Below are 114,178 nucleotides of genomic sequence, written 5' to 3' on the forward strand. Positions count from 1 at the left end.
CTGGCTGTCCCCCTGCCCACTGCCTCAGGCTCCTCTAGCCTGGTAGAGAGAGTTCTGTACTAGGTAGGCTAAAAAAGCCTTCTGGGCAGTTTTTTTTCTCCCTCTTCCCTTCTTTCAAAAAGGAGGGGCTTCTATCTCAACTTTCACGTTCCAGCCCGCCTTGGGCGTCTTCCCTAGTGACATGTTCAGGCAGCAGGTGGGGGGAGGACGCTTCCGTCAGGGCACGGAGCACTCCGTGTGAGCTTGTGGCACGTGCCTGGCCCAGCGGCCTCCACCGCAATGTCAGGCCCAGAAACACTCCCAACTCTAATAGCAAGAGTCCCTGGGTGGCAGCAGGTTCTGGCACAGAGTATGCACTATTTTGGATGGGTACAAATTATACAACCTCACGTTTATGAATACGAAATACACACTCCTGACGAGTCAAAGTCCAAGACAACAAAACATCTTTGTTGGGGTACAGTATCCTGGAATTATTCTGGATTCTTCTGTACAGAAATGGTAGCCATGTTGACTTTCAGTGGCTGTGTCTGATTTTAGTTGCAGAGTAACCTAAAATGAAAGAGAATGTTTTAATTTTATCTGAGGTGAAAAAAGTAAAATACTAACGACAATTACTAAGCTAGCCAGTTTTCCTTATGAAAAGTACAGTAAGGGCTGGGTATCACTGGCACCATTTAGGGGAGGAATGTTTTGTGTTTGTGTGTAGGGGGAGGGACTAGGGATTGAACCCAGGGGCGTTTCTACCCCCAGCCCTTTAACTTTTTGCTTTTCTACCCCCAGCCCTTTACTTCTGGCTTTAAAACAGGATCTTGCTAGGTTGCTAATAGTCCTGCCATGTTGCTGAGGCTACCTTCAAACCTACAATCCTCCTGTCTCAGCCTCCTGAGTACTGGGATCACAGGTGTACACCACCAGGCCGGGCTGAAAGAATACTTTTTGTATGTTACAAAGTTGATTCACCTAGGACCAGACCAGTATGTCTTCAGTTATATTTGGCTAAACAAAGCTGCCAGGGAGTTGATGCTGAACTACTTCACAGATGCAAGAACATTAGAGAAAGAGGACAGAGCTCAGTGTCCTTCCTTTGAAATAATAAGGACATAGGGAAACCAGGTGAGACTGCTGTGCTCATTATGGCCTCACATAAGAGAAGAGACTTCAAAGAGGTGAGGCCATTCTGTCCTTATTTAACATCACATGTCTGAACTTACTTAGGCCTTCCTTTCAGGTGTCTGTCTCCCAGGTTCCTTTGAATCTGGGTTTTGATGCTGTAGGTGGAAGCTGTCTAGCTTCTGCATATCTTCTCTAAGGCCATTTCTAAGATCCTGATTGCCTCTCAGAAATTCCTTCATTGCTTCCAGTCGGTTTGAGATCTGTGAGAGAAACCATGCAAAGCACAAGTTAGGATTTTCTTTTCTGTGCTAGAGAATGAACCCAGGAGCACTTTACCACTAAGCTCTATTCCCAGGCATTTTATTTATTTATTTATTTATTGCAGGTCTGGGGAAAGAACCCAGGGGCATTCGACCTCTGAGCTACACCCCCTGCCCTATTTTTTATTCTTTATTTTGAAACCGGGTCTCACTGAGTTGCAGAGGGCCTCACTAAGTAGCTGAGGCTGTCCGTGAACCGCGATCCTCTGGACTCAGCCTCTCAAATGCTGGGATTACAAGCGTGCGCCACCACGCCCGGCTCCTAGCCCTTTTATTTTAAGACAGTGTCTCAGTGAGTTGCTGAGGCTAGCCTGGAACCTGTTGGTCCTCCAGTCTCAGTCTTCTAAGTACTGAGATTACAGGCATGCCCAGCTAATTGCTACAGCAGAAGACTTGTAATTTTTTTTTCCGGGTCTGGGAATGGAACCCAGGGGCATTTGACTTCCGAGCTACAGCCCCTCCCTATTTTTAATTCTTTATTTTGAAACCGAGTCTCACTGAGTTACAGAGGGCCTCACTAAGTACCTTAGGCTGTCTGCGAACCGTGATCCTCTGGTCTCAGCCTCCCAAATGCTGGGATTATAAGCATGCGCCACCACACCCAGTTCAAGCAGACTTGTAATTCAAATGAAAAATTTACTAGCTACAAGACTGGCCCCTGGGGCTGTAGCTCAATAGTCGAGTGTAAACTTAGCATGTGCAACTGCTTAATCCTTAGCACTAAAAGACTGGCATCTATTCACAAACAGGTTAAGGCTTGAAAAAAAAAAAACCCTTTAAAACAAGGTGCCCTCCACTCAGACAACCCTTCTGAGACCACATGAGGGGATATTTGCTTGTCTCCTCAAAATTTTTTTGCTCTAAGTTTTCCTACATTTATAAGACAGGTTTATTACACACATACACACGAATGAAAGGAAGCTCTTTCATTTCAAATTTTGGACAGCAGTAGTAATACATATTACTATTATGTATCAACAAATATATAACTATATATATTTAACAGTAAGACATGGTCAAGTACAAAATTCAAAATGAACAAAGTACAAGGTCCTCTTCTAAAACCTGTCCCTAACCGGGTGCATGCTTGTAATCTCAGTACTTGGGAAGGTAAGACAGGAGGATTGCAGGTTTGAGGACAGCCTTAGCAAGTAGTGAGGCTCTCATCAAACTAGTGAAACTTTCAAAGTAAAAATAAAGAGCCAGGCCTGGTGGCGCACACTTACAATCCCAGTACTTGGGAGGCTGAGACAGGAGGATCGTACAGGTTCGAAGACAGCCTCAGCTACTTAGTGAAGCTCTCAGCAACTTAGTGAGACCCTGTTTTAAAATAAAATATGAAAAATAGGACGGGGGCATAGCCTGGAGGTAGAGGCTCCTGGGTTCCATGCCCAGGACCACAATAAATACATACATACATACATACATACATACATACATACATACATAAAATGGGCTGGGGGTGTAGCTTGGAGGTAGAATGCCCCTAGGTTCAATCCCCAGTACAAAAAAACAAAACAAAGAAAAACAAAAAACAAAAAACAAAAAACAAAAACCTGCCCCTAAGTACCTAGCTGATTTCCCTGGAGATAACCACAATGTACCATCTATTGTGTTTCTTTCTGAGGTATTCAATGATTTACATGCAATCAGGTCTGTGGACATTTCTGAAAAACAAATGATACTATACTAGACACTGTTTTTCTTTTTTTTTTTTTGTGGTACTGGGGGTGGAATCCAGGGGCTTTTCTATCTCCGGGCTATGCTCCCAGACCTATTTTTTCAATATTTTGTCTGAAAACAGGGTCTCACTAGGTTGCTGAGAGCCTCACTAAGTAGCTGAGGCTGGTTTTGAACCTGTGCAATCCTCCTGTCTCAGCCTCCCAAGCACTGGGATTACATGTGTGCGCCACCACGCCTGGCTTAGACACTATTTTTCAACTGATCTTTTCTATAGGAGATTGTAAGGGTAGGCTGATTATTATTATTATTATTTTTTTGCAGTACTGAGGATGGAACCCAGGGGCATTGTACCTCCAAGCTACACCCCCAGCTCTATATTTTGTCTATTTATTTATTTATTTATTTATTTATTTATTTATTTATTTTTGGTGGTACTGGGGATGGAACCCAGGGGTCTTCTACCTCCAGGCTACACTCCCAGACCTATTTTATATTTTATTTGAAAACAGGGTCTCTTAAGCCAACTGAGGCTGGCTTTGAACCTGCGCGATCCTCCTGTCTCAGCCTCCCAAGCGCGGGGATTACAAGCGTGCGCCACCACGCCTGGCTTGTCCTTTTATTTTTGAACCAGGGTCTCAATGAGTTGCGAAGTGCCTTGCTAAGTACCTGAGGTTGTCTGCGAACTGCGATCCTCCAGTCTCTGACTCCTGAATGCTGGGATTACAAGCATGCACCACCATGCCTGGTGGCTGATTATTTTTTAATGGGTGAATAGTATTTTAATTATGCCTACTTTACATCTTAACAGTGTTCAAACCTTCTGCTCAAATAATGCTGAAGAAATTAACCTGATACATGTGTCACTGTGCATAAGTGCTGTGTCTATAGGATTTGTTTTCAGAAGTGCAATGCAGTTCTGAGTTTTCTATTATAATTTTAATAGATTTTTGTTGAAACTGTTGTGTATAGATGTTGGGCCAATTTAAACTCTTCCTAGCAATATACTTGTCAACATTTAGTGCAAATAATCATAGGGTAGTCCCATGGAAGTGTTTTCACTGGGCTTAACCCAGAATATTCCTGCTAGTCACTCTGCTTACTACAAAGATGAGTTACTCATATTTTTGGATGTGGTGAATATTTTTAGATGGGAAGCCCCCAACTTCAAGCTACATAAAAATTAAGTAAAGTTTGTAAAGAAAAATCGTGCAGTGTCCAACCCTAGCAGACTGGTAGCTCTTACACGTTAGAGGTGAAGTACTTGATTCTGATGTAGTAGGTGTAGATTATCGCAGTGTAAGCAACCAAAACAGCCAGGGCAATGACCAGAACCACTAGGGAGCAGGGAGGCCAGTCTTCAGACTGCCTAGTAAGTAGACTGGGGGCATGTACTTCAGGTGGAGCTGTTTGGTACATGGCTGGAAGCCGGCCCAAAGCTCCTGCAAGATGCCTGTACTTTGAATAATAAACTTAGAAACCATTAAGAAGTGAAAGGACAAGCCAGGCGTGGTGGTGCACTCTTGTAATCCCAGCATTTGGGAGGCTGAGACAGGAGGATAGTGGTTCATGGCCAGCCTCAGCTACTTAGCGAGGCCCTTTGCAACTCAGTGAGACCCTGTTTAAATAAAAAAACAGGGGTAGGGGGTGTAGCTTGGAGGTAGAATGGCCCTGGGTTCTATCCCCAGTACTGCTTAAAAAAAAGTGAAAGGACAGCTATTCAGGTGGCTGAGGGAAGAGGATAGCAGCAAGTATGAGGCAAGCCTGGGCAACTTAGACCCTGTCTCAAAATTATAGGCTGGGGATGTAGCTCATTGGTGGCAGAGCAGCCTTGGCTTTAATCCCCAGTACCACAGGGAAAAAACCCCAAACAACACCCAAATAAACAAAAATACCTGAAATGAACACCAAACCAATGACATTATTCATCGTATGCTTGTAATCCCTGTACCTGAGAGGCTGGGACAGAAGGATTGTAGGTTCGAGGCCAGCCTCAGTAACTAAGTGAGATCTTCAGCAACTTGATGGGACCCTGTTTCAAAAACTAAAAAATAATAAAAAGGGTTAGGGGTGTAGCTCAGAGGTAGAATGCCCCTGGGTTCAATTCCCAACACCAAACAACCAAGCAAACCAACAAACACCTGTTGGCTTCCCATTGCTTTGGGGGAATAAAGCCCAACCTACTTGCTATGGCAGAGAAAACCTTTTAAGGCTTCAACCTACCCTCCCAGCCTCCAACCTGACCATCCCTCCCGCACGTCTGCTACGCCCAAGCCCAAACTAGTCTCTCGTGCCTTTCCTCGTGCCGGTCCTTCTGCCACGCGCATCCCTCTCTCATTGCCAACTTGCCCAACTCTTGTTAAATGTGCAAGCTTCAGTTCAATCCTGCCTTCCTGGCAATCCCCTCTGACCAAGAGGGAATCCCACCCGGCATCTTGTTCTGAGTTCTGTTGTAGCCCTTAAACATATGAGGCCCTCAAATGTTGATTAAGTGAAAATAATGGTTAAAACATAATTATCCAGCTGGGTGTGGTGGCACATGCTTGGAATCCCAGCATTTGGGAGGCTGAGACAGGAGGATCGGGGTTCACGACCAGCCTCAGCTACTTAGTGAGGTCCTTGGCAACTCAGTGAGACCCGGTTTCAAAATAAAGAAGAAAAAATAGGGCTGGGGGTGTAGCTTGGAGGTAGAATGCCCCTGGGTTCCATCCCCAGTACGGCAAACAAAACAAAACAAAACAAAGTAATGTAATTATTGATCTGCGCCCAAAGCATATTCACTTCTGGAAATTACTTGACTTGTCAATCAGGAACCTAACTGGCTATGTGTCAAAGGAGCTGCTCCTCCTCCCAGGCACCCTCTGCCCTTCCCTTTTACCTCTTCAGGCAGGAAGTCTTGTTCTTCCGCTTGACGATACAACTCCTGAAGTCTTTCCTTCAGCAATTCCATTTCAATTTCATTTACTTGGCTTGCACTTAAGTAGCCTCCTATTTCACACTCACATCCATCTCGCTGATCTTCCTCTGGGATGTGAACAGCCCAGTCAGATGTCAGCAACTGTGGGATGAGTACAGAAATACTTCATGAACTGATTTATTTTTTTGAGCAAGGCGTGGTGGTACACGCCTAAAATCCCAGTACTTGAGAGGCTGAGACAGGAGGATCACTGGTTCATGGGCAGCCTCAGCAAGTAGTGAGACTCAGCAACTTAGTGAGATATGGGGGGGGGGTAGCTCCCGGGTGATTGAATTTGGGCATTCTACCTCCCAGCTACACTCCCAACCCTTTTCTTGTTTTGAAACAGGGTTTTGCTAGGTTGCTGAAAGTCTTGCTACATTGCTGAGGCTGTGCTTAAACCTGCAATCCTCCTATCTTAGCCTCCCAAGTACTGGGATTAAAGGCATGAGCCACCAAACCTGGCTTTTATTTGTTTACTTATTATTTATTTGTGGTACAGGGGATGGAACTCAGAGGTGTTCTACCTCTGAGCTATACCCCCAGCCTTATTTATTGGTGGTACTAGGGATTGAACCCAGGGGCATTCTATGTCCGAGCTATACTCCCAGCCCTATTTTGTATTCTTTACTTTGAAACAGGATCTCACTAAGTTGCAGAGGGCCTCACCAAATAGCTGAGGCTGGCCGCGAACCTGCAATCCTCCTGTCTCAGCCTCCCAAGTACTAGGATTACAAGCGTGCACCACTATGACCGGCTTTATTTTTTATTTTGAAATAGGTTTCACTGCCGGGATTGCTTACATTCTAAAATTTAGTTTGGGGTTGGGGATGTGGCTCAGTGGTACAGTGCTTGCCTAGCATGTATGAGGCCCTCAGTTTCATCCACAGTCCGGAAAAAAATAAAATGAAATTTTGATTATGCTTAGCAAGCTCAGCCAATCGGAGAAAGTCAAGGGCTGTATGCTTCTCTCATGTGTGGAAGCTAGAGAGAAAATAGGAAGCAAAGGGGATTTTAGATGAAAAGAGAAGAGAGACCAGTAGAATAGTGGAAGGTAGCCGGGCGTGGTGGCGCACGCTCGTAATCCCAGCATTTGGGAGGCTGAGACAGGAGGATCGCGGTTCGCAGACAGCCTCAGCTACTTAGGCCCTTCACAACTCAGTGAGACCCTGTTTCAAAAAATAAAAAGATTAATAGGGCTGAGGGTGTAGCTCGGAGGTAGAATCCCCCTGGGTTCCTTTCCCAGTACCGCAAAAAAAAAAAAATATATATATATATATATATGATTTTTACCTGTTCTATTCTGGAGTATACTGCCACAATCTCTGGGATATTCTTGAATTCATTCAACAAACTTTGGATTTTTGTCTGAAAATCCTGAAGCCACGTAGACGATACTTTCATCTCTGAGGAGTGCATGATGTCATTGCGACACTTAATCACCTAGAGAAAGACAAAAAGATAAAACGCTTCAAAGTCAACAGCAGTGGGGTGGGGTGGTGAACTGTGATCTTACGGCTCCAAAGAAAAACTCATAGAAGGGCTTTGTTAATTACAACATCAACATGCATGGTCTTCAGACGAGACGGTCCAAGACCAGGTGCACAATCCAGCAAGTATTTACATAGACACAGAGGATACTGTGGCCCTTTAGCCTCCAAGTCAGATGTATATTTCATTTCCTCCTGTTTAGAGACCACATACCAAGAACTGAAGTAATACCAAGGAGAGGACTGGGACAAACCAGGGAGTGGCTATGTCATCTAAAGAGGGAGCCTCCACTCAATTAGTGGCTTGTTGCCATGGGAGCTCTATGAGCCTGGTGTCACCAGGCCTTCTGATTTGAAGAGAACCTAGAAATTCAGAGTTTTTGTGACTTAGCTAAATAAAAACAAGACAAAACATTAAACCACGCAGAATAAAGAAAACATGGCCTCAAGCCAGGTTTTGGCCACAGGACTACAGGAAGGACAAGATGGAAATGGCAACAGTGGCGCAGCCTTCCTCCCTTGGGGAGCAGATCCCCAAACAATCCTGAAGGTCTTGACCTCTAGGTGCCTGTCAGTGCTGTCCTAGCTTGAGGGGATGTTTACCCCCCCCACATGAAAATACATGACCAGGGTAAGAAATACAAATAAGCTGGGCGGTGCTGGTGCACACCTGTAACCCACATACTTGGGAGACTAGACGGAGACAAGGATCAGAGGTTTGAAGCTGCACACAGTAACTTACCCTGCTTCAAAACAAAAGGGCTGGGGGATGTAGCTTAGTGGTAGAAGGCTCCTAGACTCAATCCCCAGTGCCACAAACATACCAAGAAAAAAAGAGAAAGAGAAAGGGGGGGGGGGCTGGCTTTACAAATCTCCTTAACCTTTAAAATCCTATGCTTGGTCGGCTATTTCACAGTCCTCCAAATCTCTTAAACTAAAACAACCTGCCAAAGAGAAAGCGTATTGGCTCTAGGTATACCCACAGGCTGAAGGAAACAATTTAAATACCGCTGGAGTACCAGGAAGTTGGGTCAAGGAGTTTCTAATGTAAAGAAAATCAGCTTTTGCCTATATTTTAAGAAAAACAGTACTGTCTATCATAAATTAATATATAACTCACAGTAAGTTTCCCACAGTCTTGGCTAAGAGAAACTGAGGGGCCAACCACTGTCATAGGCTTGTGCCTCTGTGAGGTCATAAAGATTCTAAGCTGGGCTGGTAACCACAAATCCCAGTACTTGGGAGGCTGAGACAGGAGGATTGCAGGTTTGAGGACAAGTAGTAAGAATTTCATCAACCTAAGGAGACCCCGTTTCCAAAAAAAAAAAAAAAAAAAAAAAATCAAGCTGGTGGTGTAGCTCGAAGGTAGAATGCCTCTGGGATCAATCTCCCATATGAAAACCAAAGTTTTTTAAAAATCCTTTCCATTGCTGCCACACTGACAAAAATATACAGCAGTTTCTCTACATATTATAAGCAACCCAGAGACGCTACCTATTGTTTTCAATGACCCTCAGAGTAATAAACATGCAAGAATTCTCTGGTAAAGTAAAGAAAAATCCAAATCTCCTTGAAAAAATCTGACAAGCACAGTGATCTGACACTGTTTATCCATTAGAGTTACATTTTCTTGGGTTCTATAATTTGGTCTTGCAACAGTTTAGCCAATGAAATTTAGAAGGACAAGGTTCAAATGTTGGCTTATAACAAACAAAATGATACATCATGTTTTTTTGTGTTTTTTTTTTTCAGTGTTGAAGCCAAAATGGGCTTTCTTTGTGCTAGGTCAGCACTCTACCACTAAGCTATACCCCCAGCCTGGTGTTCTTTCTTCCCTCCCTCCCTTCCTTCCTTCCTTTCTTTTTTTTTTCTGTGATACCCAGGGGGCATTTTGCCTCTGAGCTACACACCTAGCTCTATTTTACTTTTTATTTTGAAACAGGGTCTAAGTTGTGGAGGACCTAAGTTGCCGAGGCTGGCTACCAAGGAGAGAGCCTCTTGTCTCAGCCTCCCAACTACTAGGATTACAGGCTTGCACCACCATGCTCAGCCTGTAATTTTGTGTGTGTGTGCTACTGGGGTGGAACCTAGGTGCTTTTCTACCTCTGGGCTATCCTCCCAGACTTATTTTATACTTTATTTGGAAACAGGATCTCACTAAATTGCTGATAGCCTCACTCAGTAGCTGAGGCTGGCTTTGAATCTGTATGATCCTCCTGTCTCAGCTTCCCAAACACTGGGATTACAAGAGTGCGCCACCATGCCTGGCTGTATTTTTTTTTTTAATAAACAAAAATAAGCTGGACATGGTGGCTCATGCTTGAAATCCTAGTACTTGGGAGGATGAGACAGGAGGATGGCAGGTTCTCAGCCAGCCTCAGCTACTTAGTGAGGCAATCGGCAATTTAGTGAGACCCTGTCTCAAAGAATAAACTGGGCGTGGCGGTGCACGCTTGTAATCCCAGCGCTGGGGAGGCTGAGACAGGAGGATCACGCAGGTTCGAAGCCAGCCTCAGCTGCTTAGGGAGGCTCTCAGCAACTTCATGAGACCCTGTTTCCAAATAAAGTATAAAATAGGTCTGACAGTGTACCCTGGAGGTAGAAAAGCTCTTGGGTTCTATCTACCCCTAGTACACAAAAAGAGGGCTGGGGTGTAGCTCAGAGTATAATGCCCCTGGGTTCCACCCTCAGTACAGAAAGAAAGAAAGAAAGAAAGAAAGAAAGAAAGAAAGAAAGAAAAGAAAGTTAGTTTACTTTGCTTCTGTTTATGGCAGAACAGGGAAAAGAAATGTGAGGTTCACCTATTATCATTTTGAGGGAGTACTGAGGATTGAACTCAGGGGCATTCTACTTCCAAGCTACACCTCCAGTTCTTTTTAAATTTTTTTTTTTTGAAATAAGGTCTCAGTAAATTGTTGAGTCTGGCTAAATTGCTGAAGCTGGCCTCAAATCTGAGACCCTCCCATCTCAGACTCCCGAGTAATCCCACACTTGGAATTACAGGTGTGTGCCACTGTACCCAGCTTGAGCTTTGGTTATTTATTTATTTATTTTTTGGTGGTCCTGGGGATGGAACCCAGGGGCTTTTTACCTCCGGGCTACACTCCCAGACTTATATTTTATTTGGAAACAGGGTCTAAGTTGCTGAGAGCCTAAGTAGCCGAGGCTGGCTTTGAACCTGTGCTATCCTCCTGTCTCAGCCTCCCATGCACAGGGACTACAAGCGTGAGCCACCACACCTGGCCTGAGCTTTGCTTATTTTAATGACAAATGGCCTAATAACAAGTTGCCAGGAAACTTTAATTAAGAGAATGGGCTTTTTTTGGTATTAGGGATTGAACCCAGGGGTATTCTACCTCTGAGTTACATCCCCAGTCCCCTTTTTATATTTTTTTATTTTTTGGTGCTGGGTATTGAACCCATGGCCTCACATATGCTTGCTCAGTGAGCACTCTACCACAGGGCTACATCCTCAGCTCCTTATTTTTTATTTTGAAAGAGGTTTCTTGCTAAGTTGTTAAGGCTAGCCCTGAACCTGCAATGCTGTCTTAGCTTCTCAAGTACTGGGATTGCAGACATGTGCCAGACACCTGGCCCTAAGTCAGCTTTCTTTGCACACCACTGTTCTGAGGAGCTACTATGTTCTGCCTACATGGCTGGCTTAGGGTGTGTCTCAGAGCTGGCGTTCAGGGTCCCCACCTGGAAGGTTTGAAATTTGATAGCTCTTACCTCTATGACTTTCTTTCGATCAATCACAAAGTGATCGCAGGAGTTGATGAGACTTAAAAGAGCAACTGCATCGCATTCCTCGGGTCCTCGTTTGTCTGTTAGTCCTCGGGGCATGAAGGCCTGTAGGAGGAGGAGCGGGAGGGGCTCCTGAGTCTCCTCCAACTCTAGGAGCTTGTGAGGAAATTACTTATTTCCCGAATGATGACTGAAATTCTCTAATGCACTGATGTTTCAAGTTAGGAACTCATGAGTTCAAACACATGTGGGAAAATGATGTTCCAGCTAAGCCTTGACCAAGGGCCATAGCTGAAGGACTGTGCTATCCCCCATTAGATCCGCCGAACATAACTGGTTTCTGTTCTGTATTAATGACACAAAAGCAGAAACGAGAGAAAAAGATCTTTTTTTCTTTTCCTTACTGAAATTTCAGTGGTTGAGTTGGAAGAAGAGTTGAAAAATTAGTTACTTGAAAGTTACAGGAAGTTATTTGAAAGTCAGTTACTCCAAAGTGGATACTTTCAAGTAACTAAGAAACACTCCTGGCTTTGTGCTATCTTCCTCCCATGCCTTTCCTCCCCTACCCTGGCTCCTCCTCTGTCTTTCTGGGGTCAGAGCTGAGCCTCCTCTGCCCTCCTCTTCTCTGGTGCTATCATCCAGGTCCGTGGAGTTTAATGCTGCCTTCGTGTTGACGGTTCCCAAATTTGTGGTGTCCCAAGCCGTTTCAGGACAAGTCGCCACAAGAGCTGCATGCCTCTTTAAGGTAAGAAAGAAAAGTCACAGACAGTGTGGAGTGGTAGGCAGAGCCAGGGTGAAGTGAGGTGAAGAGGACATAGGAGCTGAGGAAAAGAGAACAGGTATCAAATCCTTTTTCTGAGAAGCTCTGCTGAGTATGCTTATGGGAGGCAGACAAAGGAATGGGGAGACAGGTAGAGTGTGGATTAAGGGAGATTTCTTTTTTCTAAGTATTCAAATGTTTATTTTTTAAAATAGTTTTATTGAGATAGAATGCACTCATTTAAAGCATACAATTCAGTGGCTTTCAGTATATTCAGAGTTGTGTAATCACCAGCATAGTTGACTTTATCCCCCCAGGCCCTGGCAAACATTAATCTACTTCTGCCTCTATATATGTGCCTGATCTGGACATGAATAGGATCATACACTATGTGAACGACTCCCTTCACTTGGCATAATCTTTGCAAGATCCATCCATGTTGTAACACGGATCAGTACTTTGTTCCTTTTTATGGCAAACAATATTGCATTGTATGGATTCTATTCATTCATTCATTCATCATCTGGTGGATGCTGGGGTTGCTGTCACCTTTTGGTTATTGCAGACAGTGCTGTTATGAATATTTATGTATGTGTTTTTGTGTGGATTTATGTTCTTATTTCTCTTGAGCATATACCTGGGGGTAGAACTGCTGGGTAACATGGTTACTGATTTCTTCGGTTCTGACTCACAAAACTGGTCCTTTTTTTGTTCTGTTGTTTTGTGGTGCTAGGGGATTAAACCTCAGGGGCATTCTACCTCCAAGCTCCACCCCCACAGCCCTATTTCATTTTTTTTCTATTTTGGGGGGATTTTTCTATTTTCTATTTTGGGGGGATTACTGAGGATGGGTCCCAGGGTCATTCTACCTCTGATCTATACCTCTAGCTCTGTTTTTTATTCTTTATTATGAAACAGGGTCTCACTAAGTTGCAGAGAATCTCACTATGTAGTTGAGGCTGGCTGTGAACCTGTGATCCTCCTGTCTCAGCCTCCCAAGTACTGGGATTATAAGCATGCGCCACCATGCCTGGCTCCTATTTTATTTTTATTTTGAGACATTAATCCACTTCTGCCTCTATAGATGGGCCTGATCTGGACATGATGGGATCATATACTATGTGACTGACTCCTTTCACTTAGCTATTTGCAAGATCCATCCATGTTGTAACATGGATCAGTACTTTCTTCCTTTTTATGGCAAAATAATACTGCATTGTATGGATTCTATTCATTCATCATCTGGTGGATGCTGGGGTTGCTGCCACCTTTTGGTTATTACAAACAGTGCTGTTGTGAATATTTACATATATGTTTTTGTGTGGATTTGTTTTCATTTCTATTGAGCATATGTCTGGGGGTAGAACTGCTGGGTAACATGATAACTGATCCTTATTTTTGTTTTGTTTTGTTGTTTTATGGTGCTAGGAGATTAAACCCAGGGGTATTCTACCTCCAAGCTATACTCCCAGCCCTATTTTATTTTTATTTTGAAAAAGAGTCTCACTAGATTGATGAGTCTTACTACTTGCTGAGGCTGTCCTCAAACCTACAATCCCGTGTCTCAGCCTCTCAAGTACTGGGATTACAGACATCTACCACCACGTCCAGCATAACTGATCCTTAAAAAAAAAATAGAGCCAGACATGGTGGCACACACTTGTAATCCCAGCATTTGGGAGGCTGAGAAATGAGAATCGTGGCTCACTGCCAACCTCAGCTACTTACGCTCTTTGCAACTCAAGTGAGACTCTGCTTCAAAATAAAGAATAAAATATAGGGCTGGGAGCTGGTCGTGGTGGCGCACGCTTGTAATCCCCGTGCGTGGGAGGCTGAGACAGGAGGATAGCACAGGTTCAAAGCCAGCCTCAGCTACTTAGTGAGGCTCTCAGCAACTTAGTGAGACTGTGTTTCCAAATAAAATATAAAATAGGGCTGGGAGTATGGCTCAGAGGTAGGAAGCCTCTCGGTTCCACCCCTAGTACCACCAAAAAAAAAAAAAAAAAAAAAATATATATATATATATATATATATATATATATATATATATATATATATGGCTGGGGGTGTCGCTTAGAGGTAGAATACCACTGGGTTCCATCCTCAGTGCCGCAAAAAAAAAAAAAAAAAAAAAAAAAAAAAAAAAAAAAAGGAACTGGGCATATATATACATGGTCTGGAGGTATAGCAGGCCCCTGAGTTCAATACTCAGTACCACCACCACACACACACACAAAAAAACCTTAAATAAACCAAGGGAACATTAAAGCTATTTGTGTGGTGATGGGGTTAAGCTGGGAGGAAGAGAGGCCAACTGAAGGGTCAAAGTCCTTGGGCAGGTGGGAAAGGATAAGATCTAACATGTAAGTGGAAGGATAGGGCAGCAGGAGGAGGAAGATGGAGCACATGGAAGTAGGCTGGTAGGCTTGGGGAAGACGAAGAAATCTGTTTGGGGGCATCCATCAACTCCATGACAAGTAAACAGGGTGAGGAGCTGGGGATGAGGTTGGAGGAAGGGGAGAGGGAGCCTGACTAGAAAAGGTAGGAACAGCTATCACCAGAAAGAGGCATGGCCAGAGCACTAGGGCTGCTAATTGAGAACGAAAGGGAAAGCCATCGGCTCCCTTGTGAGATTCCTCAGGCTAGCAGAAGCAGATAATGGTGTCATTAGGGCTGGAGTTGGGCCAGGCAAATTCAGAGGAAGGAGGAAAAAAACCCTGAGATAACCGCAAGGGACTGATTATAATGATGGATAATGGAAAATGCTCCAGCTGAGGAGACAAAGGAGTGCAGGAGGGCTGAGGTTGCTGAGTACTATGAAAGCAAAGGAAGCCTCAGAGGGATGGGGGCTGGTGGCACAGTGGTGGCAGGGCTTGAATTAAGTATGCCAAAGGTAAGCAGGATGTTAAGACACTTGGACTTCCTGTGCTGATAGAGCCCGGGGTATGAAAATGGAAGAGGGGAGCTAAAGTGGAGTGGACAAAGGAGGCTAGAACAGGAAGCCCAGGTACTAAAAGGGTCAGTGATTAGCAATAAAGAGCAGTGGCGTGAGGAGGTGGCATAGGCTTCAAGGGGATTCTGAGGCTGTGAATAGCAATTAGGACCAAACAGGAAGAATTTTGTTTTTTGGTGTGTGTGTGTTTTTGGAGATTGAACCCAGGTACATTTTATCTCTAAGCTATACCTCCAGCTCAATTTTTTATTTTGAAGCAGGATCTCACTAAGTTGATGAGGGCCTTGCTGAGTTGCTATGGCTGGCCTCAAACCTGTGATCTTTCTGTCTCAACCTTCCAAGTACTAGAATTATAGGTGTGTGCCAGGCTTGGCTAGAATTTTGTTTTGTTTTTCTAGGTAAAGGAAGTTGGCAATTCTATGGTGGCAATGAAAAAAAATGGAGAAGAAGATGTAGTTGTGATAGGTTTACCAGTCCATGACAGCCAAGTCTGGGGACCACCAGCCTAGTCCAATTCCCCCATTCTTAAAGTCAGGGAACAGAGGCTGGCTTTAAGGACATGAGCAGTTGGGCTGGGCCTCAGCCTCTTCCCAGGCACTGCTCCTTCCCAGGTGCCCATCTATGCCTACTGTTAACTTGCACCTACACTGACTCCAAAATTTCATTGGTGTTAAGACACCACTTCTGACTGGTCCTCTCCATCCACTACTGGACTTCTGGGAAACAAGAAGTCCAAAAAATTTTCCAATAGGCCCAGCTAGGAAGTCACACTGCCAAGATCTGAAGACAGTCCTAATACTAGTCTCTTTCTATCCAATTGCTTGCCCCATCTCCATCTTCCTCCACAAACTTACTCCTTAGCTGTGCGTTTCTGATTCCTTCTATTTTAGTCCTAACTTACCTCAGCTTACTCTGTCATCTTCGTGGCAACCTCCAGCCAAATGAACCATTCAGAGAGCCTACTCTCAAACACACCCTACACCTTTCTCCTCCGTGCCCATGCTTACGGCGATCATTTTAACATCTTGCTCCAGCACCTCTTGTTGAAATCTTTCCCAAGCACTCAAATGTTGCAAAACGCAGTAGGTAGAAGACTGCCTCTTCCTCATTATGTTAGGTTTTAGTCCATTCTAATAGCTCTTAGCCGCTTAAGCATTTATTCTGGGTGACCAACCAATCTCTCTGCACCTTTGTTTATGGGGCCCGGGCTTTCACACCGAACCACCAGACGCCCTAGGGCACCAGGGCACCGGCCGCCGCCGCCTCCTCTTTCGGTCGGGGCCGCAGGTGCTTACCTTGGCTACCTCCCAAGCATCGACTGGCCAGCGGCCGGGCCGGCAGTTTCCCCAGTGCACGTCTCCATTTCTGTTGACGTGATGTCTCAAAATCTCCTGTTTCCACTCTGCGCACACTTGACACTGCGGCTGAAACTACAGGGGGTGGCGGTGAGGAGGGCCTCGGAGGGAGGGGCGGCGCCACGGAGTCAGAGCCCCAGGCGTTACGGCCCACCCTGGCCCGCGGAGGGAGCCAGAACCTCTGCGCTCCGGGACGCGGACTGGAGCACGGAATGGGTGGGGAGTGGGGGACGGCAGAGAAGACCCTGGGCCAGGTGCTCACCTGGCGAGCGCGGGGACTGCACCGTGAGCCTCCGCGGCAGGTGGCGCGGGGGCCCAGGCCGGGGGCTGCAGCGAGCAGGCCGCGGTGGAAGGAGAGCACCTCGCGGCCGACGAAGCCCTGAAGGCAGCTGCGCAGCAGCAGCAGACAGTGTCCCGCCTTCACCCAGTTTTTGTATTCGGCGCAGTTGAGGCGCGCGGCCAGTTCGGACAACACCATGTCTTAGTAGGGCCCCGGGGCGGGGCGAGCAGTAGTGCGCATGCGCACAAGCCTGGGAAGTGGCCCAGGCGCAGGCGCGGCCCCACCCAGGACCCGCCCCCTCGCGCAGGGCGGAAGTGTAGCGCATACGTCACCAGGACTCCTGGAGCGGAGCGATTTCGCTTCCGGGACACGTCAGCTCCACTCCCACTCTGGTGATTGTCGGTGTGTAAATATTTGCAGAGTGCTTGCAGAGTCCGTCTCGCCCTGAAACTACTGGGGTCCTTTTGCGGTTCCCTAGACTGGGACCTTGTCAGCCCCTATTCCACTCTCTCTCTTTACAGGTTGTTTTATTGTAGAAAAGTATAAAGGGCTTACGGTACGCTTTTTATATATTCCTTGCAGTTTGCATTTCTAGAATTTTTTTCTTTTGTGGTAATGGAGATTGAACCCAGGGGTATTTTACCTCTGAGCTACATACCCAGCCCTATCCTACTTTCATTTTGAAACAGAGTCTCTCTAGGTTGATAAAAGTCTTATTAGCTAAGGCGGTCCTCGAACATGCAATCCTCCTCCGGTTTCTGCCTCCCGAAATACATGCGTGCAGCACCACACCCGGCTTCATAAATTTAGTTAACCGGTTCCTAAGACCACAGACCAGCGTTAGCAAATCCAGACATAAGTGAAATGTGACTGTTGGTCCCCTGCACCTATAAGAAGCCTGCGGTGTGCTCTGCTTACACAAAGCTGAAAAACTGCCACTGGGCCACCTGGTAGAGAAAGGCAGGGTAGGCATTACCTGGATTCTGGAGGACTGAACAGCCCCAAGCCAGATAAAAGGGTCCTGAAACGTAGGGCAAAGGTTAGAAGATTACCGAAACTGCAAAAGGCAGTCTGATTTAAGTTCCAAATAAGTGCCACAGAGGTCATGTCAGCTTTAGTTGCTTTTAGTGAGTTTTCTTTCCTTCCTTCCTTCTTTTATTTTTGCAGTACTGGGGATGGAACCCGGGGGCATTCTACCTCCTAATTCCATTCTTTATTTCACAACAGGATCTCATTGAGTTGCAAGGGCCTTACTAAGTAGCCGAGGCTGTCAGCAAACCACGGTCCTCCTGTCTCAGCCTCCCAAATGCTGGGATTACAAACATGTGCCACCACGCTTGGCTTTAGTGAGTTTCTTGAGCTTGAAAAACATAACAAAACTTTGTGTAGTTTAAAAGTTGGGAAGGAAGAGTGTGAACACTGAGATGCTCCCTCAGACTGTATGACTTCCAGCAAAGGCAGGTTTAGGAGCATGAGACTACTGCTTCACAGTGGTTTGACCTTAAGCAATACAAATTTTATCCTAAGCAAATTATTTCTTTGGGACTTCTCTATAAAAGGATATTGATACTTACCTTTTATGGTTGTTGAGGGGATTAAATAAACACAGAAAAACTCAGTACTTGGAACATAGTAAACTCTCAGTAAATAGAAGCTGTTATTGCCACGCATGATGGTACACACCTGCAGTCCCAGTACTTGGGAGGCAAAGACAGGAGGATTGCAAGTTCAAGGACAGCCTCAGCAACTGTGTGAGACCCTGTTTCAAAAAAAAAAAAAAAGGGCTGGTACAATGTCCTAGATTAAATCCTCAGTACTATTTTATATTGATCTAAATATGCCCTTTATTCAAAGGATTCTTGGGCAAGGTATTTTAACAATCAACGGATACTTGAAAGAGAAAGCAATTAATAGCAAATTGTGAGCAAATCATAGTGTTCTTGGAAGTTGTGCAGCATAGTGCTGGCTAGCCTCTGCTAATTTTTTTATCACCTCAATATTAAATCTATCCTATGTAAATTCAAATCATACCCTTTGATACCCTGCCCATCACCATCAAACCAAATATAAATTCCACAAGAAACAGTGAATCTACATTATCATTTTCCTTTCTGTCTCTTGAATGTAAGTTCTCTTATACTTTTCTGTATATTGATACTAACTTTCTATCAAGAACACTTGGAGCTGGACACCAAAGTGCACACCTAATGGTCCCAGCTACTCAGGAGGCTGCAGCAGGAGACTTTCTAGAGCCCAGGAGTTTGAAGCCAGCTTGGGCAACATAGTGAGACCCTGTGTCATAAAGTATAATGGGAAATTTGGGGGGGGGGTCCCCTGAAAAAAAGGAACAGCTTTTAGGTATCAGAATTCAGAGTAGCAAAGTTATACTTCTTGAAGCTATCCAAAGAATGACTGTTAGCATCCTGCAGCTGAACAGGTTAATGTGTTGACTGCAACAAAGTTATTACTGGTATTTAAATGAAAAACCCTGTAAGTTTATCCTTATATTTAGCTCACTAAGTTAATTTTAAACATAAGGTTCAGCTCCTGCTACTGTTAGTAAGTTGGTATACTGTGTTGAAGTTTTCACTTTCCTTCTAATTCTAAAAGTACTCAAAGTAGTTCTATATATTTGGAAATGGCATTTCAGATGGGAAAAAAGGTGGTGGCAAATCAGAATCAATTTCTTTTTCAATGTTAAACTAATACTAAACCAGACTACAATCCAAAACATCTTCACCAGAATTAACTAGAGAGAGTTGGTAGTTCTCTGAAACTTGTGCAAACTTTTATTTATTAGAGACTAAAATCACATTGAAAACACCTTAACGTTAAGTCCCACAGCACCTACTAGGGGAAATCATTGGGTGTCCAGTCCCTTTGACTGAATCTGGGTAACAAAAGCAGCAAATGACATGGTTTGTGATGAAACTCACGATTCAAATGCTATATGTTTTCAAGCTTTAATTAAGTATATACCAATTCCAAGTACCAAGCATGATATCAAAACTCAAATTCATGGATTTATTTCTTAGTAAGCATCAAAAGCAACTCTTTTCACTGAATCCTATCTTACTTATTTACACAAAGCATTCAAAGATGATTTTTAATTAGGAAAAAGGTATCCTTTGAATGCATCATGTGTAAAAATGCAATTGACATTTAAGAACCACAATTAAAAGAGAAAATACCTGAAAAGTTAACTCTATTAATAAAATTATTTGAAACAATATTATCCTAGAGATAAAAATACATTTCTTGTAATATACATGTAGATTTCTACATGAAAGAAAGGATTCAGCTCCAAATGGAAAGGTAGACCTTTGATAAAGACATCTTAGATTGCCAGACCGATGTTGATTATCACTGTAAGGGGAACTGAAAACAGAAGGATAAAAACATAAGTTAAAGGAAGGATAAAAGTTTAGTCACCTGCTCCTGAGTAGTGCCAGAACTGTGTGAGAAGCAGAAGAAGAAGGCAGAAATAAGACAAAGAAGGACAAAAAAGGCCTCAACTCTGACGGGAAATGAATGGAGAATCAAGCAAAGTTGAGATCAAATATGATATAGTTGTAGGAGATGCTTGAAACTAGAATTTGGTGGTTATTGTAACAGAAGCTCAATTAAATCTTGAAGTAGAAATAGATAAAGCATCTAAAATTAAATAGAGAGCTAGTATTTCAGCGACCGGATAACATAGCATGGCATTATCATTTTAAAAAAACCTTTCCAAATAACATCAAGTCACCAGAAGACCTCTGCTTCAGATCATGATCTACGAAGCTGAAAAAGTCAGTACAGTGCTCCGAAAAGAAACCCTGCTGAGATGCATCAGTACCAGAAACTCCAACAGACCCTGGATAGGTCCTGAATCTTAGGTTCTTCAAAATGACTGGACCAGGTTTCTTCCAAGTAAAACATTCTATTGTTTTATTGACAATGAATTAAATTGAAATTGTTTAGAACAACCCGAATTTTGGTGGGTAAGGCAAGGAGAAGTGAGATAAATGTCACAGAAACTTCAGGCAAGGGTAAAGTATTAAAATTCTTTGCTTCCTAATTAATATTATATGCAGAAGTATCCTGTAAATGAAATTGGCCTAACAGAAAGTTTCTGTATCCTCAACAGATGAGAATAATTCCATTACTGAGATTCTTGATCAGTATAAGTAACTGTCTCTTCTCAAAGACTAGGTTCTTTTTCAATGTTTTATCCCAATCCTACACTGAAAGACAACCATGGTAGTAAAAGTTACCCAGTCAAGTTAGGTATGTTTGAAGAAAACAAATTAACCTTGAAACAAAGATGATGTTTTAGGTCAAATTTCAGAAATGTATTATTAGAAATTAGTTACTGACTCCACCAGGTTAAAGATGAAGGGAGGCCCTAAGAAGTCTAGAGATCTTATACACACACAAGTGAGTGTCACTTTTTTAACCTAGTTTTATTAAATATTGCTTCCTTGGGATATGTTTATAACAACTCCCAGAACATTTCCATGTAAGGATTCAAAGCGGTCATATTAAAATACAGCTCCAATATAAAGTTTATCACAGTTTTACAGTATTCAAAAATGACAGACCTGCCTTAAAAAACAAAACAAAAATCAAAAAAGGACTATTACACCCAAAACATAAGAAAACAATTAAATAAACAAGTTTGGCATTTTCATAACTTTATAGTATAAAACAGAATATTAAATCTATTACTGGCAAGTGGACACTGTTGTATTTCCTAGCTTGAAATGTGTCCCATTTAAACACACTATACAAGTTCACTATACAAAAGATTGAAAGTCTTTTTTGATGAAAGAAGTGCACCCTGAAAATTTTTGCCAGTTTAGAATATTTAGCTCTTAAAATAAAAAAAAGTCCTTTTTCTTTTTTAAACTGAAGGCTGAATTCAGACTTTTTTTGTTGTTTTGTCTCATTTGTCAGCCTTCTCGGTTTAAAAACAATAGTGTCTATGGACGCCCACCAGGGGGCAGTGTAAGATTAGCCATTAAATCACGAACAGCTGCAAATATTGTGCATTCACCTGCAACAGAGAAAAATGGTCATTAGCTATTCGCAATACAGGAAAGATGATGTTAACACACCGGTGGGGGAAAGGGAAATTAAAATTAGTAAGAACTCAGACTAAATTTAAGCTGAACAGATATAAAGGAGATTAAGCTGTGGTGTGATGTTTCAGATTATTTTGGTTTGGGTTTTGTTTTTTTCTCAGGAGGAAATTTTGGGCAAGTTCCAGTTAGGTGTGAATTTAAGAAGATAGGACTAGGGTTATATAGAAATAATGTTGCTTTGGGTAAGCCTGTAAAGTCAGGCTTTAAGTTACAACTTTGAGGCTCGTGCATTTTGGACCTAATGAAAAGATCTAGTTTATATTTATGAATTTATTAAACTCCAGCTATGTCCTTCTAATGTTACATTAAAGGCCAGATAAAAATGTATACCACAGCACTGTCCAATACAACTTTCTGTGATGATGGAAATGTTGTATAAGTACACTGAAGCTACTGAGTACTTGTAGTGTGACTGTGAAACTAAATTTTAATTTTAAATATTTCAATAGCTACATCCAACTAGTTGCAGTTATATTGGACAGTGCATGTCTATGATATCTACTGAAGATTTCTCCCAATTTTCAAGGAAATGGTCAACTTGTGAAGTTCAACATTAATTAAATTAAAATCAATTAAATACAAAACAAGGTAATTTTTCTTAAAACCACTTCATAGAAGAAGTGATGGGTGTGGGAAGAAGGCAGGGAGGCTGAAGTATGGCACACCAACCAGCAAAAAATAATGTTTACTGGGGGCTGATGCTTCATCCTCTCAATTCCCTTTGTCCCTCACTTCTTTTAAGTATTTTAAATATTTAGATATTATAAACCAAAACCTGGATCCCTTTCACTAGCACATGGTCTGACACTACAGTGGCCGAAAGTGGGAGAACTGAAGACCTCCTATGAATCATGGCCTCTGGCAAAGGGCAGGATGTGTAGTAACCCTGTGCAAGTTCCTGCCAACCTTCTCTCCAACCACTGGAAAAATCAAGGTACAGAAAGAAAAGAAGTCCAAAGTTTGTCCAGCCAAAGGGGGAAAACAAAAAGGAAAAAAAAGAAAAGCACTTCCAAAACATCTCACCGATTTCTTAAATAAGTGATATATATATATGTGTACACACACACACACACAAACACACACACACATACACATATATGTGTATATATATATCATCTTTTTTCAAAACACTTTCATTGAGAGGTAGAAAAACTGGCTTGATCCATTAGGATCAAAACATTTTCCTTTTAATTTTAAACTCCACAAGACATAATACATAAAAACACATAGAATAGTGACAGTCATCTGTTTGTGAAGAAATGGTTGTTTATTATCAAAGTTCTACTGGACTGTTATTTGAGAATTTTGATAGCTTTGAACTTTGATTCTTGTGAACCTATTTTTAGCTGAAAGAAGAGAGAAGTCAAAGGATGAAAGCAGAAAATTGTAAGAAGTGGAAGAAGTATTACAACAATAGAAGCATACTGTTCTCTACTGCCCAGTGTATTCCTTATAAAGTGAGAACTTGCCTATGTACAATATGGGGAAACAAACAGCTAAAATATTAATTTCTCTCATGACTCCTAAAGCTCTGCAGTGCCTAAAAACGTTTCAGAGAACAACTTTCCCTCATTTACCATAAGTCTGTTATCAAACTATTCTAAACAGAGATAGAGGACTGCCTTGATATTAGAAATAAAATTTAAACTTTCTTAATATTACAAATGAGCAAAGTGGAAGAAAAGTTCTCTTTGCTGAGCTTTGTGTTTTGTAACTCCAAATTTAGCACTGCCAGAAGTTACGTGTTAAACATAGGCTACTCCAGTATCGAAGGGACCTTGTTTATCTTTCTAGAAACACTCTGGTTTCCTCGGAAATGTTCACAGTTTGAGAGCTTCATTGTGCACTTGGTGAAAAGGTTCACTTGCACCCGCCTGACACTTATATAAGAAGCCCAAAAAGCAGTGATGCCATTTGTATCAGATTTTATTCTTCACAAAACATTTAGAAGATACAGAACTTTTAATGATAATATTCTATTCATGATTGAACCATGAAATATGAGAAACCAACATGCATTTCAACTTTGTGATATACAGAGGGGCAGGTAATTGATGGTAGGGTAGGAATTCACAGCCATGGTAAAATCTATCCTCCTAACCTAGGGCTTTGTGGCAATGTGTGCTATAAATACAAGCTTCTGGCATTAGCAACTGGGTCAGTCCCAATAGTAAATCACTAACATAAATAAAGTCCAGGCAGCAGAGAAATGGACAAAAATGAAGAACCAGCAAGAAAGGAAGAAAGCGACAGGCAGACATTAAGAGGGCCACGGCAACCAGAGCGCTATTACTAGAATTGGGGGGTAGAGGGAGGGAGAAGAGGAGAAAAGGGGGTGCCTCTCAAAAGAACTTTAATAACACATACGCAGTAAAATAGCGTCTACCGGTCATGTACCTTGTCGTGGAGGATTCATCTCTGCAAACCTCTTCAGAATGTTGCTGACCATCATGGGAGCAGCAACAGAAGAGTTCTGCTGTCTGGGAATGTCTGCCTGCTGGGTTGTACCTGAAGCCATGTCATAAATGATGGGAACTATAATACTAACAGGTTCTTGGGGAGGGACCGATGTTTTCTGTGTTAGTTGAAGCTGTAGACATACAAAGAGAATAAGAACATCAGAAAAAAAACATTTGTCTAAATTTGTCAAAGGTACTATTTACTACACTTTTAGATTAAGATACAGCAAGCACAAGAAAATTGAATATGACAAGAAAAGTGACAAACAACTGACTAGTATGTATCACACAACTGGCTGGCTTAATAAAGTAGAACCAGGATACTGCAAAGTCTAAACTGACAATTCAGGAATCTGGGCCTACAGTTATCCAAGAGTTGCTCTATTGCCCTCACAATGCTTTTTCCTCAGGAGCTCTGTACAGACACATACAGATACTGGGTGGTACTTACAAAAAAGAGCATTTTGGATTTCAGCACTACAGCAGGCGTCCCAGGAGGTGCAATTGGTGGTGCGCTGGGAGGGATCGTCAAGCAAAACTGAACGTTCCATTTTAGCTGTGTTGCTTGGTCAGGGAACTGTTTTGGGGGAAAAAAAGCATGTATTGATAAAAGTCATATGAACACTTAAATTATATTCTAGTATAGGAATCTGAGAGGTTAGAATTTCACTTTATTTCCAGTTATTAACAGAACATAAAGTTGATATCTTGCACTTTTTCAAAAGTAATGCATACATGAAGTAACTAACTGAAAAGTCAACTGTGATTTTATATGTTCCCCTTCTTCCCTCCCACTTCATTAATTCCCAAGGACTATGGATTCTGTTTCTGCAGTGTCTCTGTCATCTATTCTCTCATCTTTATTTTCATGGAGGTGACCAAGCTTGGGTTTGTTACTTTTCCCACAGTCTCCTAACTGTCCCTTCCACCAGTGGCTGTTCTCCCACTCCACACTTACACTACCATCAGTTACATATCCTAGAGCATGGTTCTAAGCAAGCTCACAAATGTTCAGTGACATTCAGTAATACATGCTGCCTGACCCCGAACTAAGGACTAACACCTGGCATTCAAAGTTTGTCTAACTTGTGTCAAATCAAGACTTCCCAATTGTTTCCAAATCCTTTCTTTAAAAATCTAGTTGAACTGTATTCATAATTTTAAATTATACTCACCAGTGCTTTAAAAAAAAGACATATATTCCTTTAAAAAGGAATTTACAGCTGGGCATGGTGGTACACACCTGTAATCCCCATATTGGGAGGCTGAGACAAGAGGACTGCAGGTTCAAGGCCAGCCTCAGCAACTGAGTGTGACCCAGTTTCAGAATAAAAACTAAAAAGGGCTGGGGGTGTAGCTTGGGAGTAAAATGCTCCTGGGTTTAATGCCCAGTACCACAAAAATAAGAACAAAACAAAACAAAACCTCATGATTTCTTACTGATACAAATGTCTTCTACAGTCTATCAGATCAGAAGCCAAATGTTGCGATAATTAGCAAAAGAACATTGATCTCCAAATACATTTAATAGTAAAGCACCATCTAAAGGAAAAAGTAAGGTATTAGTTACTCAAATCGACACTAGAAACATTAAAATCAAAGAATTACTCTAAGATTGAAAAATCTAATCTGTTAGCTGCCAACTGGATTTCATCCATATAATTGTAAGAAACAGCTAAACCTGCCAAAAGTACAAATGTAAAACCATTAAAAAAGTCTTTACAAACTGGGGCAGGGATATAGCTCAGTTGTAGAATGCTTGCCCATCATTCATGAGGCCCTGGGTTCGGTCCCTAGTACCTAAAAAAAACCCTAAAGACAAAAGCAAATATCTCAGTAGATTAATAACTTCTGTAATATACACAGAGCTCTTACAAATCAGTAAAAGAAAGTCCCAAACTTTAAAGATCAATAAAACTATTGATAAGGATGTGAGAAAGCAGGTACTCTCATAAATTGCTAGTGGGAACCAGGTGTGGTGATGCATACTTGTAATCTCAGTACTTGGGCTGAAGATGAGCTCAGAGGTATAATTCCCTTGAGTTCAACTCTCAGCATAAAAAAAAATTGCTAGTGGTAATATAAACTGGTATACAGCTTCTGTGGAGAACAATGTGGCAATATCTATGAAAAGTACTGACCTACTGATTCATTCTAGAAAATGATCTTACAGATATGCTGGTACTTCTGTAAAAAGGCTATTTATTGTGACCCTGTTTAAAATAGCAGAATATTAGAAACTTAATAGTAGCTATCTTCTTACATTCATACAAAAAACACTAAACTATAAGACATAAAAACATTCTTTATTGTATTGATATGGAAAGATCTCCAGGATTCATTCAGTGAAGCAAGATGCTCTTCCATTTTATGCAGTATGTCAAGCTAAATATCCTGGAAATCATTAAACACTAACAAATACTGGGGGCGGGAAGGCATCTTTTTTTTTTCTTCCAGTATTGGGGATTGAACCCAGGGGCATTCTTCCTCTGAGCTACATCCCCAGCCTTATTTTTTACTCTGTATTTTTGAAAGAGGGTCTCACTAAGTTGCAGAGGGCCTCACTAAAGTAGCTAAGGCTGACTGCAGTGATCCTACTGTCTCAGCCTCCCAAGTACAGGGATTACAAGCATGTGCCATCTTTTTAAATGCTGTTATTTGTTGAATTGAGTGCCTGAAAAAGATATGAAGTCCTACCTTCTAGTGGTATCTGTAGAATATGACCTTAATTGAAAATAGGGTCTTTGCAGATGTAATCAAGATGAGGTCAGTAAGGTGAGCCCTAATTCAATAGAGCTGTTGCCCTTTGTAAGAAGAGGAAGAGACACAGGAAGAGATAGGTTGGAGTGATAAGTATAACAAGGCAAGGAACACCATAGACTGCTGGCACCACTAGAAGCTAAGAGAAAGGCATGGGACAGACTCTCCTTTAGATCTTTCCGAAGAGAGCATGGGCCTACTACCTTGATATAGGACTTCTAGCATCCAGAATGTGAGAGGATAAATTGTAGTTGTTTTAAGATAAGAAAATTTGTAGTAATATGTTATAGCAACTCCAGAAAACGAATATGAATGCAGACTGAGCTATGCAGAAAATAATAGAGTCCACAAAAGACCAAACAGAGCAAGAGCAGACATCTAGTGTTCTAAAGGCAGCTGCTGCTCCCTATGCAGCATCTGCTATGACTTAGCATTTCACTCTTACAGCATTCAGAGAACACAAAATCTATGACCAACAAAGGTGGGGAGTCGGATTAAAAATATGTTGCAACAGGTTAAAAAATATATATACATATACATATACATACATACATACACACACACCCCTCATAATAAAAGGGAGAAAAGTACAAAATAGCATGTGTAAACATTATCATTTCCTTTTAAAAGTGTGTGGGGAGATGTATTATTGGCTTTTTTTTTTTGCGGGTCTGGGGATGGAACCCAGGGACATTTGACCTCCGAGCTACACCCCCTGCCCTATTTTTTATTCTTTATTCTGAAACCGGGTCTCACTGAGTTGCAGAGGGCCTCACTAAGTAGCTGAGGCTGTCCGCGAACCGCGATCCTCCGGTCTCAGCCTCCCGAATGCTGGGATTACAAGCGTGCGCCACCATGCCTGGCTGTATTATTGGCTTTTATGGATGGACTATCTCTGCAAAGAGAGAAGGAACTCGGGCTAAACAGAGATGGATAGGGAATTTGCAACTTTATCATCTTGTTCTGAATTCTAAAGATACAACAAATCTGTGTCAACTGGTCAAAGATAAGTTTAAGTTAAAAATTAAAATTTATAAGAGAAAATCAGAAGAATGTACATAAAGTAAAAATTAATAAACACGACTCCCATTAACTCTAACCTCCTCAAACAGATCTAGCTAGAAAAGTACGTGCTTCTCTGTAACTTACCAGTTCTAGCTTCATAATATGCACACAATCCCTGAGGATGTGTGTAGGTGCTCCTAATAGCTTGGTGAAGGCTATTAATGTATTGGCTTTAAATGGTGGTCCTGCAACCTATGGGGATAAATAAAGCAAGTTACTCTTCATTCTACCTTGACTTCTCTGTTTCTTCAATTATATTAGAACTAACAATTACTTATATTAGAACTACACATTATTAAATACATACTCTTGTTTCAAAGAATTTCTCCAAAACTTGAAGTTCATCAGGTTTCCACTGTCCTGCATTCTCCGGTGTCACTTTTAGCTGAAGGGTCTGGTTCGTTTTGGGACTCAAGGCAACTCTGCATTTCAGCGCATCAGTTTTAAACATGATTACTCCAGGTTCATTGGAATTTATCAGCTGTAGCTACAAAATGAGGATACATCAAATTAACAAGAATTGTTTCAAAAAGAAAACTAAGTTAATACAGATGAGCAAAATGAGGTTTAAAGACTCAACACTTATGAAGATGGTTAAGTGGCAGAACTCAGGATAGGTCATAGGTCTGATGTTTACCAGTTTAAATGTTACCTTATCCAACTTATGTGAAAACTTTATTTTTTCCAAATCTGAATTATAAAGATTATAAAATGGCTTCATGCCAACCAGAGTGAAAATTTTAAAAGTTCAACATTTCAACTACCTTGTTAATATATGGGATTACAGGTGTGCACCACTACACATGGATAAAAAGCATAATTCTAACAAGCCTGGTTAAAGAGGTAAGAAAGTCTCACTTTAGCTCAGATTGTATTTTGCAGTAAACTCAGCATTTTGATCATTTAGAAAGTCACTAGGTACTCATACCGTTTCTTGTTGAATAATTCTTTGAAGGTGTCGTCTCATGATGACTGATCCAAGGAATCTCTCAAGTGGGGAACAAAGGTAACTACCTGCCAGGCCAGGCACAAGGCCTGGTGTTGGAGAGGGCAGCAGTAAAATGTTCAAGGCACTGTGAGTGAGGATGGTGGGTATGGATGCCGCCCAAGAGCGCTGAGGTAGTTTACGAGGTGGAGGCATGTTCGTTGGCATTGTTTGGGAACCTTTATGGGAAGGAAAACATGTTGTTTCACTTACATATACTTATTTTTCTTTCATTATAGATTGTTATTCTAAATCAGTCTCTACTGTTTTAGTTACTCCTTGTGCTTGGGTATTATAATCATTTATACTAACTGTCTCTTAGCAAAAACAACTAAACTATTTTCCTTCCTGTATCCAGGCCTCTCACAAAGGACTCTGCAGGTACGTCTTCGAGGGGTGGCTCTATTTTTCCACCTGGAATCTAGCTGGACCTGTGATTTGCTTTTGGGCAACACAATGCAGTGACACTGGGGTAGTTGCAAGCTGAGGCTACTACTTGTTCTCTTAGAACCCTGTCCAGCCACCGTGGAAAAAAGCCTGTGATCAAGTATGAGATCATACAAAGCAGAGAGAATCCATGTCAGACCATATAAAGCAGAGAGAATCCATGCCAGTTGAGGTTATCTTAGGCCAGTCAGTCCCTAGTGGTCTCAGTATCTAGTGGACAAGCGAGTGAGCCCAGCAGAGTCTGTCAAACTAGCCGGGCATGGTGGCACACGCTTGTAATCCCCACGCTTGGGAGGCAGAGACAGGAGGATCATGCAGGTTCGAAGCCAGCCACGCGCGCTGGCTTAGGAGACCCTGTTTCCAAATATAAAATGTAAAAAATAGGTCTGGGAGTGTAGCCCTGAGGTAGAAGGGCTTCCAGGAACCCCAGTACCACCAAAAAAAAAAAAAAAAAAAAAAAAGAGTCTGTCAAACTCAGAATTATGAGCTAATATGATTTTTTTTTTTCTGGTGGTACCGGGGCTCCTGGAAGCCCTTCTACCTCCAGGCTACACTCCCAGACCTATTTTTTTATTTTTGAAAACAGGGTCTCTTAAGTCAGCGCGGCTGGCTTCAAACCTGCACGATCCTCCTGTCTCCGCCTCCCAAGTATGGGGATTACAAGCGTGCGCCACCACGCCCAGTTATATGATTGTTGTTTTAAGCAGTAAGTCATGCAGCACAAGCTAACAAATATATTCATACAACCTTTTTCTCCTGTGTTAATTTGTATAACCTTGTAAATTAACTTAAGGTGTCTTAGCTCTGACATGGCAGCTAAAAGTTAGTACTCGTGACAGAGGTACTGGGACTCACTTTATAAGACTTCTGAAGAAAATAGCCCTTTTTCTTACATTTTGCCTGACTTTGCAAATATTATAAATTAATTTATTATATGGGTAAAAGCGTAAGTTTTTAGGTATCCTCATTCAACAAATAGATCATAACTTCCAAATGTGAGGATGGAATAAGAACATAAAAATGTTGATGATACTTACTTGTTCCGGCTCGGGGGGAATGAGAAGCATCTGGAACTGGAGAATGTAGTGATGGGTTGGCTGGTGACATTCCAGGCAAACGTGTTGCTGGTGAGGGGCCAGATACTTGAGGAGACCCTGGCCAGTTCCCTGCTCGTCCACTTGGTGACACCATAGTGTATGGAGAACTAGGGTCAAGAGTTCCTGAGAAAAAGTAAGCAGATGGTTCTCAAAACCTGTATTTTAATAACCAAAAACAATGTGATAGCATCCAAATCCTTAAATGGTGATTAGTTTCATTTTCTCTTTCAATAAAATATTCCAGTAAAAGATGTGTCTTGATACGCCACGCCTACCTCTCTATTTCATGTAGTAACTGGATATAAGATTTGGAAAAAAAAGACTAAGAATAAAATTTACCCTCGCATAAGCTTCTATATTACATAATAGGTAACCATCTAGTTTAGACCACTATATACTTGAAAATATTAAGCCAAGAATCTCAAAGCTCCTTTAAGGGCAGAAATATTATATTTTTAAACTAACCTTGATGAGTTATATTTTCATTCTATTCTGAGAAGGATAAGGAAGAGTTTCCATTTTCTTTATTTAGTAAATGAACCATGAATCAAGTTTGAAAGCAGCGACTTCCCAAACAATCTGATATTTAAATTTCATCCTGCCGAGGTTTTCCACAAATTATGTATATATTCCTTTGCCACCAAATGACAAAGAAAAAACAAAAAACTTTTTTTTTGGTACTGGGGATTGAACCTAGAGGCATTCCACCTCCAAGCTACACCCCCAGCCATATATATGGTGCTGGGGGTGGAACCCAGAGGCTTTCTACCTCTGCGCTCTACTCCCAGACCTATTTTCTATTTTATTTGGAAACAGGGTCTCACTACGTTGCTGAGAACCTCACTAAGTAGCTGAGGCTGGCTTCGCACCTGTGCGATTCTCCTGTCTCAGCCTCCCAAGCACGGGGATTACAAACATGCACCATCACGCCCAGCAGCCCAATATTTTTTATTTCTTTATTTTGGAAACGGGGTCTTACTAAGTTTCTGAGCGCCTATGTTTCTGAGACTGGCTTTGAACCTGCAATCCTCCTGTCTCAGCCTTCCAAGTACTGGGATAAGTGCACACCACACACAGCAGAAAATACTTCTACCGTATATATCAGTATATATCAGCAAGTAAATGATTTTTACTCATAAAAGGAAGTCTCAAAAATCAGTAAGAAAAAGTCATCACAAGAAAATAGGCAAAGTATATAAACTGGCAGACATAAATAAATACTAAAGAACAATGACCAATAAAAGGTTTAAGTTTGCAATCACAGAAACACATATTAAGCAATATTCTTTTTCACCTCAAAATGGCCAAGATTTCTAAAAATAATACCCTATACATTGGCAATGATGTAAGATAAAAGACATTCTTGTTTGATGCTATAAGAAATTGGTACAGCTTTTTTGGTGAGTAATTCAAAGTATGTTTTGAAAGCATTTGAATTTCTCAAACCTTTTGAAACCATAAGTCAACTTCTTAGAACTTATCTCAAGAAATAATAATGGATATGAACAGAGATGGCACTATTTTTAGTTGTGAAAACATGAAAGCATTCTAAATGTATAACATAGGACATTGAATTATGGTATGTCCAGGCAAGGGAATACTATCAAGCTATGTAGTGTGATGATGTAGAGCTTTTACAGACAAATGTTTCCACAGATATTAATAGTTAAAAAGTAAAGTCTCATATGCATGCAGCTTAAAAACTGAGGAAGCTCTGATAATAGCATGTTCTTCATGATATATTAAGGGAAAAAGGCACTAAACACTGTATAGTACACTCCATGTATGTAAAAAAGACATATATTTGCTTATATGTATGTATATATATAACAGCTCTGAAAGCTCAGCAGAAATTAGTAACATCAAATACTTCTGGGAAAAGGAACTAGGTGGCTGATGGAATGAAAAGGGAACATTTCACTGACTACCTTTTCTATTCTTTAATTAAATCCATTCAAAATAGAATTGAGTTAAATTTAAAAATTTCAAGTCACAAAAGCAATCTTTATTACCTTTTTTGGGGGGAGGTGTTTGAGGGGGCAGACAAGCCAATGGGGAGAGAGCAGGCAAGAGCAACAGAAATGTGAGAGTGAGGTAAGCAGGGAGTGTGTGAGAGGAAGGGCAAGGCAGAACAGGGAAAGAGTCCAAAGCAGAGACCAACCAACTGATCATTAACCTCTGTGTGGTAGGATTAGGGAAAATTTATTTATTTTTCCTTAAGCAGTACTTTTGCTAGTTCCTCGATGAACAAACACTAATTTTGCATTAAGAAAATTTAATAACAAAAATTACTTTCAAGTCAAGCTCTTATGCTATAGCGATTTCCATGTGTGGACTCACCATGTGGACTAGCAAAACTGGCCCCTGGTCCTATTGAGATTCCATGCGAGGTTGGGGGAGGAGTTGGAACAAATGACGCTGGTGATGGGGCTCTCAAAGCCCCACTGGGGGAGCTGGCAGCATGCAGATTTCCTAATAAAGGAAAATAATTATAGATAATCTTACAGGACACACATTATGTCCTGTCCAAGGACCCCAAGTTAAAAATCTCCCTAGAGACTAAAGTGGTAAAGCTCCCATAAATTACACAAAGAAAAATTGGAAAGATTTCATTATTGATTAAGAGAGCTCAATTCCATGGGCCCCAATTCTAGCTCTTATATTACTTTCTTAAAAGTCCAGTGTAGTTTTTATTCACTCACTCATTCAAAGAGTAGGCATGAATACCAACTTCATGCCAAGCACTGTTCTAGGCACTGGGAACACAGTAGTTAACTAGAGAGACAAAATTCCTGCCCTCATGGAGCTTATATTGTAGCAGAAGAAAAACAAACACTGATGCCAGGTAGTGATGAGTGTTCTGGAAAGACTAGAGAAAGGTAAGGGGACAATTTCCTGTAGTGGTGGAAGTGGGTAATGTTCTTTATATAAAGTAATCCGAGAAAACTTAAGAGAAGGGGACGTGACCCAGATAGAAAGTGCAGGATAAGGCATGAGGACACCCAGAGGATAAGAACTCCAGGCAAAGAGCTAGTGCAAAGGTCCCAAAGGAGGAAGCAGTTATGTACAACAAGGAGGAGGCCGGTGTGCTGAACAGAGTGAATAAGGGGAGGGTGGAAGGAGAAGGGGTGAGAGTTAGGGGGTGGGTCCCAGACCACATGGGATTTTAGGGCTTACCCTGAATGAGGAGGAGGGCTATACCGAGTTTGGAGAAAAGCTATCTTCTTTTACAAAAAGATCATTCTAGCTGTATGGGAAAAACAAACTACAGAGCAAGGGTAGGGGTAGGGACAAAGAAACCAGTTAGAGGTGACTGCAACACTTTTTTTTCTTGCGGTACTGGGGATGGAACCCAGAGGCATTCTACCTCTGGGCTACACTCCCAGCCCTCTTTTTTTAAAAAAATAATTTATTTGGAAACAGGGTCTAAGTTGCTGAGAGCCTCACTAAGTAGCTGAGGCTGGCTCTGAACCCGTGTGATCCTCCTGTCTCAGCCTCCCTAGTGTTGTGATTACAAGCGTGCGCCACTATGCCCAGCTCTGTAACACTCTTAAATGAGGGAGGACCAGTGGCTTGGGAAAGGGTGACCAAAGGTTGAGGTAGTGAAAGGTGGTTGGGTTCTGGGTAAATCTGACAGCAAAACTGAGTGTTTGGTTAAGTGGCTAAAATGTATATGTGAAAGAAAGAGGAGCCCGGTATGAATGGAAGGAACAGCCTTGGCTCAGGTGAAGGAAGGGGTTGCTGAAGTGAGGTATCTGTGGGAGCAGCAGAACTGGAGGGCAAGGGACTGGGAGCTCAGTTTCAGGTAACTATTAGACATTACATGGAAATGTTGGATAGCTAGAAAAATATGTAACAACTGGGAGACATGAACTTAAAAAGGGGAATTTAAGGCCACAAGATTAGTTTTCAGTTAGGATTATAAAAGGGAAACTACAGCTACCAAAATATGAATGAATGCAACATTAAAATACTTGTTACATTATTACCACTATCTTTAATACCAGATTTCAAGTTCTCTACTACTATATAATTTCATATTTTTGTTTTGTAATACCTAAAGCAATGTCTTATACTCCAATTCGTTGATCAACCTTTAATTGTTGTATTTACTTATTAAGCTGTATAATCTGGACAACTGACTTAACTTCTCCATACCTCAGTTTTTCTCCATAAAACGGGAATAACAACAGGACCTATGCCACAAGTTTGCTATGAGGACTAAACAAGTAAATACTTAGAATAGGGCTTGGCATAAAGTGAGCAAATATACCTGCCTGCTACTATAATTACTTTAAAACTATTATTTTCCTTGCTTCCTATGTAGAATCAATATCAACTCACATCGTAGAAACATACTCCCTGGGGCTTTGTTAGTCTATGTGGCTACTTCCTCCCTAGCTACTCGACCATAGACTGCTGAGCTCTAGGGGCTCAACCTGCCACCCACTAAGGCTTCAGTGATTCTGGACATGACAACTTCCAAGTCTTCATCTGTGGTCCAACCATCTTGGATGAGCCTTAGGCCTTGGTACAGCCAAATGCCCACTGCAAACCATATCTTGACGTAGAAGTTTCTGGGAAGCAGGGTGCCGGGGTGCACATCTGTAGTCCCACTACTTGGGAGGCTGAGCCAGGAGGATCACAGGTTCACAGTCAGCCTCTGCAACCTAGTGAAACTCTGTTTCAAAATAAAAAAATAAGATAGGGCTGGGGGTATAGCTTAGAGGTTGAACACCCCTGGGTTCGATTCCCCAGTACTACAAAAAAAAAATTCTCTGGGAACTTGCACAATCAACAAGCTCAAGAGAATAAATACCCTTTCTTCCCTGTGAAATCTACCTCTCTACCACTCTTGCCTTTCTCAGTTATGCAAACACCACCCCACAGAGCCTGAAAATGAAAATCCAAAGAGGGCTTTCCATTATCCACACCCAAAAGGGTAAACATTTCTAACAGGTCCTTTTATTGCCATGTTCCAGCCATCTGGGGCCTCAGGTTCCACACAGCTCACACAATCTACCTGAAATACCCTCCTTGTCTGTGTGCTTAGACTTGGCCAACTCCAACTGGTTCTCCATGTCTCAGTTTAACTGGCGTGTGTGTGCGCACAGGGGGCAAGCCAGGCATCTCCAGGGAAGAAATACCAACTGAGAGTGGGGGGGGGTCTCTTTAAAAAACCTGACTGGCCCCTTTGTAACACTCACCACACTTGGCATTACAGAGAAGACTGTTTATCTAAACAGAGGAAGCATATCCCCACTCCAAAAAGAGGAAACTTTAGTGTTTTTTCCTTTGTTTGTTTGTGGTACTGGGGTTCCTGGAAACCCTTCTACTTCTGAGCAACACTCCCAGACCTATTTTATACTTTTTTTTTTTAAATTTGGAAACAGGGACTCTTAAGCTGGCTTCGAACCTGCGCGATCCTCCTGTTTCCACCTCCCAAGTGTGGGGATTACAAGCGTGCGCCACCACGCCCAGCAAACTTTAAAATTTTTTAAATGAGTTTTTGAAAACCCATGCTTCTGTAGAAATTTGAAGAGCCAATATTAAGTAGACCAATCTGGGCAACAAAGCTGATTATTAATGGGCTGGACAAAGAGGCATGTGAGATGTGCCAGGCCGTAAATACTTTATGTGAATTATTTTATTCAATTCTTATATTGCCAAGCAAAATGTTTTACATTATTTCCACTTTACAAATAGAATTAGCTGCTAACAAGTGATGTCCTTACATCTTCCAACTGCAGATTAATAGGTTCTGCTGATCAGTACAAATTTCATATATATATCTACACACACTACATACATACACTCATACATACACACATAAAAGGATTTGTGTTTTGTATTTTATAAAGGAAAAAAGTACACACTGGTGTGAAAACTTAATGGCAAATTTATTGTTGAGTTTGTCCTTTAAAAAAAAACACACAGGGTTTTGTTTGCCCTTCTTTCTAGTAAACTAGACTATTTTTGAATGGTAATATATTCTTTAGTTGATTGTACTGAAATGCTTAAACATGATTTTAACTACATAAATGCTTTTAAAATTATTTAATTTTTAATATTTTATACCACACCATTGCACATCACATCTTTTATCCTAAAACACTTTGTTAGAAAATGCACTATACTCTGTATCATTACTGATACAGAAAAGATTAAGTATGGGAGCTGGAAGGCAAATGATCACCTCCCAAAGAACCTCATACCTAGATTCCTTTGCTAGTTAAGTAGGAGAGCAGGGCTTGCGTTGGCTCCCTACTGAATATTCACCCTGGCACCACAGCACTTAGTACAAAACAAGCACCCAAGAAATACCACTGAATCATTCCATCAGTAGTAAAAACTTGGCATTCCTAAACACTTGTACACTACACTTCCCAGGACTGCCAACAAAGTCATTTTCTCTGGACAAACAAGGTATGCTCTACCCAGCACTGGGCCATCCTTCTAATCTAGGTTAGAAGGAAGGCAGACATAGATACTATATAACATATGTGATTGTGTTCCAATGAAACTATTTATTGACAAAAGCAGGTGGTGGGGAGGATTTGGATCACAGGCCTAAGTTTGTTGACCTCTGACACAGATCATGATTGTGATTAGTACCATCAAGAGCTGGGCCATGAATGTGGCTTTGGGTGACAACATTTTCACTTAATTCAAATCTTTTAAAGTGCTCCCAAACCATGAGCGTAGATTTTACAACCCTTCCGTAATTAATGCATGGCAACTATCTAGCACAGACTAGAAAGGGAATTTTCTCCGAAGCTTGAGGTCACATGTATAGTGCTTCTCAATATGTATGTGTATGTATTCTGGATTTGAAAGCTGAACATGACAAGACAAGTAATACCTTACCTGGAGACTGTGTGTGCATCATAGAGGGAGACTGATTAACTGTGCTATGATAAGAAGTGGGGGGCGAAGTAAGAGGATAAGCGCCTGATGTTCCTGGCTGCTTTGGAAATGGCTGAAAAGAAGAAAATTAAATGTTGGTAACATGGCCAACCACAGACAGCTTTCCCTACAGTATTAACATTTACAAATGTCATTGGTCACCCAATAGAAAATGTGACATGAAAATGTCCAAAATACACATCAATGGTGGGAAATATATACAGTCTTTAAAAACTCTTACAAAATGAGCCGGGCATAGTGGCACATCCTCGTAATCTCAGCATCTGGGAGGCTGAGATATGAGGATTGTGGTTTGCGGACAGTTACTTAATGAGGCCCTTTACAACTCAGTGAGACCCTGTTTCAAAATAAAGAATAAAAAATAGACTAGGGGTGTAGCTCGGAGGTAGAATGCCCCTGAATTCCATCCCTAGTAATACACACACACACACACACACACACACACACACACACACACCCCAAACAAACTCTTAGAAGAAAATGTTTTAAAAATAGCAACATCCTTATTTCTGACCTTCCAACAACACTGCTTTTATTTCTTAAGGTGTTTTGGCTCATTTTATCATATGCCTATCACTAATTTATCTATATCATTATCTATCATTTCATCAATTTAAAGACATGTTCCTCTGCACGTCACTATTTCTAAAATAAATACATCAAGCTGGGTGTGGTGGCGCATGCTTGTAATCCCAGTACTTGGGAGGCTGAGACAGGAGGATCGCATAGGTTCGAAGCCAGCCTCAGCTACTTAGTGAGGCTGCCAGCAGCTTAATGAGACCCTGTTTCCAAATAAAAAGAAAATAGGTCTGGGAGTATAGCCCAGAGGTAGAAGCCCCTGGGTTTCATCCCCAGCACCATAAATAAATAAATAAATAAATAAATAAATGAGTATATCTTTCAATATCTGACATGTTAATTTTCAGTGTTGTTCTCATTCTTAGCAATAATATAAACAATGATGCATCCTTATATATAGTGAAATCTAGAGTCAATGAAATATGGTAGTTCAATGTGACCTCTATTCACCTTTATCTCGCTCTCTAGTAATGAAAAGCCAAGGACAATCTAATTAATTCTTAGTCTGTTTTCAAAAATTGAGGTATGCCTGATATGGTGGCCTGTGCCTGCAATCCCAGTATCTGGGAGGCTGAAATAAGAGGAACACAGGTTTGAGGGCAGCCTGGGCCACTTAGCAAGACCCTGTCTCAAAAAAAAAAAAAACCAAAAAACTTTTTTAAGGGATAGGAGTGTAGCTCAGAAGGAATATGCCCACATTCAATCATTAGTGCCACAGTAAGTGTGAGTGTGTATGTGTGAGTGTGTGTGTGTGTGGGGGGGAGCTGGAGGTGTAGATCACATGTAGTAAAATAAATTTTCAACATACAATTTGATGAAATGTTACAATAAAGATACTGAAGAGCTGGGTATGGTGGCACACGCTTATAATCCCAGTGCTTGGGAGGCTGAGACAGGAGGATCGGATAGGTTTGAAGACAGCCTCAGCTATTGAGTGAGGCTCTCAGCAAATTAGTGAGACCCTGTTTCCAAATAAGATAGAAAATAAAATAGGTGTGGGAATATAGCCTGGAGATAGAAAAGCCCCTGGGTTCCACCCTCAGTACCACACACACAAAAAAAAAAGATAATGAAGACCTGCCAGATGTGGTGGTGCATGCTTGTAATCCCAACACTTGGGAGGCTGAGACAGGAGAATCAAGGTTCGAGGTCAGCCTCAGCTACTGAGTGAGGCCCTTTGCAACTCGGCGAGACCCGTTTCAAAATAAAAAATAAAAAATAAAAAACAGGGCTCAGGTGTAGCTCGGTAGAATGCCCCTGGGTTCCATCCCCAGTACACACACACACACACACACACACACACACACACACACACACACCCCGAAGACCTTTACCAGCACACCAAAAACTTTCCTCATTCACCTGGCAAGTCTTTATCATCTCCCCAAAAATGTGCACTATTCTGACTTATATCACTCGAGTTTCGTCCTGTTTGTGTTTGTTTTATTTATTTATTTATTTATTTATTTATTTATTTATTTATTTATTTATTGTTTGCAGGTTTGGGGATGGAACCCAGGGGCATTTGACCTCTGAGCTACACCCCCATCCCTATATTTTGTTCTTTATTTTGAAACCAGGTCTCACAGAGTTGCAAAGGGCCTCACTAAGTAGCTGAGGCTGGTTGAGAACTGCGATCTTCCCATCTCAGCCTCCCAAATTCTGAAATTACAAGTGTGCACCACCATGCCCGGCTTCGTCTTGTTTTTACATATCCCATAAGTCATGAACATAAACACTCAATGCACTCTATGGTTTTGGATTCTTTTTGCTCAACATCATCTCAGTAAAATTCTTCCAGCATGTTGCATGTGCCAGTAGTTTGTTCTCTCATGTCTATAATGCATTCTGTTGTGTGAATATACCCCAATTTATTCATCCTGCTGCTGGATGCTAGAGCTGTTTACATGTTGAATAACATTGATATAAACATCATTGTGCTTTTTTATCCATTCCAGTTGCAGATATAACCAAGAGTAGAATTGTTAAACCCTAGTTATAATGTTTAACTTTAGCACTCCGAAATACTGCTAAACTCTGATGCAAGGCAGATGTACTAATTTACACATTTTCTGGCAGTAAATGAGAATTTTAGTTGCTCCTAATATTGTATATTGAGCAGAATTATCAATTAAATTATTTTTGTGTGTGGTACTGGGGGATGAACCCAGGGCATTCTATTTCTAAGCTACATCCCCAGCCTTATTTTATTATTCTGAAACAGGGTCTCACTAAGTTCCTGAAGGCCTCACTAAATTGCTGAGGCTGGCCTTGAACCTGTGATCCTCCTGGCTCAGCCTACTAAGTACTGGGATTATAGGTGTGTTCCACCCTGCCTGGCTTATACTCATTTTTTATGTGTGTGGTACTGGAGATTGAATCTAAGGGCATTCATTTTATCTCCAAGCTACAGTCCGTGCCTTTTTGTTTGTTTGTTGTTTGTTTGCTAGCCAACAGGGTCTCACTAAGTTGCTGGGAGTATTACTAAGTTGCTAAGGCTGGTTTTGATATGCTACCATGCCCAGCTAGCTGAACTGTATATTCTAAATAAAAGAAAAACTACTTGCTAATATAACATTAAATACAATGGAGACAAAAGTCTTCATAAACATTTTTATAAATGAGATAGTTTACAAATACAAATAAGAATATAACATATCTGGTAAAAGATAAAAATTGTACTTGCTTAATAAAATGTTTGATCCTTAAGAGTGCCTAAAGGCAAAGACAATAACTAAAGAAAATTATCCATAGCAGATAAATGTTCTTTTCTTGTGTGTGGTACTAGGGATTGAACACAGGGGTGTCCTACCACTAAACATCTTCACTGCTTCTTAAATTTTTTTTTGAAACAGTGTCTCACTAAGTTGTCCAGGCTGGCCTTGAACTGGCAAGCCCTGTGCTCCAATCTTATGAGTGGCTAGGATTACAGGCATGTATCACTGCACCCAGCTCTGAATATTCTTTTAAAAGAATTCTGAATGGTATTAAATGTCAAACCTTTCATTTAGAAATAAAAAAGCTCTACTTACAAGTTGAATATAGAATAAGAAAAAGCAGAAAATTCTTAGAGTATTCACAAAGTGACAAGTTATTCTAACTCTTCTAGAACATCCTAACTTATTTACAATCTACTAATTTTGAAAACTTTGGCCCTAGTCTGCAACTATTTTCCTAGTTAAAATTTCATGTTCCAGCTGGGCACAGTGATGCATGCTTGTAATTCCAGTACTTGGGAGGCTGAGACAGGAGGATTGCAGGTTCGTGGCCAGCCTTAGTTACTTAGTGAGGCCCTCTCCAACTTAGTGAGACCTTGTTTCAAAATAAAGAATAAAAAATAGGGCTGGGGGGGGTTAGCTTGGAGGTAGAATGCTCCTGGGTTCAATTCCCAGCACCCCAAAAAAAAAATTTTTTTTCATGCTCAGTATGAAATGCTACTGGTATACAGCTCTTAGCAAAATCAGAATATCGAATAAACTAGCACTATATGCTCTCACTTTGGCAAATTATAGTTTTTCTTTCTTAGGTTATATTTATTCAATGATTAAAAAAAAACTTATAGAGAGGAAAGTGATTAACATCTATAGGGAGATGGGGAAAATGTTGGATCATATTCTCTATCCATTTCCCATGTCACACTGGCTCTGCTATGGTTTTGGTCACCAAGCCATTTTAGTTATTTCTTTCCCCAAGAACACATGGCATATCCCCCACTCTGTATTACGTGCAAGAAAGACCTACCATGCAAAAAAGTGACTTTCACAAGAAAAAGGTTGCTCTGGCATCTGCTAGGCCAAGGCACTTCTCTCCCAGTGGCCCAGCATCCTCAGAGGGCTGGCACCTCATTTGAGTCAACATCTATCACAAGAACCTATACCAAAGAGGGTTTTGCATGGGGTTTTCCTGTATCTTTATAAAGGCCAAGAAGAGAAGCACATAGAGAGGAGGTAATAATCCTAAGTATTTGCAGGAACAAAATACTTTCTACAAAACTCTTCTTCCATTAGGAGTCTAGTAGTCTGTCAAAGATGTAAACACTGTAGCCAGGAATAATGGTGAACGTCTGTAATCCCAGAACTTGGGAGGCTGAGTCAGGTAGATCACAGGTTCAAGGTCAGCCTCAGCTACGTAAAAGACTCTCAACAGGATCTAAGTTCAGACCCTATATCAAAATAAAAAATAAAAAAGGGCTGGAAGGGGTATAGCCTGGAGGCAGAATGCCCCTGGGTTCAATCCTCAGTACAAAAGATTTTTTTAAAAAAGATGTAAGGACCATAAAGTTACTAAGTAGCCAGACTATAAGCTAGGCAATAAAAACAAGTTAAGTGAGCCCAGTGTGGTGGCACAGGCACGCTTGTAATCCCTGCGCTTGGGAGGCTGGATCACACAGCTTTGAAGCCAGCACCAGCAATTTAGTAAGACCCTGTTTCTAAATAAAGTATAAAAATAGGTCTGGGAGTATAGCCCAGAGGTAGAAGGCCCCTGGGTTCCACCCCTAGGTACCACAAAAACAAGAACAACAACAACAACAAGAACAACAACAACAACCACAACAACAACAAAACAAGCTAAGTGGATTCCCTGCACAAAGCTGATTTCAAACCATGCTACTGGGTCAGAAGCAGTGAGCTATCTAAAGGATGTGCCAAAGAGCCTTGCCTACAGGTCATATGTTCATATACAACTAAAAATAGAGCCACTGACAGTTTTAATTAAGGCAGGAAGCCTCTATATAGCCAAAAAAATCTTTCTCAAGCTGGGGAGTCACCAGGTACTGGTGAAGAGGTACAGAATCACTGGCTACTCTATTTCAGGAAGGTCAGTATGAGAACAAAACTGGCTTGAGACCTACTCAACTCCCAGGCACATGAAGGTGCCAATGGAGACTTGAAAGCTTTTTTTTTTTTTTGCAGTACGGTGGATGGAACCCAGGGTCACTCTACCTCTAAGCTATACCCCCAGCCCTATTTTTTTTATTCTTTATTTTGAAACAGGGTCTCACTGAGTTCCAAAGGGCCTCACTAAGTAGTAGCTGAGGCTGTCCGCGAACGGAAATCCTCCCGTCTCAGCCTCCCATATGCTGGGATTACAAGTGTGCGCCACCAGCCTGGATGACTTAAAAGCTTTTAAGATTTGATAATGTGGCTTACTCATATGGTCTGAGACAAAACTCGTGAAATCTGTACACTTGTTCTTTGCAGAGTCCCTAGTGAGCATAACTGGACATTTAATTAATCTCTGTACTCTTTCAAGACATTGTGAGGACTCTCCCAAAGATATGCTCAGATCTTGCAGATGATGGTTTAATCCTTGGAATCACATCACTTTAATTGCACAAGTGGTCTGAGTGTCTGAAGTGAATGCTTTCTCTGGCACCATCCACTTCCCATAACTGGAAGTCTTTTTGTCTCCCTGTTATACTATTTTTATTTTTTTCATAGGAATTTCCTAGGCTGGGCGTGGTGGTGCACACTTGTAATCTCAGTACTTAGGATGTTGAGACAGGAGGATGGCAGATTAGCGGCCAGTCTCAGTTACTTAGCGAGGCCCTCTGCAACTCAGTAAGACCCTGTTTCAAAATAAAGAATAAAAAAATAGGGCTGTGCGTGTAGATTGGAGGTAGAATGCCTCTAGGTTTAATCCCTAGTACAGAAAAAGAAAAAAAACACTCCTGAGCATCTTGGGCACACTATAGACCTCTTTGCCCTGATACCTGCAGAACTCGTGTAGTTACACAAATATGACACCATGTGGAATTTTGGTGAGACATTACCTGTTGCTGGGGTGGCGGCTGGAGTTGTGATATTAAAGAGTCCATCATATCTCCTCCTATAGGAGAAGGAGGATTATCATCCTCATTTACAGACCTTCTTCGGGCATCCTGATTGCTGTCAACAAACATATTCAGGAAAGTCTACAAATATAAAGAGATAAAAATTTTAATACCGAACAGTAAAATATTTTAATCATTTAGAAATATTTTAACAGAAACAGCAGTTAACAACAATAAAAACAATATCTAAGCTAGGTGTGGCAGCATACATTTAGTAATCCCTATACCTGGGAGGCTGAAGATAGGAGGATCACAGGTTTGAGGCCAGCATTCAGCAATTCAGAGAGGCCCTCATCAACTTAGACTCTGTTTTCAAATAAACAATAAAAAGGGCTTAGGGTATAGCTCAGAGGTAGAATACCCCTGGATTTAATTCCCAGTACAAGACAAAAAAGTATCTAAGTAAAAAATTATAACAAAAAAGTAGGCTGGGAGTATAATCAATGGTAGAACACTTGCCCGCTCTGTGCAAGGCCCTGGGTTCAATCCCTACTATTCCCCCATGGGGAAAAAAAAAATGTGTATCCAGGCACCTCATACTAGCAGGTCAAATATTTTCTTACTAAGTTCCAATCCAGAATGAAAAGTTGTACATTGGCTACCTAATATGTAAAATTTCCCATCTAGCGAGAGTTCTTACTTTTTTTGTGGTACTAGGGACGGAACCCAAGGGCATTCTACCTCCAAGCGACATTCCCAACCATACTTTTTATTCTTTATTTTGCAACGGGGTCTCACTGAATTGCAAAGGGCCTAAGTAGCTGAGGCTGTCTGCAAGCCGCAATCCTCCTGTCTCAGCTTCCCAAATGCTGGGATTACAAGTGTGTGCCACCACACCTAGCTGAGTTCTTACTTTTTAAGCAAGAAGATATGACAGAAAAACTAAGTAAGAATTCAGTTTTTTTTAAAGCACATGATATAACTTGACCCATTAAAAGGACAGCTTCATTTTATGTCATCAAAAAAGCAAGACCACCAAAATTTATGTCCAAGCAAAGCAGTTTCTTTCTTTTTTTTTTTTTTGCGGCACTGGGTATGGAAATCAGGGGCATTCTACCTCTGAGTTATACCCCCAGATTATTTTTTTTATTCTTTATTTTGAAATAGAGTCTCACCATTAAGTAGCTGAGGCTGGCCGCAAACCGTGATCCTCTTGTGTTAGCCTCTCAAATGCTGGAATTACAAGCGTGTGCCACCACACTTGGCTGCAGCTTCACTTTTTATACCCAACTTTTCAGTTTTTAAAAATATGTATCATTGCTGGGTGTGGTGGCGCATGCTTGTAATCCCAGCACTTGGGAGTCTGAGACAGGATCACACAGGTTCAAAGCCAGCCTCAGCTACTGAGTAAGGCTCTCACAGCAACTTAGTGAGACCCTGTTTCCAAATAGAGTATAATATAGGTCTGGGAGTGTAGCCCAGAGATAGAAAGTCCCTGGGTTCCATCCCCAGTACCACAAAAAAATAAAGTAAAAATAAAAATGTGTATCATAAGCTTATCAATTACTAGAGCGCTATTAAAAGTAGTCACACTTTTAATTAAAATAATGAATCTGCAACACATAGTTGATCTGCTAATACCCTACTTTAAAAAACCTAAAGCAATAAGTCACCAAGATGAAAAGAATTGGAGAAAACACTAGCAATGTGCTCTGGAGGCTGTGAAGCAGATGGCTGAGCCATCCGATGTGAGGAAGTATAAGGAAGCCATGGGGAAAGCCAAGAAGCAATGCTATTTCTGCCCAGATCCACAAGACACTTAGGAACTAGAGGCACCAGATACCTCTGAAAATGGAGATGAAGGTGGGACTAAAAATAGAAGGATTCAGTGAAAGCCTCTTAACACACTTAAACTTTCCCAAACCCTCTGCTGCTCTCACTGAGCTTGGTTGATCTCCACCCCACTAGAGGAGAAGCTCTGCTTTGGGAAACCCCAGGATCAGAAGAGAAGGGATACCATATTTAAAATGTCGATTAAGCCAGATGTAGTGGCACACACTTGTAATTCCAATACTTGGGAGGCTGAGACAGGAGAATCACAGGTTTGATACCAGCAAGCAGTAACTAAGTGAGGCCCTGCTTCACCTTTGGGTTCAATCTCAAGTAGCATAAAAAATTAAAATTAAAAAAGGAGGGATTAAAATCTATGTACTGAAAGTCAAATACACTAATTTTCTCTTCTCTCTCTTTTTTTTAGCAGTGTTGAGGACTGAACCCAAGGCCTTGAACATAACAGGTAAGTGCTCTACCACTATAATCTCAGTCCTTGTTTTTTTTTTTTCTTTTATTCTGAGACAGGGTTTGTCTCAGTAAGTTGCCTAAGGTAGCCTTGAACTTGCAGTCCTCCTGCCTCAGCCTCCTGAATAGCTGGGATTATAGGAGTAGCTAGTGTTACAGGTATGTGCCTCCATGCCCAACATTCTTCTTGCATTGGACTATTCCCAAATTGCAAGCCAGATGCATATCATTTATTCAGAAGACTTGGTTATTCTTCTTTGTTATTCACTCCATCACAATAAAAAGACCTAAAGCTACACATTGGGAGTTTCCAAAAAAAAAACTGGCCTGGGCAGACGATCTTGCAACGAAGACCAGTCAATAAGTCTTTTTTTGTTTGTTTGTTTTGTGGGTCTGGGGATGGAACCCAGGGCCATTCGACCTGCAGGCTACAGCCCCTGCCCTATTTTTTATTCTTTATTTTGAAACCGGGTCTCACTGAGTTGCAGAGGGCCTCACTAAGTAGCTGAGGCTGTCTGTGAACCGCAATCCTCCGGTCTCAGCCTCCCGAATGCTGGGATAACAAGCGTGCGCCACCACGCCTGGCTAATAAGTCTTAACTTTAAGAACACAGTTAATTATTTAATATTTGCTGGGTGTGGTGGCGCACGCTTGTAATCCCAGCATTCGGGAGGCTGAGACCGGAGGATCGCGATTCAGGGACAGCCTCAGCTACATAGTGAGGCCCTCTACAACTTAGTGAGACCCTGTTTCAAAATAAAGAATAAAAATTAGGGCTTGGGGTGTGGCCTAAAGGTAGAATGCCCCTGGGTTTTATCCCTAGTATCGCAAAAAAATTAATATTTAGCGGGCATGGTTGTACATGCCTATAATCCCAATTCTTGGGAGACTGAGATGGGAGGATCACGGGTTTGCAGCCGGCCTCAGCAACCTTGTGAGGTCCTCCTCAACTTAGTGAGACATTGTTTTAAAATAATAGTCAGGTGTGGTGGCGCACGCTTGTAATCCCAGCATTTGGGAGGCTGAGACTGGAGGATCGTGGTTTGTGAACATCCTCAGCTACTTAATGAGGCCCTCCATGATTTAGTGAGATCCGTTTCAAAATAAAGACTAAAAAATAGGGCTGGAGGTGTGTAGCTTGGAGGTCAAATGCCCCTGGGTTCCATCCCCAGACCCGCAAGATAAATAAATAGATAGATAGATAGAAAGAACGAACGAACTGGGACTGTAGCTCAGAGATAGAATACTCCTGGGTTCAATCCCCAATACCACCTCCCAAAGAAGAATTATGTATATTTGAAGATAGACACTAATACAAAAAGAGATCAAGCCTCTGGGGGGAAAAGCAAGAAATAAAGATTATGAAAGAAGAGAAAATAATGTGGCTATATAAGAACAAGATATCATAAAATGAACATTTAGGAACAAAAAAGTGCTTCTGGAAATTTTTTAAAAAGATAGCCCCCAAAAAACATTGGCAGAAAAGAAATAAAAAAGGATTAGAAAAAAATAAGGAAATTTCCTAGAAACAAAAAGACAAAAAAACAAGATATAAGAAAATTAGGAAGCCAGGTGTGGTAGCGCACACTTGTAATCCCAGCATTTGGGAGGCTGAGACTGGAGGATCGCAGTTTACGGACAGCCTCAGCTACTTAATAAGGCACTCCTTGACATAGTGAGACCCTGTTTCAAAATAAAAATAGGGCAGGGGGTGTAGTTTGGAGTACGAATGACCCTGGGTTCCATCCCCAGACCAGCAAAAAAAAAAAAAAAAAAAAAAAGGAAAGAAAGAAAGAAAGAAAATTAGGATACCCAACATTAGAAGAGTAGGGTTACCAGAATAAGCTAACAGAAAATAAGGAAGAATCAAGAAATAATTCATGGAAACTTCCAGTGCAAAAGGCTGCAAGGTTTTAGGTTGAAAGAGCCCACTCAGTCACTCAGGATTCAAGAATTAAAAGGGCAACAAACATCTCAAAACTCACAATGGAATCTAAAAACCCATGAAGCAATGAATGCCTTCAAAGCCTTTTTTTTTAAAACAGAAAATGACTACAGCCTAGAATTCTATACCTACCCACTCTTAATCATATCAGAGTAACCTAAAGATGCTTTCAGATATGCAAGACCTCAAATAACCTCCTATGATCTCAATTTAATATACCCTGTACCTTTTCCCAGTAAGCTACTAGAGAAAGTCTGCTACCAGAAACAAAACACAAAGTAAACCAGGAAAAAGATATGGGGTCCAAGCAACAAGGCATGCAAGAAAATAGAGATGCGAAGTAATCTCTCCCTTGACCCTGTTGCAGATTCATTCCTATGTGATACCTCTGCAAAACGCCTGGAATACTACCAGTCCGAATTGGAGAAGGTTGGAGGGCTGTGGAAGACCTATATGCTTCAAAGTGAGACACACAAGGTATCTGATATGTTTGAATGCGTTGAGAGGAGAGTTACATAACTGGGAGGGAGTCTGAAGTTGAGTTCATGGTTAAGTATTGAGAAAGCTAAGCCAAAACAAGAACCAGTTAACAATTCCCAGGAAAATAAAATATTAAGCACAAAAGGTAAAGTAATCATGGTAAGCTTGGTGGAACAGTGTTTATATATTCCTGATAATGCAAACACTAAAAATTATTTAACCACAATTACTATTCAATCATATTGCAAAGACAGGAAGAAAGAAGAACGTGTTTATGTACTTGAAGTAGATTGAGAGGAGGAAGGTGTAGGTTAAAAAAATTTTTTTAAATTAAATGTTCCTTTTCTATGGTGAGACTTGGATAATGTCCTCAACTGAAAAGTGAATATACAGCCGGGTGTAGAGGTGCACGCTTGTAATCCCAGCATTTGGGAGGCTGAGACCAGAGGATCACAGTTCATGGACAGCCTCACCTACTTAGTGAGGCCCTTTGCAATTCAGTGAAACTCTGTTTCAAAAGTAAAAAAGACTAAAAATTAGGTCTGGGGGTGTAGCTCAGAGGTAGAATGCCCCTGGGTTTCATCCCAAGTACAGCAAAAATAAATAAATAAATAAATTAATTAATTAATTAAATAAAAAGTGAATAGAGTAAAAGCATGCTATCTGGAGATATGAATATAAATTTTAAGAGAAACAGCTATATGAGAATTAAAAACAGGTATATCAGAGGAACAGGAAAATGGTGTGAGTGGGTTGTAGAAGACTGTTTTTCAAAATAAGCCTACTGGAGCTATTTGACTATAAACTATAAACATGAAGAACTGAGCCATCACAAGAGAATCTCAAGTGGTTTTGGTGAGGACGGCACATTTTTAGAAATTGTAGCTGAACTGATGAACTTTTCAATAACAATAATGAAGACTATTTTTAAAGTTTCACAAAGCAAATAGGATACTCCTCAGTATTTCCTACTTTATTTATCACAGAGCAAGGAAATAAAGAACTGTTATCACCTTGTTCACAAAGGTGCAGCACTTCTTCAGAATTTCTAGATCCATCAGAAACTTACAGAGATGAGTTAGCACTGTTATTTACTAAATTCAACAGGACTTTGTTCCTTCCCATTATTTCTCTTTCAAAGGAATTTAGAGGTCATTTTTTAAAAGTTTATTATGTCATACTGAAACACTAAAGTCTGTTACCTTTAGCCCTGGTGCAGGATAAAAACCTTCAACTAATTTGCTGTTATCAAAAAGACTATAGGCACCATCCCGTATGGCCACAACACCTCGACTCCGGCAATATATGTCAATGCAATACATGTTCCTGAAGGCCAGTCTGATGTGAGTGGAGGACTGCGGCAGAATGGAGAAGCACTGGTAGGCAGTGTTGGTTCTCTGGGTCAATCCCAACATCGGCACAGTGGGGAGTTTGTTGATGGCATTTAATGGAGCCTGAGTATCAAACAGTACCTATAAGGAAAAAGTACAGTGAGAACAGCCAGGTTTTGTACAAATGCTAAAACCTCAGAATTTTCAATGCATAATGGTCACAAAAGAGAACTCAAACTGGATCATTGTGTCTATACTGATCAAAGAAAATTCCCAAGTGTGCAGGACATAAAAAACAAAAGCATCCATATATTAAGACAAATAAGTCCACATAATTTCTTGAGTTTTGCGTGAGAAACCAACATGGATGAGGTCTTATTTTTAAAGAGAAAATATACTTACCTGTAATAACTGAACCACATTTGGTGTTTTGTTGAACATTTCTTGGAGCTGATGGAGAATGGTATTATGACAGTTACTGCAACCTGAGTTTGGGCCAACTGTTCCCAAAGAAATGTGGAACTTCTGATGGATGGAATTCCACTGGATACTAATCTAAATAAAAAAGAACGCATTTTACAGAAATAAAAAAAAAACAGATTCCAGGAGATTAAATGTTAAAAGGCAAAATGTCAGTCAGGCGTGCTGGTTCATGTGTAATTCCAGTACTTGGAAGACTACTAAGGTAGCCTGCTCCTGGGTTCCATACCTAGTACCACAAAACAAACAAATAATAAAAGACAAAATGCCAAAAATCTAAATGAATACCATGAACTAGGGAGCACTATCACAAAAGAAAAGGAAGCCACCCCCAACATATATGCATTTGGTTAACAGATTTTATCTTTTTTTTGTGTGGTACTGGAGATTGAACCCAGGGGTCTTCTACCTCCAAGCTACAACCCCAGCCCTGTTTTTTATTCTTTATTTTGAAACAGGGTCTCACTACATCATGGAGGGCCTCCCAAGTATTGAAATTATAACTACGTGCCACCACAGCTGGCTCCTGGTTAATAGATTTTAAAATACTCAAGTAATTTCTGACATTACTTGATGTAAAGTCCAGAGAAAAATCAGCTGGTTGTGTTTATATACTAAATTTCTAGGACTTTACATACAGGGGTGAGGAAAAAATGAAAAAAAAAACATTAAATTATATGGAATAACTTTAAGATAAGGATAGGATCAAAAGATGTAAACACTCTTGACCCAAAGTGTAGACATATTAAATTGTTCATAAACATTCATACATACATGCCCTTATAATAATCATGTTGTAACAAGCAGTAAAGGAAAAAACACAAGCTCAAAAGTATGCCATCTTGTCCAAAACTCTTCAAGATCAGCCTCAACGATGGGATTTTTTTTTCAATTTAACGAGTTAAGTATTATAGTACACTATAGTATATTTACAGCAACACTCTTTAAAATTCACCACTTTAGGTCTGATTTTTACTTGAGCTCTTATTTTAGTATTTTAAGTAGTTTTCATGTTTTTGGAGTTCTCGATCTTAAAAAGATTACTGAGAGGGATTTTAGGGTTTTAATCCACTGACTTACTGAACTTCCCTTGGTGGTTCCATAACACAAGATAAGTTTTCGGTAATTATAAACACGTACTTCTGAGAAAATATTTAGATGAGCAGGTATGTCTAAGCAGAAAGGAGACAAAAAGATTAATAAAATACATGCAATTTTTTTGTGTGTAGTACTGAGGATGGAACCCTAGTGGCATTCTGAGTACCTCTGAGCTACATCCTCAGCCCTATTTTTTTTATTATTTATTTTGAAACAGGGTCTCACTAAGTTGCTGAGGCTGGCCTTGACCTGTTATCCTCCTGCCTCAGCCTCCCTAGTATTGGGATTACGAGCATTCACCATCATGCCCAGCTTACATACAAATGAAAAAAAAAATTGAAGAATAGCATTTTGACAATCATATGCCTTATAAAAAGGTTTCTAAATAAATAATTCAATTAAAAAGAAAAAAAGCAACAGCATAAACAGTATGCTTCCATTTTTACAAAAGGTGCTAGGAAAGAGGAGATATACTGAAGCACTCTAGTCTAGTGGCTAGAGAGTTCCAATTCCAGCACTACCACTGATTTGCTATGTGACCTTTGCAAAGGTCTTAGTCTCTGTAACTTATATCTTCATTTGTAAAATGAGGAATAATGCCTACTTCGTATTTGATTGTGAGGATTAAATGACTTTATGCAAGCAAACTATATTGTATAGCACAAGATAAATAAGTACTGTACTACAGGTATTATTACACACAGGAATATCTCTGTGTAAAAGTTTCCGGAAAGAAGAAACATAACAATGGTTTCTGGAAGAAGGAAACTAAAATCTGAGGTGAAATGAATGCATTTTTCACTGGACATACTTGTGATTTTTTAAAAGAATGCTCATGGTTTACTTGTTCAATTAAAATGGGGGGCTTAAAAATTATTTAATTTAGCCGGGCGTGGTGGTACACGCTTGTAATCCTAGCACTTACTTGGGAGGCTGAGACAGGAGGATCACACAGGTTCTTCGAAGACATCCTCAGCTACTTAGTGAGGCTCTCAGCAACTTAGTGAGACTCTGTTTCCAAATAAAGTATAAAATAGGTTTGGGAGTATAGCCTGGAGGTAGAAAAGCCCCTGGGTTCCACCCCCAGTACCACCAAAAAAATAAAAAAATAAATTATTTAATTTAGAAGGAAGATTATCATATGTACCTGGTAGAGAACGTGCAAATTCCAACACACACTCATATAATCGTGCAATGCTGTTCCAGTCATTAAGAAACATTTCAACCACTTTTCTACCACCAACAGGTTCAGACAATAGATTTTCATATGTCAGGTAAACATGCCGGGAAGGTCCTACAGGATTAAAAGAGATTATTAATAGTAATCAATACTAAAAAAATCCATAAATATGCAAAGACAAAATGCATGAAAATCTCACCTTGTTCCCTAGTAGAAGTGCCATTAAGTGGACAATTTGCAAATACTAACTCTGCCACCCATGTGCGATTATTTCTACCTTGTAATCGGAAAGTGCAATCAAGAAGAGAGCGGTCCAGAGCCTTTTGGGTTTCCTCATTTACACCCTTACAGGGAGGAATTCTGGTGATGAAAGATAGCATATGAAGTGCATTTTACATACAAAGACAAAGCACAATGCACACAATGAGGAGCAGGGCATGACATTACAGCTTCAGTTCAAATTTTACTTCTAGGTACCTTCTGTAAAGGAAATAAACAATTTAGAGCAATTGATGGTATTTAACTCATTTCCATTCATATCAACTTGATCTCTCACTTTTACAAAGTGATGTTTGCCTTTATCCATATCTTGTTATTTAAAAAAATTCTACAGAATGAAAATCAAGAATACCAGTTCTAGCCAGGCGTGGTGGTGCACGCTTGTAATCCTGCGCTGGGGAGGCTGAGACAGGAGGATCGCACAGGTTCGAAGCCAGTCTTGGCTACTTAGTGAGGCTCTCAGCAACTTAGTGACGCCCTATCTCCAATTAAAATAAAGTATAAAATGGGTTTGAGAGGTAGAAAGCCTCTGGGTTCTACTCCCAGTACCACCACCACCAACAACAACAAAAAAGAATACCAGTTCTATAGACAAATCCTTAAATGGGGAGGATGCTTATAAGTTCACTTTTGTTCTTGTTGTACTGGGAATCAGACACAGGGAAACTGGCACTGAGCTACATACTATACCTTCAGCCTTTTTGTTACCAAGATTGGCCTCAAGCTATGTTCCTCCTGTCTCAGCTTCCCAAATACTAGACGTACGTGTGTGTCACTGTGTCTGAAGCGAAATCACTCTTTGAAGACTGGGTAACATAGTACAAAGAATAAGGGGTTTGGGAGCAGGAATGTACATTGTAATTCTGTCTCCACTGCTTTTAACCACTTTGAATTTTAGCTTCCCAAGTGTAAAACAGAGAAAAGACCTACCTATGGGTTGATTTAAAATGAAAAAACAAGCTGGGCATGGTGGCACACGCTTGTAATCCCCGCGCTTGGGAGGCGGAGACAGGAGGATCGCGCAGGTTCAAAGCCAGCCGCGCTGGCTTAAGAGACCCTGTTTCCAAATAAAAATATAAAAGATCTGGGAGTATAGCCTGGAGGTAGAAGGGATTCTAGGAACCCCAATACCCCCCCCAAAAAAAGACAAAACAATAGAAAAATGTTTATTCTGGCTGACTGAGTAGGTACTCAGGTATGTTAATTCTCCTTTATCTTGGTCACTGACTGAACTGCCATGACAAAATTCCGGGCTCATTATCCTCCTTTGCTTCCTTCTCTGCAGAGGTAACCTTTATTATGATTGAATGTGCCATATATTATCTCATTTGTCATGCATAGTATCACATATACAAGAAGAATATAGTAACTTTGTTGTCCTAAAAATATCTATCTAGAATTTTCCTTCTACCCAGCTTTATGGACTATTTCATTCTCCTTTATCTATTACTGAATTACTCCAGTAATGGATGAAATACTAAAACAATATATTAATTACACTTTATTCATTAACTCACAGGAATGTGGTTAATTTCCAGATTTGGTACACTGATTATCAACATGAAAGCAAACAACAAAATATGAGTAATTGGAAGTACAGAACTTGGTTTAGTTCTCTTATTCAGAATACAACATCTAGATCAGGGCTTTTCAATCTTGGCAATACTGACATTTTGGGCTTGATAATCTTTATTGTGGGGGACTGTTCTGTGAAGCTCAGGCCTCTACCTACTAGATGTTAGCAGTGCCTCCTATCCCTTCAGTTAATGAGAAACCAAAAACATCTCCAGATATTGCCAGTGTTTGTTCCTAAAGAACAAAACTTCCATGGAGTCAAGAACCACTGACCAGCAACTGGTTTCAATCCTTCAGTCTCCTTTCCCTCCGATTTATTCTCCATGTTGCTATCAGGTTGTGCTCTCAGAAAGGCTTATCTAATGACGTCAATTTCTGCTTAAAATGATCTTATGGCTTCTGAGTGCCATTAAGACAAATTCTAAATTACTTAAGGACACTTAGTCTTCCTTCCATTTCCAGCCTCCTCTCTCCAGAATGCCAAGCTCTCCCCTGCCTCCAAGCTTTCACATTAGTAGCTATCCCCTCTGGTCAGCACTTCCAACTCCTACCCTTCCTCTCTTTCCTCTGGCTAATTTTCACCTCTTCTGCAGTCTAAGTACAACCAGTACCTGCTCAGGAATACTATTCCTGACTATTTGGTTTTGTTTTTTTGTTTTTTTTTGTACTGGGGATTGCACCCAGGGGCATTATACCTCTGAGCTACATCCTCAGTTCTATTTTATTTTTTATTTTGAAGCAGGGTGTCACTAAGTTGATGAGGGCCTTGCTAAGTTGCTAAGGCTGGCCTCACATTTGTGATCCTCCTGTCTGAGCCTCCGAACTATGGGGATTACAGGCCTGTGCCACCACACCCAGCTCGCTTCCTGACTTCTGAACTGGCTCACATATAGGAATCCGCAGTATCCTGATGGGCCATTTCAGGATTTTAGCCTAACACAGTCACATTCGGTAGAATGAACAAAAAATGCAGAAGAAAGACATCTTAAAATACCAAGTGGTGCTGAATTGCCACTCTATAGCTCAAAGTGTTTATTCCCCTAGACATCATTAATTCTATGCAGAAACCCATGGCATACACAAGTTGAGAACGCTGCTTTATGAAAGGAGAATCAACTTTGCAGTGTGACTGCAATATGCAGCACCACGTGAGATATATGGCAGGGACTTACTTTAATATGCGAATTGCATGGCTGAAGCCGTCACCTTCAACTTGCACTCCTTGATGTGGAATCTCCAGGTTGGACAACTGGAAAGCACAATTAGATCACAAGTCAATTTTACAAAAAGAAAAATTTCCGTACAGCCATTCTCTTTTAATGGCATCTTTAGGACCAGACTGTCCTAAAGTTACAGCAGATCAGGTATGAGCACTCTGCCCAGGTTTCCTGGGAAACATGAAGTCTAGTGGGCTCAAAGCTGCCCCAGAATCTCTAGCTTAAAAAACTTGCCTCGACACGTGGGAAATCTTCAAAATTCAGGGGACTGACCTAATTTTTTCACTGAGTCAAAAGTACTCTAGATTCAATTTTGGAGATTTCAAGTAAGACAATTCAAAAGTAAGACTGTTTTTCTAATGCAATTCTGTGTTCAAAATAAAGTTTAAGTCACAGTCATACATTATTTCTAATCATAAATAATACTTTTTTAAGTTTAGAACTTTGCTAAAATACTTTTTTACAATTAAACTACTTTCTTTTTTTTTTTTTTTAAAGCCTAGGGATTTTATTCTGTTCCAAAATGTGATGTCTAAACTAATAGACTTTTATTTATTTTTTTTGTCTTTTCTTTTCTTTAATTTAATTTTATTTTTTATTGGTGCACTGTATTCATACATCATAGTGGGATACAAACTTTTGTAGACATACATGCACACATCGCCCAGTCAGCCCCCACCCGATCCCCACCCCATTCCCTCCCCATCCCTCCCTCCCATGCTTGGCTTAGTGGTTGACATCTAGTATTATAGCAATTTATCCAAAATTAAAAATGAAACCAAAGAAAAGAAAATGTCAAAGTTATGCATTCAGCCAATGAAATCTCTTTTTCAACTGAAGGATTCAGAAAGTGAGTTAAAATGAATGCAGCAAGTTAAGCTGGGTGTGGTAGTGCACTCCTGCAATTTCAGCATTTGGGAGGCTGAGACAGAAGGATAGCAGGTTCGAGGACAGCCTCAGCAAGTAGCAAGACTCTCAGCAACTTAGTGAGACCCCCCTTTTTCTGTGGTACTGGGCATGAAACCCAGGGGCTTTCTACCTCCGAGCTACACTCCCAGACCTATTTTATATTTTATTTGGAAACAGGGTCTCCCTAAGTTGCTGAAAGCCTCACTAAGTAGCTGAGGCTGGCTTTGAACCCATGCGATCCTCCTGTCTCAGCCTCCCAAGTACTGAGATTATAATCACCACCACGTCCAGCTCGCTTAGTGAGACTCGTTTTCAAAATAAAAGATAATAAAATAGGGCTTGGGATGTAGCTTGGAGATAGAATGCACTTGGGTTCAATTTCCAGCACTAGAAAAACAACAACAAAAAAGATGAATGCAGGGTAATAGCTCAAACATTTTCCATAAAATCATCTGTTCTACCAAAGAAATGCTTGCCTCTGGCAGGTAATGCCAAGTCTTCTATGACAAAGGATTTGTATATACTTTTTTCTAGAAGGGATTTAGGGTAGTTCTAAATATTTGTCTAAGCCCTGCTCTTTGGCTTAGAAAAGATAAAGAAAACCAGCTGCTGACCATCTAGCAGTAGGGGTTCCAATTCAAATAGAAGAAAAGTGTAATGAGTCATCCTATCAATCAGTAAGACAGGATTTATTCACATATAAGTGAAAAACATCCCTAGTCAGAATTTATTCACATGTAAGTATAAGTTACTAGAAGCAGACAATGTGCTTGCTTTTGTCATTAAGATAGCTAGAAATTTCACTGAGAGAAGAAAAGGTTGAGTGAGTTCTTAAAAGCTTGACTGAGTTGAATAGAGTACTACAGAATAATCTTATATGTCCTTTGTGTGTAAGATATAGGAATACAGAAAAGGGGAACAGAGAAGACACATATCTACAGGCATTAGTCTAGGTGGGCCTACAAAAACACATTTGTGTGTGTGTGGGGTACCTTTGCCTACACCCTCAGACTTAAAGTTTATTTTTATTTTTTTGAAACAAGGTTCTCATTAAGTTGCTGAGGCTAACCTCAAACATGTGATCCTTTTATCTCAGCCTCCCAAGTACTGAGATTACAGGTGTAAACCATTACACCCAGATAAAACACACATTGTGAGTGTTAGTCGGTGGATAGGGGAAAGAGAGGACACAAAAGCACTGCTTATTCCCAGTACTATGTATCCCTTCCCACTGAAAATGTATTAACTGCATGACATTTGTATAATTAATCCCAATGACAGAATGAAGGTGTTCAAGAACAAAGATAGTACACAGGAAACATGGATACTTTCTGTAAGGTTCAGGAGCTATGGCCAGTTCCCAGACAAGAGGACATCCATCAAGCTCACTCATAGCTCTAGGAGCTGGGGACATCAAGGACTTGAGTACATATTTTAGGTGCCTGTTCTAGGCTTGGGTTTCTCTCTGGGCTACTGTTCTCTTTACAATTTTACACCTTATCCTCTGCCTGCAGATCCCAAAGCCCTCTAATGCTGGGGTCAGGAAACAATGGTTCATGAGCCAAATCTAGCCTACTGCTTGTTTTTGTAAATAAGATATTACTGGACTATATACATGTCCATTTGTATAAATATCAACTATGGTAAGTTCACATTACAACAGCAGATTTGAGAGCTCTAACAGAGACCAAATGATATACAGAGCCTAAAACTATCTGGCCCTGTATGGAAATGGTTTGCTGACCTGTTTTGAGGCATAAAAGCTATTTTCAGCAAGTCTTCCCAAGGCCATCATGATTAATCCAACTGAAAAAAATCCATTTTCATGTTTCCAGGTCTTGTGTTCATTTACAATAACTTACAGAGGAGGGAATTATTGCAAAAACCAAAACTTTAAATTAGTGGGAAAGCCAGGTATGGTGGTGCACACTTGTAATCCCAGCATTCGGGAGGCTGAAACTAAAGGATTGCAGTTCGCAGACTGCCTAAGCTACTTAGTAAGGCCCTCCGTAACTGAGTGAGACCCTGTTTCAAAATAAAAATAAAAATTAGGGCAGGGGGTATAGCCCGGAGGTCAAATGTCTCTGGGTTTCATCCCCAGACCCGCAAAAAAACCCAAAAAAACAAAAACAAACAAAAAAATTAGTGGAAAATAGTGTTTTAGTGTATCATTTTTGAATATATAAATTCAATTAACCACCTCCTTTTACTTTCTCATGTTTCAGAATCATGCTGGAATCATAACTATATAGTCTTGAAAAACACAGATTCTTCATAAGTAAAAAGTAAAACTTTTATTTATTTATTTATTTATTTATTTATTTATTTATTTATATTTGGTGGTACTGGGGGTGGAACCCAGGGACTTCTCTACCTCAGGGCTATACTCCTAGACCTATTTCACATTTTATTTGGAAACAGGGTCTCACTAAGTTGCTGAGAGCCTCACTAAGTAGCTGAGGCTGGCTTTGAACCTGTGTGATCCTCCTGTCTCAGCCTCCTAAGCTCTGGGATTACAAGTGTGCACCACTACGCCCGGCTGATTTAATATTCTTTCTGACTTGTTTCTCAGAAAACAACCCAGTTTTATTAGTGCTTATGCAACAGGCAGACTTCACCAACTCAAAACAGAGCCACCCTTTATTAACTAGCCATCTCTAATAGGCTTAAACAGGGATCATACTAAGAACTAAAAGTAAGGTGCTAATTCTTAAGAGTTGTCCCTTTAAACAAAACAAAACAAAAAAAACTAGGAACATTCTGTTTTCCATGACATACACAGCAGAAGGCCCAGCGTCTGGAATCACTGAAGTAATGGTCTATATGTATATCATGAACTGCTATGATTGCAGCCCCAACCTTCCTGAAATGAATAGAGTCACAATTGTTCTCATTCTCTTAATAAAATTCATGTAACTTTGGCAATGCATTTAAAAAACTTATTCTATCATTTAGCTGGATGTGGCAGCACACATCTGTAATCCCAGTACTTGGGAAGCTGAGACAGGAGGATTATAGGTTTGAACAAGTAGTGAGACTCTCATCAACCTAGCAAGACCCTGTTACAGAATGAAAATTAAATAGGGATTGGGGTGTAGCTCAAAGATAGAATGCCACTGGGTTCAATCCCCATTACCATCATCAAAAAATTAAAAAAAAAAAACACACACCAGTATTTAGAGTATTGAAAACTGGACCAAAAACTTACCTCCAACCGAAGTCCTACAAATGGCATGTTTGTATCACACATAGCAACAAAGTGAGCTAAAACTTTATTGAAGGCACACGTTTCTCCTGATCGTTTGGTTTTCTTGAATTCCACTGGACATGAATCATCAGACAACTAGAAGTAAAACAAATAAATAAACAAACATACATGATGCACTCATTAATGCAGTTCAACTACTGTACCAAAGCTCAGGGTTAACAAAAACAAATGCTAGACTCTTTCAACAAATGTTTACTGAACAAATACTAACCAAAGTGCTGGTAATTTAGTAGTAAATACTATGTATTTAACAAGTTCTCTTGTGAAAAAAGGTGCATAGTTACTAATTAAAACAGAAGCAGTTCCAAAAACCTGTAGACAGTAATTTAACCCTCACTGCTTCCCTCTTAAAAACCGTATGTAATTCTTTTCCATAATTAAAAATGGATAAAGAATACAAAAACGTTTATACACACAAACTCTGCTCACTTTTGTATGTGATCATACCTTGTGTTTGGCACCGGTTCTGGTCTGCTTCCCAGATTTTGTGCGAAAAATCAAGTCCTGGATGTTGTCCTTGAACTGCTGCAGCAACAGTGCCATTACAGGGGTCTCGTCACGATCTGAAGCATTCACAGACATGAAGTAGTACTTGTATGACAGCTGTGTGGGTTTATTAGGAACCTCTAGCATCTCTACAACCTGAAAAAGCACAAATCAGGAGATTTGGAGAAATAAGAAGTGCCAAATATTTTGTTTCTTTTTTCTTTTCTTTCTTTTTTTTTTTTTTTTTTTTTTTTTTTTTTTTTTTTTTTTTGCAGTACTGGGGATGGAACCAGGGGCATTCTACTCTGAGCTACACCCCAGCCCTATTTTTTTATTCTTCATTTTGAAACAGGGTCTAAGTTATATAGGTTCTCACTAAGTAGCTGAGGCTGGCCATGAACTTGCAATCCTCCTGTTTCAACCTCCCAAGTACTGGGCGCCTCCACACCCAGCTTATTTTCTTTCTTACACCAAGTAGGGCTCAGAATTCTGATTTTTTTTTTTTTTTACTTAAAAAAAAATTTTTTTTTTGGTGGTACTGGAGTTCCTGAAAACCCTTCTACCCCTCCGGGCTACACTCCCAAACCTATTTTATATTTTATTTGGAAACAGGGTCTCTTAAGCCAGCGAGGCTGGCTTTGAACCAGCACGATCCTCCTGTCTCTGCCTCCCAAGCGTGGGGATTACAAGTGTGCGCCGCCACACCCATCTTCATTTAAAAACAATTTTTATTGGTGCATTGTAGTCATACAGTTTAATGGAGTACAAGATGGTAGAGACAGACATGTACACATCACCCAATTAGCCCTTACCCAATTCCCTCCCCATTTCCTCCCCCTTCCTCCTCATGTTTAGCTTCGTGATTGACTTTGGTATGTTTGTTAATGTACATCATGCACATTAGGGAATTTCCCTCTTTCCCCTAAATCTTAAGTAGACTGTTTAAAAATACAGAGTCAGGCGCAATGGCATATGTCTATAATAACAGGAAAACTAAAACAGGAAGATCCTAGTTTTGAAGTCAGCCACAGCAACTTAGTGCAACCCTGGTCAAAATAAAAATAAATTAATTACTGAATAAATAAATAAGTAGGACTGGTAGCATAGCTTGGAGGTAGAATACCCCTGTGTTCAATTCCCAGTACAAAAAAAAAAAAAGATCAACAACAGTTAACACTGACATAGAGATTACTATATGCCAAGTACTGTCTGAAATACATCACAGATGAAAACATATTTAATCCTTCTATAAACCTTGTGAAATAGGTATTACTATTTTTATTTTTCTGATGAGGCTGAAGCACAAAAAGTGAGTTACTTGCCCAATATCACACAGCTAAAGAGTGATGGATTCATGCTTTAATCCTTGAAATATGGCTACAGAGACTTTGCTCTTACCCACTATATTAGTTTACCATATTCAAGGCCTAGCTAAAATTTTTCAGAAAAGTTCCCCAGTGACAGAAATAATACCATAAAAAAAGCTTTAGAAAGCATTCACATTTGGGTCCAGAAAGCATTACTTTGCTCACACACATCAGGAATGGAAGAATTAAAAGTAAAATAGAGCTGAGTGTGGTGGTGTACCCCTGTAACCCTAGTACTTGGGAGGCTAAGACAAAAGCATCACAGGTTCCTGGCCAGCCTCAGTAGCTTATTGAGGCCCCGTGCGACTTAATAAGACCCTGTTTACACATAAAAATAAAATAGGGCTGGGGGCATAGCTCAGAGGTAGAATACCCCTTGTTTCAGCCCCCAGTAGCCCCCACATACACACACACAGAAGTAAAATGGATACTTCACCAAAGAAGAGGGATGGCAGGTAAGGACATGTAAAGATGTTCAACATCAAATTAAGATGATGAAAAAATTCCACTGTACATCTATCAGAATTTTAAAAACTACAACACCAAATTACTGACAAGAATGAGTAGCAACCTGAGCTCTCAAGACATTGCCAGCAGGAATGGAAAATTGTATGGACATTTAAAAAAGTATGTTGCGAGACTTCCGGGAAGATGGCGACCGAGAAAAGCGGGGCTTAAGAGTCCCGCTAACAACCAATCTCCATTACCACAAAAAGAGCGCCTTTCATAGCCAGAAAACACCATCACCAGAAAAACAAAAAAACCCACCAGGCTCCAGAGAGAAAGCGGACTGAGAACAGAGCTCAGGGCCACAGAGGAGACACACGAGCCCGAGGACGCGGCAGCAGCGCCATACTGCCGGCGGCAGCGGCGAACTCAACGGACGGCTACAGCAAGCCAGGTGAGCCGCTGCGGAACAGCCAGGCGGGATCTTTCGGCGCAGACAGCATTTAAAGCTCCCAGTGGCTGAGCTCAGCACACGCTGCAGGGATTCAGAGTGGAAATCAAAACCAGAGAAGAAAAAATACGCCAGCCTCATGGCCGAGGGCGTGGCAGAGGTGCCATATTGCCACCAGCGGCAGCAGCAGTGAATTCACCGAGTCCAGTACAGCTACATCTGCGTACTCAAGAACAGTGAGTCAAATTGCGGGCCACAGAGGAGAAATCGCAGTATTGGGCCTCCTGGGACTTGACCCAGTGAGGGAGTGGTGGTGGCAGAGATATCACACCATAGGAGAACGTGCAACCTGGCACCCCCCATAGTTTAAAGCAGCCTCTATCGACTCCCTGGGTCGGAGACTCTGTGATACAACCCAGTAAAGGAGTAGTGGGGTCTGAGATAATACAGACTCGAGATCCAGAGCACCTTAAGTGAAGCTATAGTGACCCAAGGGAAGAACCCAGAGAAGGCACAAACCTCCGAAATCATGGGAAAGAGGAATAACACTGGAGTAATGAATGTGCACAACCCCACAACATCAGAACCTGATAAAACAGAAAATCAGAGATTTCTAGAAGATCAAATCAGGAAAATAACTGTAGAAATAATAGAGGTGCTTCGAAAAGAACTCAGAGAGAGCCAAAAAGAGATAAAGGATGCAATTAATGAAGTAAAGGCCTCAATTCAAAGCACAAACAACCGATTAGACCACATGGAGAACAGAATCTCGCTCTTAGAAGATGAGCAATCCAAAAATGAATGCATAGTTTCTAATCTAGAAAAAAATATCCAACAGCAGGAATCTGACATTGAAGAAATATGGGCCCATCTTAAGAGAGCTAACCTAAGAATAATTGGAATAGAGGAGGGAAAAGAAAGTGATACCAAAGGGATCAACAATCTCTTCAAGGAAGTAATAGCAGAAAATTTTCCAAATATAGAGCAAGAAGTTGATACACAGATCCAGGAAACTTATAGAACTCCCTTTAGACAGGATCGGAGAAGAGGATCCCCACGCCACATAATTGTCAAAATGACCAATGTGGAAGCCAAGCAGAGAATCTTAAAGGCAACAAAAACAAAGGGCCAAGTGACATTCAGAGGCAAACCAATTAGAATCACTCCAGACTTCCCAAACCAAGTCATGAGAGCCAGAAGGGCTTGGAGTAACATATTCCAAACTCTGAAAGAAAACAACTTCCAGCCAAAAATTTCCTATCCAGCAAAACTTTCTATCAAATTAGATGGAGAAATAAGAAGCTTCCATGACAAACAGAAACTGAAGGAATTTATGTCTTCAAAACCAGCGCTAGAGAAAATACTCAAAGAGATTAACTACAAAGAAGAAATAGGTAACACTCACCAGAACCAGAGAAACAAGAGTTTCCATCCAACAGACAACTAAGATTGGTTATCTGTGGAGATTCATTATTTATGTTAGTCTTTTACCTATCTCTAAGTTGTATTGTTTGCCTTTATTGTTGTTAATTTTTAGGATTTCTAGTTGGAATATTAATATACCCTCAGATATAGCATTTGGAAATATTTTATCCAATTCTATTAGTAACTTTTAACTCTGTTTACATTGTCTTTGGATATACAATATTTTCTTTTATTTTTTAGGGAGTTTGTATATTCTTCTGTTGCCTGTGCCATTGAAATCATATCCAAGAAATCACTGCCAATTTCAATGTTGTGAGGTTTTATGACCCAGATTTTCTCCTAAAAGTTTATAGTCTTAAGATTTATATTTAGGTCTTTTATCTATTTTGAGTTAATACTTGTATATGGGATTAGGTAAAGATCCAATTTTATTCTTTTCCATGTAATTATTATTTTTCAACAATATTTAGTTAAAAGATTATTATTTCCACCACCAAATGTTCGTGGAAACCTTGTCAAAAATAACTTGACAATATAGGGAAGAATTTAGCTCTAGGCTTGTATTTAACTCCAATGGTCTATATATCTGCCTTTAGAACAGTACTACACTGTTTCAATTATTGTAGCTTTATATGGTTTGAAATCAGAAAATATATATCTGCTAGCTTTGTTCTTTTTCAAGATCGTTTTGGGTATCTAGAATTCATATTCCATATTAGGATAGATTTTTTTCTGAAAAATAAATATATAAATATATGATAGTTTCACCTAAAAAACAGAAAAAAATATGCTCTAGTAAGAAAGAAAGCAAAAAGAAATATTGAAATGCTATCTTTAAATCATCAAACACTTGGTATCAGACAAATGAAACTGTTATGTGAGATTATCATTTTTAATTTTGGATAAATTGCTATAATACTAGATGTCAACCATTAAGCCAAGCATGGGAAGGAGGGATGGGGAGAGAATGGGGTGGGGATTGGGTGGGGGCTGACTGGGCGATGTGTGCATGTATGTCTACAAAAGTTTGTATCCCACTATGATGTATGAATACAGTGTACCAATAAAATAAAATATAATATAAAAAAATAATAAAAAAAATAAAAAAATAAAAAAATAAAAAAGTATGTTGCCAATTTATTATAAAATAAATGACATGCTTGTCATGTGGCCCCCAAATCCTACTTCTAATTACTTATACAGAACAAAAACATAAGTCTCCACAAAAATACATGTAAATGTTTAAAGGAACTTTAATTTTAATTGCCCCAAACTGGAAAACACCCAGATGTCCTTCAACAGGTGATGATTAAAACTGTGGTATTTCTAGAGCATGGAATACTATGCTGCAATAAAGGGAACTATTATATACACCACAGCATAGACAAACATCAGGGACATTATTCCAAATGAAAAAAGCTAGAGTGGAAAGGCAAAACTATAGAGACAGGGAAGAGGTCAGTGGTTACTAGCTGGGGACTGGGGGTGGGGATGGCTGGGTGGCTGATTTCTTTTTCTTTCTCTCTCTCTCTTTTTTTTTTTTTTTTTTTTGCGGGTTTGGGGGTGGAACCCAGGAGCATTTGACCTCCAAGCTACACCCTCTGCCCTATTTTTTATTCTTTGTTTTTGAAACAGGGTCTCACTGAGTTGCAGAGGGCCTCACTAAGTAGCTGAGGCTATCTGTGAACCACGATCCTCTGGTCTCAGCCTCCCGAATGCTGGGATTACAAGCGTGCGTCACCACGCCCGGCAAAGGGTGGCTGATTTCTATAGATAGTATGAGGGAATTTTTAGAGATGATAGATCTGTCCTGTGTCCTGAGATGGAGGTTACACGGCAGTAAACATTCATCAAAATTCATACACTAAAAGCCCAAATTTGAGCTAGGCATGGTGACACACACTCATAATCCCAGCATTCGGGAGGCTAAGACTGGAAGATCGTGGTTCACGGACAGCCTCAGCTACTCAGCGAAGCCCTTTGCAACTCAGTGAGACCCTGTTTCAAAAATGAAAAAGATAGGGCTGGGAGTATATATCAGAGGTAGAATGCCCTTGGGTTCCATTCCCAGTACCACAAAATAAATAAATTTATATCTCAATAAAGCTAACTAATAAATGTAAAATGGCAGAAAGAAGACATTAAGGTACCAACTGCAACAAACCTTTCCTGTTTTTTGGTTTTGGTACTGAGGACTGAACCCAGCAACACTCTACCTCCTAGTTATACCACCAGCCATTTTTTTTTTAAACTGTGTCTCACTAAATTGATGAAGCTGACCTAAAATTACAATCCTCAGTCTCATCCTCATGAGTACTAGGATTACAGGTATGTACCACAACTCTTGTCCTCTCTGTTCTTAAAAATCTACAGTAGTAGTTCTTTCTAATTTTATGAATGTATCTTGCTTTTTTTTTTTTTTTTTTAAATGCGGGTCTGGGGATGGAACCCAGGGGTATTTGACCTCCGAGCTACACCCCCTGCCCTATTTTCTATTCTTTATTTTGAAACCGGGTCTCACTGAGTTGCAGAGGGCCTCACTAAGTACCTGAGGCTGTCCGCGAACCGCGATCCTCCTGTCTCAGCCTACGAAATGCTGGGATTACAAGCGTGCGCCACCACGCCCGGCTTGAATCTATCTTCCTTAAGTGATAAATCTCAAGGATATGGGAATAATCTACATTCAGTTTTGGTCTAACTATGTGAAACAAATTATTGATTTAACACTGGTCACTAACATGAAAGCCTATTTTTGATGCTATTTAATTTTATTTTGTTTGTGTCTGAGTTTAAAAGATCATGCATGCTTACAGGTTTGATTATTATACATGTATATTGTCACTTCACATATAGACCAAAAAACTGACTGAAAGTTAAAATAATAGTTCACTACCCTGTGTCAGATCTAGTGCCACAGTGGATATTTTAATGTTTTTTGGGGTTATTTTGCAGGTCTATGGATGGAACCCAGGGACATTCGACTTCCGAGCTATACCCCCTGCCCTAGTTTTTATTCTTTAATTTGAAACAGGGTCTAAGTTGCGGAGTGCATCACTAAGTAGCTGAGGCTGTCCACAAACTGCGATCCTCCAGTCTCGGCCTCCAGAATCCTGGGATTACAAGTGTGAGCCACCATGCCCTGGCTCACAGTGGGTATTTTAAAACCTGGAAAAAAGCTGGGTGTGGTGGCACACTTTTGTAATCCTAGTATTTGGGAGGCTGAGACAGGAGGATCCCAGTTTGCAGCCAGCCTCAGCTACTTAGTGAGGCCCTTTGCAACTCAGTGAGACTCTGTTTCAAAATAAAGAATAAAAAATAGTCCTCAGGGTATAGTTCAGAGGTAGGATATGCCTGGGTTCTATCCCCAGTACCGCCAAAAATAAAAAAAAATCCGGAAAAAAAGTAAAATTCACATCAATGACACACTCCTTAATCTATGTAAGCAACTGAAGATTTACCAGTCAACACAGAGTACCTTTTTAAGATAATATATTTCATTCCCATTACCTCAACCAATAATATTAAATTAAAAATATCAAACACATTAGATTATTGGTCAAGGTATGTACTTGGTGCATACAGAAATTTCTACAAGTAGGGAAATACATTAATATTAGTTCCTATTTTGAATTCCTACAAATTCTAACCAATTAAAAAACCTAGGAAAAGAAAAACAAATGGAAACAAAAGGACATAGTTGTGCACTGAAAGGTACATGCAAACTACAAAATGGAATATACCTTCAATCAATGAAGGATGAAAGAATAAAGCTATTTCAGCCAACTCATATTTAAAAGGCTACTTTAAGCAAGTTCAGCTCATATTCAATTAAAGCCAAACAAGTTCATCTTATACCGAAAATTCTCCAAACTTTCATAGTGATTGCTTTCAATTTTTTTCTTCTAACAGAAGAGGTACCTCATTCCGGTAAAAAACGAGAACACACTAAAGTAAGTGATGGAGGCTACCTTGTATTTCCAAATCAAAACGTGATTTTCTTTTCTCCTCCATCACCTAAGCCTGGGTTGAAAATCACTACATAAGTAAAATATTCAAAAAATTAATTTGCAAATTAAACTGAGCAATAACTCTTTCAAGGTAATAACAGAATTACTGGACTTGACCACCCTAATCACCTCTTTGCATACTTACAATATAGTACTGTGGAAGACGTGTAAGTTTAATGAACAGCTTATTCTTAGACAGGTTCCCGATAGGATGCGTTGAGTAATTGGCGAGCTGCAATGTTTCACTACTTATTGTAGGCAGATGTTTTATAGATTGCTTGCACCGCTGTTGTCCAAGCCAAAATCTAAATTTAAAAGAGATAAGCTATATCATAAAATCATACTGTTCTGATTAACTAGGTGCTACTGATTTATAAAGATCACTAAAAGCCCAATTAATTGAATTTAACTGAATTAATAAAAGGATGCTGTAACATAATGATGAAGAATTTTTTCCACATTTTTGTAGTGGACTGTTGGTTCTAGTTTAAGCCACAATGTAAATTACTTTGACTCCTTATAAGGCAAAATTAACTGTAAGGCTAAGATACTATCTTAGTTTATTAGAGGAAATGGCAGCTTCTTTTTTTTTTCTTTTTTAAGTACAGGGAATAGAACCCAGGGGAATTCTGAGCTACAGTCCCAGCCCTATTTTTTTTTTTTTCTTTCTTTCTTTTTTTTTTTTTTTGGTGGGTCTGGGGATGGAACCCAGGGGCATTCGACCTCCAAGCTACATCCACTGCCCTGTTTTTTATTCTTTTTATTTTGAAACCAGGTCTCACTGAGTTGCAAAGGGCTTCACTAAGTAGATGAGGTTGTCTGCAAACCACAATCCTCTGGTCTCAGCCTCTCAAATGCTGGGATTACAGGCGTGTGCTACCATGCCCGGCTCCTATTTTTTATTCTTTATTTTGAAACAGGGTCTCACTGAGTTGCAGAGGGCCTAAGTAGCTGAGGCTGTTTGCAAACCACCATCCTTCTGTCTCAGCCTCCCAAATGCTGGGATTACAAGCATGCACCACCACTCCCGGCTTGTTTACACACACACACACACACACACACACACACACACACACACACACACACACACAAAAAAAAAAAAAAAAACTAATCTCAAATCCTTTCTAAAATGCCTAAATTGTTCATAAAACAGGAACACTCAACAAATAAGCATAAAAATATTTCATTTTTTGTATCACCAAAGACAGAAAGTCCCAATGCTCTTATTATGTGTGTGTGGTTTATTTTTTTCTTTTGGTGGTACTGAGGGTGGAACCCAGAGGCTTTCTACTATACTCCCAGACCTATTTTATATTTTATTTGGAAACAGGGTCTCACTAAGTTACTGAGAGCCTCACTAAGTAGCTGAGGCTGGCTTCGAACCTGTGTGATCCTCCTGTCTCAGCCTCCCAAGTGCGGGGATTACAAGCGTGCGCTACCAAGTTCGGTTCCCAATGTTCTTATTATGAATGTATGTATAAAGTGCCTTGGTATATCTAGCAGGTTTAAGTATTAATTACCTTTCTCTTTCAGGGAAACTACATTTCCCATCAATTCTTTTTATTATATTATTACTCTTGTTACTTTTATTTGATTATCCTTAAGGCTATAATACCAAATAATTAAATATATAGAAGAAAGAGAAAATGACTGGTTCACAAAATCTCCCTAATGCACAATGAGATAGATAAACAAGAATTTTCTTCTTTCTTGAGGTACTAGGGATTGAACCCAGGAGCATTCTAGCATTCTACCTCTAAGCTACAGCCCTATTTTTTTTTTTACTCCTTTTTTTTTTTTTTTTTTTGGTAGGTCTAGAGATGGAACCCAGGGGCATTCGACCTCTGAGCTACACCCCCAGCCCAATTTTTTCTTCTTTATTTTGAAACAAGATCTCACTAAGTTGCAGAGGGCCTCACTAAGTACCTGAAGCTGTCCACGAACCACGATCCTTCCTGTCTCAGGCTCCAGAATGCTGGGATTACAAGCGTGCACCACCACACTTGGCTTACTCCTTGTTTTTTAAAAAGTGTCTAAGTTGTAGAGAGCCTCACTAAGTGGCTGAGGCTGGCTATGAACCTGCGAGCTTCCTGTCTCAGCCTTCAAGGTATTGGGATTACAAGTGTGCGCCAACATGCTTCACAAAATAAAAATTTTCACAGCAATATAACAATGGCAATATATCCAAGCTCATGATCAGTAGACTCACATGCATTGCTTAATAGGCTACAGATCAGTTTGGGTGCCCCTACATTTGCATGGTAAGCTGCATGTGTTATAAATCATGTACTAGTTATTTGCATTAAAACCATGTTTGAGCCGGGCGTGGTGGCACATGCTTGTAATCCCAACATTTGGGAGGCTGAGACCAGAGGATCGCGGTTTGAGGACAGCCTCAGCTACTTAAGTGAGGCACTCTGTAATTTAGTGAGACTCTGTTTCAAAATAAATAAAATATAGGGTAGGGGTATAGCTCAGAGATTGAATGCCCTGGGTTCCATCCCCAGACCCGCAAAAAACAAAAAACAAAAACAAACAAACAAAAAAACCCACATATTTGTCATTCTAGCTACTTGGGAAGCAGAGTCACAAGGATCTCAAGTTTAAGCCAACCTAGGCAACTCAGTGAGACTGTGTCTCAAAAAAGAAAAAAAGACTGGATGTGTGCACATTTGTGATCCTAGTATTTGTGAGGCTGAGACAGGAAAATCAGGTTCAAAGTCAGTTTCAGCAACTTTCTGAAGCTCTTAGCATTTTATTGAAACCCTGTTTCCAAACAAACAATAAATTAGGGCTGGAGGTATAGCCCAGAGGTAGAAGGCAGTGTAAAACAAACACACACACACACACACACACACACACACACACACACACGAATGCAGCTCAGTGGTATAGTACTTTCTTGATATGTGGAAGACCCTGAGTTTGATTCCCCTCAAAATTTTTTTAAATGATTGCATGTATGACGTTTTAAGGGTAGTTTGCTGTTACCTCAAAAGTGTATAAAATCTGGACAGTATTTTTTCCATTAAAAAGAGTTTAAATTTAACTATAGCTTTAAAGGATCACTTGATAAAACTGACTACTGATGAAGAAACAAAGATAATTTTTAAAAATATATCATCACTTAGCCGGGCATGGTGGCACATGCTTGTAATCCCAGCATTTGGGAGGTTGAGACAGGAGGATCACGGGTTTGTGGTCAGCCTCAGCTATTTAGTGAGGCCTCCACAATTCAGTGAGACCCAGTTTCAAAAAATTAAAGAATAAAATAATCGAGCTGGGGGTGTAGCTCAGAGGTAGAATGCTCCTGGGTTCAATCCCTAGTTCCGTGAAAAAAAGAAAAAAAAAGAAAATATATCCTCACTTGCTTCATTTTGGATACCAGTTATAAATGAACTTCCTGAACTTGGTTACACTGCTTTCAAATCTCTACTTCCATTCCCATCAACATATCTTTGTAAAACTGGTATCTCTACTTAGTATGTTATAAAAAAAATAGAAACATTTAAGATATACATTCTCTCTCATAATTTGTATTATCATAGCAACAAAATAAGTTACAAGAAAGAAACAAGCTATTTATCATATCAAAAATTCAAAATACTGATATACAAGATAGTCTTTTCAAAGTATATATAGAATTGCTACTTCACTACTAACCTTTTTGTGTATGTGTGGTAGTGGGGATTGAAACCAGGGGCATTCTACCTCTGAGGTACACGCCCAGCCCGATTTTCTATTCTTTATTTTGAAACAGGATCTCACTAAGTTGCGGAGGGCCTCACTAAGTAGCTGAGGCTGGCCATGAACCTGTGATCCTCCTGTCTCAGCCTCCCAAATGCTGGGATTACTTACAGGCATGTACCACTATGCCTGGCCACTGTTGACTTTTGTTTTGCTGATTTTTTGGTAAATTCATGAGTACGAGTGTTTTCCTCTATTAATTCCTTGTATGTACGTATGTAATGAAAAATGTGCAGTTTCTATATTTTCCCATGTTATGTTTGTCTAGATTTTTTATTTACTAAAGTGTAATTCTATGGTTTTTAACTGTAGTAATAAAAAATAAAAAACTGGGGCTTATCTTTTTGTGTCTGTGGTACTGGGGATTGAACCCAGAAGCATTTTACCTCTGAACTACACCCTCAGCCCTATTTTATTTTGGAAACAGGGTCTCACTAGGTTGATGAGAATCTCACTACTTGCCGAGACTGTCCTCAAACCTGTGATGCTCCTGTCTCAGCCTCCCCAGTACTACCAAGAACAATGGGGCTTATCTTTTGTGCATGTTTTTTCATTTATTTTTTCTAGAATTAATTTTTATTGCATAATATAAAAGTTTTCACATGAGCTGGGCATGGTGACACACGCTTGTAATCCCAGTACTTGAGAGACTGAGACAGGAGGATCATAGGTTCAAAGCCAGCCTCAGCAGCTTAGTGAGACCCTGTTTCCAAATCAAATACAAAAAAAAAAAAAAAAGGTCTGGGAGTATATCCCGGAGGTAGAAGGCCCGTGGGTTCCACCACCAGAACCACCAAAAGTTTTCATATGAACAGATGTGCAATATCCTTAGTCATTAGTCAAATGTATCATTAGCCAAATATCAGTCAAATGTAAACTAAAATCACAATTAGCTACTTTATACTCATGAAGATGTCTATTTTCAAAGACAAAAGTGTTAGAAGGGACATAGAAAAATAGACATCTTCACACAATACTGGTGGGACTGCAATATAACATAGCCACTTTGGAAGGACTTTAGTGGTTTCTTTAAAATGTTAAACAGCCAGGTGTGGTAGCACATGGCACCTGTGGGAGGCTGAGAAGTATTGTAAGTTCGTGGCCAGATTCAGCAACTTGAGAAGCCCTTTGTAACTTAGTGAAACCCTGTTTTCACAGAAAACGTAAAATAGGGCCGGGGTGCAACACACAGAGAAATACACACACACTACTGTATTTCCCAGCAATTTTACTCCTAGGCGTGGACACACACACACATGCGTGCACGCACACACACACACACACACACACACACACACACACACACACGACTGTACTTCCCAGCAATTCTACTACAAAGAGAAATTAATATTTAAGTAAAGTCTTGTACATGAGTATTCACAGCCGCATTATTCACAATAGTCAAAAAGTAGAAACCACACAACTGTCCACGCACTAATGAATGGATAAACAAAATTGGTATATCCGTATCCACACAGAGGAATAGTTTTCAGTCATACAAATGAAATAGTGACTACAACATGAATCCTGAAAATACACTACATTTTAAGAAGCCATTCAAAGCTGGGCGTGGTGGCTCATACTTGTAATCCCAGCATTTGTGAGGCTGAGATAGGACGATCGCAGTTCATGGACAGCCTCAGCTACTTAGTGAGGCCCTCCACAACTTAGTGAGACCCTCTTTCAAAACAAAGAATAAGCCAGGCTTGGTGGCGTACTCTTGTAATCCCCGCGCTTGGAAGGCAGAGACAGGGGGATCACGCAGGTTCAAAGCCAGCTGCGCGTGCTGGCATAGGAGACCCTGTTTCCCAATAAAAATGTAAAAATAGGTCTGGGAGTGTAGAAGGGCTTCCAGGAACCCCAGTACCACCAAAAAAAAAAAAAAAAAAAAAAATGGGGCTGGAGATGTAGCTCGAAGGTACAATGCCCTGGGTTTCATCCCCAATACCACAAAATAAGAAAGAAGCCATTCACATAAAACCACATATTTTGACTATATTTATATGGAAAGTCCAGAAAAAGCAACTTTACAGAAATAAAAGTAAATTTGTAGTTGTCTGTGGCTAGGAACAGGGATTACTTGAAAATGGGCATTTTGGGGGGAGGGGGTGGTAGAAATGTTCTAAAACTGGAATTGTGGTAATGGTTGCAAAACTTGGTATATTTATAAAAAAAAATCAATGAACTGTATACTAAAATAGGTAGAGCCGGGAGTGGTGGCGCATGCATGTAATCCCCGTGCTTGGGAGGCAGAGACAGGAGGATCGTGCAGGAGGAGAATTGCACAGGTTCATAGCCAGCCTCGCTGACTTAAGAGACCCTGTTTCCAAATAAAATATAAAAAAATAGATCTAGGAGTGTACCCTGGAGGTAGAAGGGTTCCATTCCCAGTACCACAAAAAAAATAATAAAATAAATAAATAAAATAGGTAGAATTTGTGACATATAAAATATACCCCAAAGTTATTTCTAAAAAATTAGACTGTGATTGATTTGAGAAGCACTTTTTTTTTTTTTGGTGGTACTGGGGTTCCTGGAAGCCCTTCTACCTCTGGGCTACACTCCCAGACCTATTTTTACATTTTTATTTGGAAACAGGGTCTCCTAGGCCAGTGCGTGCGGCTGGCTTTGAACCTGCGCGATCCTCCTGTTCTCTGCCTCCCAAGCACGGGGATTACAAGTGTGCGCCACCACGCCCGGCCGAGAAGCACTCTTGTAAGTAATTATGAGAACTTTTCTAAGCATGCTAGATATAGCTGGGCATGGTGGCACATGTTTGTAATCCCAGCATTTGGGAAGCTGAGACAGGAGGATTACGGTTTGCAGACAGCCTCAGCTACTACTTAATGAGGCCCTTTAAACAGTGAGACCCTGTTTCAAAATAAAGAATAAAAAATAGGGCTGGGGGTGTAGCTCAGAGGTAGGATTCCCCTGGGTTCCATCCCCTGTACTGAAAATAAAAAAAAATCTTGCCAAAATGCACAAAAATGATGGTAAAACACTAAAAGAGCTAACATATATCTAACTAATGAAATTAAAATCACATCCTGTTAATGAAAAAAATCATACTGAATTTTCCAAATATTGACAAAACCAAAACTGGCAAGAGGAGGAGGTGGAAAGCTAGAAGAACACTAAAACAGAAGAGGCCACTGAACAGTTCTTGTTTGCTTTTGTTGTATTTTGGCCTCAGCCACCCCTCCATTTTGTCAGTTTCGAACTATCTCTGAAATTTATTTTTATTCCTTGAAATTTCATATTATTAATTTTAAAAGAGCCACAATAATAAATAAATCACTGTGATTTACAAAGTGCTTGTACAGTTAAAAAAAAGAAAAGAAAAAACCTGGTAAGGAATCCAAGTTAAATGCCATGTCCTTCACACCTATATTTGCTTTAGTGCAGAATTTGATATAAGCAAATATGTACTATTATCTTTGCCTATTCCAAGAAATTTTGGATTGTAATGGTGCTCAAGTTTCATTTCAGAACCTTTAAGGACAGTGAGCAATCAAGAGTAAAGATGGAAAAGAAAATATAGCCTGTCAAAATAAGCTTCCATTTTCATCTTGAGCAAAACAGATGAGCTTACTTAAGTTGCTGAATCCAAGGAATGATCCGCTTCATATCATCATTCACTGATTTCTCCATGTCGTCTAGAGTGGCCTGGTCTACAGAATAGAGCACTTCATTAATTACTTGCTCACAGAAAGAACAAAATATTTATGTAGCCCAAAACACAAATAAAAATTAGGGTAAAAATCATACTTTTTTGTGTCAGAGAAAAACTGAGACATCATTAGCTATAAATCAACATGAATTTGTTTTCCCTCTTTAACACTTCAGGAGACTTATACATAAAATAAGTAATGGCAAATGAACCTTGTTAGAAATCACAAGTAACACAGAAATAATTCTTTGCCCATTATTTTAATTGCCAAAACTCTTGGGCTAGTAAATTAGTATTTTCAAGTTATATGCACTTATTACTAGACTTAAAATGTAAAAATTATATAAAAACTAACAGATTCCATTGAAATGTTTATTTACCAAACACAAATTATCTCTGGCATAAATGAAGGCTGGTGGCTTGCTAATTCTACCACTTCAAAATTTTAATGACACTAGATAATGCTAATAAATAAAATACTGAGCAAAAAAGCAAGATACAAAATGATTTCAACCAATGGGAATAAAGTATAGAAAAAAATTGAAGAGCTAGGTGTGGTAGTATAAAATTGCAATTCTAGTACTTGGGAGGCTGAGACAGGAGGTTCTCCAGTTCGTAGCCAGCCTCAGCAATTTGACAAGACCCTCAACAACTTAGACTGTTTCAAAATAATTTTTTTAAAAAGGGTTAGCGGGCCGGGCGTGGTGGCGCACACTTGTAATCCCCGCACTTGGGAGGCAGAGACAGGAGGATCCCACAGGTTTGAAGCCAGTCTCAGCTACTTAGTGAGGCTCTCAGCAACTTAGTGAGACCCTGTTTCTAAATAAAATATAAAATGAGTCTGGGAGTATAGCCCGGAGGTAGAAAGCCTCTGGGTTCCACCCCCAGTACCACCAAAAAAAGAAAAAAGGGTTAGCGGAAGCCAGGCATGTGGCGCACGCTTGTAATCCCAGCATTTGGGAGGCTGAGACAGGAGGATTGCATGGGTTTGAAGCCAGCCTCAGCTATTTAGTGAAGCTCTCAGCAACTTAGTGAGACCCTGTTTCCAAATAAAGTATAAAAATAGGTCTGAGTTTATAGCCCGGAGGTAGAAAAACCTCTGAGTTCTACCCCCAGTACCATAAAAAATAAAAATAAATAAAAAATAAAAAGGGTTAGGGGGCCGGGCATGATGGCACACACTTGTAATCCCAACATTCAGGAGGACTGCAGTTCGCGGAGAGCCTCAGCTACTTAGGCCCTTTGCAACTCAGTGAGACTCTATTTCAAAATAAAGAATAAAAAATAGGGCTGGAGGTGTAGCTAGGAGGTAAAATGCCCCTGGGTTTAATCCTCAATACCACAAAAAATAAATAAATAAATAAGAATGGGTTAAGGGTATAGTTCCGAAGTAGCATGCTCCAGGGTTTACTTTCCAATAAAAATAAAAATTAAAAGATCAAAACCTAAAAGACAAAACTGAAAGCGCATTGCTAGGGAATAAATTATGTCCTTACTGGCAAAGTCAGTATTTTGAACTCTAATCCCCAAATATGATGGTATTTGGAGAGTCTTTGGGAAGTAATGAGGTTTAGAAGAGGTTATCATGGGTGGGGGTTATGATTCAAAATAATACAGTTTTTCAGAAACAGCTCATATAAAAGTCTATTTTTACAGCCAAATAATGTAACTAGTAAATCCTTTATTTTCATCAATCAATCTTGTTTAACATTAATGTCGAGTGGCCAGAACACTGTTCAATAGCAACACAAAAGCATTAAGTTCCTAGTAAATATTTTATCATTTCAGAACACCAACTTGGTAAAACTTTAATTTCTGTGTTTAAGCAAGAGAAAAATACTTTTCTCTAAAACTCTGTACCCAGCTGGGCGTGGTGGTGCACACTTCTAATCCCAGCATTGGGGGACTGAGATAGGACGATCGTGTTCGTGGACAGCCTTGGCTACTGAGTGAGACCCTGTTTCAAAATACAAACTAAAAAATAGGGCCGGGGATGTAGCTTGGAAGTAGAATGTCCCTGGGTTCCATCCTCAGTACCGCAAGACAAAACAAAACAAAACCACCACTCTGTACTCTAAGTCATCATAGATATGTATACTACATATATAAGTTCTCCAGCCATGAATAATATTAGAATCCATAGTAGTCATCCCCCGTCACACAACTATTAGTAGTAAAATAGAAACTGAGCTATTGGATAGAGTAATCTAAATAAAAAAATAGCCATCAACATTATTACATTTACATAAGAGAAACGTGAATGCATTTTAGACTGGGAAGTTTCACATCTGGTGCAAGAAAATCCAAAGTAGAATTAAAATAGGGCTCCAAGAAACAGTCATCAACTAGTTATTACTTCCTTGCCTACATTCAATACCGTATATACTACCCCTTTCAACACATAAAGGCAGAAATTTTTTTTAAAAAAAGGTTTTTTCTTACACTGAGTAATTGTATCGTTTAGTAACTTACCAAGTCCATAAAGCATCAATTGGAACATTCCAGAATGCAAATCTACAAAAATGTGCAGGCACTCAGAATTCCCACAGGGCTCCAAGATGGGAACAACGAGAGCTGGAAGTGCAGTTTCTATGGAAGCTGAATATTTCAAAATTAAGTTAGTTATTTTTGAATATTAAAAAAGTACCTCAATGAATAGACAGAACTATTAAAATATCCTGAATATTAGGGAAAAATATAATTCTACAACATTTCAAATAGCATTATTATGTCAATTAGTATTAGTCCAAGAGGGAAAATGTAATATTCACGTTGAACTGGAACAACATACCCATCTCAAATATTATAATAAAAAATTTCAAAATTCCTTAAAAAGGATTAAAATATTCAATGAAAAGTCGGTCTCATCAGTTAACTGAGTTTAGTAGTTTACAGTTAGTTTAGTAGCTAATAATAAGTTAATTTTTAGGAATTTTTCTCAATATTAGTTGGAACATATCAAGAAAAAAATGAGTTGTACAGTTAGAATAAATTTCATCCGTAGTCTAAAGACTGTCAGTGTCATACTTCATTAAAAAAAGAGTTGTTTTTCTAGCAATGAGGGCCCAGAGGTTTCAAGAAATATTGATAACTATTAAACATTATTGATTCCATAGGGAAAACACTTTTTTTCTAAGTCATTTGTGTACCTCATTTTCAAGTCACAGATGAAACAAGAATATAGGCAATTGCTCAACACAAATCCCCAACGCTGACAATATGCATGGATCTAAAGTTCACAGTATTTCTAGTAGGCCCAATTAACATTTCCCTTAATCCCACAAGTTGGCAAAATGAAATCCAGTAAATGAGCAAAGCACTTAGGGCAAACTAAGTGCTGAAGGGTACAAAAGGAATATCCTCTTCTTGTTACTGAGTTCCTCTAAAGCTACAACACAGAATAAAGGTGGCAGGAAGGAGAATGTGTGATTCAGGCTTCTCACCAGGCATGACTCCTGTGCTACTTTGTCAAACAATTAAAAGAAAAAACAGCCAGGCACAATAGCACACATCTGCAATCCCAGTATTTGGGAGGCTGAGACAGGGGGATAGCAGGTTCTAGACCAATCTCAGTAACTCAGAGACCTTCAGCAACTTAGTGACACCCTGTTTCAAAACAAAAAATGTAATCTCTGTGGTAGAATGACCTTGGGTTTAATATCCAACACCAAAAACATAAAATAAAAATCTACCCCTCTGTGTCACTGGAGAAAGAAGTGACAAGTGTGTGAAGGTACCTTAAAAAAACAAAGTGGGAGCTGGGCATGGTGGCACACTCCTGTAATTCCAGCTACCTGGAGGCTAACGAAGGAAGATCACAAGTTTAAGACCAGCCTAAGTAACTTAAAAAGAAAGACCCAGTCTCAAAATAATTTTTTTTTCAAGTCTGGGGATGAAACCCAGGGACATTTGACCACCTAAGACCAGCCTAAGCAACTTAAAAAGAAAGACTCAGTCTCAAAATAATATTTTTTCAAGTCTGGGGATGAAACCCAGGGGCATTTGACCACCTAAGACCAGCCTAAGCAACTTAAAAAGAAAGACCCAGTCTCAAAATAATTTTTTTTTCAAGTCTGGGGATGAAACCCAGGGGCATTTGACCACCGAGCTACACCTTCTGCCCTATTTTTTATTCTTTTTAATTTGAAACAGGGTCTCACTTAGTTGCAGAGGGCCTCACTAACTAGCTGAGGCTGTCCACAAACCGTGATACTCCTGTCTCAGCCTCCCAAATGCGGGGATTACAAGCGTGCGCCACCATGCCCGGCTTCAAAATACAATTTTAAAAAAAGGGCTAAAGGTGCTGGGCATGGTGGCGCATGCTTGTAATCCCCGCACTTGGGAGGTGAAGACAGGATGATCATGCAGGTTCGAAGCCAGCCTCGCTGACTTGAGAGACCCTGTTTCCAAATAAAATATAAAAAAGAAATAGGTCTAGGAGTGTACCTTGGAGGTAGAAGGGCTCCATCCCCAGTACCACCAAAAAAAAAAAAAAAAAAAAAAAAAAAAAAAAAAAAAAAAAGGTCTAAAGGTGTAGCTCAGTGCTTGCCTACATGTAAAAGGCCCTAGTGCCTTAAAAAAAAAAAAAAAAAAGAAAAAGAAAAGAAAAGTGGAAAGCTGGGAATGTAGCTCAGAGACCCTAAGTTAAATTCCCACAACAAAAAAAGGGTAAAGTGTTCAAGGTTTGTGGCCAGCCTCATCTTCTTAGTGAGATCCTCTAACTCAGACCCTGTTTCAAAATAAAAAATAAAAAAATAGGGCTTGGGGTTATAGGTCAGAGGTAGAATGCCCCTGGGTTCCATCCCCAGTACTGGGGAAAAAAAGAGAATTTGTAATATTTTGAATGGGTGAAGTTACCATTGATACTATCTATACGAACAAATTATCAAACAAATTAATAGGATAAACAATTTCAGCAACATTTAATTAGATGAAAATAAATTTCTTTCAAGCATATCTAATATATATTTGTATATAAATGTTTAACATTCAAGTTAAACAGAAGTTCACGGGGGGGGGGGATACAAAAAGGTACAAACAGTAATTTCTTTTATAATACATTTAATTCAAAACCAATGTAACAAATTAATTGGCATCAATGGTGTTTTGCTAAACTTACTACTTTAAATAGCATAATAAAAATACTTATAGATTTGAAGCAAGGTTGGTAATTTTTAAAAATATTTCTTTACAGTTATAATTACTAATAGAGAATGAACAAATTAATTTTTTTTGGCACTGGAGATTGAACCCAGGAGTTTCTACCCGCAAGCTAGACCTTTACCCCTATTTTATTTTGAAAGAGGGCTGCAGTTAAGTCGCTGAGGCTGACCACGAACCTGTGATCCTTCTGTCTCAGCCTTCCCAGTAGAACAAATTCATCAAAGCAAAACCATTTCTAATGTGTAGCAATGGAAGCCAGGTGTGGTGGCGCAGACTTGTAATCCCAATCCTTGGGAGGCTGAGACAGGAGGATCGCAGGTTCATGGTCAGCCTCAGCTACTTAGTAATGTCCTCTGCAACTTAGTGAGACCCTGTTTCAAAATTAAGAATAAAAAATAGGGCTGAGCTGGGCATGGTGGCGCATGCTTGTAATCCCTGCGCTTGGGAGGCTGAGACAGGAGGATCGCACGGATTCAAAGCCAGCCTCAGCTACTTAGGGAGGCTTTCAGCAACTTAGTGAGACCCTGTTTCCAAATAAAATATAAAAAAGGTCTGGGAGTATAGCCCAGAGGTAGAAAGCCTCTGGGTTCCACCCCCAGTACCATCAAAAAAAAAAAAAAATAGGGCTGGGGGTGTAGCTCAGAGGTAAAATGCCCCTGGGTTCAATTCCTGGCAAAAATAAAATAATAAATAAATGAAATAAAGTATAGCAATAACTAATTCTGGGAATTGGGATAGCAATTATAAATTTCAATCTAATTATCAAAATTGAATATTCTTGGAAAGACAGAGCATGCGAAGAAAAGAGAGCCCCAAAAGTAGAATATGCTTTGATACATCTGTGAAGATCTTCTATTACAACCAGCGTCTACATTCTTCTTTACAGAAAAATTAAGAGAAGCACTTAACCTCAGTTAGGAATGACTGTGCAGTTCAGTTCCCAAGTGGTCACAATGCCCTGATCCCAGCGACGGCAGGGGGAGTACAGCACAAGGGAGCACTCACTGACTCCCAAGCAGCAGGCAACACTGGGAACCAGGCCATATGAGAATCTGTTACCGCTGGTGCCTTTACTGCCTATTTTGATCTCTCCAAAGTCTTGTGCTTCCTCTCTCCCAAGCCATTTCCACCCGCAGGAAGTCACACTCTGCAATCCTTGTTGTCCAAAACCTGCAGCTATGCCCTCTCTTAGCCCTTCTTGAAATGCTCCAACCTCCAAGCTACTCATTTCCTCAGGTTATTCCAGTTAGAAGAAAAGCCAACTAAATACAGATGACTGCACTAAGAGATTCCAAGAACACAAAATATTCCCTGTCCTCAGGAAAAGATCTTAGTAAAACATGCTTTCCTACCACAAAAGTGGCCAAATGAAACATGAGCATTATAAATATATGAATATGAATTTAAAAAACATGTTATGCCCCCAAATGGTAGATGGGCAGACCATTTCCTCTGCCTCTCCAGAATGTTCTGACTAAAGCAGGACTGGAGGGACCAACCCCAAAGTTCTCCCTTGCCTCCAAATCAGAGTCCCAGAAACACTTTTCTCTACCGCATAGGAAACTACAAACACCTAGGGCTTGAAAGCCACTGCTGTAGCACACTCCTGTTAGTCTTAGAGATCTAGAAAAACCTTGGACTACTATCCTCAAATTACAGATGAAAATGGAGCCCAAAGTGTATAAATGACTTGTTTAAGAGCATGCAACTGAACTCAGGTCTTATGGCTACCCAGATGGTGACATCTCTACAAAATGCTGCTTAAGGAAAAGTCTTTGGAACTGAAATGAACAGTATACAAAACCATTCCTATGTATGGTATATTAAGCATTTACTTTTCAGAGTAATTTAAATTACTTTGGGCAATCATACTGACTCTTTTTAACTTACTTAATAAGCTTTATTTACAGATGATAATAAAGTAAATCAGAGCCTATCAAAAAATCATAAACCAGCTGGTACAGTGGCATGTGCCCATAATCCCAGAACTTGGAAGGATTAGACAGGAGGATCACAGGTTTGAGAACATTTCAGCAACCTAGTGAGGCTCTCAGTAACCTAATGAAAGCCTGTTACAAAAAATAAAAAAAAAGGGCTGGTGTGTAGCTTGGAAATAGAATGCCCATGAGTGACTGTGTGTGTGTGTGTGTTATTGGTTGGGGGGAGAGGGAGAGAGAGGAAGAAAAGAAGGGAAGAAGAAACATAGGTACATATATTCATGACCCCAGGATTAGGAAATAGATTCTTAGGTATGACACTACAGGAAAAATCAACAAAAAATAAATCAAATTGAATATCACCAAGAACAACGACAAGCTGGGCGTGGTGATGCACGCTTACAATCCCAGCATTTGGGAGGCTGAGAGAGGAGGGTTCATGGACAGCCTCAGCTACTTAGGCCTTCTGCAGCTTAGTGAGACCTTGTTTCAAAACAAAGAATAAAAAAATAGGGCTGCGGGTGTAGCTTGGAGGTAGAATGCCCCTGAGTTCCATCCCCAGTACTGAAAAACAAAAACAAAAACAAAAACAAAAACTAAGATACGTGCAGTGGTACAGGCCTTAATACCAGCTACTCAGAAGGCTAAGGCAGGAATATCATAGGTTCAAGGGTATTTGGCAACTTAAAAGAGATTCACTTAAAAAACAAAACTTTAAAAGGGGAGGGGATGTCACTCAGTGGTAGAGCACTTGCTTAGCATACATGAGGCCCTAGGTTCATGTTGGAGAGAATGTGGAGAAAAACAACCCCCCTACACTGCTGGTGAGATCGTAAAGTAGTGTTGAACATGTCAATAGGTCAAAACATCTACCACATTACCCAGCCTATATCTATATATTTATATATGTATGCATGCAAGTATGTATATATATTAGAAATGAAACTACATGTTCACAAAAAAGTAGACAAATATTCATAGCAGTATTATTCATAATAGCCCCAAACTGAATATGACCACAATGTCCACTCATAATGAATGGGTAAATAAAACATGGTACATCCATAGAGCAGATTGAATTTAAAAATAAAGTTCTGAAGGTGGGCATGGTGGCGCACGCTTGTAATCCCCGCGCTTGGGAGGCAGAAACAGGAGGATCGCGCAGGTTCCAAGCCAGCCATGCACGCTAGCTTAGGAGACCCTGTTTCTAAATAAAAATGTAAAAATAGGTCTGGGATGTAGCCCGGAGGTAGAAGGGCTTCCAGGAACCCCAGTACCACCAAAAAAAAAAAAAAATGAAGTTCTGAAACCTGCTGTAACACAGATGAATCTCAAAAATATGCTTAAAACAACATGAAATGCCGAAATAGGTAAATCTATATAGAGATAATGCAGATTTAGTGGTTGTTAGGAGCTAAAGAAGGGTGAATAGAAGTGACTGCTAATGGACACAAGGTTTCCCTTTGGAAAGATTAAAATGTTCAAAAATTAAATTGTGGCAACAGTTGTACAATCCTGAGTATAGTAAAAACTACTGAATGAAATAGCTGTATGTGAATTATATCTCAACAAAGCTTTTAAGAAAAAAAGAATAAAGGGGGATTAGTGCCCTCTCTAGCCCCAATGGGTTTCAATTATACTTTCCAATCATAAATTTCCGGCCTATGATTACCATCTTTGCTGGAAAGATTAAAGGGAGAGGGTTCTATTCACTCTTATCATTAGGATTATTAAGTGCTAATAAATCTAATGTTAAGTCCTGATGAGGTTAATGGACATACTCCCCAATATATTTATTTGATAAAGTCACCAGATTTCTGGCACACCCTTTATTTCTTTAAGGCCCGTATTTGCATTTTTGTTGTCAGCCTTCCCCTTTGTCTCTTTAGATGATATGCCTTATTATAGATTTTCTTTTTTTATACCTCTATCCCTTTACTTTCCTTGAATGAATACATACTGTTCAATTAACACAAAATAATTGTACATATTTATGGAGTACAATGTGATATTCTGATACATGTATATGTCATAGAGATCAACCAAAGCAACTAACATATCTCCTTAAACATTATACCTTTATGATGAAAACATTTAAAAATCTCTCTTCTAGCTATTTTGAATACATTGTAGTTAACTGGAGTCACTCTACTATTGTCACAGAACACCAGAACTATATTGTAAAAACTTCCTTTCTCTTTTCTTGAGGCAATATATAAATATAATCTTTTTTTTCCGTACTGAGACTGGAACCCAGAGGCATTCTACCTCTGAGCTACAAACACCCTCAGCCCTATGTTTTTTTATTCTTTATTTTGAAAAAGGGTCTCACTGAGTTGAAAAGGGCCTCAATCCTCACTAAGTAGCAAGGCTGTCTGCGAACCGTGATCCTCCTGTCTCAGCCTCCCAAATACTAGGATTACAAGCGTGCACCACCACACCCAGCTCTTGAGGCAATATTTTTATCTATTTTTGTCAAAGTGGCTTTAATGCAGGGTTCTAGTATATACCTAAGAAGCTAATCTTTAAGCATTATGGATTGAGCTGAGCTCTGTAATGATAAAAGGTACTACCTTTGCTACTAGCACTCTTAAGACTTTCTGCTTTTAAACACTTCACCTACATTATCTCACTTAATTAGACTCAGCACTTTGGACATGGTCAAAAACAGCTGGAGTATGGATAGTAAATATGTTCATAATAGTGTCTGAAATTGTATAGACTGAAAAAGATAGCATTTGGGGGAGAGGGCTTTACATATGCAAGGCAAGTACCCTACCACTGAGCTATATCCTAATCTCTTAAAGCATTTGTTTAAAAACTTCAAAGTTCTGACCAGGTAAATAAACTTAGAAGATTTTTCACTATTTTTATATTTGCAATTCTTCTATGAACAATTAAAAATATTTAAAGAATAAGATATACTCTCTTTTACTCAAAGAATCACATTATATACATATATATATATATATATATATATATTTTTTTTTTTTTTTTTTTGGTGGTACTGGGATTCCTGGAAACCCTTCTACCTCCGGGCTACACTCCCAGACATACATACATACATACATACATACATACATATATATATATTTTGGAAACAGGGTCTCTTTTTTTTCTTGGTGGTACTGGGGATGGAACCCAGGGGCCTTCTACCTGCGGGCTACACTCCCAGACCTATTTTATATTTTTATTTGGAAACAGGGTCCCTTAAGCCAACTGAGGCTGGCTTCGAACCTGCGCGATCCTCCTGTCTCAGCCTCCCAAGCGTGGGGATTACAAGCATGTGCCACCACGCCCGGCTTGGAAACAGGGTCTCTTAAGCCAGCAAAGCTGGCTTTGAACCTGCCTGATCCTCCTGTCTCCACCTCCCAAGCACGGGGATTACAAGCGTATGCCACCACGCCCGGCCAAGAATCACATTATATAAATACATTAGGAATATTGGCAATGATGCTTTGTCACTAGAAAAAATAATTTAAAAATTTATGTTAATATACTTTAATTTCAAAAAGGAAAAATTATTTATTTTTGGTACTAGGATTGAACTCAGGGGCACTCCACCTCTGAGCTCCACCCCCAGCCCTTTTTATTTTTTTAATTTTGAAACAGGGTCTTGGTAAATTGTTGAGGCTGGCCTCAAATCTGAGATCCTCCTGTCTCAGCCACCCAAGCACTAGGATTACAGGTGTGCATCCTGTACCTGGCTGGAAAAAAAGTTAAGGAGAGATATATGGAACCATTTTTTAAAAAATGAAGCCAAGTTAAATAAGTAAGAAAATAAGGAACAAATTACGAAAGATTTGGTAGATTATAAGCTAAAATATAGAAATGCCCATCTTCGACAAAAAAACCCAGTATATCAGAAAAAGTCCTAGTAAGAAAGCCGCTTCATGTAACAAATGTAAATATTAATTTAAAGAAAAGAAAACCAGAAATGTTGATTTAAAACACCTACAGTTTTCATTGGCATTAAAGCCTCTAAGAATGGCCTTCAGTTCCTGGAGTTTCTGATGAGCTCTGGCATGAACGCTGTCAATCAGGAGTTTTTCTATTGATAAGTGGTCAATCTGCATAAACAACAACAAAATAATATGTACAGATGAAACACTTTTAACTTAAATGCCTGAGAACAAACTTGTGTACTTCAAGATACTTCATTTTAAGCCGGGCGTGGTGGTGCACGCTTGGAATCCCAGCATTCGGGAGGCTGAGACAGGAGGACTGTGGTTCGTGGCCAGCCTCAGCTACTTAGTGAGGCCCTTTGCAACTCGGTGAGACCCTGTTTCAAAATAAATAACAAAAAATAGGCCTGGAGTGTAGTTCAGAACTAGAATGCCCCTGGGTTCCATCCTCAGTACCACAAAAAAAAAAAAGTACTTAATTTTAGAATCTTACTAATTACTAACCAGTAAAACTTACAGAAAGCAAAGAGGCAACTTATATGACATTAAGTTAAAAATTAACTTCTAGTTAATATATATTAAAACATAATTAATTTTTCAGCGAGTACAGATCAAGATACTGTATATACTATTCCTGTATTATCTATATATAAATTTATTTAATTTATTTTAGTTATCTGTGTGTTATCTATATAGTCAGTACAATCGCAGATTCAAGGCCAGCCTTGACAACTTAGCAGGATCCTGTTTCAAAATAAAAAAACAAAATGGGCTGGGAGTGGAACTCAGAGGTACAATGCCCCCGAGTTCAATATCAGGACCAAAAATAAATTAATTAAATAAATGAATAATTTACTATAGATAGTATATATAGTGTCTTGATAGCAGGTAAGTAGAAAGACTGTTCTTAGCTGTCATAGTGCTCAAATGCCAGACCTTAACAAGAAAACGGTAGTCTGATCTAAACAATAAAATTTGAAAGTGGTTTGTGTGGGGGTGGCTCATCAGTAGAGCACATACTTAGCATATGTGAGGCCCTAGGTTCAATCACTAGCAGACCTCCCTCCCAAAAGCTGAAGACCATCTTAAAATTGTTATCTGAAGTTAAACAACAACATGCAAAACTGTAACACTTATTCTTTTTCTTTTTTTTGTGGTGGTACTGGGGGTTGAACCCAGGGGCTTTCTACCTCCGGGTTACCCTCCCAGATCTATTTTATATTTTACTTGGAAACAGGGTCTCACTAAGTTGCTGAGAGCCTCACTAAGTAGCTGAGGCTGGCTTCGAACCCATACGATCCTCCTGTCTCAGCCTCCCAAGCATGGGGATTACAAGCGTGCGCCACCACGCCCAGCTTAATAACACTCATTCTTAAAACAAGTATCATAAACTTTTAGGACCAATTAAGTATTTGAATAATTTGCGCTAAAACTTTAAGTATAAATGGTAAATTATATTCATTAAATCAAAACCATATTGAAATATATTGAGATCTCTTACCTTCATTGCTCTTTCTACTAATTTGGAATCAGAAGCTGGCAAAGGAGGATCATGAAAAATCTGTAAAGGCTTGGAGACATCATTCTCATCAATTTTAATTGTAACTTTGTGAACAGATGCTGTTCCTGTTTTTCTCCCAAGAACCTGTTGACTAAAGAGAAACAACATATATTAAGAATTTTTTTCCAGTGATGTGTACATGTATGTACACACAAGTTTTTTACCCCAATATGATGTATGAATATAATACACCAATAAAAACTTTTAAAAAAATGAAAAAGAAAAAGAAAAAGAAAAAAAATTTTTTCAACACAGCTTCTTAACTTTTGGAATAAAATGTAAACAATCTAATATGTACCTTAGCCAGAATTTTGAACATGTCAGTCCCTCAATGCTTGTGGAAGGGATACATTAATACTGGGAAGACAGCTATTCTATAATCTGGTACTTGATTACATTTTTTAAAAAATGGTTATAAAAATTAAAAGTTAACCAAAGACAACATTTACAAAACAGAGCAACCTGTTTCTTAGTAGTATCTATTCATTTCTGAGTCTGTTAAAGAAAAATAGAAATTAAGCAAAGTTCAAAAAGTAATTGGGGAATATAAACAGCCTGACACTGATTTTCTCCAAGAAAGTTTGCAAACTGTGTAATTCAAAATAGAAAACTGTGATAAGCATAAAATTTGAAAGTGGTTTCTGTGGGGGTCGCTCATCAGTAGAGCACATACTTAGCGTATGTGAGGCCCGGGGTTCAATCACTAGCAGACCTCCCTCCCAAAAGTGAAGAACATCTTAAAATTTTTATCTGAAGTTAATAAATAACAACATGCCAAACTATAACACTCATTCTTTTTCTTTTTTTGTGTGTGTGGTGGTACTGGGGGTTGAACCCAGGGGGTTACCCTCCCAGATCTATTTTATATTTTACTTGGAAACAGGGTCTCACTAAGTTGCTGAGAGCCTCACTAAGTAGCTGAGGCTGGCTTCGAACCTGCGCGATCCTCCTGTCTCAGCCTTCCAAGAGCTGGGATTACAAGCATGTGATAAGCAAGCATGTTTTAAACAAATGATACTCACTAATCTAACCTAATGATATTTAGCAATTTGGTATGAGCACAGAGCAAACTAAGTTTTTGAAAACTAGTTAGTTTTAGTATAAACATATACTTGTCTATGTATGCATGTATGTATATATGTATGTATGTATTTATTTATTTTTGTGATACTGGGATTGGACCCAGGGGCATTCTACCTCCAAGCTATGCCCCGGCCCTATTTTTTATTCTTTATTTTATTTTTGTGGTATTGGGGATGCCTGTTTTTTATATTTTATTTGGAAACAGGGTCTCACTAAGTTGCTGAGAGTCTAAGTAGCTGAGGCTGGCTTCAAACCTGTGCAATCCTCCTGTCTCAGCCTTTATTCTTTATTTTGAAACAGGATCTCACTAAGTTGTGGAGGGCCTAAGGCTGAGGCTGGCTACGAACCTGCAATCCTCCTCTCTCAGCCTCCCAAATACTGGGATTACAAGTGTGTGTCACCACGCCTGGCTACATATCTATGCAATGTTAAAATATGCAATGTTCTAAGAAAGGTGTCAATTATGGATGTCCCATGTGGTCTGATACTATGGGACCTTAACTATACAAAAGCATGTTACTATAGGCATACAGACATTGGCATTTATTATATCAGATGTATAAGAAAAAATAGTGTTTAGTCACTGCACGAAACTGCAAGAACCAATTTTACTTACTTCCAAACTGACAGGGAGAGGCACTTCCCAGCATGATACCTTTCCACCTGCACAAGGTCTCCCCATCGCTCTCGGATTAACATCAGAGTCTGGGAATGTAACACTTCTAACTGAAGTGATAAGCAGAAAGAATCTGATAGATCTCGTTAAGCAAATCTAGTATGATACTCTGTTCCAACAAGCAATAAAGTACACATCATCCTAAGAAGTGGTAAACTTTGTGGCATAAATCAATAGTTTTTTTTTTTTTTTGTGGTACTGGGGTTCCTGGAAGCCCTTCTACCTCCGGGCTACACTCCCAGAACTATCTTATACTTTTTTATATTTAGAAACAGGGTCTCTTAGGCCAGCGCGGCTGGCTTCGAACCTGCGCGATCCTCCTGTCTCTGCCTACCAAGTATGGGGATTACAAGCGTGCGCCACCACGCCCGGCTGAAACAGGGTCTCTTAAACCAGCGCAGCTGGCTTTGAACTTGCGCAATCCTCCTGTCTCCCCACCCCCCAAGTGTAGGGATTACAAGTGTGCGCCACCACGCCCGGCTTCAATAAAGTTTTAATATTTAATTTTGAACTATTACAGCAAACCATAAGATTTAGGTTGCCCCTTAATTCATCATAGTTAGAAAATATAGATTAACCAAAACAGCAATAATTTTCCTAACGAACAAATTTTTTTTTTTTTTTGCAGTACTGGAGATGGATTCCAAGGGCATTCTACCTCCAAGCCACACCCCCAGTTCTAATTTTTTATTCTTTATTTTGAAACAGGGTTTCACTTAATTGCGGAAGGCTTCACTAAGTACAGGGTAGCCTCAAACCTGTAATCTTTCTGTCTCAGGCTTCCAAGTACTGGGATTACAAGTATTACAAGTGTGCAACACCACACCTGGCCAAACAGTAGTTTTTTGTTTTTTTTTTTTTTGCAGTTGTGGGGGTGGAACCCAGGGGCATTTGACCTCCGAGCTACACCCCCTACCCTATTTTTTATTATTTTGAAACTGGGTGTCACTAAGTTGCTGAGGGCCTAAGTAGCTGAGGCTGTCTGCGAACCGCAATCCTCTGGTCTCAGCCTCCCAAATGCTGGGATTACATGCAAAGTCAATGATAAAATTTTAAATTTGTGCCAGATATGGTGGCACACACTTGTAAACTTAGTACTTAAAAGGCTAAGACAGGAGGATCACAGGTTCAAGTCATGCCTCAGTAACTTAGCAAGATCCTGTTTCAAAATAAAAAATTTTAGGCGGGGCATTGTGGCACACGCTTGTAATACCAACATTCGGGAGGCTGAGACCGGAGGATTGTGGTTCACAAACAGCCTCAGCTACTTTTCAAGGCACTTCACAACTCAGTGAGATCCTGTTTCAAAAAATAAAAAGACTAAAAAATAGGACTGGGGGTGTAGCTCAGAGGTACACTGCCCCTGGGCTCTATTCCCAATACCCTAAAAAAATGGAAAAAAAAAAAACATAAAAATTTTTAATAAAGGAGGCTAAGGATGCATCTCAGTGGTACAGAACCCCCAGGCTTAATCCCTAGTACAATAAAGCTTTTTTTTTTTTTTGGTAGTACTGGGGGTGGTACCCAGGGGCACTTCTACCTCCAGGCTACACTCCCAGATCTCTTTTACACTTTATTTGGAAACAGGGTCTCACTGAGTTGCTAGGAGCCTCACTCAGTAACTGAGGCTGGCTTCAAACCTGTGCGACCCTCCCATCTCAGCCTCCCAAGCACTGGGATTACAAGTATGCGCCACCACACATGGCATAAAACTATTTTTTAATTTTAAATTTGTTTTGTTATAGATGTATCATTATTTTTCATACTGGGTAGTTGCCTAGCCCTAGTTCTACAAAAAGAAAAATAAAAGTGGGGATGAAGAAGAAAGGCTATACTACTACAGTTAAGACTAAGGATCAGTAGAAAATGTAGGCAAAAGTAGAAGACCAGAAAACCTTACATGTCTCAAATTTCAAAAGGATACGTAGGCAGTTGTACATGTCCTGAAGAGGTTTCTCATCAGCAAAAAGCCTTGACTGAACCAGCTGATGAATAAAGTTGATTTGCATACTATGAACCAAAGCTCGTCCATCTTCCATTGGCAGGAGAAAAGAAGGCAGTTAGAAAGGTATACAGATGGTGCCGAATTCATAGTGCCGAATTTGGAAGTGTATACTAACAATGAATTAAAAATTAACTGAAATTATCTATGGAAACTAGAGAACATTATATGCTGAGAAACACTGAAACTTCTGTAGTCAGTAAGTAGTTATGATTAAAAAATATTTTGTTTCAAATTATAAGATAAATTGATACATACATTCATTATTCTGGAAGAATATTTTATTAATATAAAAATACCAAACATTCAAATTAATATTTATGATTTATATCAATATTTATGACTTACCTCCTGTTTCTTTATCCTCAACTAGAATTTCTAGCTTGAGAAGACGCCAAGGAACATCAGGGTCATCTCCCATCACTGTCAAGGTAGCTTCAAATTCTCCTTCAACACGAAACTTCACACGGCCATTTGCTTTTAGAAGAAGAGGAAGAAATGTACTTTGCTAGAAATTAAGCAGCCTCCTGCTAACCTAGAAATTTCAGTCTTATAAGAAATTTCAAACAATTCAGTGGTTCCTGCATAAAAAGAAGCCAGTATCTCAGTCATGAAGAAACTAAAGGCAACTCCTCTGACATAAATGAATATTATTTTCTTGAAGCTCAACTCTAGGAACTCTTCTCTAACCTCTAGTGATCTCACCCACTCCATGGTTTTCTTTTTTTCTTTTTTTTTTGGGGGGGGTGGTATTGGGGTTCCTGGAAGCCCTTCTACTTCCGGGCTACACTCCCAGACCTATTTTATATTTTTTTATTTGGAAACAGGGTCTCTTAAACCAGCAAGGCTGGCTTCAAACCTGCGCGATCCTCCTGTCTCTGTCTCCCAAGCGCAGGGATTACAAGTGTGCGCCACCACGTCCGGCCACTCCATGGTTTTCAAATATCAAAATTGTATTTTTAGCCGGGCATGGTGGCGCACGCTTGTAATCCCCGTGCTTGGGAGGCTGAGACAGGAGAATCACACAGATTCGAAGCCAGCCTCAGCTACTTAGTGAGGCTCTCAGCAACTTAGTGAGACCCTGTTTCCAAATAAAATATAAAATAGGTCTGGGAGGATAGCCTGGAAGTAGAAAGCCTCTGGGTCCTACCCCCAGTACCACCAAAAAAAAAAAAAAAAGTATTTTTAGGCATTAAAGAAAGTTATACAACTGACAAGAATGATTTAAATCACCATCAAAACTATAGGCCAAAGCTTCATAATATTTCTTTGACTAAAACCCAACATACTATTTAAGAACATATTCTTTTAAAAACAATATTTTGGCCCGGTTCAGTGGCACATGCCTGAAGTACTTGGGAGGATAAGAAAGAAAAATCACTCGAGCCCATGTGATCCAGACCAGTCAGGACAACATACCCCACCTAAATATATATATATATTACATACCAACAGTAAGATTTGCTAGCTGAGGAGGAAGATCTGTGGTTACAAGCCGGTGTCTAAGAATCTGATTGAGCTGATGAAGTGTTGCTTGTTTCTCAATTTTGGTAATTGGGTCTGGAGGAATAATTTTATCCTACAAAAAAAAATTTAAGTGGTTTTTAAATAATCACTCTATACCACACTAAGCTATACCCCCAACACAAGGCATGCTTTTTTTTTACCTGTGCATGTCTTTATACATTTTCTTACTTTATAAGAGAATCTCAACATTCATTTCTGAGCCAATTCTACATCTAATAACAATGGATTTAATTACATCTACAATCCAATAACAGTAACCATTAATACCAGGTGTATTATTATTATTCCAATAATTTTTAATTAATAGTTAATTAATCCAATAATTCCTCTAGTCACCTGACAAAGACCATTATACGAAAATCATCTTGATCCATTTATGAAATCAACAATATCACCAGGTGGCTTCCTCTAATATCTTTGTCTGTCTGTCTGTCTGTCTGTCTATCATCTATCTATCTAATCTTACTGGTGTTAGGGGTGAAACCTAGGGCATGATGCATGCCAGGCAGGCACTTTACTACTGAGCTACACCCTCAGTCCTGTACTACTACTTTTTTTTTTTTTTTTTGGTGGTATTGGGGATGGAACCCTTCTACCTCTGGGGTACACTCCCAGACCTATTGTATATATATATTTTTTTTCTTTTTTTTTTTTTGGAAACAGGGTCTCTTAAGCCACCGAAGCTGGCTTTGAACCTGCACCATCCTCCTGTCTCCACCTCCCAAGTGCAGGGATTACAAGCGTGTGCTACCACACCCGGCTGTCCTGTACTTCTTAAAGGTATAAAATACAATAGCACCAACACAGTAAACTACCACAGTAGTAAGTTAAAAAAAATAAACTCCCTAAAGGCAATTACACTGCAGTATTTTCACATCTGAAACCAATATTAAGGTACATTTGCACATCTGCTTGCTTCCACCCCAAAACAGATTCACCCATTTTGATACCTTCTGGCCCCAATTTACTAAACACACACACACACACACACACACACACACACACACACACACACTTATAGAGAAAAAAAATTAAACTAAATTATTTTTTTAAAATGTTTTTTGAAGGCTGGGCATGGTGGCGCACACTTGTAATCCCCGTGCTTGGGAGGCTGAGACAGGAGGATCATGCAGGTTCAAAGCCAACCTCAGTTACTTAGTGAGGCTCTCAGCAACTTAGTGAGACCCTTGTTTCCAAATAAAATATAAAATGGGTCTGGGAGTATATCCCGGAAGTAGAAAGCCTCTGGGTTCTACCCCTAGTACCACCAAAAAAAAAAAATGTTTTTTTGAGCTGGGCATGGTGCCACACGCTTGTAATCATAGCATTTGGGAGGCGGAGACCAGAGGATCTCAGTTTACAGACAGCCTCAGCTACTTAAGGAGGCCCTTCGCAACTCAGACCTTGTTTCAAAAATTGAAAAGACAAAAAAATAGGGCTGGGGGTGGGGTGTAGCTCAGAGGTACAATGCCCCTAGGTTCCATCCCAAGTACTGCAAAAAAAAAAATGTTTGAGCCAGGCATAGTGGAGCACACTTTTAATCCTAGTACTTGGGAGGCTGAGACAGGAGGAGCACAGGTTCAAGGACAGCCTCAGCAAGTAGTGAGACGCTCATCGATCTAGCAAGATCCTGTTTCCAAACAAAAAATAAATAGAACTAGGGGTGTAGCTTGGAGATAGAATGCCCCTGGGCTCAATCCTTAGTACCATAAAAAATAAAATATGTTCTTTGCTAGACAACTTAATTCAAATCAAAGCCTTTAACTTGTACAAACACAGGGACAAAATACTTACCCTAATGCAGGTTGGCAGCCGTGGGTATGAGCCAGTAGTCAGTACGTCAATAGCATAGGGAATGGCAAAACTAGGCAGGCGTGCATGGACCAGAGCATCTCTGGCTAACGAGGCCAGGCGATCAGCAGTATCCACAAAGAGGATGGCTTGCTGATCTAAAAAACTTGAGATCATCTTTAAAGCAAAAGGTAAATATATTGAGCTGCTTGAAAGATTATTTTTTACATTAAATTCCATGCATTCCAAAGTATACTTCAAAAATGTTTTCCATATGTGTTAAAAAAAACTTTCCTAGTAACTTGAAATACTTAATGCATGTGTATTTGACATTAAAATAATTTTCTGTCACTCTAAGGTAGAAGGTTTCCCAATTTGTGTCTCCATCCTTAAGATTACACATACATGCCGGGCGTGGTGGCACATGATTGTAATCCCCGCACTTGGAGGTGGAAACAGGAGGATTACACAGGTTTGAAGCCAGCCTCGCTGGCTTAAGAGACCTTGTTTCCAAATAAAATATAAAATAGGTCTGGGAGTGTAGCCCAGAGGTAGAAGGGTTCCATCCCCAGTACTACCAAAAAAAAAGAAAAAGAAAAAGAAAACCATTACACATACATAAGACTAAAAGGAAAAGCAAACAGAATAAGATGCTTTTACTCTTAATAGGTTTCTAGAGTTTGTTAGTAATGAAGTAGTTAAAATCATGGAATCGTGGGCGCAGTCTACCTTGATCTCAATTTTAAGTTAAAATATAGCTTAATAGTCTTGTAACCATAGGCAAGTTACTTAACATTTCAGTGCCTGTTTTTCAAATGTAAAATGTCTGAGATGATAATGATTTCTATCCCTATGAAACTGTCTAGAGTTAAGAGTTAAAACATATAAAGCCTTTAGGGCAGAAAACAATAAAGGTTGCCTATGAGACATAGGCAAACTTCACACCTAATAGAGAAATTCTTTCTCTCAGTTCTTGATGTGTTTCATTAAGGATGCCTGAACTAGTAGACCTCATCAGAGAGCTAAAAACTACCTCTTTGAAACTTTTATCTTTTAGTTCTAATCTAGAACAATACTTAAAATATCCTATCTCATGTCCTTCAAACAGACTGTTTGATACTACCCCCCACTAAGATGGCTAGATTAAAAATGTCAGATAATAACAAGAGCTAGCATGGACGTGAAGAAATTAGAACCTTCATACATTGCTGATGGGATGGAAAATGCTGCAGCCACTTTAGAAAACATTCTGACAATTTCCTCAAATGATTAAACACAGAATTATCATATGAGCTGGCCATTCTATTCCTAAGTATGAACTCAAGACAAATAAAACATACATCCACACTTGTACATGACTGTTTGTAGCAGCATTCCTCATAAAAGCCCCAAAATAAAAACAATCCAAACCTCTATTAACAGATAAAATGTAGTATATTCATGCAAATCGGTCATAAAAGGAGCACAGTACTAATACATATTACAATATGAATCTTGAAAACATTATAAAGAGGCCAGTTGCAAAAGAATACTTATCATTTGATTCAATTTATATGAAGTGTTCAGAATAGATTAATCCATAGACAGAAAGTAGATCAGTGGATGCCTAGGACTAAAGGAGAACTAGAGGCTAATAACTAAAGGTACAGGTTTTATTTCTGAAGTGATAAGATTATTCTAAAATTGACTATGGTGAAAGGTACATAAATATGTGAAAAGGAATTATATATTTATTTATTATTTATTTTTATGGTGCTGGAGATTGAACCCAGGGGCACTCTAACCTTTGAGCTATACCCTCTGCCCTTTTTGTCTTTTTTTTATTTTTTTATTTTGAAACAGTGTCTTGCTAAGTTGCTGAGGCTAGCCTTGAACCTGCAATCCTCCTGTCTCAGCCTTCTACATACTAAGATTACAGGCATATGCCATCACACCCAGCTGCCATGAATTACATGATATATGAACTGAATTTCAATAAAGCTACTGGGAGAAAAAAAAAAGGTAGAAGAGAATCACATTTTAGGCTGGGCGTGGTGGCATATGCTTGTAATCCCAGCATTCAGGAGGCTGAGACAGGAGGATCGTGGTTCGCAGACAGCCTCAGCTACTTAGTGAGGCCCTTCACAACTCAGTGAGACCCTGTTTCAAAATAAAGAATAAAAATTTAGGCAGGGGGTGTAGCTCGGAGGTCAAATGCCTCTGGGTTCCATCCCCAGACCACACACAAAAATTAAATAAAAAAATAAACAGAGACTAAAAAATAGGGCTGGGGTGGTACAATGCCCCTGGATTCCATCCCCAGTATCTCACACAAAAAAGTTTTTTTTAAGACAAAACCACTGGTCAGAGTTGCATAAACTGTGCAGTTATACATTCGCTAAAAATCATTATCCTTTTCTTTTTCTTTGCAGTGCTTAGAGATTGAACCTAGAACCTTGTATATGTGAGGCAAGTGCTCTACCATTAAGCTATATAACAGCCCTTTCTTAAAATTTTATTTTGACACAGGGTCTAGCCAAATTGCTCAGTCTACCTCAAAATGTGATCCTCCTTCCTCAGCTTCCCAAGTAGCTGGGATTACAGGTGTGTATCACCATGTGCGGCTAAGATCATTATCTATTAAGAACTTCTAACGAGACTAGTTAAATAATTATTAGGTTAGGAACATCAGTGTGAAAATATGAACAATCCTCTAACTGTCCAATTGATGGACTTTATCCTTAACACACACTTCTTTGTCCACATCCACAAACCTAAATTTTATATAAACTTTATATAAATGGGACTTTATTCAGGATGTGACTTATTTGGACAGCAAATTAAAAAATGAATAGAAGTATGCTACATAATACTATGGATTAGTGAAAGATGAATAAATACAAGATGGCTTGATAGCAAAACCAAGAGTTTCCAATTTGCTTGATATTATGTTACTGAAGCACAACACTTAATACTATCAAACCTGCAGTTTAAATATCCATAGTATAAACCAGGCGGTGGCGCACGCTTGTAATCCCAGCATTCGGGAGGCTGAGACAGGAGGATCCGAGTTCAAGGACAGCCTCAGCTATTTAGTGAGGCACTCTGCAACTCAGCGAGACCCTGTTTCCAAATAAAGAATAAAAAATAGGGCTGGGGTGTGACCCTGTTTCCAAATAAAAGAATAAAAAATAGGGTTAGGGGTGTAGTTCAGAGGTAGAATGTCCCAGTTCAATCCCCAGCACTGCAAAATAATAATAATAATAATAATAATAATAATAATAATAATAATAATAATAATATGAATGGAGCACTGGTAGTAACTGAAAGCAAATGGGGTGTGGCTAGGGGAGGCGGGTCACTGGGCATGTGGCCCTGGAAACTATATCTTTCCCTGGCCCTTCCCTGTCTCTCCTTGCTTCACAGCTGATATGAGCTCAGCAGTTTTTCTTCATCACATCCATCCAACATGATGTTCCTACCTTGAAGCTTGCTGACCACAGACTTAATGTCTGAAACTGTAAGCCAAAATGTACTTTTCCTTCAGGCATTTTAGCCACAGTGACAAAAAGCAGACTAAGATACCAAATTAACTATTGAAAAGAAACCTTAGGCTTTTGAGAATTATTATACTATGCTTCTTTATTTCAACCAAAATTCATTAGATGTGGTAACCAAATTTCCAAAACAATGAATTGTAAACTTTCAGATAAACTTGGACTAAGCCTGTTATTTATAAACTTTAACTGCCCAATCATACCAACAAACATAGATGAATAAATGAAAACTTCCCTACTATAAGGAAAACTTGATATAGGGCACAAAATATTCTCCTCCTAAACAAATAAACAAATCTTTGATTAGTGTTACAAAGAAGCATATCAGTTTACTCAAAGAGAGAAAATATGTTGTTCAGCCGAGCGTGTTGGCGCACGCTTGTAATCCCAGCATTCAGGAGGCTGAAACTGGAGGATCGTGGTTTGCGGCCAGCCTCAGCTACTTAGTGACCCCTCCGCAACTTAGTGAGACCCTATTTCAAAATAAAGAATAAAAAATAGGGCTAGGGGTGTAGATTGGAGGTAGAATGCCCCTGGATTCCACCCCCAGGACTGTAAAAACAAAACAAAACAAAACAATGAAGGGGAAACATTAGGAATTTTAAGGAAAAATACAATTTTAAGCTATTTCCCTTCTTTCATTCCAGCCTCATATTTAAAGTTTTTTTAAGCAATGTTTCCAAGTATCTCCTTTCCTCTTTCTGACCAAGTATCTATAAACAAATATTAAGTCTGCACAGAACCACACTGTACATTATCATACAGAAAAATGATTACTCAAATAAGTGATTATCTCTTAAATCAGCAGATGTTAAAACTAAGATTAAAAACTTCGGTCTATTCAAAAAGTTATTTTACACAAAGTGAAACCAAAAGTTTAACTCACCGCACATTTTTCCACTTTGCCAGCATTATTAGCCCATTTTACTAAAGCCAATAATCGCACGAAGAGTTGGCGTGTCCGGCTAGCAAACTGTACTATTTCTATTTTCCTATAAAATAAACAATTTTTATGGAACCAACATATTAGAAAGAACATTTCATGACTTATCTAAACTAAAAAAAATCTTTATGACCACTACAGCAAAATGAATGTATTTATCCAAATATAAATTATCATATTTTATGTGCCATCTGCAAATGCTTTACCTTTTACCTTAGTAATAAATCCAATATGTTTTAGCAATTAACCACATTTTCAAATTAATTTTACATTGTAACAAAAGTTGTTTACTAACATATTCTAAATTCATGGATATATGGCAGTAGAAGTTAACTGGGTCATAGAGGGAACCAAATTAGAAATTATGAAGTACAAGTATATAATTAGTAGCCTTTTGGTAAAAAAGGAATTGAAATACATTTTACAGTCTGGCGTGGTGGCGCATGCTTGTGATCCCAGCATTTGGGAGGCTAAGACAGGAGAATACGGGTTCGCAGACAGCCTCAGCTACTTAGTGAGGCCCTTCGCAACTCAGTGAGACCCTCTTTCAAAATAAAGAATAAAAAATAGGGGCTGGGGGTATAGGTTGGAGGTAGAATGCCCCTGGGTTCCATCCCTAGTCCTGCAAAAAAAAAAAAATTACATCTTTACCTTAAAACTATTTTTTTAACTGGGTATGGTAGCATACGCTTATAATCCCAGTTCTTGGGAGGCTGAGACAGGAGGATCACAGGTTCAAGGCCAGCCTCAGCTACTTATAGTGAGGCCTCTGCAACTTAATGAGACCCTGTTTCAAAATAAAAAATAGGGATGGGGTGTATGTAGCTTGGAGGTAGAATGGCCCTGTGTTTATTTCCCAGTATCACAAACACACACACACACACACACACACACACACACACACACACACACACCTATTCTTTGTACTAAAGCAAGAGCCTTTTTCCCATCTTGCAAAAACATAATTTAAAATTTTGATATTAGGCGTGGTGACACATACTTGTAAACCCAGTACTTTGGGAGGCTGAGACAGTAGAATCACAGGTTTGAAGCCAGCCTCGGCAATGTATGGAGGTTCTCGGAAGCCTAAGTAAAGAAACAATATTGGACTGGGAAGGTAGCTTGGAGGTAGAATGCCTCTAGGTTCAATCTCCAGTACCAAAAAATAAAAAATAAAAATTTGAATAATTAGATAGGAGAGGAGAAAGGCCGATCTTGATTAATGAGGGTCTACACCTGAACATGTGTAAAATTATGAGTAAGACATGGTTAACCTGGACAACCATTGGGGGGGGGGAGAAAACGGGGGCGGGGGGGGAGAGGGCACCAAATATAGTATAAATGTATACTACTTATGTTCAATAAAAATTTGTTAAAATAAATTTGAATAATTAAATAAATGGGGAAAGCTGGGTATGGTGGCGCACACTTATAATCCCAGCATTCGGGAGGCTGAGGCAGGAGGATTACGGTTCGCAGACAGCCTCGGCTACTTAATGAGGCCCTTTCCAACTCAGTAAGACCCTGTTTCAAAATAAAGAATAAAAAATAGGGCTGGGGGTGTAGTTCAGAGGTAGAATGTCCCTGGGTTCCATCCCCGGTACTGTAAAAAAAAACAACAAAAAAAGTACCGGGCAACTCTACCAAATTTCAATGACAAACTTGGAAACATTCAATTGTTTAAGTCAAGTTAGAGAGTGTTGAGTAAGTCACTCATATATACTTTTATGCCATATCCACTGTTATTCTTTTTCTCCTAATACTCATCAGTCTTTTTATCATCTATAACCTTAAAAGCTTCAGTGAAAGCTTTATGTTGCTGGTCAGGATGTTAGGCAGACCTCTCAACTTCATGGCAACTATAAAACTGATAACTGATAATCATATCTTTTGTGATTTACCTTAAAACACTGAAAAAATAAATTCAACATGCCAGGACTAACGATAGGACCCAGCAAAAAGAAAAACAACCTCCCTCCAAGAGGATTCTGACCTGCTAATTTTTTTTTTTTTTTGTATGTGTGGCACTGGGGTAGGGGGGGGATTGCAGCCAGGGGCATTCTACCTCTAAGCTAGACCATCAGTCCTATTTTCTTTTCTTTTCTTTCTCTTCCTTCCTTCCTTCCTTCCTTCCTTCCTTTCTTTCTTTCTTTTTTTTTTTACCTCTGGGCTACACTCCCAGACCTATTTTCTATTTTATTTGGAAACAGGGTCTCACTGACTTGCTGAGAGCCTCACTAAGTAGCTGAGGCTGGCTTCAAACCTGTGCGATCCTCCTGTTTCAGCCTCCCAAGTGCTGGGATTACAAGCGTGCGCCACCACGCCCGGCTCTTATTTTCTTATTTTGAAAAGGGTCTCGCTAGACTGATGAGAGTCCCACTATTAACTGAGGCTGTCCTCAAACCCATGATCCTTCTACCTCAGCCTCCCAAGAACTGGGATTATATGAGTGCACCACCACACCCGGCTTGGCCTATAAGTTTTAATATGGCTTCTGAAAGACTTACATATCCAACCCACATCTCTACACCTCACTAATAGTACCACCATGATACAAGGCACCAAAATAAGTTTTGGCTGAAGTACAATCCTGTCTGAAGAATACAGAGTGAAGCTGCTATTGAGAGCATACAAAATCTACAAACAACCTGAAAGGGTTCCTTAAGATCAGCCAACAATATGATTAGTGGTACTATAAAAAGAAAAATCAAGGGCAATTTGGCAATGACTCTTTGCCAGTAACTGTGAAGGATTATGAAAAAACAAGCAGAGCATCACAGGCAAGATAGAGAAGTGTTAAATATACATTAAGGCTTGGCAGAGCTGGGGACGTAGCTCAGTGGTAGAGCACTTGCCTAGTATGTACAAGGCCCTGGGTTCAATTCCCACCACTGCAAAAAATAAAAAATAAAATAATAATAATAAATAAAAAGGATCTGGCAGAAGCCTTGGTTCTAGAAACCTCAGTCCTATCACTAACTCAGCAATTAATTACAGAGGATGTGAAGTCTCTTGTTCCTTTCCCAGATCAAAGAGATTTGTATATTACTGTTTTCCTAAATGTATTCCTCTACTAGAAAGATGTCTCTTTGTACACAATTATAATGTGGCTTTTTGACACCATACTGCTTCGGTGTAAGGAGCATTGAGTCAGTTTCTCAAAGGCCCAGTGTCCTCTCCTACTCAAGAGCAGACAGAACAAACCTGACTTATGTTGCCTTCCTATAAAACTGACCAGCCAAACCATAACACAGATGAACTTCAATTGTCTCTTCCACCTCTACTTTTTTGTATGTTCTATCAAAAAGGGCACTTGGTGTTGGCATATGAGTATAGCCACCAATATATGCTGAAAACCTCCCTAGTGACTGGTATTTTAAAAAAAAATCAGTCTAGGTGTTATGGTACATGTCTATAATCCCAGTACTGGCAAGACTGAGACAGGAAGATCTCCGAGGTTAAAGGCCAGCCTCAGCAACTTAGTGAGACTTTCCAAATAAAGAATAAAACAGAGCTGGGGGTGTAGGTCGGAGGTAGAATGCCCCAATACCTGGGAGGCTGAGACAGGAGGTTCAAGGACAGCCTCAGCAAGTAGGGAAATCCAACCTAGTGAGACCGTGTTTCAAAATAAAACTAAAATAGAAGCCAGGCATGGTGGCACATGCTTGTAACCCAGCATTCAGGAAGCTAAGACAGGAGAATCACAGTTCGCGGACAGCCTTACTTAGTGAGGCCCTTTGCAACTCAGTGACACCCTGTTTCAAAATAAAGAATAAAAAAATAGGGCTGGGGTGTAGCTCAGAAGTAGAATGCCCCTGGGTTCCATCCCCAGTACTGGGAAAAAAAAATAGGACTGAGGGGTATAGCTCAGAATTAGAATGGGTTCAATTAGAAGTCACACACACACACACACACACACACACACACACACACAATCAACAAGCATCTACAAGTAGTGTCAAAGATATTGCTTATACCTTTGTAACCCATGCATTGAGGCACATGCCTGTAATCCCAGTACTTGGTAGGCTGGGACTGGAGGATCACAGGTTGAAGCCAACCTAGGTAATTTAGCAAGGCCCTGTTTCAAAATAAAAAATAAAATGCAGCTGGACGTAGAGCCTGAATGCCCCTCAGTTCAATCCCCAGTACCACACAAAACCACAGATATAATAGAGTGGCCTCTACTATAGTCACACTTTAAATCCTCATCATATGATTTCTTTGTGTTACAGTTAGAATTTAAAATGTCCTCCAAAACCACAGATCTTGAAAGCATGGCCCCAGTGGAGCAAGATTCAGAGGTGGGCATGGATGGAGGAGGTGGGTCATTAGGGGTGTGGTCTTGGGACTATATATGTCCAAGGTATGTCTCTCTGTTCTACACACACACACACACTCCCGTTTCTAGCCTTTATGATGTGAGAGTAGTGTCCCTCTGCCTTGTGCCGTCACTAATTCGGCCTCAGGTGAGGCCTCAAAGCCAACCCTAGACTGGAACCTCTGAAACTGTGAGCCCCAATAAACCTTTCCTTCTCTAAGTTGTTCTTGTCAGGGCATTTAGGTCACGGTGATAGGAAAGCTAACAAAAACAGAAATTGGTAGTGAGGAGCGGGTGCTGCTATAATTATACCTGATCATGTGGTTTGGAAGCCTTCGGAACTGGTTTCTCGGAGGAGTTTAGAAAATTTTGGCTATGCAAGCTGGAGACAATTTAGAATTTCGTAAGCAGAGCTTAATGGATGATTCTGATGAGAGCTTGGAAGGCCAGAATGTTGATAAGAACTGGGACATTAAAGACTATACTGAGGCTTCAGATGGCAAGGAGAACTTCCTACAGGGAATTGATCCAGAAGCCACATGTTTATTCTGGCAAATAACTTGTCTGTGTTTTGTTCATGTCCTGAGACTCTGTGTGAGGCCAAATTTAAGGATAAAGAACTAATTAATCTGACAGGAAATTTCAAAGCAGCATAGCATTGAGATGGTGGCATAGGTATAGCTGACAGTTTATAACCAACTTTACTGAGATAAATGGAAGCAGAAAGTAAAGGAAAAAGATTTTGGGAAACTTGAAGTTTGGCCAGAAAAGTCCATGTAAAACTGGGGCCAAGGAAAATACTTAGCAAAGAGACAATAGGAAAGATGCCTTGAAGGTTTCTGGGCAATTAGAAAGACCCTAGGCTCAACCTGTAGCCATGGAGATTTGTTAAAGAGGTCCATTTAAAGAGGCCTGGGTGATTCCTGCTTGCTTCAGGCCACAAGGGAAGTAGTTTCCTCAGGACTTCTTTCACTGTGTCCAGCCACCCAAGGGCTCTGCAGCCCAAGACCTCTGTAGCTGTGGTCCATGGGGGGCTGGCCACTGCTTACACCAGTGTGGCAGACCTCAGCAGTGTTTAAATGGTGCTGCTTCTCCAGGAATGCAGGCTGCTAGAATTAAGGGGTCATGGAGGCTTTCACTCAGATTTCAAAGGAAGGTCTGAGAGGCTAAGCAATGTGTATCAGGGTCAGAATCCCTCGAGGCTGGCCCCGAGGGGACAATTTGTGAGTCTGTGAGAGTAAAGCCAAATTACATTGGAGACCCAAGGAATAAGGAGATACCAGGAACATGGAACACCTGCCTAGGAAAGCTGCAAGCTGTGGGCAGGGGAGCCAGGCCAAGAGAACAACAGCCACACTGGCTATAATTGGCAGGGCCATAGGGGCAGGGCCGCTGAAGGCCTCTGGAGATGGCCTTTCACTAGAGTGTGCCTGGGAGCCAGATTCAGTGTTTGCCCTGCTGGGCTTAGGTCTTGTTTTGGTTCCATATCTTCCTTCTATGCCCCTACTCCTTTTTGGAATATAAATGTTTATATCATTGTATGTTGGAATCATGTGACTCACCTTTTATTTTTACAGAAGCTCATAGCTAAAGGTTCTCCCTGTGTCTCAGAGAAAACTTTAGACTTGTTATTTTGAGCAATGCTGGAACCGTTAAGACTAAAGGGACTCTGGGAGGTGGACTGAATGAATTTTGCATTGTGAGATGGACATAAACTTTTGGGGGCTAGAAGTGGAATATTATAATTTGGATTAAAAATGTCTCCCAAAGCTCATGTGTTGAAAGCACACCCCCAGTGGAGCTAAGTTCAAAGGTGAGGCAAGGCTGGAGGAGGTGGGTAATTAGGGGCATCATCTTGAGGATTATACATATTCACAGTTCACTCCTCTCTTTTAGTTTCCATGATATGAAAAAGGACTCTCTCGCATGCTCTGCCGCCCTACAGCAGCAGTTTCTGCCTCAGGAAAGGCCCTATGGACTAAAACCTCTGAAACGTGAGCCCCAGTAAACCTTCCTCCTCTAAGTTTGCTCTTGTCAGGTATTTTGGCCACAAAGATGGGAAAGCTGACTAAAACACTTTGAAACCTTAGTTTATCTTGTTCCTTTGGCCTATAGAAACATACTAGTGTTTAAGTCTTAAGCCCCAAACTTAACTGAACCAAAAATTTCTATAAAACAACAACAGCAGGAAGGCAAATGTTAATTCTCTAAACACACCTAATAGACCTGGGTGTGGTGGTGCAGGCCTGTAATCTCAATACTTGGAAGGCAGAGACAGAAGGAGATATTATATTGTCAGAGGACAGCCTTGCCAATGTAGGGACACTAAGTAATCTAGCAAGATGTTATTTCAAAAATCAAAAAATAAAAAGGGCTGAGGGTGGAGCTCAGAGGTAGAATGCCCCCGGGTTCAATCTATAGTAACACACACACACACACACACACACACCCCTAATAGCATCATTATAATGAATGGTAAATTAGCAGCCAACTTTTTTTTAATACTGGCAATTGAACCTAATGGTATTTTACTTCTGAGCTATACCAATGGCCCTTTTTTATTATTTCTTATTTTGAAACAGGGTCTCACTGAAGTGGGCCTCAAACCTGCAATCCTCCTATCTCAGCCTCCCAAGTACTGAGGTTAGAGGTATGAATCACCATCCCCAAGTAGTAGCCAACTTTCTAAAGTTAGTCTGCTCCTTATCTTCTTCCATTACAGGCTATATCTTCAATATCTTCCTATCCCATTTAGGATCTTTACCTAGTCACTCAATAAAGGTTTGTAGAATAGAAAGTCTAGACTGATGTCACACACAAGTACTGTCAAGAATGACTCCCTAAACACATGGTCCTAGGTTTCTTTTGACCTAGATTTCCAATCCACAGCCCTACACCAGCAATACCCACACACACATGTACTTGTAGGTTAATAAAGAGACAAATTTAAGCTTTTTTCACGCTTACCTTTCTACATCGGATTTCCTTGGCAATCTAAGAAGAAAAAAAAAAAGCAGGTTAAATATATGCATACTTTCATCAACATGTGACTATGGACTTTACCTCTGTTAAATACCTTAACGTTTCAGAAAAACTAGTACCAGCTCATGTGTCTTACCTACTCTTTGTACTTATGAGTTCCTAATAATGTGGCGATAAGGAAAAAACCAACAAAGGAACATTTACTTCCATTCAAAATGCTGCAAAAATTATTACATGAACCTCAAACATTAAAAAGCCCTAATCTCACATCAGCACACTATCAGCAAGTCATAAAAAATATTTTTTAAAACCAAAATGGTCTCAGATGCAGAAGTACTATGATTGCCAGCCTCCCTGTACCCAATGGATATATGTTGGGTCTAAGTAATACTCCCTCTATGTTTATTTATGGTGGACAAAATTAGAAGCTAAGCATACAATCTGGCCAGTGTCAGTCAAGGGTTTAAAGATGATGTTGCTTGGTGGTTAGAGGAAAAGATATGTATTACTTTAAAAGAGCTCCAGTAGCCCGAAGTGGTGGCGCACGATTGTAATCCCAGCATTTGGGAGGCTGAGACAGGAGGATCCAGGTTCGAGGATAGCCTCAGCTACTTAGTGAGGCCCTCTGCAAATTAGTAAAACCCGTTTCAAAATAAAGAATACAAAATAGAGCAGGGGGTGTAGCTCAGAGGTCAAATGCCCCTGGGTTCCATCACCATACCCACGAAAAAGAGCTCCAGTAGAGTTTTGATTTCTTTCTGCTAGTTCTCCAATACTGATAGCCAGCAACCAATGTCAACTTCTCCAATAAATTATACCATTTATTACTCTCACATCTAGTGATATTTAAATGAGCCTAATCTACCTCCTGAAATGGCATATTTTATTAACTTTTCTTCCCATGGTCCAAGAGTCAATGGCTTGAACAATTCTCATGCCTGTCTCACACCTCTTAGGTTTGGAAGACTACATACCCAGCCACTTAGATGTTCTCCCACTCATATGCCACAGGGTCAGAAAAACTACAGGTACTTCCAAAACTAAAAGGGGGACACTATTAAATTAAGCTCTGGCTTATAGTTACCTGCTATTTTAAGAGACAGTGGGAATGAAGCTGATGCTATAATCAGAGTAATAACAGGAACTTGAAAAGGTCAGCAGAACAGAAGGAAAAAGTAAAAATTATGGCCCTATTAGAAGATTGTAAATTAAAGCAGCCACCGATGAATTCCTTTACATGTAAAAGCTCCTGGGAAGCCATAGATAGCCCTTGTCCTCAAGGGAGAAAGAAAATGAGAAGGATGGATGTGAGGGTGGTCCTTTGGGGGTAGAAAGGGAGAAGGATGGATGTGAGGGAGATCCTTTGGGGGTAGAAAGAACAAAAATCACCGTTCTAGTTCCTTCTACCTGCCCCAAATGTCCTAAAAGTATAGTCTCATATCAGAGGTGCTATCATTTCAGAGATAAAGGATTTGCTACCTGCTTCCCCTTTCCCTCTATGTCTCCTCATCTATTCCTTTATGAAAAGAAATCCATCATTTGGGGGTAAAATCCCTAAAATACAAATATTGCAAGAGGTGAGGCAATAGAAACCTATTTAGCCTAAGTTGCAATAAGACAAGTGTACATGGTAGATCCTAACATTTTCTGATTTTAACTAAAGAAAGTTAAAAAAAAAAGTAGAATCTACCAGGGTATGGTGGCGCACACTTGTAATCTCAGCATTCAGGAGGTTAAGACCTGAGGATCGCAGTTCGAGGACAGCCTCGCTTTTAGTGAAGCCCTTTGCAACTCAGTGAGAGCCTGTTTCAAAATAAAGAATAAAAAACAGGGCAGGGGGTGTAGTTTGGAGGTAGAATGGCCCTGGGTTCCATCTCCAGACACACACACACACACACACACACACACACACACACACACACACACGTAGAATATAAGTTTCTAAAAAACCAAGGCAGAAAAGAAACTCTTTAAGATGTTAACATGTACAAGTTGAAGGGGGGGAGAGGATGGACAAGCAACAGGAAAAATCTCAGAAATGTGAGGCCAAAACCAAGCCACCTAAATTGCCAAGGCTAGCCTGGCGTGGTGGCCCACACTTGTAATCCCAGTACTTGGGAGGCTGAGACAGGAGGATCCAGGTTCGCAGCCAGTCTCAGCTACTTAGTGAGGCCCTGCACAACTTAGTGAGACCCTGTTTCAAAAGTAAAGAATAAAAAATTGGGCTGGGGGAGTAGCTCAGGGGTAGAATTCCCCTGAGTTCAATCCCCAGTACCGCAAAACATAAAATAGAGCCAGGCATGGCGGCGCATGCTTATAATCCCGGGATTCGGGAGGCAGAGACAGGAGAATCACTAAGTATCATCAGCTACTTAGTGAGGCCCTCTGTAACATAGTGAGACCCTGTTTTAATATAAAGAAAAAAAATTGGTATGGGGATGTTTTCTCAGAGGTAAATGTCCCTGAGTTCAATCCCTAGTACCACAAAAAAAGGACAAAATTTCCTAATGTACATGATGCACATTCACAAACATATCCAAGTCAATCCCTAAGCCATCCACGAGAAGGAGGGAGTGGGAGAGAATGAGGGAGAGGGAGAGAAGGAAGGAGAGGTAGAGAATGGGGTGGGTATTGGGGAAGGGCTAAATGAGTGATGTGTGCATGTATGCCTTACCATCTTGTACTCCATTAAGATGTATGACTACAATGCACCAATAAAAAAATTTTAAAAACACTATACATTACTATCATTTTTCTTCTAAAAAAAAGCAAGACATGAATTAGGACATGAATTAAAGATGAAGGAAAAGAAGAAACAAATCATACATGGTGCCGGGCGTGGTGGCGCACGCTTGTAATCCCCACGCTTGGGAGGCAGAGACAGGAGGATTGCGCAGGTTCGAAGCCAGCCGCGCGCTGGCTTAGGAGACCCTGTTTCCAAATAAAAATGTAAAAATAGGTCTGGGAGTGTAGCCGGAGGTAGAAGGGCTTCCAGGAACCCCAGTACCACCAAAAAAAATCATATATGGCCTCAAAACTCAAATGACCTTATGTCCTAGTGTATACAAGATATTTCTGGTTTATGTTTGTTGTTCTGTCATTAACAATGCCTCTTTTATGCCCAAAGTATCTTGGTTTGGACCATAATTTTTTTTATGGTCACTCTACATATAAGGGATTATAAATGAGATGGGGAACCACTGGAGAGTTCTGAATATAGAAGTTTTAAAAGGCTCACCCTAGCTACTTCATGGAGTAGAAACCATAGAGGGGCAAGGGAGGTAGGACTGTTATCAATGAGCAGACTCCTGCAGAATACAGGCTAAGGATTAGATGGCCTGGACCAACACTTGGTGGAAGTGCTGAAAAGTGGCCAGATTCTGAAGTCAGAGATGATACTCTACTGATATACACTGAGTATGGGATGTGAAAAAAGTGGAGCCAGAAATAACTCAAAAAGTTTGGGCCTAAGCAACAACATATTTAGTGATACAGGAAAAAAGGTTTTAAGATGGGATGGAGGGGAGTTAAGTAGAATCAAGAGTTTGGATCTGGACTTCATATGCTGAAATGTCCATTTATAGCTGAGGGTGGTGGCACACGCCTTTAATTTTAATACTTGGAAGGCTGAGACAAAAGGATCACAGGTTTGAGGGCAACCTAAGCAACTTACTGAGATTATTTCAAGATAAGAAAATAAGCCGGGCGTGGTGGCGCACGCTTGTAATCCCCGTGCTTGGGAGGCGGAGACAGGAGGATCGCGCAGGTTCGAAACCAGCCGCGCGCGCTGGCTTAGGAGACCCTGTTTCCAAAAATGAAAATGTAAAAATAGGTCTGGGAGTGTAGCCCGGAGGTGGAAGGGCTTCCAGGAACCCCAGTACCACCAAAAAAAAAAAAAAAAAAAGATAAGAAAATAAAATAGGGCTGTGAGAATAGCTCAGAGGTACAATGCCCCTGGGTTTAATCACAGTACCAAAAGAAAAAAGCACAAAAGAAATGCCCATAAGACACTAAAATGTAGATATCTAGACACAGAATCTAGAGTTCAGAGAGGTTTATGCTGAAGATAGGAATCATCAAAGGGAGTAGGATTATACTATTCATGTATGCTACGGCAATAAAACATGCTTCTTCATAAATCAATCCTAAAATAGTAAAAAAAAACAATATGATTCAAGGAATCTCCACAAATCCTCTATGGAAAAATGGATTACATAACTAACAGCAGCTGTTCTCAACAGTTTTTCCCCACAGCTATACATAGGACAGGTGACCTTTACATATATCAAACTTTCATCCAACACTAAATACTGCAGAGGAGTATATTACTACAATAATCCCTCACAGTGACAACTACTTAAATTTCTCAGAAGGGTACAATTCTTTCATTCTACCTCGGTCTCAGTGAAGCACAGTACATCAAGACTGAGTGAAAATGATATTTTACAAGAATAGTGGAACTTATTCTAATTCTTTCCATCATGTGCAAACAAATATTTTTAAGTCTCTAATAACAACTTGCTGTGACACTGTACAGCCTAATATCTGGAATGTATTTCAACTGCAAAGTTTGAAATGAAGTCTTACAATGTATAAAAATAAAAACGAATCCTGATCAAAACTAAACCTGCCTTATTTTCCTCAACCTGGATTACAAGATGCAAAAGGAAGCCCCCAAATTGCATAGTGTTTTTTCTTCCCACACTGAATCATTACAGTAATCCCTTCAGAATAGCATCAGAGTACACTGTAATCCCTTCAGAATAGCATCAGAATACACTGTAATAATGCCCCAAGGCATCTAGGTAACTAGGTGATTGAAATAACAGCAGGCCGATTAAAAACTTTTTTTTTTTACTGTCACTAAACTCGTGAAGACTGAAATGTTTCAGAAAAACATTTGGAATACACACTGTTGGGTTACTTTAAAAACAATCTATCTCCTGCCTTCAGTCACGAGCAATGTAATTACAAACTACTTTTAAAACATAGTCAAGAGGCTGTAAAATAGATTTCCCGTCTTTGGAATTTTTTTTAAGGTTGGAATGCTATGTATTCCTAAATTTTATACCTTGGGCTTTAGGCTAAAAAGCTTCCAGCCAACAAATCAATTGACTTCTTTTGGTAACCCAAACAAAAATCCCAAAGCCAAAATGTAACAGCACGCAAAATGATCCGGTTTCAATCAAGTCTCGGTTGTTTCATGCCCCCAAAGATCCCCAATACAAAGCTTCTCCTCCACCTCCCCTGAACCCCATGAGTTCAGAAATTCTAAGCAACCCAGCAGAGAAAATAGCAGCCTCTCGAAGAGGGAGGCGCAACCTTTAGGTGGTTGGGCGGGAAGGGAGAGATGGGGAGGCATGGGCTTCGCAGCACTTACAGATCGGTCAACACCAAGAGCTCCGAGTAGGCCCGGTGCAGCAGAAATTCAATGAGAGTGCTCAGTCGGTAGCCGGGGCTGGCCGCCGCCGCCGCGGCCGCCGCCACCGCGGCTCCCGGAGGAGGAGGAGCTGGGGCTGACGCCGGGCCGCTGCCGCCGCCGCCGCCTCCGGGCGGAACCAGCTGGTGGTTCTCCAGCTGCACTGGGGCCATGGCGGCGCAGGGCCGGGCTTGGCGCGGCGGCACAAGATGCAGCCCTTGGGCCTCCCGGGCGCTCGGTCACCGCGCCGAAGCGGGAGCGGGAAGAGCCGCCGCCGCCTCTTACCGCCGGGCCGCCTCCGAGCAGGAAGCCGTGCGCCAGCCGCTGAGGCCCGCCCCCATGTAGCGACCAGCCGGTCGGCCCCAGAGACGGGAGCGAGGGGCGGGGAGGCAGGGAGGGCGGGGAAGCGGGACGGCCGCTGCGGAGGAGCTGCGCCTCAGCCGCTGCTCCCAGGCCGCTTCACCAAGCCGCCGCAGCGTCCATATTGACGGCCCAAAGCGGAAGTCTTAGGGCAGAGCGGAAGGGGAACCTGTAGGGGGCCTTCCGAGAGCAACCGGTGACGGTTCTCCCGGCGTCCTGCGCCGTAGCGCGGGGGGAGGGGCGCGGGCAGGGGGCGGGGCCGGCGCGTGGGCAGGAAAGCGGAAACGGCGGCCGCGTGCCGCCGGAAGCCGAGGGGAGGGCGGGGCTCGTGACGTCACGGTCACGTCAGCGCCGGTCCGCCCTTCTCCTTCGCCCCTCCTCCCGGCCTGGCGTCTTTAAGACCGCAGATTGCCCGGAGGAGTCCGCCATCGCTCCCGAAGTGGGGCACTAACGCGGCCTGGGAGGTCGGCTCTGTTGGCTCGTGAGTTGTGGCTCTGGAATCGCGAGGAAAGCCGAGCGGCAGCACGCTAGTGATTTCTCAGGCCTTTGCTCCTCCCACAGACGTCCGAGGCGTGTTGCGTGGGAGAGACGTTGCTGGTTTTTTTTTTTTTTAACTGTGGGAAAATGTGAGAAAGCACTCCTGCGGGTAAGGACAGGGCCGCCGGCGGAATAGTTTAGTTTTAATACAATTGGGTATATGCTAAACTCGTTACTGTAACTCAGATCACGTCAGCCCAACGAACAGCCCCGAAATCCTTTGCCGCGACTCCCGGTTTTTGTCTCTTGCAGCAACTTCCCTGTTTCAGGGCTTTCGGTTTCTGTTCCTATCGCCAACACACCCACCGCCCCCCAACTAAAATATTTTGTGCCTGCTATAAAACAGTTATTCTCAGCCTTGGCTGGCCTTTGGAATCTCTCGGGGGAGAGGGTTTAAAAAAATCTTAGGTCTCCCAAATACTGGGTTGCAGGCATGGGCCATCATGCCCGCCTGCTGTGATCCTTTTTTTGGGGGGGGGGAGGAACCCAGGGGCATTCTACCTACTAGCTATACCCCTATCCCTATTTTTTATTCTTTATTTGGAAATAGGATCTCACTGAGTTGCAAAGGACCAAAGTAGCTGAGGCTGGCCGCGAACCTCCTGTCTCAGCTTCCCAAATGCTGGGATTACAAACCTGCTGCCACCACGCCCGGATCATGCTGTGATCCTTTTAAAATATCTTTTTTGCAGTTTTATCTCCCTAATTTAGGTATAAGAGATGCCTGTGCTATTTTTCCTAAAGTTAGGATGTTCTCATTGTCTTCCACTTGTTCAATTAGAATAATTATTTGTTTTGCTTTTTAAATGAGAGGGGGTCTTGATATGTTGCAGGGACTGGCCTTGAGTTCCTGGTTCAGGTGATGGTCCTCCCAGGCTCCTGTGTAGCTGGGACTACAAGGCG

General features: G+C 40.2%; 2 protein-coding genes across 2 annotated transcripts; both read right to left on the reverse strand.

The window, feature by feature from the left end:
• Positions 1 to 1,214: 1,214 nt before the first annotated feature.
• Positions 1,215 to 16,852, reverse strand: LOC308279281 (uncharacterized protein CXorf38; the record flags this gene model as incomplete). Its single annotated transcript, XM_080719300.1, has 6 exons — positions 1,215 to 1,376; positions 5,995 to 6,174; positions 7,366 to 7,515; positions 11,292 to 11,411; positions 16,315 to 16,449; positions 16,637 to 16,852. The coding sequence occupies 6 exons, from the start codon at positions 16,850 to 16,852 to the stop codon at positions 1,215 to 1,217; spliced, it is 963 nt and encodes a 320-aa protein (XP_080575426.1).
• A 4,766-nt stretch (positions 16,853 to 21,618) lies between these two features.
• On the reverse strand, positions 21,619 to 112,551 carry MED14 (mediator complex subunit 14; the record flags this gene model as incomplete). The annotated part of the gene is made up of 31 exons (XM_080718652.1): positions 21,619 to 21,692; positions 24,178 to 24,370; positions 24,691 to 24,816; positions 28,149 to 28,256; positions 28,372 to 28,551; positions 28,993 to 29,228; positions 30,534 to 30,716; positions 32,934 to 33,065; positions 37,461 to 37,572; positions 43,873 to 44,013; positions 49,798 to 50,067; positions 50,329 to 50,481; positions 51,487 to 51,578; positions 52,652 to 52,798; positions 52,884 to 53,044; positions 55,711 to 55,787; positions 59,873 to 60,007; positions 60,380 to 60,574; positions 68,261 to 68,420; positions 75,455 to 75,533; positions 78,005 to 78,130; positions 86,591 to 86,702; positions 88,039 to 88,189; positions 89,798 to 89,930; positions 91,782 to 91,889; positions 92,208 to 92,336; positions 93,309 to 93,438; positions 95,181 to 95,354; positions 99,600 to 99,705; positions 106,945 to 106,971; positions 112,340 to 112,551. The coding sequence occupies 31 exons, from the start codon at positions 112,549 to 112,551 to the stop codon at positions 21,619 to 21,621; spliced, it is 4,362 nt and encodes a 1,453-aa protein (XP_080574778.1).
• Positions 112,552 to 114,178: the final 1,627 nt, after the last annotated feature.

This window comes from Muscardinus avellanarius, assembly GCF_963383645.1.
Source record: "Muscardinus avellanarius genome assembly, chromosome: X".
Lineage (NCBI taxonomy): Eukaryota > Metazoa > Chordata > Mammalia > Rodentia > Gliridae > Muscardinus > Muscardinus avellanarius.